At 37.2% G+C, this 116,002-nt stretch overlaps 2 protein-coding genes and 1 long non-coding RNA gene across 7 annotated transcripts in view; all 3 read right to left on the bottom strand.

Annotated features, from left to right (window-relative positions):
- The window catches only part of LOC115221702 (DNA-directed RNA polymerases I, II, and III subunit RPABC3), a 373,348-nt gene extending 361,821 nt beyond the window's left edge, over positions 1 to 11,527 (bottom strand). For all 3 annotated transcript variants that reach the window (XR_005002874.1, XR_005002875.1, XM_029791906.2), the window contains exon 1: positions 9,565 to 11,527. Coding sequence is in view for 1 of the 3 variants with exons in the window: in XM_029791906.2 (XP_029647766.1) it covers positions 9,565 to 9,637 (73 nt within the window). In the remaining 2 variants the exon portion in view is untranslated. The remainder of the gene's footprint in view (positions 1 to 9,564) is intronic.
- Positions 11,528 to 31,243: 19,716 nt separating this feature from the next.
- Positions 31,244 to 43,531, bottom strand: LOC118766958. 2 transcript variants are annotated; one of them, XR_005002873.1, is made up of 2 exons: positions 41,363 to 43,531; positions 31,244 to 32,068 (listed from the first exon to the last, which is right to left on the bottom strand). It is a non-coding gene; the product is annotated as an uncharacterized LOC118766958 (long non-coding RNA). The 2 variants fall into 2 exon arrangements; XR_005002872.1 differs by lacking the exon at positions 31,244 to 32,068 and adding an exon at positions 38,233 to 38,753.
- A 334-nt stretch (positions 43,532 to 43,865) lies between these two features.
- Positions 43,866 to 114,141, bottom strand: LOC115221304 (nicastrin). 2 transcript variants are annotated; one of them, XM_029791463.2, is made up of 16 exons: positions 113,992 to 114,141; positions 99,071 to 99,169; positions 97,031 to 97,154; positions 95,696 to 95,823; positions 93,444 to 93,586; positions 92,007 to 92,264; positions 90,351 to 90,512; positions 88,670 to 88,906; positions 87,208 to 87,377; positions 83,813 to 84,002; positions 82,441 to 82,528; positions 75,906 to 76,051; positions 64,596 to 64,698; positions 61,094 to 61,197; positions 47,794 to 47,969; positions 43,866 to 44,490 (listed from the first exon to the last, which is right to left on the bottom strand). In XM_029791463.2, exons 1-15 carry the CDS (start codon positions 114,050 to 114,052, stop codon positions 47,847 to 47,849), a joined length of 2,136 nt encoding a protein of 711 aa, XP_029647323.1. In that variant the 5' UTR covers positions 114,053 to 114,141; the 3' UTR covers positions 43,866 to 44,490; positions 47,794 to 47,846. The 2 variants fall into 2 exon arrangements, with proteins under 2 accessions (XP_029647323.1, XP_029647324.1); XM_029791464.2 differs by lacking the exon at positions 47,794 to 47,969.
- Positions 114,142 to 116,002: the final 1,861 nt, after the last annotated feature.

Below are 116,002 nucleotides of genomic sequence, written 5' to 3'. Positions count from 1 at the left end.
ACCTATCAATAAGGGTACTCTGCTAGCCAGAGTGATTTCATCCTCGCCAGACAGTGGGATGCAGAGTTGCTCTTAAATACAAAGACCCTCCTGGGTGAAGAATGTACCCCCCAGCATAGGCTAGTCATTAGTGACTTTAGGTTCAAGGCCGGAATCATACGAAGAATCAGACCAATCCAAAAAAGGATTTGGAAGCTAAAGAACCTTTCACATGGTCAGAGATTTAGGGACATCCTCATCAAGCAATTTGAGGAGAGGAAGATAGAGCTACAGACAAACTGCTGGATCAGGTAATGAAGGTCACAGAGAGGGTGATAGCCCATCTCATTAGGGAGAGAGTCTGCTTAGATGAGATGCAGTTCGGTTTTGTGCCGGGTAGAAGCACCACTGATACCATATTCCTGGTTCGACAACTGCAGGAGAAATACCTAGCTAAAGATAAACCACTATACTTAGCTTTTGTGGGCTTGGAGACAGCCTTTGACAGGGTCCCCCAATCCCTTATCTGGTGGGTGATACAGAAACTGGAGATTGATGAATGGTAAATAAGAGCTGTACAGGACCTATACAGAGAGGCCATTAGAAAGGTTAGGATTAGCAATGAGTATAGTAAAGAACTCCAGGAAGAAGTAGGAGACCGCCTAGGTTCAGCCCTCAGTTACCTTTTATTCATCATAGTCCCCCAGACAATAACAGAGGAATTCATGACAGGTTGCCCCAGGGAGCTCCTCTATGCTGATGACCTGGCCCTCATAGCAGAATCACTACCGGAACTAGAAAAGAAATTTCATGTCTGGAAGCTAGGTTTAGAATCAAAAGACCTTAGACTCAATGTAGCAAAGACCAAAGTTCTAGTAAGTAGGAAGGCAAACTCATCACACACCCCCACATGTAGGTGGCCCTGCTTGATCTGTAGAAAAGGTGTAGGTAGAAACTCCATAAGATGTTCCCAATGTAAGCTATGGACACATAAGGAAGATTAACCAAGCAGATAGCTTTCGTGCGCGGCAGATGCACAGGGGCAATAGACACCACAGATGCTCCAAGAACAGATTCCATCAGACTCCAGGGGAAGAAACTAGAAGTAATTGATCGCTTCCGCTACCTAGGTGACCAAGTTAGTAGTGGTGGTGGATGCTCAGAAAGTGTTACCACTAATATAAGAATAGCCTGGGCAAAGTTTAGAAAGCTTCTACACCTACTGGTGACAAAGGGTCTCTCGCTCAGAGTGAAAGGTAGATTGTACGATGCATGTATGCAAACTGCCATGCTTCATGGCAGTGAAACATGGACCGTGACTGTGGAAGACATGTTTAGGCTTGAAAGACATGAAGCTAGCATGATCGCTGGATGTGTAATGTTAGTGTGCACACACGACTGAATGTAAGTGCCCTGAGAGAAATGAGAGAAGCATTGGATGTGGCATGCAAAAGAGACGTTTGCACTGGTATGGTCATGTACTACGGATAGATAAGGAGAGATGTGTGAAGAAGTGCCACTCCCAAATAGTTGAAGAAATCTGGGGCAGAGGTAGACCCAGGAAGACATGGGATGAGGTGGTCAAGCATGACCTTCAAAAATTGGGCCTCACAGAGGCAATGACGGAAAACCAAGACCTCTGGAGATATGCTGTGACTGTGAAGACCCAACAAATAAAGTGAGTTCATGGCTGTATCTTACACCAGCTTCACATATGTGTAAAATTTGAATGGAATTGGTTGTGTAGTTCTCAAGTTTTAGGGAATCGTAGTGGAGAAGATTTGATATTGCTGTGGGCTCACCCTAGGCAAAAAGTTTTTGCCGATGACACTCCCCGGACCCTAAATAAGGCATGTGTAAAATTTGAATGAAATTGGTTGTGTAGTTCTCAAGTTTTAGGGAAACACACAGACAGACAGACACACATTCTCAGTTTTATATATATAAAGATATATAAAGGCGGCGAGCTGGCAGAACCGTTAGCACGCAGGGCGAAATGCGTAGCCGTATTTCGTCTGCCGTTACATTCTGAGTTCAAATTCCGCCGAGGTCGACTTTGCCTTTCATCCATTCAAGGTCGATAAATTAAGTACCAGTTACGCACTGGGGTCGATGTAATCAACTTAATTCGTTTGTCTGTCCTTCTTTGTCCCCTCTATGTTTAGCCCTTTGTGGGTAATAAAGAAACATATATATATAAAGATATATATATACACACACACACACCCATATACTCAGAGATCTATATATATATATACACATATGTACAGAGATCTCTATATATACACATATGCATAGAGATCTATATATATACACACATATGCACAGAGATATGTATACACACACATATGCACAGGTATGTACACACACATGCACAGAGTTATATATACACATATGTACAGAGTTATGTATATACACAAATGCAGAGTGCTACGTATATACACATATGCAGAGCGTTATGTATACAAACATATGTAGAGTTATGTACATACATATATGCACAGCCATACATATGTACATATACCCAGCCGTACATCATATGTACATATGCACAGAAGTACATATACATATATATGCACAGAAGTACATATATATATATGGTTATTGTTACATATATATAGTTACATGTATGTATGCATGTATCTACATGTATACAGACACAAATCCAGGTACATGCATGCATGCATACCCGCAGGTACATATATACTCGTATACATGTACATACACAATTATGTACATACATGCATACATATCCAAACATACACATATGCACAGCCATACATATGTACACATACCCAGATGTACATATATATGGTTATTGTTACATATATATATAGTTACATATATGTATACATATATCTACATGTATACAGACATAGATCCAGGTACATGTATGCATGCATACCTGGAGGTACATATTTGCTTGCATACATGTACATACACAATTATATAAAAACATATATATACATGCATACATACACATACACGTGCATACACACACACGTGCATGTATATACATACACACAGACATACACACACGTACAAGCATATACCTACATACATACAGTATACATGCAGATGTACAGTTGCACACAGACACACGCACATACATGCACATGTTTTTTACTCATCCTTAGAAATGTTCTTATAAACAAATACTAAACAAAAGACAAGCAACAGACTTCCTAGACAAAATGCTATTTAAGGTAGAAAATTTAAGTATGCAAATGGGTAGTAGAATAGAAAAAAAAAGTACCTCAGAACAGTGGAAATCTAAATCAATAAATCAATGAACTTCCATATTAATTCTCATATTAATTGACACCCAAGTAAATATTTCTAATAACTATTATAACAACAATGAAACCACAGACTTGACCGGCTGAAGCAGCAGCTTTATTATATAACATTGCAACGAGATTTTGTAATCAAGGTAAACCAACATCTACACAAGTATGTGTATTCTTATCAAAGCAGCAATAGAACAATAAATGTGTATAATACAGACAAGCTTTACATAAGTGTGTGTGTGTGTGCGTGCAGATGTAAGCGAGAGCCGGTATGATTTTAACAGATTTGACAGAATTTTGTTCAATTGTCTTACAGACGACTGAAGTCACGGGATCTCACAACGAACAGTTTTAACATGAGAATCAAGATAATGCATATAATTCATCATGATGCTTCTTAACTCTCTATCTCTTTCCAAATTCTCTTTCTCTCTCTCTCTCTTACATACAGTCAGACCGGTTCTTTGTAAACATATATATATATATATATATATATATATATATATATACACACACACATACAAAGTACATGTAAAATAATCATGTGTATATATACTGTATGTTTGTGCGTGTGTGTGTCTCTTTCTCTCTATATATATATGCATGTATATGTATGAGTGCATGTATCTATATATAAATATATGCATATATATGTATGTTTGTGTGTGTTTAAATATATATATATATATATATATGCATGTATATATGTGTGCGTGTGTGTGTACATAGACACATAATTACATTAGTATAATGCGTAAGCTTTTACGCAGTATCCAACTTCCAACAAATAGCAGTCAAGTCTTTATAAAATTATAGTCTATGCAATTAAAAGGTTAGCAAACAGAAAATTTAGTCCTAATCACATTCCAACTTTAAAAAGATCAAGGGGTGAACATGTTAATCATAAGTTCTGCTAGACCAGTGCCAACTGGGACTAAAAAAAGGCAACATCGCTCTACTACAGTAACTTACACCAATATCAAATCAGTTTCCACCAACCCAATCTCATTATGTCTGAATCTACTATGGAGTCTGCGGAATTGCTCGGCTAGTTAGAAACAGCAGCCAAGTCTCTTGCAATTCATACCTATCCATCTTAAAGCAAAAAGAGGATCACATTTGATAAGATAGTCCTAGATTTAGCCTTAAAATGATGTGGTGGTCACAACTGGAACGTCTGTTCAATCAGAGTTGACCAGAAGTTAAAACAAACGACACTAATCACCCTTACTCATATATTTGTCACCGATTCTCTTGTACATCCAGTTGCTGCTTCAATTCATTGTCTTCACCCAACCGTCTCTTTCTTAACTGTATCAACAGAACAACATTCTCAACATCCTGTTGTCTAATTCTTAAATGTTTTCGACATGTACTACTATACAGTATCAAACTTATTGATATTCTGCTGAATTCAAATACCACTGGAATCAACTTTACCTTTCAATCACCTGGGGAGTGTGTGTAGGATGGAAGGAGTGACACAATTAAGTACCAGTCAAGTAATGGTGCTGGTATAATTGACTAGACAAGACTCTCATTTAAAAACTGGTCAGATACCTGTCATCGAAAACATTATTTTATTTGCTATTATTAGGACAGAAAATGGTAGAATTGGCAGAGGGGCAATATTTAGTTACAATCTTTTCCATTCCAAGTTCAAATTTTGCCAGGATCCACAGAGTACTAGTAATATTCTGAATTGATTAAATCAATTGTTCCTTCTCTAAGAACATATAGTATTGTGCCCAACTTAAAAATGACTATAATTATACAATCTGCTATTCAGGTAGATAAACACTTCTAACTCAAGTAGGCGTAACAGTTCTCAAAACTTCTTCCACTTCTTTTGAACCCTACAGTAATTATGATACCATTAATTCCTTAAATTTATGGTATACTCCTGCTGTTACCTCCTCACTTATTTGACAGATCCATATACAAAGCAAAGAAGTATCTCTGTTTATCCAGTTTCATTTCTTGCTTGATGTCTGCTCTGGTAGTTTAGAAAATACTGAAACTAAGACACAAACTTCCCTTTTGTTTACCTTTTTTATGAATTATATACAAGCAAAATATTTTTTAAGATATTTTCTATTATTTTGGCAAATTTTACTTTACTAGCAAATTACCTGAGTATGTCCTCGGTATATGAGAAACGAAATCAGTAATATATTTAAATAAGAATAAGACGCATTAACAATGCTGGTTATATAAAAATATAAGTCACAAGTAAAATTAAATAGCACAGAAAATACACATACACTTCTGTAGAAAGCAACATGTCTTTCAAATATCAGTGGATATAACAATAATTAATGGGAAATACATCTTGGTTCTGACTAAGAAAATAAAATGTTTTATTTCCATTTATTTGTATTAGGGGTTAAATAATGAAATATTATTCTCTTGCTCTCACTAGGAAGTACAGCAACAATTATATCACCTAACATAACAGAACTTACTTCCTATCTTTTCCTGCAAATAACACTCCAGAACTGCTCTGTTGTTATGTTATTAGCTACTCTGATGCATCTGCGCATCAAAAGGTCTGTTTCAAAATTAGTTTACAAGAGACCACACTGCATCTCTTGTGCACTTACTATATACATGGATTACCCACCTTCATGTATATTAGACAAAGGTGTTTCCCTCATATACTAATCAGACAATTGTTTGTGGTTCCTGATAACTGATACCAGTTGATTAAAAACTTCTCACAACTTTCAGTCTTTGTGATCTCAATCAAAAGCATGATAGGGTAGAAAATAGGCAAACAAACAATAGCCAACAGTTTGTTGATATTGAGTCATTGAAATACATGTGCTTAATACACTTAACCCTCAGCAGAGTGATGTAAACAGCAGCAACATTGTAAAAACAAAAATCAGCTCATTAGCTTGCAGTACACAATTTAATTCTTCTCATATAACAAAAAATAAAAAGCTATCTGCAATGTAGACTGGCACTCTTTCTGTCAGCTGAACACTTACATCAACCTACCTGAAACCACCTTGCTTCTACCAGTATTTTAAAATGTTCATAATTAAATTAAAACCTGTCATCATAATTATGTGCAAAAAAAACTTTAACTACATTCCAAACATCAGCTTAATAAACTAATAAATGACATAGATATTTTTTTTCACCCCTGCCAATTCATGACTATTTTCAAAATTAAAAATAATCTGTTTCATTAGATTATATATATATATATATATATATATACACATAGTCACTAAAGGGCTAATGACATGGTTACCATTAACATATACAGGCCTAATAGACTGCACAGATATGTAAGTAGAAATAAATACATCTAAAACTGTTTCATTTACAATTGCCTCAAAGAGATCTGCTACAGGCTTCTCTGATGATAGACTATTTCTACACTGTCCATGATACACCTCTGATCAGTAATCTCTTGTACATATACTTCTTTCTTTCTACATTTACTCAGGGAAATGTCACATCTTTTTGTACAAAGTTTTTGCCTATCATAACATCTTGAGACAAGCTATCATGCTTCAAATCATTTCAAGCCTGCAAACCTCAAAATGTTTTATTCATTTCTTCATACACACACACACACACAGAGTTATATACAAGCATATATGTTTGAACACATAAGTTTACAAATCTCTTCCAATTATGCTAAGAGAAAAATACATATAAAACAAAATTATGTACAGATATGTGTACATGTGGCTACAAGGAAATATAAAGTGAAATTGCAACCTGATGTTAATAACCATAACAGGCAACACCTGTTCTGTGACAGATGTTGTTGAATAGTTAAGCCCACAGAAATGACTAAACTCTTCTTGTATGAGACTAACTTCATAACTTCTCCTTCTCTCCCTGAACCTCAAACAATACTGTCTGGTAAATTTTCAGAATATTACTAAGAGTTCCTTTATCTCTTCAGAGTGGGGAAATTCAACTAAAAATGAATTTCTTTTGACAAACAAGAATATTTGTATAAGATGTGTCTAAGATAACAGACCCTAATGGATGAAAAGAAAAAGTCAACTCGCTTGAGATTTGATCTGTGGAAACTGAGTTTGCAAAATGGAACTAAACATTGCCATGATTTACTCCAATGTTCTATCATCCAAGCCATAAAAATCGATTTCTTGTTTTGACTTAGCTATAAATATATGTCCAAATACATACAGGAAAAAATTTATGTCATATATATATATATATATATATATATATATGTATATATATATATATATATTATCATGACAAACGAGCTATTCTTATTGCAAATGAACACACCTGGCAGGCAGATAGATATGTTTAAGATGACAGAAAGAGTAGAGGAGAAAACACTAGACAAGCTTACTTCATTATAACAGAACTATAATTTAGCAAGTTAATTTGTAGATGAAATAAGAACAAGTTGTAACGAGATGTACGTATGGCTATCAAAATGTTCAAGGGGTCGGATCAATGTGTAAAATTTCGAGTAGGAACTAAGAAAATAATCGACATAAATTATTGATAAGGTGCGCATGTGGGGAGGTGTGAGTGTGTGTGAAGGGTCTGTCTTCACCAAAGAAATTAGGTTTAATCTGAAAATTAATTAATCTTCTCAATACAAGTTTCAGCCGTTATTGCGCAATAACGAAACTGAAAGCAGAAAAAAATATTTGTTTTATTTATTAATCACGTGCGGTTGGAAGGAAAGATGGGAACCGGCTTTCTGCAATTGTTCCAAGTTATTTTTCGGTGAAAGTCATGTATTTTAAAATAACAGCATTCCATAATCGGTTTTGTAATGTAATAATGAGGATGGTGATTTATAATAAAAATACTGTCCACTGAAAAATACACAGCATCTTTATTACATAGAATTAGGAAATATTTTGAAAGGGTAATGGCGAAAGGTCTTCTTATTGTTCCTTTAATCTACCTCGAAATTACAGAACCAATAATTCCTATGTAATTGTATTTGTCATCTAGCCCCAGCGCGATTTAAATTATCATCAAAGGCGTTCCAGTCGTGACATCCCATTTTTTTTCGGGCATATACATCTAGGACCGCGTTATTGGCAGGAGTCCCTCTTTTCCAAAATTGTAGGGTGTGACTGTTTCTAGCAGACTGGATGACCAGAGGTTCCTTTATTGGCTCGAGTAGTAATAATTATTTAGCCCCAGGTCACACCTGGTCGAGCAAATCTAAATCAAAGATTTTTTGGATGTGACCATCTCATTTATCTAAAACTACATTATCTGCCTTTCCTTTAAGATGGTTGGGCGTGGGTTAAAATTTAGCTGCTATTTCTAACAGGAAAAGACTGACTCCGTAGATTATGGATTATGGCTTGCCCCCAGGTCAGTTTTGATTTAGAAGATCTTCACTGTTTCAACCATGACCACCCGCATAAAGAATATCTATGTCTAGCTACATCTATCCCTCTTTTTTTTTTTTAAGACACAGTGATTTGAGGGAATTTAGCTGATGTTTCTAGCAGGTCGTTACCGCATAGAGGATCTCATCTTGGCTCGTAGACAGAAAAACGAAAAAGTCAGGTGTGAAGTTGTAAAACGTAAAAGAAAACCCAACTATCTCTAACTGAATCCTAATTACAAGATCGATCAGGTGGTTCGCAATATCACGTGTGGAGAGCAAATTGGACACCGAACGATTCTAGGTTTATCGTCAATGAAATATTGCGGAAAATAACAATGCATACAATATATATGTATATATGTATGTATATGTGTGTTTGTGCACGCACACACATACACAATTCATAAAAATCTAAATAAATATTAAAAACTATAATTAATCTGAGTGAAAATTTAAAAAGAAAGAGAAAAGCTATTCAAATCAGAAAGAACTGCGATTGATTCTTTGAATCGGTAGTAAGAAGTTGCGCTAAAATCCAAAATAATAATGTTTTCGGACACTGATTAATTATCTCTGTTTAATTTGCAGAAAACTTAGAGTGGCAACAATTAAGTCATTCATTTAGTCAACTAAAATAAGCATGAATTTTGTAAATAGTTTGAAGATACAGAAGAATGTATAGAAAAAGAGATGGTAAAAAAAGCGTGGTGATTATACCAGAGAGAGAGAGAGAGCGAGAGAATGAGAGAGTCACGAGTTTATTGGAATAATAGAAAGTCGAAGTGTAAGACAGGAAGAAACCAAAAGAAAAACGTGGCGATGGCTTGTAGGACTGTTTAGTGAACAAAGGAAGTGATAACGAGATAAAAGCAATTCATGACTGTGCAGTATGAAACGAGTACAATCTAATAGTTGAGTTTTTTAAACACTCACCTCTGTCGAATTTCTTGCCATCGGGATCAAGATCCTTTACGTCGAAAATATCTTCAAACAAAACACCCGCCATCTTCTGAATACTCGACCCGGCGTGCGTAGCCTCGAAACAAGTCTACAATAGAATATTAGCTCGGCTAGCCTATATTCCAACTGTAACAATCTTACTGCATTGCTGAATGCCAGCATTCTTTATTATAGATTTATTTTCGTACTAAAGTTTAATATATTTTCCTTATTTATTCATTATATTCTAATGTGTGCTATAAACATCTCTGGTTTCAGGGTAAAAGTTTCAAGGAAAATTTGACTTGTATAAACAATCTTCTCAGCGAAGAGAAATTTCATTCTGTTGTAATTTATCGTATTCTTCACGAATTTTCTCTTTCTTTTTTTTTTTTTACATAGAAACTGATTAAAATGAGGTGAGTAATATATATTAAGTATATATATTTTGTTCAAAAATATATTCTGCCATCAAAGAGAAAGGAAGAGTTAAGATACTCTCCACATGCAACAAGAACCTGTCGTATTCAGCTATCTTCTGAATTTTTTTTAGTTCTTCACTTATTAATCGTTTCAAATTCATTACTATTACAGGTGACGTTTAAAACTTTCGATAGATTCCTGATTGTCATAGTTATACATCTGTATAGACATATATATTAATACATAATACTTTTTTTTTCTTTCATTCATTCCACCGCAAGAATCCTTTGAGCTTCGATTGTTTACAAAATGTATTTAAACAAACACTTCGTGTCCGAAAATGCATACAATTTAAATTTAATTGTTATGGGATATAGTTCTGTCTCCAGTGATATAAAGACTGGGAAGAAGAAATTAAATAAGTTTCATTTTCGTTAGTTATGATTAAAGAATTTACAAGTTCACTGTATCGACATCAACGAAGATGTGTTTTTGTTTGTTGTTTTTTGACGGATATGTTGATGTTATTCTTTCTTTTCCTTCCTTTAAAATAAATGGAGCTTAAGGTATCGACTCAACAGTTTCTTGATGTCCTCCAGACTGTCACTGTTTATCCTTCCTTTCCGTCGATGTATTATAAAAATATATTTAATCGAAAACAGTTCCTTCTATCGCGACATAGAGATAAAAAACTTAAGTCCAACTTTATAGAGTCGCATAATGTGTGTTGTCATTGCACAGGACTTCGGATTCATGGAGGTGAGAAAGAAGTTGTGTGACGTTCATGCCTCAAATACTTTAGCGATGGAAGATCAAGTGAAATTGTTACTAACGGGAATGAAAACCATGTTGCAGACTCTATTTGCTAGGAACTTACTCTGTGGTGTTTGCCACATATTGTCATTAAAAACATATAAATGTTATGTTGAAAAGAAAACTGTCGTTCTATTCACAGATGTGTTATTGTAGATTATTAAACGTAAAGAATCTCATAGTTTTAGCATTAAAAAGAGAAAAATCAATAATAGTTATTTTAGACACTGCAACAGCAGGTGGTTAGGAAAAAACAGTAACACATCTTTGAATTGATAAATAAAATTTTGCGTAACTAAACTACATTTTGATTCAGATTTTAAAAATAAGTTGTTAATGAAATTTTTTCAGCGTAGCATGAAGACTACAAATGTTGAGGGTTGGATTTGTTTTGCACAAGGCTTGTCATATTAACAGTTCTCCAGTTTCACTTCATCAATATAATCAGCAATTCACGTGCTTTAACCCTTTCCAGTCGATATTTCTCAGTAGTGACGGCGGTTACTACTGCATGGCAGTGTTCTTCATTACATGAAATCATGTTGTCTTCGGATAAGTTGAGATAGAGGTGAAAATGAGGGGCGGAGTATCGATGCTCGAACAGATATCGAGGTTTGGAACCAGTTAAATATATCAGCTATCGACACTCAACCACTTTGCTGCCACTATAATCTAGCCTTAGCTGTAAGACAGATGTTCAAAACATGCTTACCAGGCTGACGTGACATTGAAAGGGTTAATATGTCTCAGGAATGTAATACTGGGCTTAAGACTATTCTGTCAGAGTCAGTTCGCTTTCGTTTTTTTTGTTTATATATATATATATATTGTCTCTTTAATCTGTAATACAGTTTTCGCTAAACCTTAACAAATACAGATTGATAAGCGCACATTTCAACGGTTTATAAACAGATTTTTCCTGAACATACTAATAAGAATTTCATTTTCAAGAACTATTCTTTCGATTTTTCCGTATGTGTGTCTGCGCATGAGTTGCTGGTCATCTATAGTTGGGAAGAAGGTCTATGTTGAATGAGTAAGAGACGGTATGTAATGGGTGGAAGAAAACTGTTTCATTAAAAAAAAAAAAAAAAAAGGAAAAACAAAACTTTCTTTGTCGTTAATTTTATTGCGAAACATTGTTTTAATGAGTCGAATATCTACTTATCTCTCTGCATTTATTTGGCTTACTGTCAGAAACTTAAGGACTGAGTTGTAACCTGCGGTTAGTAAGACAGTTGTAACCGACTTTGATGATGGATAGCAGGAACACACGTCCCTATCTCTTGGTAAACATCAAAACTAAAGAATCAATATCTACAGGCTGTGACCTGTCTGGTCAAGAGAATACGATTTATTAACTATTTTGTGGTCGGTCCATTGTAATCATAGTTATTTGTCTCTTTAGCTCGGTCAGTCTGATCGATATATTTATTGCATAACCAGACAATCTGGTTTCATTCCACACCTACGCTAAAAAAATTCGAGTCAACGAAGAAAACTACGTGATCGTTCGACCTGTTAGACATAGCAACCAAATCTCAAATCACACCTTACCCGTCTTTTAAAAAATGGCATGTTAGATAACGTAGTCCGATATAAATGAAATGAAATGGTCATGCCTGGAATGTCTTTGATCTAATGTGTTTTCGATCAGGATTGTTCTCTATGACAACCCAGGGACAGGCTAACCTCTCCCTAGAAGAGAGAACAGCCCAGTTGATTAACATTCCATAATGTCAAGATTGGTTAAAAAGAAAGATAGCCTTTATGGCTATGTCATTGAGAAGTTTGCTTCCCAACTATATGCTTCCTTTTTTGTTTCGTTTTTTAATTAATAATACTCAGTCGTCTATTTGTCCCTCTCGCACCAATATCATTCTAGATCGATTCAATCCCTATACTAACCTTAGATATAAATCATCATCTAATATATATAAAGCTGAAGTTGTCTGTGTATGGCAGGTTTGGTAGCCTTCAACTAACACTATCTCCTCCGAGACCCTGCTCTTCCTTCCGTAGAAGAAAAAATTCAAATCGGACCATGTTAACACCAAAAATTATTTACATCAAAAAGGTGCTTTTTTTCTATGAAAATCCCTATTTTTTACGATTTTTTTTACTGCTGTGTCGCCATTTTTCGGTGTATTTCAACCAGAAAAATGTTCACTTAAAGAGAATAAATAACAAACTACATAATGCGAAATTTTTACTTTTCAAACATTACAATTCTAAAGGCTCGAAACAAACCCGAGCAATGCCGGGCGATACTGCTAGTTATTTTATAAAGACGTGCGTTGCTGCTGCTTAGACCCAGGTCAGCCCTGATGGAGCAGGCCTATGATCGAAGGCATTCCAGCCGTGATCCTCCTTGCTTTTTCTATGCACAGTGCATCTGTGTCCACATTATCTAATGCAGAGTATTATTTAAAGGAAGCTTTGGCTGATATTTTTAGTAAGCCGAGCACCTACTCAGAGGCTCCGTCTTGTGAATAAAACTCATAGAGATCCTGAGTTTGCAGTTAGGTTTCTTTTCCCAAATTGTAAGCATTTCATTTCACTTGTGCAACAGGGATAACTTTCTTTTCGTTTATCATTTCCTAGAAACCTGTAGCATTGTTTTCGTTACAAGAAAACGTTAGTTATAAAACTAAAACACATTTTGACGGATTCGTTATGTAATAACCTGGAGACGTTGTTGAATAGCTCCCAGGTAAGATGGCCGAATGACTAGTAAGACTCATATTTATAATAAATATATATATATATATATTTCACTTATTCTGCCGTTTTAAAAATCACGAATGGAAAGTGTGGTTTTTATGTTCTCGAATGATTGATACAGACGTGAAAAAAAATGCTGTTAAGTCCTCCAGCCTTTTGTGATCCTTCGAAAAACAAAACCATAGCTGCCTCTTTCGGTCGATCTGTCCAAGTTAGGAGTTCCTGTTCTCACACTATAGAATTCATATCTAAGAATTAGATTTATTACAAGGTGCAACTTGGCTTTTCTACTACGCTTGTATTGAACTAAATTAACAGTTTTGTCACTCGCTATGAAGTAAAAACATTTTTGCGACTAAATTAGCAAATTGTTGGGAAAGAATTAACCTATTGGGAAAATAGAAATTTTCCATTTAGCAGCCGATCCTTGAAGTGTGAGTTAACCACCTTTTGGGTCTGTTACTAAAACTTAAACATCACCTGGATATTTTGTCTAAGTAGTTAGGTCGTTGAAAATATCAATGCTGTAGATTCGAATGTGATAACTGAATGAGTTTGAAGCCTTACCACCGATCTTGATTCTTGTTCTCATTTTATTCTTTGCAGTTTAATTTTAATCAGTCGCAATCGCGATCACAGTTATCAGCGTATGTATTTCTACGCAAGTCTGCTATCTCAATTCACGCCTGCTTGTCGGGTGTTCTTTGGTTTTTCTAACAATTGTTATAAAAGATTTTTTATTATTTTTTTACGTAGAGGGTTTGATCTAGATTGAGTTAGACTTATGATCAAAGATATTCCAAACTTGGCCATTTCGTCTTCGATTCAGACTTAATATATATCTAGGACTACATTTTCTAATGTGTCCTTTTAAAATGCAGTCGAGCGTGATATGGGTGCTATCTTGGCTGTTTGAGTGACCAGCTGAAGGGTTCCTGTTGCGGTTGCTTAGCTCTTGCTCAACCCTAATCAAGTCGACATATGACCAGATGCATTACAACCGTGACCATCTCGTCTTTTTATTCAAACTTAATATATCTAGGACTACATTACATATCGTATCCTCTTTAAAATGATTTGAACGAAACCTGGCTGCTATTTCTAGCTGTTCAAGCGACGACGTAGAGGTTCCTTCCTTGGTTTGAGACTCTCGAGTTCTTGCTTAGTCTCTTGTTAGGCCTAATCGCATAAACCTATAAGTGAGGGAATTCCAGCCCATAACCATCCTGTCTTTTATACATGTATATAGAACAACATTATCTAATATATTCTTCCATTTTTTTTTAAGCTGACATTAAAGGATTCGTGGGAAATTTGGCTGATATTCTTGCAGACTGAGTGTTTGGGTTGTCTTCTTGGTGTCTTGTTTATATTGAGGGAGTCTCCATAAAGTAGCTCAAGCTGCTAGATGTGGGAATCAAATTACATTCAAATTGGTAATCATTAGTGTTGTACAAAATACTTACTCTTTACTATTTTACTCTTTTACTTGTTGTAGTCATTTGACTCTAGCCATGCTGGAGCACCACCTTTAGTCGAGCAAATCGACCCCAGGACTTATTCTTTGTAAGCCTAGTACTTATTCTATCAGTCACTTTTGCCGAACCGCTAGATTACTGGGACGTAAACACACCAGCATCGGTTGTCAAGCGATGTTGGGGGACAAACACAGATACACGAACATATATACACACACACACACATATATATAAACATATATACGATGAGCTTCTTTCAGTTTCTGTCTACCAAATCCACTCGCAAGGCTTTAGTCAGCTCGAAGCAATAGTAGAAGACACTTGCCCAAAGTGCCACGCAATGGGACTGATCCCAGAACCATGTGGTTAGTAAGCAAGCTACTTACCACACAGCCACTCCTACGTCTTATGCTATTTATTGATAGTTTGTTTTTTTCTCTTTTTCATATACTGAATTCAAATGCCACTGAAGTCAGCTCTACCTTTCATCCTTTCAAGATAGATAAAAATACAGCATCAGTTGAGTCCTGTAACTGATACAATATGTCTATAAACCATTCTGCTTTATAAAAGAAGACAAAACAATTAGATAATGTTTTCTCAAGAACTCTATGTCTGGGTGGTGTGTCATAGTTAGAGCATATGTTTGCTTGAATATGGTTAATCAGGGCTTAAACCACATCAGACAGTCTCTCTAGATTCAGATTAAAGGTTTAAGAACATTTCTCTGGTTTTTATAACAAGTAATTGAATTCACTGCCATGTCATTTCTTTAAAAAATGGTAACTTTAGTAAACCATGTAAAACTAAGTTATGCTGTGTGTTTGAATTTTTGAGTTAGTGCATGTTGTTGTTTAACCCTGAGTCAACTCTAATTGAGCTGTAGTCATCACATTTTTCAAAATGTAGTGTATCCAGGACTACATTTTCCTGAGGATGGCTCTTTTACCTTTTTTGTTTTTTTTAAAAAAACAAAAAAATTGAGCGAGGTCATTGCCAGTGCTGCTGGACTGGCTCCTGTGCAGGTGGCACATAAAAAGCACCATTTGAGCGTGGCCATTGCCAATACCACCTAACTGACCCTCATGCCAGTGGCACGTAAAAGCACCCACTACACTCTCAGAGTGGTTGGCGTTAGGAAGGGCATCCAGCTGTAGAAACTCTGCCAGATCAGATTGGAGTCTGGTGCAGCCATCTGGTTTGCCAGACCTCAGTCAAATCGTCCAACCCATGCTAGCATGGAAAGCGGACGTTAAACAATGATGATGATGTCTCCCTCCTTTTTAAATATGTTAGGGTGTGATTTGAAGCTGATTTGATTGTTAACTCTAGCAAATCAATTCACCATTCTTGTTTGACATGAGCTAGAGGCATATTTGTCATGTGCCTGTGTACACAAGCATGTGTGTGTATTTCCATATAGGAGGAGGGGAATAGCTTGTGAGAACACTCACCATAGTTCATGGAAGTACTGATCTGAAGTCAATAGATGTGAGTTGATGAAGAACTGGAAATATGGAATGTGAGAAAGGCAAAAGGAATTCTACAGGATGATAATCCTTGGAACGAAGGAGTACCTGTGATTTTGTGCAACTAAGTTTGAAGTGGAAATAAGGGCAACCAACAAATTCTGTTGAAATAAGGGTAAGAAGCGATAAAAAGAGGGTGCAGGTTGATAACACAGGTCTGCATGATTTTTTTTATTGGCTGTATGGTATCTTTTTCAAAATACATATAAAAAATAGTGATTCAAAGTGTTTTCTATTCATCTCTTTTACATCAAGTTCTACAGAAACGTTACTTTTCTCTTTGTATCACATACGTAAATGATAATGTATATTAGCAATGCTTACAATAACGTATATTACTATGCAAATGCTTACCGTATATTGACTTAAATATAAAACTAATTTTTTTTTTTTTAGTGAAAATATCTAGAGGCTGCATAAATTCACCAGCCATATTTTGCTATGTCTGCAGGTAATTTACCCCTTCAGATTCCCTGAGCAATATTACTCCTTTGTTGAAGTGCTGCTATTTAGCTTATTTTGACTGCAAGGTGAGAGACCAAGACAAAGTATTTGGACCTCACAGAGCTTACAAGAGTTGCATTAGTAAGCTCTAAATGTGGTCAGTTGGAAAACTGAAATGTATACCCTTTGGAGTACAATGGTATGGTGAAAGCAGATGAACAACCATGACGACTGCTACTTCTGTATGACTAAAGTAGCTGGATTCAACAAGAAGACTAAGGATCACATTATATACCTAAATATTCTATCAGCAATAAGGCTTGTTCCACACTCAGATGATATTCCTGTACCTGTGCCATCTAAGACATGGAAAATTTCATCAGAGTCTGATATTAGTGATACTAAAGAGATAGAAGTAAACTATGAACCACCAACAAATGATGGTCCCAAACTTTTCAACCAAGTTGAGCTAAGTGACTTGGTGAGAGACCTTAACCCTTTCGTTACCAACCCGGCTGAAACCGGCTCTGGCTCTGAGTACAAATGTCTTGTTTTCATAAGTTTTGTATTAAAATCTTCCACCAAACCTTACTCACAATTAATGTTCCTAACACTAGCTTAATGATAACTAAGTTATTTTACTAAATTCTAAAACTGAGAGAAACACAGAGCATCTCAAAATAAATTCAGTAATGAAAGGGTTAACCTTCCAAAAGAAAGTGCACAGTTACTTTACTCTAGACCTAGACTGAAGGGACACATGTTTCTAGTTCCTGGAACATTTGCTTGGTGCCATCATTGTGAAGCGGAATTCACTCAGTTCTTTGAGAAACAGGATTCTTTAGTTTACTGTTCAAATATTTCTAGCCTTATTAAACACATGGGATGTCATACAGAGTAGATGAACGGAGGCTCTTTGTTGATTCTTCTAACAGAAGTTTAAAAGCTGTTCATCTCTACAGTGGCAACACAGCTGCATCTGTGTCAATTGTCCACAGTGTCCAAACGTAAGAAACTTATGAAAATATGAAGACATTAATAACTGTCATCAAGTACTATAATCACAATTTTCTCATTTCTAGTGATTTAAAAGTTATTGCTCTACTACTAGATATTTAAAGACGATACACTGAGTATCCCTGTTTCCTTTGTCTTTGGAGTAGTAGAGCAGACAGCCAGCACTATGAAAAAAAGACTGACCACCAAGAACCAGTTTCTTATGCAGAAATCATGGGAAAGCTGTGCCACAAGTTGACTCCAAGAAAATTCTGCTGCCACTACTCCATATTGAATTAGGGCTTATGAAAAATTTTGTGAAGGCTCTGAACAAGAATGGAGCTGCTTTCAAGGACCTGGAGTCAAAGTTTCCTTGTATAAGTAGAGGCAAGCTAAAGGCAGGAATTTTTATTGGCCATCAGATTAGGGAATTGATGAAAGACAAGCATTTTGAAGAAGCATTAACGGGTATTGAGGTGAATGCCTGGTTTGCTTTCAAGCAGATGGTCCAAAGCTTCTTGAGAAATAGCCACTCCCCAGAATATGAAAAAGTGATCCAAGACCTGATTTCAAGTTTCCAGCAACTTGGGTCTAGAATGAGTGTCAAGCTGCAGTTTTTGCACTCACATCTTAACTATTTCCCCGTGAATTGTGGAAACTACAGTGAGGAACAAGGAGAGTGGTTCCATCAGGATATTTGCACCATGGAAACTCAATACCAGGGCAAATGGAATGTCAGCATGATGGTGGATTACTGCTCGTCATTGACATGTGATGGCCTAGATGTACAACACAAGCGAAATTCAAAGCGGTCCTCTTTCATTTGAATCAACCATTAGGAGCATATATTTTTTTAACATTCATTTGATCTGATGTTGATGATTCATTATTCATTTCATGTTGATTTGGAATACATATGTCCTTAAAACTAGCAGAATATACTTTTCCATGGTTACTTGTCTCATTATCACCATCATCGTTTAACATCCGCTTTCCATGCTAGCATGGGTTGGACGATTTGACTGAGGACTGGCAAACCAGATGGCTACACCAGGCTCCAGTCTTGATCTGGCAGAGTTTCTACAGCTGCATGTCATTTCTAACGCCAACCACTCCAACAGTGTAGTGGGTGCTTTTATGTGCCACTGGCACAAGGGCCAGTCAGGCAGTACTGGCAATGGCCACGCTCAAATGGTGTTTTTTTATGTGCCACCTGCACAGGAGGCAGTCCAGCAGCACTGGCAATTACCCTGCTCAAATGTTTTTTCATGTGCCACTGGCACAAATGCCGATATGGCAATGCTGGTAACAATCATGCTCGAATGGTGCTTTTTACATGCCACCGGCATGGAAGCCAGTTAGCTGCTCTGGCAATGATCATGCTCGGATGGTGCTCTTAGCGCTACACTAGCTCGGATGCCAGTCATCAAATTTGATTTCAATTTCACTTGCTTCAACAGGTCTTCGCAAGCAGAGTTTAGTGTCCACTGAAGGAAAGGTACGCATAAGTGGGCTAGTTACACCCCTGGCATAGGCCACTGGTTATGATCTCATTTGGCTTGCCGGATCTTCTCAAGCACAACATATTTCCAAAAGTCTCAGTCACTAGTCATTTTTCATTTTAATAAAGTAAGAATTCATTAAAAGTTCACATTTTTTTTATTATCATTAATTTGTATTTTATTAAAAAGCTTTATGTGATAGAGCAAAATGGTTTAGATATTTAAAATCACCAACCCAAGAATCATGTAGGATCACATCCATGAATAAAAATAAAAATAATTCCTAAATGCATACCAGTAATGGACCATGGATTAAAGGTTTTTTTTAAAAAACAAAAAAACCTGGTTTATTAATCAGACAAAATTCAAGACATGGAAATAATAACTAGTTTGGACATTACCATTATTTAGAAGTTGAAGCAAATGTTACCTTTTCAACTGTTTGCCCTGTTTAAAGTAAAGATTTATGTATGGCCTACTTGTGAACTAAGACAAACATATGGACTTGACAACATGATATTTATTGTCATGTCAACCAAATTCTTTATTTATGGACAACAGTCTATTAAAACTGCATACTTTCTCTGTTTTAACCTGGAAGAATTAGATTATGATGACATTGCTGGGTCATTTTGACACCATTGAAGGTTTGTTGTGCATCCCTACCAATGTTCCTTCATCTACCATGATATGTGATTAAAATGTTTACTTCACAAATAGGTAGCTTTTGGTTTAATTTTACTGTGTAGCATCTTGAATAAGTCTCATCTACCATAGTGTTGTATCAACCAAAGACTTGTGAGTGAAGTTTGTTAGAAACCGCAAAAATTCCTGTTTTGGGGTGGCAGACTTAATCTGTCACCCAATTTAACATAACCTCTTGGGCCATGGGTGTCTTTAGTGGTGTTCATTCTGTTGCAAGCATCTATACCTGATCTCCAGTCTTAAGATAACTTTCTACCTTTCCCCAGTCAGTCCTGGAGACCCTGACAAAAGGTAAAAAAAGACAGAAGTGTTGGCCTTTTCTCCTCTGATGAAACCATAAAAAACACTTAAAGCATAATTTCCAACTTGTTTTGTCTGTGATTTCTAGATCATTTCCTCTGGTTTCTTGACAGAAACAACTGGTGCTAATAAATCCAAACGTTTAATCAATTATTACTCAGTAAAACAAAAGAAAAATCCTTTTTTTTTAAATTTATCTGAAATATATTTTATAGTTTTTCTAAATTATACCAGTTCGTGACAAAATAACTTCTGTCAAATATTGATGAAAATTATTGTTAGTTGAGCAAGACGCATGCAACCACAACATAATATATCATGCTTTCACTATTTTCAGTCTTGTAACTGCTGTTTGTTGGGGCATCATCTTCAAGGTAGTTTAGTCAATTATATTGAACCCAGTACATTGTCTGGAATTTAATTTATCAATCTCTATGGAATAGTTAATTTCTCTTCCTCACAAAAGGAAGCAACTTGTATTGAATAGATTCCATAAGACACTTTTGTTTTATGAACTAATTTATTGGTAATTCCTTACCAATATACACATATAGAGCAGGCTTCTGCACAGTTACCATCTGTGAAATTTCATACCTATGGTGTTGGGCAAACTAAGGCCACAGTAATAGTGGGTTCATACTCAAAACCATGTGGTTGCACAGGAAACTTCTTAAATGCTCAACTATGTCTGAACGTATATCTTTTATTTCTTGTTTCCATCATAAAACTGAGGACATGCTGGGTTACTGCCATGAAGAATGTTAGTCAAACGAATCAACCCCTGTTCTTTTTTTTTTTTTTTGTAAAGTCTGGTACTTATTCTATTGGTCTCTTTTGCTGAACCACTATGTGGTGGGGACATAAACACGCCAGCACCAGTTGTCAAGCAGTGGTGGGAGACAAACACATACACAAAGACACACACATATATATATATTTGATGAGATTCTTTCAGTTTCTGTCTACCACATCCACTCACAAAGCTATAGTGTATGTATGTATTTGTCCCCACTACTGCTTGACAACTGATGTTGGTGTGGGTGTGTTTATATATATATATACACTACTGTCAGAAATTAATTAGCACCCTTGATTTGCTCTTCACTCAAGGTATGTGCTGTCACCTAGTGGCCATATCTCGAACTATTGCTTTGTTTCGAGTTCACTGTTGCGCAGAACGATGATGTAACTTTGTTTGCAGAGCAGTTTGAGAGTCTACAGCCTTATGATGTTGACATAGCAGTGCAACAAATTGGAGTGCGGATGCAGACAAATCTTCCTTTGTTTAATAGATATAGGTAGCGCCTCGCAAGGACCGAAATCAGACCATACTAAGTTTTCTCATTGCGTAAGACGTTTTGAACAGCTCATAGGTTAATTGATTTAACCTATTTAATGTAGAAATTTGAGAAGTGCTAATTAATTTCTGACGCAAGTGTATATATATAAACAATGGAGGCGCAATGGCCCAGTGGTTAGGGCAGCGGACTTGTGGTTGTAGGATTGCAGTTTCGATTCCTAGACCAGGTGTTGTGTCTATTGAGCAAAAACACCTAAAGCTCCACGAGGCTCCGGCAGTGGGGGGGGGCAACCCTGCTGTACTCTTTCACGACAACTTTCTCTCACTCTTTCTTTCTCTTTCTGCTGTACCTGTATTTCAAAGGGCCAGCCTTGTCACGCTGAATCTCCCCGAGAACTACATTAAGGGTACACATGTCTGTGGAGTGCTCAGCCACTTGTATGTTAATTTCACGAGCAGGCTGTTCCATTGAACTTGAACCCTCATCATTGTAACCGATGGAGTGCCACCATGTATATATATATATATATATAGAGAGAGAGAGAGAGAGATAGAGAACCATGTGGCTGGGAAGCGAATTTCTTACTGTACAACCACAACCCTGAAAGTTGAGAAAATTTTCCTGCATTTATTAACTGCTTAAGTAAAATAATTATTGTAATTATGTAATGAAACAGAAAGGGATAATCTTATTTGGTGTTTGTGCTGCAATTCAACAAGTGATTCATTGCTATAGTCCCACATTACTACCTTTGGTTTCCTTCAATTTAGCAGTTTACTCAGCATTTTTGTCTCACATCTAACAGTTCAGGCTGGACTTACTGGTTTCCAGTTACTTGAAATATAACACTCTAACACCTTCTTTTTGTAAATGTTCATGTCTCATGAGAATAACAGTTTCCAATATAAACCTCTCTCTATATATATGTATATACACCTACAAATATACAGTTATGTATATTTATTTCATCAGTTGCTATCACTTTAGCAAGTTTAGTATATGATTATACTTTCAACTTTGCAAAACTCTTTAACATTAAGTATAGCTTCTTTCTTTCCTCAAATATATATTCAGTTTTTTCTATCTGACAGACTTTATACTTGATACAGGATAATGCATAAAATTCCTTCTTTGCAACTGATTCTTATCTCATTTTCTGTTTTGTAAATTAACTAAGATATTGTAACACCATGTTGCCATGACAATGTTCTTCATACACATCAAAGCTTTCTGTGACTGATTGCTTTTTGTCTGTCTTCCTCTAATACATTTACATTAAGATCGAGATAAGCCATCTGGATTTTATGATTTGAACTCATTCTTCCCACATACTTTTTTGAGTTGCAGTCCAATCAGAGAAGTAGCTTCTATGTACATAAGTCAACTCCTTTCTGTGTAAATTACTAAGACTACACAATTTTTAAGACCTAACTTTAGCAATAACATAGTCAATGCAGACCAGTTTGCTGAACAGTGATGTTTGTCAAAAACATCCAGGACAATGCAGAAGAACAATAGACCAGTGATAGAAACAGAACTGGTCTAGAACTGTAATTGTAGAACTGTCTGATAGCTTACTTTCTATATTTAACTCAAGCGGAGGTCAACTTAACCTTTCAACTCACCTTGATCAATAAAAATGATGCTGGAATAAGTAAGAGAGATTTCATTATTTTCGTATGGTTGCATTTGTGAGTAACCTACTCCCTGAAATTGATTATCATTATCTAATAACCAATGTTTGCCTAATTGAGACTTACCACATCTTCACATTCTGGTGTAAAATATTTTTTTTTAATCTGTTTTTTACCCAATGAAATCCTAAATTGGTTTATTCTCAATCTTTTTTGTTTTGTAGTTCATGGCATATTAACCTTTTGATGTTTAAACCAGCCATATCAGGGCCCAAATAGTCAACCTGTTTTATATTGACACAGTTATCTGAATAAAACATTAGTGACGTCCTTGCATGGAAAGTTTTTAAAACTTTTAAAGTAAGAAATTTAGAGAAAACCAAAAAAAAAAGGAAGAAAACTATTGCTTATCTTGTTTTATTAATACTGTTTGTCTGATATCTTTTATGTATTTCAGTCAGTGGACTGTGGCCATTCTGGTGCACTGCCTTGAGGGGTTTAGTCAAACAAACAGACGCCAGCACTTATTTCTGTAAAGTCTGGTACTTCTATTGATCTCTTTTACCAAATCACTAAGTTATGAGGACATAAACAAACCAACACTGGCTGTCAAGCAGTGGTGAGGACAGACACAAACACACACACACTCACACATATGTTGGGCTTATGAATTACGCAAGATGCTCAAACATCATTAATAAGGATTTTTCAGGGACCAAAACTATGTTTAAAAAATCCACAGTACGCCTATGTACACATTGCAATGTACTGTTTGAGACACACTACCCATTTTTACTGTTAAGGGAAGGTCCAACAGAAAGGAATTAACAAATATTTTCAATGGTAATGTGGCATAGGTGAATCTAGGGCTAATAGTAACTGAACAACCAGCCATTTTCATTGTAACATGTGTCTGTTGTTTTACCCAGATGTAAATATCCTATCATTAAAAAATTTTTTTGCTGATATAGGCGCAGGTGTGACTGTGTGATATGAAGCTTGCATCCAAACAACATCGTTTTGGGTTCAGTCCCACTTCGTGGCATCTTGGACAACTGTTCAAGTCAACCAAGGCTTGTGAGTCAATTTGGTAGATGGAAACAGAAAGAAGCCGGCTGTGTATATGTGTGTTTGTCCCCGACCACTGCTTAACGACAAGTGTGTTTACATCCCTGTAACTTAGCAGTTCAACAAAAGACTCTGACAAAATAAGTACCAGGCTTGACAAAAAAATAAGGGGTCACTTCATTTGACTAAAAATTTTTCAAGGCGGTGCCCCAGCATGGCTGCAGTCTGATGACTGAAACAAGTAAAAAATAAAAAAGGTAGTATATCTAGGATTAAATATATGCAAAATTTTTGTACCTTTTACTTAGTTCAGTTAATGGACTGTGGCCATGCTGGGGTACTACCTTCAAGGGTTTTATTAGTGTATTTTTTTTTTAATCTGGTACTTATCCTGTTAGTGTTTTTTGCCAAACTGCTAAGTTACAGGGATGTAAACAAACCAACACTGGTTATCAAGCAGTGGAGGTGGAAAACACACATAGACACATCATCATCATCATCCTTTAACGTCTGTTTTCCGTACTGCCATGGGTTGGATGATTTGACCAGTGCTGCACCAGGTTCCAGTTCAATTTGGCTGGTTTCTACAGCTGGATGCCCTTCCTGACACTAACCACTTTACAGATTGTGCTGAGTGCTCATGTATATATATATAAGACAGGCTTCTTTCAATTTTCCCTACCAAATCTACTCACAAGGCTTTAGTTGGTCTGAGGTTATAAGCAAAGACACTTGCCCAAGGTGCCATGCAGTGGGACTGAAACTGGAACTATGTGGTTGGGAAACTAACTTCTTACCACACAACCATGCCTGAAATTGAATTCAAGCTGTTCGGATGAAAGCCAGAAATTCTGACCACTATTTTTTTTTTTTCAATAAAACAGAGTGTAATTTGATTGTTTGTTCTAGCAATTTGATAAACCATGCAGAAGCTCTCTCATTAGCTGGTCAGTGCATGTACTTTAGTTGTTAATTTTACTGCCTGCACTTTCCCTAACCAGGTAGACGCTGATAGGTTATTTGGCTCTATGAATGAATCTTGTAGACAGAAACTGTATGGAACCTGTTACATATATATATACAGAGTGCAATGAATATATTGTCATCTAAATTACACAAAAATGAAAATAACACTGACATCTCATTTTAACAGATATCATCATCGTCATCATCGTCGTTTAACGTCCGTTCTCCATGCTAGCATGGGTTGGACGGTTCGACCGGGGTTCTGGGAAGCCAGAAGGCTGCACCAGGCTCCAGTCTAATTTGGCAATGTTTCTACAGCTGGATGCCCTTCCTAACGCCAACCACTCCGTGAGTGTAGTGGGTGCTTTTTACGTGCCACCTGCACAGGTGCCAGGCGGGGCTGGCAACGGCCACGGTCAGATTGGTGTATTTTATGTGCCACCGGCACGGAAGCCAGTCGAGGCGGTGCTGGCATCGGCCACGAGTCGGATAGTGCTTTTTACGTACCACCAGACCAGGGATCCTGGCTGGTTCAATTCGATTTCGATTTCGCTTGCCCCAACATGTCTTCACAAGCAAAGGGGGTTGGCAAGGGTGCCTGTCGTACGGTCGCATTGGAGTATTTTACGTGCCACGGCCACGAGTCGGATAGTGCTTTTTACGTACCACCAGACCAGGGATCCTGGCTGGTTCAATTCGATTTCGATTTCGCTTGCCCCAACATGTCTTCACAAGCAAATGGGGTTGGCATGGGTGCCTGTCGTACGGTCGCATTGGAGTATTTTACGTGCCATGGCCACGAGTCGGATAGTGCTTTTTACGTACCACCAGGCCAGGGATCCTGGCTGGTTCAATTCGGTTTCGATTTCGATTTCGATTTCGCTTGCCCCAACATGTCTTCACAAGCATGGGGGGTTGGCATGGGTGTCTGTCGTCGGATGAGGTTCTATATCGACTTCGCTTGCCTCAACCGGTCTTTGTGTCCAAGGGAGGAAAGGCATTCATAAGTGGGCTGGGCTCACTTGTCCTGCCTGGTCTTCTCACCAAAATTGCATAAAAATATCTTGAAATACTAAAAAGTAAATTTATTCAATAAAATCGCCATTGGCTTCAACCACAGGTTCCAGATGACTTTGGAATCTCCTGCAACTCTTCTGGACAGTCTCTTTGTTAAAGTTGGTGAATGATACCGTAATCTTTGCCTTCAGTTCATCTTTGATGTTCCAAGGAGTTTTGTTGGTCTCTCGCTCAACTGTGCCCCACACAATAATCAAGGGGACTGCAGTCTGGGGAGTTAGGTGGCCTGATGTTAGAGGTGATGTGGTCGCAGAAATTGTCTGATAGCCACGACTGGGTTCTCCTGCTTGTGCGGCATGTGGCAATCCTGTTGCCAGCTGCTCTCTTGACCCAAGGCAGCATTACCTCCCCCAGGCATTTGAAGTAGGCCTCCATATTGAGTCTGAGGCTGCATGGGAAGATGAATGGAGGCATAACATCACCATCACTAGGGATCACTCCAAACACTATGATGTTGACAGGATGTTTGATTTTTATTCCTCTTGGTACATGCGTTGTTCTCAAATTGACACTCAAACACTCTGAAATGTTCATATTGGAGCATCCGGTGCAAATGCCAAGCAGTATTGCATGTCGTTTCCTAATTTCTGGCAAAGGGAATTGTGTCATGGTGCTGTTTTTCTCAAAGATGATGCCCAACTCACCCCTCTATACTGCAACCCATGCCAGCATAGAAAACAGACATTAAATGATGATAATAATCATGATGATGTTCAAATTTTTATGCTGGCATAGGTTGGATGGGACTTTCTGAGGTAATATTTTTACCACTGGGTACCCTTTCTAATACCAACACTTTTACTCACATGTAAAAATAATAATGTTTTCTACTACTGGCACAAGGCCTGAAATTTGGTGGGGAAGGTTATTGATAGTTACGTCAACCCCTGTACTCAACTGGTACTTAGTTTGTCCACCCTGAAAGGATGAAAAGCGAAGTCAACCACATTGGAATTTGAACTCAGAATGTAAAGACAGATGAAATGCCGCTAAGCATTTTGCCTGACACAGTAATGATTCTGTCAGTTCATCACCTTTGTTGTAGCAGCAGCAGCAGTAGTAGTAGTAGTAGTAGTTTCAAATTTTGGCACAAGACCAGCAGTTTCAGAGGAGGAGGTAAGTCAATTACATCAGCCCCAGCATTCAACTGGTACTCATTTCAATGACCCCAGAAGGATGTAAGGCAAAGTCAACCATGGTGGAATTTGACCTCAGAACATAAGGACAAACATTTTGCCTGGTGTGCTAATGTTTCTGCCAGCTCACTGCCATAATACTACTAATAATAATAATGGTTTCTGATTTAGGCACAAGGCCAACAGTTTTGAGCAATGGGGTTTTCACACCATCAACCCCAGTACTTGACTGGTACTTTATTTCATCAACCATAGAAGGATGAAAGGGACAGTCAGCCTTAGTATTACTTGAACTCTGAATGTAAAGGGCTGTTGCTAAATACTTCAACAAGAGCCACTTAAGTCTTTATCTATTAAACAAAAGAACAGATGCTTTAGCTTCAGTCTGCAATTGTGCAATAACTTTTAGATAACTGAAAACAAATAGAAACAATCTTATATGATCTGTGCAATGATACACAAAGAAGCTAATATATAAGTGTTTGTGTATCCATATATATATATATATATATATATATAAATACACACACATACATGTACATGCTTTCTTGGCAAACAGAAAGCTACCAGTAAACAACTTGCAAGACAAAAATAGCAATACCATCAGTTGGCACATATCCATTGTGTAATAGTTGTCATGTATGTTACAGTGTGAAGGCAGATACGAAGTTAATTCACCCCATAAATGAAATGGAGCACATCCTATTTGACTAGGGCAGAGCAAGGCAGACATGCAGGCAGGTTTGGTAACCAGTGTGTGTATGAGCTAGGAAATGTTTTCACATTTCTGCATTTGTGGAATGGGGTTGCTGGTATTGATATTGTGGAACTGTTGCTCAGGTTCTATTTACATATCTGTTCATTATAGATATGCATTGCTGAGAAGATAAATTCATTAATCTTGGCACTGTAAGAAACCACCAAACTACACACACAAACCAATAAAAGAACCTCTATACGGTTGCTCAACCTATGGAAATAGTAGCCTAATCTCCCTCAAATCACACCCCTAATGCTGTCTTAAATAAAAGAATTTGAACTCAGTGTGGCACCTGAGTAGATTGGTAGATGGAAACTGAAGGAAGCCCATCATATATATGTGTTTTTGTGTCTGTGTTTGTCCCCACCACCACTTGACAACTGATGTTGGTTTGTTTATGTCCCCATAATTTAGTGGTTCAGCAAAAGGAGACTGATAGAATAAGTACCAGGCTTTAAAAAATTAAGTACTGGGGTCAATTCATTTGACTAAAAATTCTTCAAGACAGTGCCCCAGCATGGCCACAGTCTGTTGACTGAAACAGATATGAGATATCGAGGACATTTTCTAACATACACTTCCTGTTTTAAGAGAGGTTTGATTTGAGGGTAACTTGGTTGCTAATTCTAGCAAGTCAATCATACAGAGATTGCCTTGTGAGCTTGTGGATCAAGATTGTGTACCAGTTTTAATCTATGTATGAGGATTCTAGTGTGAAGCAATATTAAATTTAAGGAAGCTGTTGTCCTTGCCATATATAAGGATTAATGATGAAAGATTTTCCAGTCTTGAGTGCACAATATGTCTTATGCTGTGGATTACCCCTAAGGGGAAAAAAGAAGAGGATGTAGAATAAAAAGGAACAGATTGGCTCTGATATATCATAATATTAAAAATTAACCAATTAAAAATGCTTATAAACTGGAGAGCCCCATATTTATTTTTTAAAATATTCTATCATTATAGGTGCCTGTGTTGTAAGGAGTTTGCTTCCAACCACATGGTTCCAGGATCAGTCCCACTGCATGTAGCATTGGGAAAGTGTCATCTACCATAGCCACAGAGTGTACAAAATTTTGTGAGTAGACAACAACTCAAAGTAGTCTTATTGTGCATATATGTGTCTTTGGGTTTGTAGTTATCCCCCACCACCCCTTGACAACCAGTGTTGGTTCGTTTACATCCCTGTAACAGTGACTCAGGTTTAGAGATCAATAGAGTAAGCACTGGACTTGATTCATTCAGCTAAATCCCTTCATGGTGGTACCCCAGCTTGGTCACAGTTCAATGACTGAAAGAAGTAGAAGATAAAAGATTTAACAGATAAAAGACTTATTGTTAATCATTCAGAAATATTATTCATTTTAAAAACCACTCCCACCTGCAGTTTTTGTTTTTCAAAATTTTCAGTTAGTTGATTAAATTAGAGTTATCTCCCTTACTTTAGATCAGTGGTTCTCAAGATATGGGATCCACAATAGTATTTTAAGGGCCCCTGAAAAAATTCTGCTTTAGAGGTATGAGAATAACCCACATTGCACAACCCAAGAATTGGCAGAAAGCCTCAACCTATCAAAATCCGTCGTTCAAGAGCACCTGGTAAAGCTTGGGTACACAAATCACTACAATGTTTGGGTACCACATGAGTTGAGTGAGAAGAACTTTTTGGATCGCATTTCCATTTGTGATTCGCTTTATAAACGGAATGAAAACGCGCCTTTTTTAAAGCAAATTGTGACAGGTGATGAGATTTGAATAACTACCGAAATGTTCAGAGAAAGCGATCCTGGAGTAAGCAACATGAGCCACCCCAAAAGCGGGTCTTCACCCTAAAAATGTCTTGCTTTGTGTCTGGTGGGATTGGAAAGGAATTCTGTACTATGAGCTTCTCCTAAGTAAACACACAATTAATTCTGAGATAATACTGCACACAACTGGACGAGTTAAAAGCAGCAATTCAAGAGGAACGTACAGAATTGGCCAACAGGAAGGGTATTGTTTTCGAACATGATAATGCAAGACAGCACATTTCTTTGGGAACCAGACAAAAATTGCTGCAGCTCAGTTGGGATGTGTTACCCCACCCTCCATATTCACCAGATATTGCTCCTTGGGATTTCCACTTATTCAGGTCTCTGCAGAATAGTCTTAATGGTAAAAATTTTAATTCCTTTGATGCCGTAAAAAGATACCTTGATGAATTCTTTGCCATGAAACCACCTCAATTCTGGGAAGAGGGTATTTTCAAGTTAAAAGAAAGATGGAGACACATTGTGCAACAAAATGGTTTATATTTGGTTGATTAAAAATGTAATGGCAAGTATTTATTGACCTTTTTCTTTCCTTTAAAAATCGACACAAACTTTCCAGACAACCCACTACTTTCTTTTTTTAAGCCCGGTACTTAGTCTCTTTTGCCAAACTGCTCAGTTATAGGTATGTAAACACACTAACGCTGGTTGCCAAACAGACACAATAACACACATACAGATATATATATATATATATCTTTCAGCTTCTGTCTACCAAATCCGAGGCTATAGTAAAAGATACTTGCCTAAGGTTTCACACAGTTGGATTGAGCCTGGAATAATATGGTTGGAGAGTAAGCTTCTTACCACACAGCCATGCTTGCACTATTGTATGTATGTATGTATATATATATATATATATACATGCATACTCACAAACCGCATTGGTATTGCCTGTACATCTATCATGTATCAAATGACAGTCAAAGTGTGTGACTACACCCCTGATACCAAAAGGTTAATGAAATTTCAAGAAAAAAAATTAAATTGATTCAACTCAAAGTCATATGGTACACATTTTTAAAATTTTATTTTTCCTTGCAAAAATTATCAGAATTTGTTTATTCAATCATCATCAAAAATTTAAACATCAGGAAAGAAATAAATTAAAAAATCATTTGCACACCTCAACTGAAGTAGTAAAACATCACAGTTAAAATCACTCAGCATGCACGTATACACATAGCCAAAGATACACATACACATGAGTTCATTCACTCTCTAACATACACATACTGTACAACTTTCATCGGATTCATTAAGAGCCTTTAAGCATTCATGAAGTTTTATGCAAAAAAACAAACAAAAAAAATCAAACATAATAATAAAATAAAATCATTGGAAAGCATGAAATATTACATGAAATCAAAAGTTAAAAAATGTGAAATCAAGGGTTATATTTCCCATCACCCTACTTTAAGATTGGGTCAGTTTCTGCCAACTGGCAAAATGTTCATGCTACAAAAGCATGTCTCAATGTCTGTACATTTGCAATTAAAACATGTATGTACAAGTATATGTTAATTAATATATAGACGTGTTTTAATATACCACTACCCAATTCAGCTTCATATGAAAGAGAAAAAAAACAGTAAAAGAAAACAAAAACTATGTATATTTGTAGGGGTTAAAAAGAAAAGTGAATTTTCATGAAATAACTGGATAAAATTAAAATTGTTTTGTTTCAAATTTGTATGAAAAAAACCTCAATGTTTTAGTTTTTTTCTTTTAAGGGAGAAAAACAAAGTATAAGTAATGGTAATGAAAAAAAAATCTAAATTTAAATGTTTTAGAATTGCCATACAATATATATGTATATATATATATATATCTAATTGACAACTTATGTACATATATATCAAAGTAATTCCTACCCTATCCCAAATCATATAAAATTTATTGTGCATGTGTTCACTAAATGCCGGGAGGTAAAAAAGAAACAGAGATATATACATTAGTGAAAGCGTGGGGAAATTTTGTTCTACTTAGCACAAGTAGAGAGAGAGGTAAAAAAAATTTAAAAGGGGGGGGGGCGTTGATATAGAATAAAATTGAGAAAACTAATGAGATTGAAACAGAGAAACAGGACAACTGTATTTTTATTGTTGCTTTAAATTTAAATTATACAGTATGTAGATACAGAAGTATTTTTCCTGACTTGACTACATTTTCTTAAAAATTTGTTTCTCTCACTCTCTCTTTTTCAGTATACTTTGATATGGTTTATTCATTAAAAAAACAAAGTAATTGGGGAGAGGAATACAGAAATATGAGTCAGTAACAGTAACTCTTGATCAGTGGTTCTCAAATCTTATTTCTCTTTATGGCACACTAGAGATCAAATAAAAAATTATTGGTACACTGTGCATTGAAAATTTTTTTTTAAATTAGTTTAAAATTTAGAAAAAGAGAAGTAAACTCTTTTGTATTATTAATCATACTTTTGTATAAGAAAATTATCAATAACTCCTTTTACTACAAGACACTCAAGCATTAAGATGGATTTTCTAAAGCCTTAAATTTAATTTTTGGAAATCTGTGGCATACTTAAATATACATTAAGACAAATTAGTGCATCATTTGAGAACCACTGTTCTAGATAGTTGCCTGACCATGTGAAAATAGCAGCTAAATCTCTTACTGGGTCGTTGTAAACAGTCTCCTGACACTACCAATTTCCACTAATCCCCAAATTAACCTTATGAGGAAGAGAGGAATTATTGTACCCATAAACCATATAGGTTCCACATGGGTAGAAGGATAATACAGTTGGTTATGAAACAAACACAGGTTCCACAGATGAAGAGCTCTACCCTTTAGCCTATGTAGGGCTTAAGAGTTGGTTTGGCATTAGTGTTAATTGAACATAGTAAAGTTGGTATATCACAAAGTGCTGAGTCCTACATCTCTGTTAAAGCTATTGAAGAATGAGTGTAGCATTGGCTGAATGTAAATAGTTTCTTTGACAAGGAGTTCCACAACTCAAGGGTTGTGCTTTATATATAGTATAATCCGTTTTATGAACTGAAAGACATAACTTGGGTTGATGTGTGAAGACAGGACCACCTGGGCAAAAGAAAACCAAACCCAGCAGTATCTGGTGCAATGTTTTACTATCAGTATGAGTAGAGCTCAACTTTGTTTTTCATTCATTAGTACCAGTAATACACACTGAAATACTTATTGGAGATTTCAGTAAGTTTGGTAAGAAGAATAAAGAGTCCTCCATTTCCAGCTTTGCTCTTTGTCTCAGAGTGAAGAAGAAAGTGAAAGTAGGTGTTGTTGCTTGTGCTATAGGTAAATAACTCTCTACTTCACAAAAATTAATTTTGTGCAAGTTAAATTAAATTAACATATAATTTGACAAAGAAGAAACGAGTTTCACGCAAGAAAGAATAATTTCAGAGTTACTGAAACAGAAAGGACAGTAATATATTTAAGTTGCAGTTTTAATAATACTTGAATAGAAAAGCATAGGCCTGAAAGTAGTTTCACAGTATGGACAAGTTGTGTCCATAGCCTGCATAATCTTCCAAAGTGGAAGGATGAGTGTGATTGAGAAAAGTATCTTATTGAAAGTGCTTGAAGATTAACTCCTTTGTTACCAAATTTCTGTTGAAATGCACCACCTTTGTTTTAATTAATTAAAAAAAATATTGAACAATTCACTAAAATAACTGTCATTATTCAACTAGTATTTGGAACATAAATTCACACGAAATTTTGATTATTTACAAACAAAAAGCTTGTATCATAGAACCAGGGGCTGTCCCAGGTGGGTTGGTATTAAAAGGGTTAATATTTCATAGAAAAAGAAATAAGCCAAGATCAAATGTAATTAGGTATCTCCTATGAATACTTGACTACATTTAATCCTTGCAGGAGTTGAAGTATTGGACAACTCATTAACCATCATCATTTAACATCCGCTTTCCATGCTGGCATGGGTTAGACGGTTTGACTGGAACTGGTAGCCAGAGAGTTGCACCAATTTCCAGTCTGATGTGGCATGGTTTCTACAGCTAGATGCCCTTCCTAATGCCAACCACTCCGACAATGTAACAAGTGCTTCTTACATGACACTAGTAATGGCCATGACTAAAATTTCATGGGTGCCATTTACAAGACACTCACAACAGTTATGACTACAGTTTCGCTTGGCTTGACGAGTCTTCTCAAGCACAACATATCGTCCTGGTCTCGGTCACTTGTCATCACCTCAGTGAGGCTCAACATTAGAAGATCATACTTCACCACCTCATCCCTCACCTTTTTTTTTTTGTTTTTGCTTTTTTGAGAACTGGTTATGTTGTAGATAGCCGCTGATTCAGAGAATTTTTTTTAAAGGAAAAACATGGATCAGTTTTTGTTATGCTGCTAATCACTCAGTTACACAGAAGGAGTGTGACCATTTGTATTTTTGTCAATGAGAGAGAGAGAGAGAGAGAGCTGACGTGCCTCAGAATACAATTCAATGGATGTAGTAAAATTTGAACTTATGATGATGTGGTTGGTTACCCAAGAAAGAATCCTCCCAGCTAAGTACAGCGCAATTAATCAATGAAATATGATTGATAGTTTATCTATAATGACACAATGCAAAATTATCTGACCAAGTGCCTCCCAAGGAATTATGCCCAAAGATGAAGCAATATATATATGTGTGTGTGTGTGTGTTGATTGAAGTCATGCTGGGTTCAAAATAGTGAACTAAACAGCTCAATCAAAGACACAGTATACCAAAGTGAATAACAATAAGATTACAATAGTGATAGAATAAATGAAACCAATTTATTAAGCAAATCATTTCTAAGATGTTTTTGTTTTTTTATAATACAAAAGGAAAAAAAAATTATATACAAAAATAATAAAGATTATAATAATAATTTTTTTATTAATTAAGCATGATATTTTAAAAAGGAACAAAGGAAAATAAGGAATGTGATGTGTTTAGTGAGACAATGCTTGCAGCTGGTTTTGAACTCCTGGTTCATTATCCAAGAGTTTTAACATCTTAATTACTCAGGCAGAACAATTTATTTTTGCATAAAGATTGATAATTTGAAAGGGATGTGAAATGAGGTAAAAATGACACATTTACAGCTTTCCCAATAAAATTTAGTGAAATGTGGTTAGCAGCAGCTATAACAATGTTTGATTTAGGCACAAAGCCACCCATTTCAAGGGGAAAGGGACAATTAGTCAATACCATCAAAGCCCCCTACCTCTTCCCAGTATTTGATTGGTACATTATTCTATCAGCCTGCCACCCTAGTAATATTAATTCTTTCAATCATAGGCACAAAGCTTGAAAATTTGGGAGCGAGGGCTAGTCAATTACATCAACCCCACTGCTCAACTGGTATTTATTTTATCAACCCCAAATGAATGAAAGGCAAAATTGACCTGAGCAGAATTTGAACTCAGAATGTAAAGATGGACAAAATGCCACTAAGCATTTTGCCCAGCATGCTAACGATTCTGCCAATTCACTGCCTTAGTAGTAGTAATAATAATAATGGTTTCAAATTTTGGCACAAGGCCAGCAATTTCAGGAGAGGGGGTAAGTTGATAACATCAACTCCATATGAATGAAAGATAAAGTAAACCTTAATGGAATTTGAACTCAGAACATGAAGACAGACAAAATGCTAAGCAGTTTGTCCAGCATGCTAAAGATTCTGCCAGTTCACCACCTTAGTAATAATAATAATAATAATAATCCTGTCTACTAAAGGCAGAAGGCCTGAAATTTTGGGGGAGGGAATTAGTCAATTACATCGACCCCAGCATTTCACTAATGCTTAATTTATCAACCTTGAAAGGATGAAAGGCAAAGTTGACTTCAACAGAATTTGAACTCAGAACATAAAGACAAACGAAATGCCACTAAGCATTTTTCCTAGCAAGCTAATGATTCTGCCAGCTTGTCAACATAGTAATAATAATCTCTAACATAGGTTTTAAAAAATCCACAATTGGGGGTAGAACAGGGTGAGAATGAATTGAAACTCAGAATTATATCCCCTCCACTCACTCATGTACTCCATGCTTGGCTGGCACTTATTTCATTAATCTAGGAAGAATGAAAGGCTAAGATGACAATGACAGAATTCAAACACAGAATGTAAAGGGATTTTTTTTTTTTTTCTCTTTTACTTGTTTCAGTCATTTGACGGCGGCCATGCTGGAGCACCGCCTTTAATCGAGCAATTCGACCCCGGGACTTATTCTTTGTAAGCCTAGTACTTATTCTATCGGTCTCTCTTGCCGAACCGCTAAGTAACGGGGACATAAACACACCAGCATCGGTTGTCAAGCCATACTAGGGGGACAAACACAGACACACAAACGCATATATATATATATATACATATATACGACAGGCTTCTTTTCAGTTTCCATCTACCAAATCCACTCACAAGGCTTTGGTCAGCCTGAGGCTATAGTAGAAGGCACTTGCCCAAGGTGCCATGCAGTGGGACTGAACCCGGAACCATGTGGTTAGTAGACAAGCTACTTACCACACAGCCACTCCTGCGGAGTAATTACTAAAAGATATTTTGTCCATTGCCTGTATCAATCCTGCCAACCCATTGCTCAGATGATGAGATAATAATGTTTCTACTGTAAGCACAAGGCTAGATGATGATGATGATAATAACAATAATAAGGGGGATAGTTAATTACATTGACCCCAGTGTTTCACTGGTACTTATTTCATCGATCCCGAAAGGATGAAAGGCAAAATCGATCTCAATGGAATTTGAACTCAGAACATAGCAATAGGCAAAACACCACTAAGCATTTTGTCCAGCATGCTAACAATTCTGCCAGCTCACCACCTTAAATAATAATAATTCAGTTGAAATTTAAGGACAGTGAACCCTGCAGAGACAGCATTGAAACATTTACAGCAACAGGATTAGAAAATAAAGAAGTTTTAATTTCCATCCCACCCCCCAAGTAAAAATTAGCATGTTTCTTCTGGATTTTTAACAAAATACATCTTTCACTTGGCAAATGACGATGACTTGATTATGAGGTTTTAAAAAAATGTTCTTTATTAAGAATGAAGTCTTCAAAAGTTAAAGAGAGTTGGTAACAGCAACTTAAGCACATTAAGTGCTGCTAGGGATTGGAAAAGAAAAAAAAAAAAAGACTAAGCTATTTAGTGAAAGCTTTCTGCCACATCAGACTACTCACCATGACAGCAAGAGAGCTTCCCTGAGGCCACACAACTTGCTAATATTGGACAATGAAGTCCTAGATATAAATAAAAATGGGATGATCTGGACAGAAAAGCTTGTTCAATCTGAGAAGTGGGAGTTGGTTGGTGATGGTGATCCACATGACCACAAACGTGAGTGGAGCGCGATTCCTGGATTAACTCTTTTGCATTTATACTGGCTATAGGACGTATGGCCTAGTGGTCAGGGTGTTGCACTCATAATTGTGGAAACATGGTTTCAGTCCCTAGATTAGGTTGTGTTGACTTCATCTCACATTGCTCTGCAATCACTTCAACACCATTCACCTGTACAGGAAATGTTGATTTGAAGGAGAGAGTGAGCTAATGTACAACATATACATTTATTTGATCACTATAAATTAATTGTGAAGGTCACTTGGCAAAAGCTGAACACTAATGCGTCGTCTTTGACGGGAGAGTCCATCATCCAGCCCAAATATTCAAACCAGCCAGATGAGGCCTCTCACATCTACCCTACAATGTCATTCTAAAAATAAACAGTCACATCATCAAAATCTCAAAGCTACAAGATAATGTATGATTAATAAAGGGTTAAATTGACCCCAGTACTTGACAGGTACTTTATTTTATCAACCACCACCAGAAGGAAGGATGAAAGGCAAAGCTGACTTCAGTGAGATATGAAATCAAAATGTAAAGCAATTAAATTAAATACTGAAAAGGTATTTTGTCCAGCATTAATGATTCTGCTAAAATCACTAATTAATAAATATTTATAACTCTTTTTTTTTTACCTGGTTAAAAAATGCCTGAGAAGAGAAAAAGAAACAAGGTGTGAAATGCCAAAACAGTTTTGTTATAATTAACTAAAGGTGTTCACACCAACACAACAAATAATCTTTTGGATATTCTTGTTACTACATGTGTCAGAGTAATTGTTTTATCATCTACTTTTCCATGCTTGCAGTGGGTCAGAATGAATCCACTGAGGCAGATTTTCTACAGCCAGATGCACTTCCTGTCACCAAACCTCACCTATTTCCAAGCAAAATAGTATTTCCTCCTGGCCAGACATTTTCAAAAACTGGAAACAAAATAACACCTCTTATATGATGCTGACACAAACACATGCGCCAGGTTTCTTTCAGTTTCCACATATCAAATCCACTGATAATGTTTGAATTGGCCCAGGGCTTACAGTACAAGACACTTGCCTAAGGTGCCACAAAATGGGCTGGGAGGTAGACTTCTTCATCATACAACCATATGCTATGTGATTGCATATATATATATATATATATTTCTTTATTTCCATAGGGGGCTAAACATAGAGGGGAAAAAGAAGGACAGAGGGATTAAGTCAATTACATCGACCTCAGTGCGTAACTGGTACTTATATATACACACACACATATATATATGCATATATATATATATATATATATATTATATATATATATATATTGAATGACAATATGAGTCTTCAAAGACAGTTGCTCCCATAAGTACCAAAATAAAATTTGGGATTTATGGAGGGTCAAAGTTGGGAACACATACAAGGAAAACGAATGAAAACTAACATGGAGGGTCGTTAGACCAGAATGAGGATAAAATAGCAAAAGCTGGAGGAATATTTTCTTTGACAAGAGAAAAGATAGAAGAGAGAGATAGGATATGTCTAGTCCTTAAAGAAAAGAAAGATGATCACATGAGGAAAAGAAAGATGGACGATGGTCACATATGAGCAACGAGAGAGAGAAACGGAGAAAGGGGGAGAGAGACATAGAAAATGGAATTAGAGAAAGGATATGTGTATTCCTTTCAAGCAAATGCTTCATGTCACTTCAATAAATGTACAAAGCAAATTACTATATTCAAACAAATAAATTCTACTGTATATATTGAATAGTGTTTCTCCTCTTTGTACATCGAAACACATACATCAACATCATCATCACAATCATCCATTGTATGTCTGCTCTCTATGCTGGTATTGGCTGAACAGTTCAACAAATCACAGGACCATGTCTTGCTCTATTGTCTCTGTTTTGGCATGGTTTCTATAGCTGGATGGCCTTCCTAACACCAACCATTTTATAAGGGGTACTAGATGCTTCTTTCATGTCAACACATCTGGTGAAGTTTAACATGTAAATTTGACTTATAATGAGTAAAGATCCCCATCACACAAGAGGGAAAGAGAGAGCAGAAGAAAGGGTGGTGAATTTAGGTGAGGTGCTGAGAGAAAAAGGTTATTACAGTAAGAATATATAAATAGAGAGATTAACAGAGAGTATTAGGGAAGGGATGTGTGTGTGTATAATGTACATATTTGTGTGACTCAATACACACACACTCATATATAGACTAGACAGAACTATTTATATACAAGATTTTGTGAGAAAGAATTGTTTCAGAATGTACTGAGTCTAAAGGAAAATAAATCTATCTCTTATCTACTGACAGAAATAAAATTTTAAATCTCAAAAAAAAAATATTGTTTTAATCCAAATATAATTATTTTTTGAGAAAACAGTATCAACAATGTACAAACAACAGTAGTCTTTGCACCTCAAAGCAGGTTCATCTCATGCCACTTCCACCTAGGCACTCCCAACTCACTTGCCTTCCTTAATCTTATCACAAGTTTGTCTAATCCACTACAGACCCACACTAAAATACTACACTCCTCCTTTCCTCCCATGAAAGTTAGCCCTCTAAAATTACAAATCTGTCCAACCCACATCTGAGCGATGAAAACAGACAGTACAGATTTGTTCAATCATTGATTCCCTGCATTTACAATGATGACATGAATATATCTGTGCATACTTGAGTAGAGTAAATACCACAAAGTATTTTCAATTAAATGTTCAAGTTTATCATTGTTCTCAGTGATACTTATATCTTTCATCAATCTTATAAAAGCGAACCTGATTTCTGTCTGTCTGCAATAACAGGAGGAGAAAAAGTTGTTGAAAGCGAGCGATTGTGAGTGTGTGTGTGTAAAAGATACATAAATAGGTAGTGTTGTCACCATGGTTAACTAACAAGTTTTGATTAAAAACGCAGGAATTTTAAGCACGAGTCTGTCAATACAATGCAACACAAATTTCAAAAAAGACTATATATATAATACACATAGTTGTTTTTTTTTGGGGGGGGGGGGTGAGTGTGTGTTTCTGTGTGTCTTTCAACATATAGACAACACAACACAGACTTTCACTATGAACAATTGACGAAGATACAGGCATGATCAATAAATATTTTTACTGGCAGCATACTGAGGGATAATGATCCAGTATACACAGAAAGACCTCATCATCATCTTTATGTCTGCATTTTCAACAGGCTGGATTAGACTTGGTGCAGCGGTATTCTACACTTAGATATCCTTCCAATTATTGCAAACCTTCACTTGTTTTCAAGAAAAGTACTTTATCCCCATGGATACACACACACAGACTTCTGCACAGTTCTAACAAATTCTGAGGTTAAAGCAGAACAGAAGACACTTCCCATAACTTCATTAACATAAGTTATTCTTGTATAACAATGTTGAGTTAACAGTTCAATGCTGAACAGAAATGAGAACTTATGAACAATCAGTGGTAGTGGTGGTGGTGTGTGGGATGGGATATTAAACTGAGTCCTGTGTCTCTCCCTTAGTCTGAATCTGAAGCAGGAACAGATTCAGAAACCAATATATAACCAAATGTCTGAATCATCAAGGCATTATTGAATTTTTTTTTTTGCAAATCAATATGAACCTTCCCCCAATAGAAATAGCAGCCAAATCTTCCCAACTGTGCACTACTATTTAAAGATATATATATATATATATATATATATATATATATACACACACACACACACACACACACACACACACACACACACACACACACATACATATAGGAAGAGCACATTTAACAAATGTAGTCGTAGGTAGCCTGTCTGAAAAAAAGAAGACAGGATAATAATGGTGGTTGGAATGTCTTTATTTGATCAACAGTTGTGTTCATATCAGGGCTAAACAACAAGTTATTAATCTTCTCCACCAAAACACTCTCCCCCACTTTTAATGTTTTGCAGAAGCCTGCACTTTCATCAGGAACAAGCAATACAGGACCCAAATCTAGTAGTAGTTTGAAAGGAATCAAAGCAGTTGCAGAAACAGAATGTGGTGAGGAACAAGAATTTAGACGATTCCAGTGGTGCTGATCATGGGGAGAGATCTGTTAAGGACAGTGAAATGAAGTGAGAAGATGAAAATAACGCGCAAGGAAAATCTCAGTTGTGGAAGAAAAAACTGGAAGAGGATGAAAACAAAAGAAGCTGAAGAGGAGAATATGTTTTTATTATCATTTGAGTTAATAAAAAGAAACAAGTAGAGCTGGTCTTCTGATTAATGTGAATTCAATACCTGGTGTGTGTGTGTTTATATAAATATATATATATACACATACAGACACACACACATATAATATATTACAGATGTATACGTGTGTGTGTGTGTGTATGTATGTATATATATATATATATATACATGATAGATATGTAACTTAGGACAACTGGGAGCTTCTGTGTAAGTCACAAACAGAATTTGTGAGTGGGAGTTCCAGCCTGAGAAAAATGTAACATGGAGATACTTCAGATACTGCCATAAAAGCTAAAGGACTGACCTAGATTCGGAGAAAATGGGAAGCAAGAAATCATATCAGGTAGCTAAAGATAGCAAAGAAAGAAGATGAAAGAGGTGTTCTGAATTGCAAAGAAGTGTTTTAGTATGAAACAAGAGGTCATTGGGGAAAAGTGTGTATGGAAAGAAAATGACACTTATTGTGACTGACACCAAGAAGAAAGGGGCACAATGAGATCACTGACTGAACAGAATGAGAGAGGCTCTACTCCAGGAAAATCCGAAGCAGCTGTTCAAGTTGACACCAGCATGGTCAAAAGTGCAATTGAGGACACGAAGGCAGTGAAAGTAGCGATACCATCAAAGGTAGCTAGTGAGATACTGAAAATATCCAGTGAAGTTGGACATGTGCTAATCACTTGTGTAGTCAATCAGGTAGTACAAGGATGAGTCATGCCTAAAGACTGGTGTAGCACTATCATCAACAAGAACAAAGGCAAAGGAAATGCCGCAGAAAGAAATAACTACAGAGTCATCAAGGTGATGAACCTGGTAGTAAAAGTAACAGAAAGGATTATAGTACAAGTGACAAGAAAGACAAGTTGCTTAGATGAGAGGCAGTTTGGAGCATCGTGTTCTGTAGTCAGGTCATCGCTAAAAGAACTAGGTGAAGGCAAGTGGATGGTGTGAGTGATGTAAAGAGATGCTGCCAACAAAATTAAAGTTAGTAATGAGTTAAGTGAAAAATCTTGCAGATAAGCATTCATCAAGATTTGGTTCTTAGCTCACTACTGTTTCTAATTGTTGGCCAGCCAATTCACAGAACTTTAGACTGTCTATCCAAGGGAATTTCTGAATGATCTAGTTCGCGTAGCTGATCAAATGAAAATTATGAAAAATATTCCAAACATGGAAGCAAGAATCTAGAGGCTTCAAAATAAACCTTTCAAAGACAAAAGTTCTAGTTGGCACATCAAGCATGGTCACCTCTCTAATGGGAAGCGGCCTTGTTCAATATGCAGAAAAGAAGTTAAGTAGTAACTCTGCACAGTGTATCAAATATAAACTTCCAGAGTACAACAAATGCAGTGGGATCACAAACAGGTAGACAGAGAAGCAAAGACTCCATATATAGCAGATGCATGAGTAGTGAACATTAAGGTCACCTATGAAATGGATTCCTTTAAATTCTTGAAAGACTCCATAGCTATGAACTACAAGTTGATAGCTTCCATTAAGTAGGTGACATAATGGTAGAGGATGATATTCCAAAAGCATAGACACCAGAATAAGGATGAGGTTAAACCAGTTCAGGAAGCTACTGATTTTGCTTGCAACAAAGGGATTCACTAACCTGGAAAACAGTTGACAAAGTGTGATGTTGCATGGTAGCAAAACATGGACACTGAACGTGGAATATGTGAAAAGGAATGAAATGAAACAAGTATGGACGTGCAATGTTATGTGCATGAAAAGAACATAAATGAGCTATCAAGAGTATAAGAGGATTCAGATGTTGTGTACAAGAAAGAAAACACTTGTTATGGGCATTTGATGCATATGGAGGGTGCTAGTTAGGTAAAAAAAAAAGTGCAAGCAACCTGAGTGGAAGGAGACAATGGAAGGGGAAAAACCAAGGAAGACACAGAAGCAGTGAAAGCTGATCTCAAGATGTCAAACAATTGCAATAACTGGTGAGATGGTGTACTGGAGAAGACCCACCCAACCCATGCAAGCTTGGATATAGAATGGTAGTGATACTGCTAACATCAGTGCACATAAATATGAACAAATATTTTATATACTCCTTATTATTAAGTAGACAACCTACATGGAAAAGTTGAAATTATAACATCCACATTTGTTATTGGAAACATATACACAAAATGTCTGCGTGTGAATGTGTGTGTGTGGGGGGTGCGTATGTATATATAAATGTGTGTATGTGTGAGGGGCATATGTATATATAAATATATGTGTGTATGTGTGTGTATTTAGAGAGGAGGGGAATGAAAAGATGATAGTTTAGTAGAAAGAAGAAAAAAATCATTATCAATTCTTGATGTTGAAACTGGTTCATGGTTCTTTGGTCCCTCGTGTGAGAAATTTCTTCTTTGTTCTTTTGCTTCATTTGCCTTACCAAAACAAAATTGAAAGGAAAGCAAGAAGTATTCTGTGCTAACAAATAGATTGACATAAGCTTTGCCATATTGGCTTACTAGAAGTGTAGTTTAGTTTTTTTAAAGTTAAATTAGATAAAGTTAGTTTAGATTCAGGTTCAAGCTAGTTAGTAGTGTTTGTGAGCAGTCTGAAAAATAATATCTGCTTTCTCTACTAACACATAGACCACAACGAAAGAGACCACAAAGATGATGATACCCAGTAACAAAATGAGAGTCTGCAATAGAAAGAAGAAAAACAATAAATGTTTAATAAAAAAAAACAACAACAAAGATTATGAAAAAATACATGTAACATTGCTTATGAAGATAACTGATGTCAAAGGATATTAATTACAACTGAAATAATGTTAGTTTTTGAGAAATTGGAGCAGTCATAATGTCTTTTCTAAGAAGCCATCATCACTGATGTCATCTGTTTTGCTTCCTGTATTGATCAAAATTAAATCAACTTGTTTGAGAATGAATGAACAAATACATAGAAATTATGTTGAATTGTGCCATGCTGCTACGTATGATGAAACTTTTCAACAATTCATAATAGACAATACTATTAAGAAATAAATGAAAAGTGAATAATATAGGTTTTTGTTCATAAATGTCTTAACCATTTAGCATTTAAACAAGTCACATCCAGCCAAAATATTTCACCTGTTTTATATTCAGACTAGCCAGATCTAGCCTTTTACACTAACCCTGTAATATCATTCTAAAGATTAACCGTTACCTTGTCAAAATCTCAAAGGTACAAGATAATGCATGATTAATTCAAATCAATGTGAATAAATAAGAATTACTTTTGACAGAATGTGAATGTTAAAGGGTTAAATGAGGGTTCTCCGATGTGATTTGAGTTGGTATGTAGGATCATCCAAAATCTTATTCTTGCATGGACATAAAAAAACATAAGATAAATAAAGGAAGGACTAAACATCAAATGGTAAACAACAACAATGGCCTGCAGCTGTAAAACGCCAATTGAAATCCATTAGAAACCCCAACAATGATTTTCCTACAGAGATCAATCTACAAATGTTTAAAATGAGCTTCATCTGTATCAATCTCATCTGTTAATGACTATGAACACAACCATTCCTTCTTTTACAGCTACATTTAACAGCTCTTTGATCATGTACACAAAGGGTTAAATTCAAATTAATGTCATTAAAAAGGAAATGTTTTCTTTCTCTTTTCAAACAATGAAAATAAAGTATCAGTTGTGTCTTTCAACTGTAAAAAAAGTGTTCATTTCTGCAATGGTTACAATGAATTTATGGTAGTGAATTTTGAGAAGTTAACAGTCAAGTCTGAACAAGCTTGAATCCATGTACCCAATTTAAATTCCTACGTGCAATAGTCTCACATCACACAGTCTTTAAATTACAAACCTACTCCACTTCGTTTAATTTTTTCTTTTACAGTAATACTGTTGGTGTCACAGAGAGGGAGAGGTAAGAGGTGGAAAAGGAGGATAAATACATTGTGAAAATTTTTCAAAACAAATACACAGAAACATGAAATACAGAGCAAGGATGTCCAACATATACACACACTAATCTTCATTTTCTTGAATATGTGAATAAAAGACATTTCTAAAAAAGACTACTTTTAAGTAACTTGATTTACAAAATGTACATAAATTTCTCTTTGTCTAAGTACAACAAAGATTTTATGTAGATAAAAAAAAAATGAGATGTTCAGGCCTTTTCTTGAGGCTCCTTAGGCAACATAAGCACAATGATGTTAACCAACAGTCCATTGTGGCTTTCTCAGCTAACACTCAATTTCAAGCACGAGACATGGAGTCAAGTTAATAAACTTTGGGGCTCAAGGAAACTTATGGTGATTTGTGCTCGTTTGAACAGGTTTGATAATTATTTAGATGACAAGTATATAGAAATATTGGGGATTGTTTAACCCCAGGTTTGCTTTGACTGAGCAGGCCTATGATTAAAGATGATTCAGCTGTGAGCAAATAATCGCTTCTCAGACATAATGTATCTAGGATTACATTATCCAATGTGTCTTACATTTTTAAGATAGCAGGGTTTTGATTTGAAGGATACTTTGTTGTTCTTTCTAGCAAGTTAAGCAAATCTCATAAGAAGTCTTCTTGTTATATTATTGTTTTGATCCTAATCCAGTAGACTAATGAGCAAAGTGTTCCAGATATAACCATCCATTTCTTTTTCAGCCCAAGTGCATATAAGACTGCACTGTCTAATGTCTTTCCTTTTCCAAAATGATTAAGAAATAGTGCATGACTTAAGGATATTTGCCTGCTATTTCTAGTAGACTGAGTGACCATGTAGAAGCTCTCTTGTTGGATTATATTGGGTGTACATGTACAGTTAAGTGTTTGCATTGTAGTACTAAGCACCTACTGGTAACATTACACACACACACACACACACACATGGATACATGCATATACACACACACACATATATAAACACACACATTCATATAGACACACATACATACACACAAAGACAAACATATATAAAGACAAAAATAAGAAAATGCTTTGAGAACTTTATCATAGTTAAAGAAAGAAATCATATTTTTATCTAAATAAGCTACCAGTTTCATTTACTTTAAATAGACGATTTAGTCATACTAAAATAAAAGAGAAAGTAAACTGAAACAAATTAAATTAATCTTCATCACTATCAGTTGAAGAAATTCATGTATTTTTCTTATAAAAATCATATGGTGTTTCTTCTCTTTCTGACTGTTGCTGGACACTAGTTAGCTACTACCACAGCTGTCTACTTACCTAGCAACAATAAAAAATTTAAAAAATACAATACAGTGTGACTTTTATAAGAAAATCATGTGAACTTTCACAACTGATATTTGTCGTCTTCATCACCATCATCATTTAACATCCAGGATAGCTGCAAGACTGTATTGAGCTCCACTGAATAATTTGACACAGTTTTTATGGCTGGATGCTCTTCCTAACAATTAATTTAACCATTAGCATTCACATTATTCTGTCAAGACCAATGTTTATTCATTCACATTGTTTCAAATTAATCATGCATCGTCTTGTAGCTTTGAGATTTCAATGAGGTAACTTAATTTTATTGCAGGGTTGGCATGAGAGGCTGGATCTGACCAGTTGAGCTTAAAACAGGTAAACTATTTTGGCTGGATATAGCTGACTTAAATACTAAAGGGTTAATTTAGTTTATTTCAATTTAATTTTCCTTTTATTTCAGCATGACTAAATCATTTTTTAAAACAATTGAAACCAGTAGCTTATTTAAATAAAAATGTAAATAACTTCTTACCTTTTCCTATAATAAAGTTTTTTTTTTCTTTTTAATATAAATTTACTTGTGTGAAAGCCCTAAAGTATGATCTATCCCACCCACATACATTTGACAATAAATTAGACAAATAAAAGCAGCAGCAGCGACAATAGCAGCAGCAGCATCAACATCAACATTAAGAACAGAATCGCTGACAATGCTAAGGTGGATGTGCACAGAGGTAAGTTGAAGAATACATGCCTATGCAAATATGAGTAGAAGAGAACAAGCCTATTTGGGAAATTGCAGGTTATTTAGCCATCATGAGCAGGGAAAGCTGATGTGGTAGGGAAGATGACTTCTGCCCGGTTGTTTAGGAAATAGACGATCACCATTGACAGGCACAGGATAAGCACACCCAAAAACAGTGTTACTGCCTGGAAGAAAAACATAAGCCAACAAAAATAATGAAAAAATTGACAATAATGATAACAATAATAATAATGGCAATGCAAGCATATTGTTTTACTTCTTTTGACAATATAAAAAAAAAGTCTTTTTTTTTTCTTAATAAAATCAAAAATAGAAAAGCTGAAATAAAACAGCATTTGGTGGTTCAAGCTTATATGTCACTTGTATAAATGACACACATCATCATTTAACATCCGCTTTTCCATGCTTGCATGAGTCAGACAAAGTTTGTTGAAGCAGATTTTCTATGACCAAATACCCTTGATGTCACCAACTTTTACCTGTTTCCAGTTAAAGTAATACTTCCTCATGGCCAGACATGATTTTCATGGCAGATTGGAAATAAGCAACATCACTTGTATGGTGATGATGCTTGTTTACAACAATCACATGAAGTCGAAACAAATGTACACACAAACATATTTATGGGTGCCCAGTTTCATGGTTAAAATGTCTTATATGCTTGTTATGGTAGAGTGTACAAAATCATTAGGGTTTTGGTGTGTAGTTTAAAGGATATTTATCTATTTCTAGCAAATGAAGTGACCCTGTAGAAGTCCCCTTGTCAGTTCATTTTGAGGGTGTATGTGTCATGTAATTTAATGCCATTTACTTTGCATATGAAAAAGGCATCTTAGATTCTACACTTCAAACACAAGTGTGTTGCACACATATAAACTGGTGGTTTAAATAAAATGATGGCTACTAATTTAATCTAATAGCCTCACTAATTACAGTGTAATTTCAAACTCCACTGTTTTAATAAATAGTCTTATCAATTTTTTTATCTTTCTTCCCCTACACAATGTCCTCTGCCTATTTCTATCAGGGATCAATCGCTTGACCATATTAAAACAGGCTAGAACCAGCTATAACACTAAATGCTCTAAAAGTATTCTCATCAATAACATGTAACCAAAACTGACCAATGGAAACTAAGAAGGATCATGATAATATTCTGTAGACTTAACATATTTATTCATAGCCTCCAAAACCAATGTATAAAGGAGGGAAATTCAGAACAGCAATGAAGGGAATTATCAACTTGGAATGAATATACATATGAAGAAGTGCTGAAAAGTTCTGGCTTTAATGGTATCATGAAAAGCCTGGTTGGAGGCCTAACCTTCCAAGTTCTTTTACAGGGCTTAGAAAAACTGATGGGCTGCTGCAATAAGTATGTGAATCTTCTAGGGCAGTGGTTCCCAAAGTGGGTGGTATTGCCTCCTTGGGGGCAGTGGAAAGTTCCAAGGGGGCATTGAAGAAAAGTGGGGCAATAATGGGGGAGTGATTCCTGTAAAAATAACAAAATAATGGGCTCATTAGGTTAATTTTCATTTGTGAAATACAGTTGCTTTGAATTTGCTTCAGAAAGAGGTCTATGTTTGTGATGGTTAGATGGGTGAGGGCACTAGGAATGTGGCCTGGATGTCAAAGGGATGGCAGCCCAAAAAAGTTTGGGAACCACTGTTCTAGGGGAATATGATGAATAAAATAATTAACTGAGCCTGTATTTTCTTTTATCCAAAGATAAAATACGAGGGGGTGCTAAAAAGCACCCCCCTCGTATTTATACTCAAGTATTTCTTGTCCTGTTTCTATACTCAAATGAATACAGATGGACAAATGTTAAGTGCTAAACAAAGCATTCTTCATTTGGATGTGATTAGAGCGAAGAATATTTATATCATCATCACTTCCATGGTCAGTTTTCCATGGACTCATGGGTCAGATTGAATTTGTTAAGTCAGATTTTCTATGGTTGGATGCTATCTCTGTTGCCAACCCTCACCTTCTTTCCAGACAAGGTAAAAGTTCCCTGCAACTAGACATGTCTTCACTGAAGAGTGGAAACAAAGGAGAATTGTTATATATGATGATGTAACTTGCTTACAACTACCATGAACCATCAAGACAAGGAGATGCACACACAGACATGTGTGAGCATATATATATATATATATATATATATATATATCATCATCATCATCATTTAACGTCCGTTTTCCATGCTAGCATGGGTTGGACGATTTTGACTGAGGGCTGGCAACCAGATGGCTGCACCAGGCTCCAGTCTTGATCTGGCAGAGTTTCTACAGCTGGATGCCCTTCCTAACGCCAACCACTCCAAGAGTGTAGTGGGTGCTTTTTACATGCCACCTGCATGGGGGCCAGTCAGGCGGTACTGGCAATGACCTCACTCTTGCTTCAATCTACTGAGCTGAAAAACAAGTAAGATTTAGTGTTGTTGCAGCCCTTTCCCCTTCCATCTGCCATATCCTGAAGGTTCTGCCAGATTAACAGCAGGAGAGTTGACAGGATGTGTATGTGCATTTATTTATGACAACATGAGGACCTACAACAATTAGCGAAAAGTACAAACAAATGGAAGAAATGGAAAATATATACATAGAATGTCACTAAATTCTCATCAGTTATCATCCAAAGGATCATAATAAATTTCACAACTGATACTTTTGACTGATGAAAATTTGGTGACATTCTGTGTGTGTATTTTCCATTTGTTTGTACTTCTATATAATTTTTGAACATATTATTTAATGTAACACCAAGTGCTTTATTTTGTAACCATTCTGTGAATATATATATATATATATAGTGAGATAGAGATAGATAGATAAGTTGATTTGGAGAGCATTTGTTACATGAATAGAAACAATTTTAGTAAATGTAAAAACAATAACAATGAAACCAATTAAGCAGTAACACAATTGTAAACAATACAAACAGTTTCATGAAATCAACTTCAAAACATAATTTCAAAGCAAATGTTAAAGCAAACATAGTATTCTTAAAATGATACATGCATATATACATAGACAAATAGACACACAAACAACATATATATATGTAAATATATATCGCTTTGATTACACGCGATCCATAAAGAGTTGAGGCATATAAAAATGAAGCATGCCACAAATTAGTTAGGCAGAATGATGCAAAACAGACAGTTCAGTAATCCATTATCATAGCACAGAATGCATCCAAAAAATCCAACAATGAATGGAAACTTAGATGTGGCTTAATAAAATAATAATAAACAGACAAATGGGTTATCTGGTATTGCTACAGTTGTTTCATTAAGAGTCTTTATTATGACATAAGCATAGTACAGTGAGCTATGCAGCATGCACAACTTTCATAAGATTACATAATATGTTATGCAACTCTCAACTCATCAGGCTAACCAAATAGCGCAGTAACAGTGATTAATCAACACACTATCAACTTCTTTATTTGGTTTGCCTGATGAGTTAAGAGTTGAGTAGCATGTAATCGCATGGATGCTGTGCTTACAGCATACCTGTACTATGCTTACATCACAACAAAGACTCTTAACAGAGCAACTGTAGCAATACCACATAATCCATTCATCTGTTTTTCTTATATAATCATCATTTTAATGACCACTTTTCCATACTTGTAAGAGTTGAATGAACTTTGTTAAGGCAGATTTACTATGGCCAAATGACATTCCTGTCATAAAAAATGTCTTCCAAGCAAGGCGATATTTCGCTCCAAGTTCAGACCTGTTTTTAGACATATCACTGCTTATATGACAGTGAAACTCATTTAGAATCACATGATGTCCAGACAATGTTACACACACACCCATAAATAGATATAGATATATATGTATACAGAGTGTAGTGAATAAATTGTCATCTAAATTACACAAAAATGGAAATAGCACTGACATCTCATTTTAACATATATTTACCAAAATTACATAAAAATATCCTGAAATTCTAAAGAATAAATTTATTCCATAAAAGTGTCATTGGCTTCAACCACGGCCTCCAGGCAACTTCGGAATCTCTTGCAACTCTTTTAGACGGTCTCCTTGTTTAAGTTGGTGAATGCTGCCCTAATACTTGCCTTCAGTTCATCTATAGTGTGTTACAAGGAGTTTTGTTGGTGTCTCGCTCAACTGTGCCCCACACATAATAATCAAGGGGATTGCAGTCTGGGGAGTTAAGCGACCAGATATTAGGAGTGATGTAGTCACAGAAATTGTGTGATAGCCGTGACTAGGTTCTCTTGCTTGTGTGGCATGATGCAGAGTCCTGTTGCCAGACATAGGATGTTCGAGCAGCTGTCCACTTCACCCAGGGCAGCACTACCTCTTCCAGGCACTTGATGTAGGCCTCTCTGTTGAGTATGAGGCAGTGTAGGAAGACAAATGGCGGCATAATATCACCATCACTTGTGATCACACCAAGCACCATGATGTTGATAAGATGCTTGATTTTTATTATGCTTGGTACATGTCCTCGGATTCTACTGTCCTCAAATTCACACCCAAACACTCTAGAATGTTCGTACTGGAGCATCCGGCACAAATGCCAAGCAGTACAGCCTGTCCTTTCCAAATTTCAAGCAGAGTGAATTGCATCGTGGTGCTGTTTTTTGTACAAATGATGCTCCACTGACCCTACTATACAGTGTAGTTAACAGAATCAAAAGCAAACAGGGAGAAGGGGAGATAATAAAGTAGTGGTGATCCCAAAACAAAAGTGCGCATGCGTGCATGTGTATAAGAGAGTTTGTATGTGCGTGTGGAAGTGGGCTGGTGATCTTTACGTGTGTGTGTGTGTGTGTGTGTGTGTGTGTAGGTGTGAAAATGTGGGTCAGTGCTGATGTGTGTGGTGGTGTGTTGTGTGGTTTGGTGGTGTAAGGAGTAGTGGTGTGTGGTGTGGTGTGATGGTGTAGAGAGGGGGGGAGGCGAGAGGGGGAAAGAAAGGGCGGGCTGTGGGTTAAGCTAATTGGCCCTTGTGCAGGTGTTATGTAAAAGCACCCACTACACTCTCGGAGTGGTTGGCGTTAGGAAGGGCATCTAACTGTAGAAACTTTGCCAGATCAGACTGATCATGGTGCAGCCTCTGGCTCACTAGTCCTCAGTCAAACCATCCAAACCATGGCAGCATGGAAAATGGATGTTAAACGATGATGATGATATATACATACATACATTATATATATATATATATATATATATATATATATATATATATTATATATATATATATATACACATACATATATACATACATGAAACTGGGGATTGACGAATGGTTAATAAGGGCTGTACATGCCCTATACAGTGATGCTGTCAGTAGGTTTAGGATTGGAAATGAGTATAGTGAAGAATTCCGGGTAGAAGTAGGGGTCCACAAACGATCAACCCTCAGCCCCCTCTTATTCATCATAGTCCTCCAGGCAATAACTGAAGAATTGAAGACAGGTTGACCCTGGGAGCTCCTCTATGCTGGTGATCTGGCCTTCATAGCAGAATTACTACCAGAACTAGAGAAGAAATTTCAGGTTTGGAAGCAAGGTTTAGAATCAAAGGTCCTTAGAGTTAATGTTGCAAAGACCAAAGTTCTAGTAAGTAGGAAAGCAAACACATCACACATCCCTTCAGGTAGGTGGCCCTGCTTGATCTGTAGAAAAGGTGTAGGTAGAAATTCCATATGATGTACCCAGTGTAAGCTATGGACACAAAAGAGGTGCAGCAAAATCAAAGGAAGATTAACCGGGAAGATAGCTTTCATGTGAAGCAAATGCACAGGGCAATAAACACCACAGATGCTCAGAAAACAGACTACATCACATGCCAGGGGGAGAAACTAGAAGTAGTTGATAGCTTCCGCTACCTAGGTGACCAGGTCTGTAGTGGAGGTGGATGCTCAAAGAGTGTTACCACTAGAATAAGAATAGCCTGGGCAAAGTTCAGAAAGCTTCTACCCCTACTGGTGACAAAGGGCCTATCGCTCAGAGTGAAAGGTAGATTGTATGATGCATGTGTGCAAACTGCCATGCTTCACAGCAGTGAAACATAGGCCATGACTGCTGAAGGCTTGAAAGAAATGGAGCTAGCATGATCCACTGGATGTGTAATGTCAGTGTACACATACGATAGGGTGTAAGCGCCCTGAGAGAAATGTTAGACATAAGAAGCATCAGATGTGGTGTGCAAGAGACATGTTTGCATTGGTATGGTCATGAACTGTGGATGGACGAGGAGAGATGGTTGAAGAAGTGCCACTTCTTCAACCCAGGAAAACATGGGATGAGGTGATGAAGCATGACCTTTGAATGTTGGGTCTCACAGAGGCAATGACATAAAACAAAGACCTCTGGAGATATGCTGCAACTGAGAAGACCCAGCAAATAAAGCGAGACCAGAGCTATAACCTACACTAGTGTTGCAAAACCAGTCCACTCAAAAGTACCTTGGATCGTAGGGCAACATGCGGTGCTTGAGGAAACCTATTGAGTGAAGTCCATCAACATCAGCAATATCAAAATCAAATCAAATGGAAATTGTAGTTGAGAGCCCTGTGCCGGAAGCACAAAAAGCACCATCCGAACTTGGCCAATGCCAGTGCCGCTTTGACTGGCTTCCATGCTGTTGGCACATAAAAAGCATCATCTGGTCATGCCCTATGCATAGCACTCCTGGAAACTCACCTCAGCCCTGATATAGAGGATGCAGAAGAACACGTACCAAAATATATCATACTGTGAACAGACAGAAGGAAAAGGGGCCATGGTGGAGTTGCTGTATACATCCGAGATGACCTCATACCTCAGGTTTTGCTGTCATACTCAAATTCAGTATGTGACACTATAATTGTATACATAAGACAATGCAATATAGTCATAGGCAATACAAGTTGCCAACCAGATGCTCAAAACCATATATAAGCAAGCTTGAAGATTGCTTCACAGGAATTACAGAAATCCTCAGGAACACCACATGAGTGTATTTCTTATGAATAATTTACACTTCCCCAACATTAAATGGTCTGAAGGCCTCATGCTCTCAGGAATGACTCATTACAAACAAGCAGAGGTGGAGTCCCTGCTCAACCTCACCAATGCCCTATTCATGGAGCAAGTTGTACTCAGACTATCTAGGGCAAATAACATTTTGGATCTCTGCTTCATAAACAATATGAACATCATTCATGATGTGAAAGTGATGCCGACAATTGTCTCGGATTACAACATAATAGAGCTGTCTATGTTTGGCTGAAAGTAGCCAAAGACACACAGTCTAAAGGAAGCACCCAAAATCTCTCCAATCTGAACTTCCACAAAGCAGATTGGAAATCGATCCAAAAAGAGATCCTCATACAGTACTGGCCAAAATGTCTCTCCACACCAGACATTGGCATGAAACTAGAATATTCCATGTCTGTTATGCAAGACATATGCCAGAAATGTGTACCAGAGCACAAGGCCAAAACAAATAGGAACAAGATTCCAAGCAAGAGGAAGATCCTCGTGAGATGACGGACAAAGGTTGCAAATCGACTCAATCAACATCCCAAAAGTAGTGAAAGGTCCTGCCTAAAAAATCCTACGTGAGGGAGAGAGCAGACAAAGAAGCCTGGGTTATAAAAACATTAAGTCAAACCCAAAGGCCTTCTTTTATTTTGCGAAAGAAACAGCCTTAGTACGCTGCAAGATAGGACCCCTCTTCCAAAAAGGATAGCTCCTTCGCAGAAAGTCCAACAAGGATCAGATAGGTACGAAATGACCAATTAAAAAAGTGTCTTTACCACCCCACTAGAACACAGATAAGTGAACAAACTAGCGGACATCTTTGCCGCCTCATCTATAACCAGTGAGGCAGTACGATGGAATACATCGACATGAGCGAAGAAGATATACTACTAGCCATAGATGAGGTGGATATAAACTCAAATACTGGTCCTGATGGTTTCCCAGCAATCCTCATCAAATTGTGTAAGCATGCCCTGGAAAAACCCCTCCAGATTCTCTTTCAGAGATTTCTTGCAAATGGCAGACTGCCAAGGAAGCTGAAAGAGAGAATAATATGTCCATCCATAAAGTGGGAAGCAGAGCAGATGCCAAAAACTATAGGCCTACCTTTCTGACTTCACACATTAGCAAAGTCATGGAATAGAAAGTTAGAGGGAAACTAATCACATTCCTTGAAGAAAATAACTTGTGGAGTGATATCCAGCATGGCTTTCAACCAAGTTGGAGCTGCCCAACCCAGCTCTTACAAAATTATGACTGGGTGTTGAGGCAGTTACTCAACAACTCAAAAGTGGAAGTAATGTATCTTGATTTTATGAAAGCTTTTGATAAAGTGGATCATGGTATGATATGCCACAAACTGCATGATCTCTGCATAGCTGCTAAACTTGGATAGTGGTTACATGACTTTCTGAAAGATATGTCAGGCAATAGTGGCCAATGGAACCACCTCAATGAAAACACAAATAGCAAGTTGTGTTCCACAGGGCACTGTCTTAGGACTACTGCTTTTCATAGTGGCCCTCTCAGATAGGCCCTCAACTGCCCAGATAGCCACCCTTGCCAGCTACACAGGCAATATGCAAGTCTCACAGAAAATATATGTATATATTTATGTGTGTGTGTGTATATATATATATATATATATATATATACACACCACACACACACACACACACACACACACATAAATATATACACACACAAATATACATACATACATAAGTATATATATACATACATACACACATACATACATACATATAAATGTATATATATACGACAGGTTTCATTCAGTTTCTGTTTACCCAATCCACACAGAATGGGTTCTCTTAGTTTCTGTTACCAAATCCACTGAGATGGCTCAGGGCTAAAGTAGAAGACACCCAAAATGGCATGAACTGTACTTGTTTGGCAAGCGACTTGATCTGAGACCTTGAGTCGAAACTAAAACAATTAATTGTGGAAAAGTTGTGCTAGCCATTTGAGAACACGCTCATATTCACTTTCTGATTGTTTCCTAGTGGAACAGTTTTTTTAAAACTTATTTCTTTGGCATTGGTCCCTGATGTGATTAAGTCTCAAAAGTGTTATGAAAGTTTTTGACATTTCATAAGAGCCTGTATTATATAAACAAGAAATTGCATAGAAGAGACTTGTGTATTTTTAAACTCTATAGCATTTAAACTGGCCAGAGTATAACTATCTTACAACTATCCTACAATGTCATTCTAAAGAATATCAAAATCTTGAAGCTATGAGATAATGCATGATTATTTCAAAAACAATGTGAATAAAATAACCATTACATTTGACAGAGTAATCTGAATGCCAAAGGGTTAGATGGCAAAAATGACCTCCACAATGTGACTGTCACATTTTACAGAGTGTGTGTGCTGATTTTTAATTTATATTTTGGTATTAATAAAGCTTCCATAGCTAATCTAAATTGTCTTTTTTTTTTCTTATTCAATTCTATATAGGAGGAAAGTATTATCTTCTAATATTTTTCTATCTCATTTTGTTTTTGTTTCATGTTCTATACCAATAAGTATTTTAATAGTTTCTCCACATAAATACATAGTCAACCAATAAGAAAGTGTACTTGTGTGTCCATTGTAACAGCTTGAATTATGAAGTTTACAACAGACATGCCCATATAAAAAGTAATATATTATATTGATTTTCATATTACAGGTGGTTTGCAGTTTTGTGGCTTCCCATTGATAACATTTTTAATTGTCTTTGGCAATATAGTGCATTCTTTTATAGTTAGCTAAGATACATGTTCTATGAGGATTTTATAACTTTTTAATCCATTGTATAACAGGATACATTTGGTTCATGTAGTCAACTGTATGTATGGTCTCAGTTTTTTACTAGCTGTTGTATCTGTTGCATGTGTGGGGAATTAAATCTGTTCTTTTATTGCCCTACAGCTTGGTTTACTCATGTTCAAGCATCTGTAATCAAATGTTGTCAAATGATTAACTTATAATATTCTTATTCTCTTTAAGGTAGTGAGCTGACAGAATTGTTACCATGCTGGGCAAAATGCTTAGCAGTATTTCGTCTGTCTTTATGTTTTGAGTTCAAATTCCATCAAGGTCGACTTTGCCTTTTATCTTTTCAGGGTTGATAAAACAGATATCAGCTGAACACTGGGGTTGATGTAGTTGAGTTAAACCCTCCCTGAAATTTACTGTCCTTGGGCCAAATTTTGAAACCAATTTCCTTAGTTATCCCATTAGCATTCAGATTACTGTCAATAGAAATGCTTATCTATTCACATTGTTTTGAATCAACCATGCATTATTTCACAACTTTGGGATTTCAATGATGTGACACTTTATTTTTAGAATGACATTACATGGTAGGTGTGAGAGGCTGAATTTAGTCAGTAAAACACATAGAATATTTGGGCTAGATGTGGCCAGTTTCAGTACTAAAGGGTTAAAGTTTCATCTGTAGATGTAAACTGACCAACTCAGTAGAATTTCACAAGACATTGGATATCTATGTATAGATAGACACTGACCTCACACATACACAAGCATTTTGATTCCTGCCATCTAAAGTGCTACATGAATTGTTCCTTAATCCTAGATTTATGACCGAAAATGGAATGGTGTTGTGGTCCAAATTTATGCTGGAACTACTTTGAATGGCAAATTTGATATTTTGAAATATTTAAAAAGATCTTTGAGTGAATCTGCCTATTCTTCCCCATCTGGTCACATTAAATACGTCAACAAGTGGGTGTATGCAATGAAGTAATTTTTATCAATGCTAGCCATGCAGAAAACTGCAAATATGGGCCCAATTGGAGAATAATGACCACTCCATTCTCTGTATGTATATATTACTTTATGGACAATAGAAGAGAACGAAGGGAACCTCAGAAGTGCAGGTCAACAGAAACTTTCTAAGCAATATTCTTAGCATAATAGTTACATCTTTTTCTCAGCAGTTACCACTCTTTAACAAGGAGCCATTACAGCACAAATAAAAAAACTGGATAGCAACACTGCCTATATAGAATCTCTAAAAAAAGAAAAGCCAGAAGATTAGCAGTAGAAGCTTTATCAATAGCAAAATAAGAACAAAAAGATCAAACTGACACAGCACAAGTGAAATAAACTACAAAAATAACCTGGATTTCCCTCTTAAACAGATCTATATCTGGCAATCATGTTTTAATTTAGTTATACCATCATTCATATGATCTCTTAATACATATAACAAAAATGTGGCAATAAGATGCCATTGTTAAGACAAGTGATACATATGGAGTAGGTAAGTTGTGTAAAGAAATGTCAAATATTCCAAATGGACAGAACCAATGAAAGATTAAGACCAAGAAAGACATGGGACAAAGTGGTGAATACTGCTCCCAAGAGGTTGCGTGCTGGCAGAAACGTTAGCACACCGGGCAAAATGCTTATCGGTATTTCAATGCCGTTATGTTCTGAGTTCAAATTCCACCGAGGTCGACTTTGCCTTTCATCCTTTCGGGGTTGATAAATTAAGCACCAGTTACGCACTGGGGTAGATGTAATTGACTTAATCCCTTTGTCTGTCCTTGTTTGTCCCCTCTATGTTTAGCCCCTTGTGGGCAATAAAGAAATAAGAGATTGAACCTCAAGACAGAGATCACAAAAGATTGTGACAAATGGATAAAAGCTGTACTAGAGAATATTCACCAAACTCATGCAAGCACAGAAAAAAAAACAGCCCATGTCAGCATGGAAAACAGACATTAAATGATGATTTTATATATATATATATATATATATATATATATATATATATCCACAATGTACTTAATTGGGTTTTTTTTTTACCGAGAGGAGGGGGACATTAGTTGTGCATCACTAGACATGGCCTCTCTAGATATTACAGTGCAGGTTTGAAACCAACAATCAAGTTAGTTGTTACTATATTAACTAAACCCACTCCACTTCACGATACGGGACTAAAAACAACCACAACACATATATATGCAAGTACATACACGCATATATTATACATGCAAATAACAATGTTATTTTACATTATTAATAAGGATGACGGACACCAGAATCAGTACAAAAGTACCAGACAAAATGCCTTGCAATATTTAGTTATGATCTTTCATACTTGGAGTTCAAATCCTGCTAGAGTTAATTTTTAGAGTAAAAATTTGTAGTTAATAAAGCCATTTCAATCAGTTATGTTCTGTTCTTGGAAAATTTAGACCTGTAGCTCATTAAGAATGGCTATCATCTTCATTGTAAAAAGTTTAGGTAATTCCAAAAGTAGAGTAGAAGACTAAACACATTCTATTGATAATACCTCACTCAAAATGTATCTCTGCCTATATGACGAACTCTCCCATCAAAGATGATGTATGAGGGTTTAGCTTGACTGAACGACCTGCACAAATGATTTGTTTATAGTGATCAAATGAATGTGCAGTACATAAGCTCACTCTCTCCATCAAATCGACATTGCAAGTACAGCTGCACAAGTGCCACAAGTCAGATGTTGAAATGATCACAGAGCAACATGAAATGAAGTGTTTTGCTCAAGAACAATGCACCACTCAGTCAGTCCAGGAATCAAACCCACAATTTAGCAATTGTGAGTGCAACACCCAAACCACTAGACCAAGCATGCTTATATAAAATTGTTAATACTAATATTATTGTTATATTTGGGATGGTAATTTTTTTCTCTTCTTTTGCCAAATAAATACATACTATATATTCCTCTTCACTTCAGATTTATTTTATTATTGTTCTTATTTTATGTCCTTTCTCTGGAAATCTTTTGTCACACATCCTGTAACCTCTTCAGCAACTCTCTCCATCTCATGGGTCACCTCTTGTTCTCAAAGGATATAAAACAAGAACAATAAAAAAATAAATCTGAAGTGAAGAACTAATATATAGTGCGTGTGTTAATTTGGCAAAAAAAAAAAATGACCATCACCCCGAAATATAATAATATCTGTTTCAACACACAATTTCACACCAGGAATCTTGAAAAACAAAGACATAAATATAAAATGAATAATATTATTATTATTATTATTATTATTATTATTAACAACAGTGTGTGAGTCAGCACAATGATTTCTCTATCCACAACATATTCAGCACTCCTGTAAAATTAAAACAGCAATAATAAACTAATATTGTAAATTTAAACAAAGAAGAAGAGAACAGTGAAAAAAAATCAAATCATGTGAAGACATTTTTGAAGAAATCAAAGACTGGTGAAACCATACCTGTAGTTTATTACTGGGAACCAGAAAAACACGTACAGACATTGCATCATTGTCCCAAATACTCTCAGTCCAAGTAGAATATTTACCGGACAACCAATCGTAATCTTTGGAGAAAAGAAAGACAGAGAAAAGGAAGATGTGAGAGAGAATGACATACAAACAATCATTAAGGCATTATTATTATTAGTAGTAAAGCAGTGTTGTTAGCATGCCCGACAAAATACTTAGTCACATTTCTTCCAGTTTTTCTTCCACCAAGGTTAACTTTGCCATTCATCTTTTCAGGTAGGTTGTGCTCTTGCTTGATGGGGCTAGGGTCATTCCAAGGGTCATTCTAGGGTCAGTCCCAGAGGCATCATCATGCATAGAGCCAACCAGGTCTACCAGTGCTCTCCACTGCTGGTGGCCCCATGCCAATCTCTCTACGTCTTCCCCAATTATGTCCAGCCATCTGGTGCAGGGCCTTCTATGTGGCCTTTTCCAGCACACAACAACTGCATCAAATGAGAGAAAAGCTCTGGTAGGATGACTAGCAGGAGACAGAGGTCATGTCCATACTAATGCTTCCAACAGATAGCTATGAGATGGGAGGCTGTTAGCTGATGTGTTCTTTGTTGGAAATGTGATGGCACCATCTGCAGTTCTCAATGGTTCTCAAGGCTCTATCAAAGCCATCAATCCTCTTTGCCAGGGTCTTCAAGAGAAGCCATGTTTCTGCTCCATAGAGGAGAATGGAGAGGATCAATGCATCATAGATGCAGAGCTCTGTCTTCAGGAAGACAGAGCAGTGGTGCCAGAGGGGCTTCCATAAGAGTAGATAGCCCCAGTGGCCAGACCACATCTGCAGGTGATCTCCAGGGGCAGGTCTCCATTATTGGTGACTGTGGAGCCCAGGTAGATGAAGGAGCTGACAAACTCATCTGCAGCAACCGCAGGGGCATCACCCTCCTCTCCCATCCCAGGCAAGCTCTTCACCAGGATTTTTTCAGGGATGATAAAATAAATACCAGCTGTACACTGGAGGTGATTAATTGACTAAGCCCCTCCCTCAAAAATTTCAAGCCTTGTGCCTGTAGTGGAAATGATTATCATTAGTAGTAGTAGTAGCAGTCATATTAGAAGGAGGATTTATCATTATTAGTATTAGAAGAAATATTTAGAAAAGTGGGTTGTGAATGGCAGAGTCAGTATTTAGTTAGATCCCAGGTCAATGCTAACACATTTATGATCTTGTACCAAAAAATGACTGTTATCATCACCAACATTACTGGCAGAAAGGTGAGCTGGAAGAATCGCACATCAGGCAAAATACTTAGTGGCATTTCATCTGACGTTACGTTCTGAGTCCAAATTCTGCTGAGGTTGGCTTTGCCTTTCATCCCTTTTGGGATGGGATGGGGGAGGGGGGGAATAAAATAAGTACCAGTTGAACACTGGGGTCAATTTAACTGACTTGGCCTCTACCACAAAACTGCTGGCCTTATGCCAAAATCTGAAACCACGATCATCATCAAACAGATGTGGCTGTATGGTTAAGGAGCATGTTTCCCAACCATGTGGCACCTTGAGCAAGTACCCCAACTGACTAAGGCCGCGTGGATGGATTTGGTAGATGGAAACTAAAAGAAGTCCATTTTGTGTGTGTGTGATTGTCTTCTTTTAATTCAATCTTTTACTGCAGCCATGTTGGTGGAAGAACTTTAATCAAACAAATCAACCCCAGTACTTAAATTTTCAAGTGAGGATGATGGTGGATTAGCAATATTGACAGAGTATCAGACAAAATAGTCATGAGGTATTTTTTCCAGCCCTTACATTTTGAGTTCAAATTCCACCAAGGTTAACAATGTCATTCATCTTTTCAGAATCAATAAAATATATTACCCATCATGTACTAGGGGCTGATGGAATTAACTAGCTCCTCTACTTTCCTTGCCTAACTTAGAAATTAAAAAAGGACAGTGGATTAGCAGCATCACTAGACTATCAGACAAAATGCCTTTGTGTATTTGTTCCTGCTCTTTTTGTTCTGAGTTCAAATCCTGCAGAGGTCATCTTTGCCTTTTTATGGCCTTGTACCTACTTTAAAAACATTTGGAGATGACAAGGGACTGAAACTCCTGGCAGTTTGCTGTGCTTGAGAAGACATGTCAAAGTAAGTCAAATCAAGCACTTGTGCTGACACCAAGTGCAGAGCACCTGTGCCAGCACCACATAAAAGAGCACCGATGCCAGTGGCATATAATAAAATATCCATACCAGAGACATAGAAAGCACCCATGCTGGCACCACGTAAAAGAAACTATCATGCCAGTGCCATGTAAAAGGCATCCAATACACTGTAAAGTGGTTAGTGTTAGGAAGGGCATCCAGCTGTAGATACCATACCAAAACAGACAACTGGGGCCTGGTGCATCCCTCTAGCTTCCCAGCCCTGTCAAACCATCCAACTCATGCCAGCATACAAAATAAATGATGATGATGATGATGATTACAAGTAGGTGGACTGGCAGAACTGTTAGTGTTGCAAAAAAATGTTTTCTGGTGTTTGTTCCAATTCTTTACATTCTTAGTTCAAATTTCAAAGAAGTCGATTTTGCCTTCTATCTTTTGAAGTTGATAAAATAATGTGCCAATAAGTACTGGGGTCAATGATACCAAGTAATTCCCTCCCCTCAAAATTATTGGTCTTATGGTATAAGAAATATTTTTTCAGGTTCTTTATATTTCGAGTGCTAATTCTGCTACAAACAATTTTGCTTTTCATCCTACTGGAGTCAATAAAATAAACCAGTCATGTACTGGAAACAAGAATATTAACTATCCCTCCTCCCATCAAAATAGCTGGTCTAGTGCCAAAATCAGAAACAGTAGCAACTGCACTACTGTCACTGCTGCCATCATCACAAATCCTGTACAATTTTTTTTCCTGTTCAACTTAAGGGTATACTTGTTTTCATATCAATGCAACTGAGCTGTTGTTTTAACCACATTGGAGTCCTATCACAATTACCCAGGTTTTGATGACCTGTTTCTTGCTACAAGGGGACTGGTGATAGGAGGTGGAATTTGAACTCAGAAATGCAAACAGCCAGAACAGCTAAAGCAAGGCATCTTATCCAAAAGTTTAACATTTTTGCCAATTAGCTATTTTGAAGTGATGCTTTTTTATCAACCCAGAAGGAACTGTGTAAGTTGAACCCAGAGCAAAGAAACCTGAAAAATACCATAAGCATTCTAACCAATGGTCACAAAGACAGAAGAGAATTGAAGAAAGAAAAAGAGAGATACAGAAGAGAAAGAAAAGGATGAAGCAAGAGAAACAAAGAGGAAAGAAGAGCAAGAATATGTGGGTGACGAATGTGTATGTGACTGAGTGAATGCATAAGAGAGATAAATATTGACAGTTAGAGAATGAAAAATAGAGCAAGACAGCAACAGTAACATGATAACAATTAACCCTATACATAGAGAGATCAATGATTTATGAAAGAGATATTACCATCTATGATAAAAGCTGGAGATATGGCATCAGTGAGGTACGTGGGAGCGATTACACACAGGCCTTGACGATCTCTACCCTGCATCCAATTAGCTTTCACAATCTGTATAAAGAAAAACAACAACAAGGTTTTGTAAATACACAAGAAGAAACAGATTTCAATATCATAAGATTCTGTTAAATATCTCAAAAATAATTTAAATTGGCAATCAACAATATCAGCTTCAGCAATTGGTTACAAGATTGAAATGACAAAATAAACCTTTTTTATTAGGGTATCAGCCACAAAAAGAAAAAAAATACATGTCTGACTCTTTAATGTAGAATGATTATAGATGCAAGGGGACACAAGATAACTAAGTTGATGTTGCATAACAAAAGTTGCATGGTTAATTAGACCAGAAATATGTTGAATTTAGTCAGCTAAAATCAACATGTGGAAGACTTGCAATTCTTCAGACTGCCATATTTCAACATAGCTCTCTGAAGAAATGCAAGTCATTCCATTCACACAAGGAAACTGTTGGCAGTTGGCAATATCAATTTCACTTGACCAAATTAAGTACTTAAGGTTCCATTTGTTATTACTCTCATGTATCTCAGTACACAAGACAAGCATGTACCATGCTGGTGCTGTGCATAGTAGTGAGATGGCTAAGTGTAAACATTTACCATGTCTGACAGTGCCTCAACATCATTAATTGATTGCACACTTCCTTTAAGGTGTGGAAAATAGACCTTAATGACAAACCCATCCAACACGAGAAACTCAATGAAAAGCATATTAAAAGGTAGATCTGTTGAGAATAGGTGTGTGTAGCACTCAAGAAGTGAAATCAAAAGAAACTTCAGCCAGATTCTTCACAAACAAAGAACACTAGTCCAAATTCTTCCAGCTGGATAATAATTTTGGTTAAGTGGTGTACACTTACTGTTGGCAGAGAAATGAACAGATAACATTATTGAAGTATTGAAAATATGCATCAGAATAATTGAGCTTAGACAACTTGTAGCTCATGCACCACAATTGGAACTGGTCTGATAAAGAAAAAGACTGTTTTTATGAGACAATGTTTCAAACAACCTCAATAATAAAGCAACATTATTTTCTTGGCTAGTGACTTCAAGGGACATATATTCTTTTCTACTGTAGTCACAAGGCCCAAAATTTTGGCAGGAGGGGGCAAGTTGATTAGATCAACCCCAGTATGCAACTGGTACTTAATTTATTGATCCCAAAAGGATGAAAGGCAAAGCTGACCTCGACGGAATTTGAACTCAGAACGTAAAGACAGATGAAATACTGCTAAGCATTTCACCCGGCGTGCTAATGTTTCTGCCAGCTCACTGCCTTTCAATGGGCATATATTGAGTAAAATTATAATGTATATGGTGGTTAGGGTTACAGTGCTAAAGTGCAGAGAGATCAAAGCTTCTGGAGTTCACTGACGCAAATGAATTATGTGCAACATAAATTTCAAGAAACCAACAAGCTACTCGATTGCCTTCCAATCAGATGAACATACAAGCTAGATAAGCAGATGGTTATAGAGTTCATCTCCAGTGAAGAATGTACCATCAAACAATAGGTTACTGATGAGTAACTTCAAAATAAATGCGAGTCACACTGAGAGACAAAAGACATTCTGAAGAAAGAAGGTGTGGAAACTGAAACATCTTTCTGTTAAATACATGTTAAGTGGGTTTTTTTAAGCATCATTTATAATGAAAATTTGGTGGAGAAATAAACCTATGTCATAGAGGACAAGTGGGAGGTTCTAAGATGCAACCTGCAAAAATCTACAGACCAGTTTTGTTGTGAAGCAAGATAGTAACCAATTATAAGGTAACATAGTACTTGAATAGCACTGTTGACAGAGCAATAAAAGCTAATAGACAGGAACAGAAAGAGAAGAGAAAGGGGCAGCAAAGAATTATATCACGAGGTAACTGAGAAGCCAGGCAATAAATGTACATAGCTCAAAGGGAAGCAAAGTATATTGGTGTGAATAAAGACATAGTAGGTGAAAAGTACAGTGAAAATGACAGTGGCATACTTATCCTCACTAATGATGTGGAGGAAGCGGCTTGAAAATATTATTATGAGAGGTTGCTGAATGTGGAAAATGTATGCAAAGAGAGAACTACATCAAGGCAACCAGCTATTGAAATGACCAGTTATATGGTCAAAATGGTCATTCAAAATATGAAGATGGAAAAATCGGGAGATTCATCAGGTAATGTTGCTGAAATACTGACATATCCGGCAAAGAAGGGCTCCAGCTAGTCACTCATATAATCAACCATACCCAATGACTGACTGGCATAACAGTATAATTGTCAACTGCTGAAAGGGCAAAGGAGAGGCATCAAACTGATGAACCAGGTTATGGAAGTAATGGAAAGAATATTAACACAATTAATTAGGAAGAGAATCAACTTAAGATACAGTTTGGATTTGTGTGAAACTGTAATGCTCTTTTCACAGTAAGACAATAGCAAGAGAAAACTTTTTAGCTAAGAATAACCATCTGAACTAAGCATTTGCTGATTTGGAGAAAGTTTTTAGCATGATATCACAATCTGTTATCTTTAAGAAAACTAAATGCTTGTGAAAGCAGTACAAAACATGTACAGGAATGCAATCAGCAAAGTCAAAATCGACAGTGAGGAATTTAGCATGCAGTTAGCTGACCACCAAACTATTTAAGTTCTTGGCACTGTCTTAAATAGTTAGTCTTAAGCTCCTCTGTTATAGGTTGGTGAATTCCTAAAAGCTGATAACCAAGTCCTTAAAGTAGAGTCTGTGAATGACTTAGACAAGAAATTCCAGACACAGAAGCAAAACCTTAGAGTAAACTTGGTGAAGACGAAAGATTTAGTCAGCAGAAGACAAGACTCTTATTGCCGTAAGTGGGGAAGGGGTGATAATGTGCAGAAAAGGAGCTGACAGAAACTCAGTATAGTGTATACAATGTGTACTATGAGTTCACAAGAGGAGTAGTACTGGGATCATGAGTAGATCAATGGTGAATAAAGACATTGCATGAATAGTTACTAGCCTATGCAATAGTGAACTAGATTCCTTGGAAGATTTTTTTTGGCTAATGCTTTGGAAGGCTCTATTAGAAGCAGTTAAAAGCTTTTGAACAACTTAATGAGTGGTGGAGGAGGGTGCACTGAAAGCCTAGCAGCCAGAGTAAGGATAAGGTGGAAAGAGTTCAAAAAGCTATTCTGTTGGCAACAAGAGGATTCTCTCTCTTCGAGTATTGAAGTGTAGCTTGTATGTAGTTTGTGGACAAAATATGATGCTAGATGGAGTGAGATGTGGGCATTAAAACACAGACAATATGTGCATGTTGGAAAGAAATGAAGTAAGCATGTTCTGCTGGCTGTGTAATGTTAGTATGCATGAACGATAGAGCATAAATGAGCTAATAGGTAGACTAGGTATGAGAGGAATCAGATGTAGTGAGCAAGAACAAAGACTGCATCAGCACAGATATGTGAAGTATAGTGACAAAAGGCAGTGCTTTGGCACACTGATCTAAGGAACCCTGAATCAACTTAGCAACTACTGGTTCTACCCAAAATATTCTAGCGATGGTATAAACAAAAAGCTAGTCTCTACTCTCATACATCAGCTCATCTTCTCCTACCATCGACTTCACCCTCAGAAGATTTCACATTTTCACCATCTACTTCCTCCACAACAATATTCTTAGCAATTCCACTTGTATCTCCACTACCAAACTAATCTCTGGCAATCTTAAACAACTTATGTTCCCCTTCATTGCTTCTCTTCTATCTTAGATCAAGGACATCAACTATGTCCTTCACCTCTCCAAATCTTTTTCTACCCTTCTAGATCATCTAAGCTCTTTTCACTTTGTATGTCATTATTCAGCTTTCAGAATATTTTTTTGTCCATCACATCCCACTTGAACCCAAGCATTTCAACACTCTTTCACTTTGCTGAATTCAGGCTCTATATTACATCTCCTTCTCTGATGATTTCAACCAACAAGTCTTAATTATGCCAACTTAATTGTTGACCACATCACAGCCCAAATTTTTATCCAATTTACAGGACTAATTCTTGAATTATATGGCTATTACAAAGATGAATGCATTGATGCCATCTCAATCACTAGAAAGAAATTCATACTTTATATAATCCCTTAACAATTTCTACCCAGCAATGGAATTCATCTCTAATATTCTCATTAACTTCCTAAACATCTCTGCCTCTGCTGACAACCTCCACCTTTCTACATTGGTCTACTATTAACTTTGGGATTCTCACCCCCAACCTCCACTTTACTTTGCCACAACCTATGCAGCAAAGATTCTGATTTTGTTGTAAAATTGAAGTAAATACTTAATTTTTGTGTCTCATGTGGTTTTCCCAAATACATTTGATACTACTCTCCACTGAGCTAAATTCATCACCCTCACTCATACAGTCAAGAATGCCTTCCCTCTCATCATCATCTTTATTCCATGACTGCTTTGGCACATTCTTGTTCACAACTTCTGCTTTCAGTTTCACCTCTCTTTCATGACATCTGACCCAGCAACAGCTTGTCTTTCCTGAGCCTCCACTCTCATCCACTAAAAAGAATAAAAATCCATGCAACTTTCTAGGCACACTCAACTAGGCACTTCTGTGTGTTGCTGACCTAATGACTTTGCTTGTCACTATATCTTCTATAAAACTATACTAAATTTAGTGTGAAACTGATTGACTACTATGGATGAAACAGATTACTAATTGGGAGATAGATATTGTGGGTACTTCCTAGATGTTCATAACAATCCCCAGGAAATCCACAAACCCAAACTTTAACTTGTCCAGCTACTCTTTTGATTACTTCTCAGTCTATGGTATTCTCCAACATTCTGGTTCTAATGAAACCCACAAATACAAGGAGCAATGCATTACTTTTAACATGGGTTCTTCTAACCCAGAGGGCCTCAATGCATGCTTTGACTTTTGATTTTGTCCCTATCCTCATAAACCATTTCTATTGATTTATGGCCCATCATCATCATCATCATCATCATTTAGCGTCCGTTCTCCATGCTAGCATGGGTTGGACGGTTCAACTGGGGTCTGTGAAGCTGGAAGGCTTCATCAGGCCCAGTCAGATCTGGCAGTGTTTCTACGGCTGGATGCCCTTCCTAACGGCAACCACTCCGTGAGTGTAGTGGGTGCTTTTTACGTGCCACCCGCACAGGTGCAGACAGAGCTGGCAAACTGCCACGAACGGATGGTGCTTTTACGTGTCACCGGCACGGGGGCCAGGCGAGGCTGGCAACGGACACAACGGATGGTGCTTTTACGTGCCACCAACACGGGGGCCAGACAGAGCTGGCAAACGGCCACGAAACGGATGGTGCTTTTACGTGTCACCGGCACAGGGGCCAGACAGAGCTGGCAACGGACACGAACGGATGGTGCTTTTACGTGCCACCAACACGGGGGCCAGACAGAGCTGGCAAATGGCCACGAAACGGATGGTGCTTTTACGTGTCACCGGCGCGGGGGCTAGGCAAGGCTGGCAACGGACACGAAACGGATGGTGCTTTTACATGCCACCGACACGGGGGCCAGACAGGGTTGGCAAACGGCCACGAACGGATGGTGCTTTTACGTATCACCGGCACGGGGGCCAGACAGAGCTGGCAAACAGCCACGAACCCATATGGTTAAAAAGTCTATTTCCCAATCACATAGTTTGAGGTTCAAGCCTATTGCAATGAACTTTAGGTAAACGTCTTCAACTATAGCTCCAGGCCAACCAAAGCTATTGTGAATAGTTTTATTACACAGAAACTGAAAGAAGCCAGTCTTGTGTGTGTGTGTGTGTGTGTACTAGACTGGACCTAAGCATGGTATTTGTAAATAAGTTTCATTGTCATACAAGTGGTGTCATTCATGTTTTGTCATGGGAAAATATTACTTTGCTTGGTAACAAGTGAGAGTTTTAAGGGATGGGGAGACATCTAGCAACTGCGTCATATATATATTGTGTGTAGTTTGTGCATAGGATATTCATATACACAACACACCATGTAAAGTACGAGGGTGGGCTGCAAAGTTCATAGGCTAATTACAAAGGAGTGATGCTAGATCTATGAAATCTTGCATGCCTTAATTTCAACTCTTCTTATTAATAACTGCATTGTTTCTTTCTAGGTAAACTGACAACTGGTTCAAAGAAGACTTCAAAACTAACTTGTAGCAAATTCTCTTGAAAATGGACAAAATTTGGCATCATAGCATTATCAAGTATCCCAGAAAAAGGGTTTAGCTTCCAAGGACATTCATGCTGACATCATTGCTACATTAGAGGATGATGCTCCAGCTTTATCAACAGTGCAAAAGTGAGCAGCTGAATTTAGGAGGGGAGATAGAATTTTCAAGATGATCCAATATCTGGATGACCTGCAACTGCCACCACTGAGGAAAACATTGATCATGTTCACCACATGGTAATGGATGACAGGTGATTGACAATAAATCAAATAGGTAATGTTATTAGCATATCTCATGAGAGTTGAGAATATTCTGCACAATGAACTTGGCATGACAAAGGTTTCTGGGTATCATATTCTTCTTACACCTGATCAAGGGAAAATCTGACATTGTTTGAGGCAGATTTAGCTGGTTTCCAAGAACATTTCCTAAGCCAGGATGAGTGTTGGCTTCATCACTTTGCGCCAGAGACAAAGAGACAATCCATGCAGTGAAAACACCTCTCCTCATCTGCTCCAAAGATGACTGAGGTTGTTTCAACTGCAGGGAAGGTGATGGCCTCTGTTTTTTGGGGTGCAAGAGACACCATGTTTATTGAATATCTTCAAAAAAAGGCTACACCATCAATGGAGAGAACTATGTCAACTTACTGAGACAGTTACAAAAGGCCATCAAGATCAAATGCCTAGGAAAACTGACAAAACGGGTCTTGTTTCATCTGGACACAAGCCCTTGCTTTCAATGGCTGCTTCGAACTGGTTGATCGCCCTCTTTATTCTCCTGATTTGATCCTATCTGACTAAAATCTGTTCCCCAACATAAAAAAACCCCATTTGACTGGGAACGAGTATTGCAGTGATGATGACATCATATTTGCCGGTATTAACTTTTTCTACCAACATAAAGTTTTTTGACCAATGGGATCCAAGCACTGCAACACCAAAGAGGTGTGTGGACCACAAAGGGGACTATGTCGAAAAATAAACCTCATTTTGTCACATTCCATGAGACTATTTTGATCATCCTATGAACTCTTAAGTTGACCGTTGTATACATGCAGTTCTTGTAGATAAGTGTACTTTTTACAATTTATTTGTTTCAGTCACTAGATTGTGACCATACTGGGCCATTGCCTGAAAGAATTTTTAGTTGAATGACTTGACCCTAGTACTTCCTTTTTTGTTAAGTTTGGTACTTATTTTATCGATATCTTTTGCCAAACTGCAAAGTTACGGGGGACATAAACACACCAACACCAGTTGTCAAGCAGTGGTGGGGAACAAACACAGACAAAGACACACACACATACAACAGGTTTTTAGTTTCTGTCTACCAAATACACTCACAAGGCTTTCATTGGCCTGCAACGATAGTAGAAGACACTTGCCCAAGGTGCCATGCAGTAGGACTGAACCTAGAACTATATACTTGGGAACCAAGCTTCCTACCATACAGCCACACTTGCACCTATACTTGCTTACCCTATTTTTATTATCTTTGGCCTATATTTGTTTGCACTGTCTTGTATCTATGTGTGTATATGGCTTTACATCCACATTTACTGACTACAGTTTGTACATTCATTGCACATGCAACTGTACACACTATACCTTTTTTAAGAAGCAGGGTACATGGGACATGGCTGATCGGGTAGGCAGCACTACTAGAAAAATTCAACATAATCTCTCATAGGCATGCCATTCAGTAAGTCCTATGGGCTTCCCCATTACTATACTATATACTGGCATGCATGTAGCTCTTGCAATTAATGTACTTGTTTACCTTTCTACTTTCATTATCTCTCAACTCTTTCTTTCTCCTCCTTCCAACCTCTCCATCATCTACTACACTTTTCTAGACATACTTCTCCTTTATAAGTCTAACAACTGCTTAACCCTTTAACATTTAAACCAGCCATATCCAGCCATATTGTTTTATCCTACCTGTTTTATGTTCAAACTGGCCAGGTCTGGCCTCTCACACCTACCCCACAATGTCATTCTAAAAATAAATTATCACACCATCAAAATCTCAGAGCCAGAAGATGTTGCCTGATTGCTTCAAAACAATGTGAATAAATAAGCATTACATTTGCTCATGTAATCTGAATGCTAAAGGATTATAGTTCATAATTCTCTTAACTTCCTTCATATCTCAGTTCTTCAGTGTTTGCTACTAGCACACTCCACTTTCCCCCTCCTCACCCAGTTTGTTTGCATGTTAGCTATCTTATTTTGTTTGTGTGTGTGTGTGTGTGTGTGTGTGTATAATTTTTGTTCATTACTTCACTTTGCCCTGCTTCCCCAATTATCTCTTAACTCTCTTCACCTGACATCCGCTATCTCAACTGATCTGCTACAATCGTTGACCACCAAATCCTCATGCTTTAATTTTCTCCTACATTATGCAGCTCCCACACTACTCACATGATGCGTTTCTCCCTCTCCCTTCCTACATGTATCTACTCCTTTCATTTCTCATTCATAATTTTGCAACTCAGGTATTAACGTCTCTACATTCTCTCTTCCTCTCTCTGAAAATGATCAAGTAATTGAAACATTAGATTTGTCACTTCTCACAGCAAATCAACTCAGAGTAATTTAGATTTGTCATTGAACTTTTACCTGAGACAGTCTCTAATTCTATGATATGTAACTAATTGTTTTAAAATGTTCATCCATAAATTAAAACTTTCCATCATATTTTTCTTGTAAGAAGCTTATGCTTAGCTATGTTCCAAAAACTGTCTTAATAGTGAAAAGGTTAATTTATAAAATTCTTCTAAATTCTTGATTATCTTTTGTTTCAGTCATGAGACTGTGGCCATGCTGGGGCATGGGGCACCACCTTTTTAGTCGAATGAATCAACCCCAGTACATTTTTTTTAAAGCCCAATACTTATTCTATAAGTCTCTTTTGCTAAACTGCTAAGTTTCAGGGACACAAACACACCAACACCGGTTGCCAAGTGGTGTGGGGAACAAACAAAGACACACACACACACTTGTGTGTATATATGCCAGGCTTCTTTCAGTTTCCATCTACCAAATCTACTCACAAGGCTTTGGTCAGCCCAAGGTGATAGTAGACAACACTTGTCCAAGGAGCCACACAGTGGGTCTGAATTCAGAACCATGTAGTTAGGAAGCAAACTTCTTACCACATAGCCACATGTTAATAAAAAATATGCCCATCATGAAAGGGTTAATATTGGCTGTAAAATATTTTTGTTTCCCATGTTATATATACAGATACTCTGTGACTCATCACCACCCACAGTATGATTATCTCTACAATAAATAATCTATACATTCCTGTATGCTGTACAAGAGTCAGTATCTCTGAGCAGCAGCAGCATAGTATCTCTTAGCATCAATTATACTTCAGTGCATGCCCCACGATATCTGATCTGATCTGATCTGAGTCATATAGCAAGTGTCTCACTTAGCTTCTATGGACTGACCACACCTGAAAGACATTATGAAAATGCAAGATTTTTCCATCTAGCTACACATCAAGTAAGAAACAGAGGAAATAGATTTAAAAGTTGAAATGAAAATAATTAACCAACATGAAGATAAAAAAAATGTAAATGTTATTGCATACGATCTGCAGTTATAGCATTCAACAATTTCTATTATTGCTAAGAGTAATGAAATAATGTACACAGATATCTCAAAAATAAGTAGACAGCCTTCAATATACCATTCTATTTATGTAGACACTACCTGGTAATTCAAATTTGTTAATATATTATGCACAAAGCATACTTACTTAAAACTAGATTAAATATCTGAATGTATCAAACAACAATATTTTGTTTCTCAAAATAAATTTTTCAAAAACAATGATGTCTTTGAGATGTCTGAGTATGTTGCAGCAAAAAGTTTGGTTGATGATAAAGACAAAGAAGCAATAAAGATCTATCCACAAAATGGAGAGATCGTTGAAATTCTAGACGGCAGAACAGATTGAAACAAATAATGGGTGCCACTAAATCTACTAACAATTCATGCTAAGGCTTCAAGTATTTTCAAGACTGAAGAAATGAATACAAAATGACTACAAAGAAAATTTTCAAACAAGAATTGGACTGTTCAGTCACTTTAAAAAATTCATACACTGAAAATCAGAGAAAAACATTGCAAGATATTAACTATATACAATAATGTATAAAAAAGATAAAATAGAATTCTGACAAAGTACAGTACATATTCATAAGGAATATCAAATAGCACCACACTGACACCAAAATAAGAATAAAGTCAAATCTGCTTAGATCTTATAAGTTATGTTCTTACTGACTTACAGAAGGTTGGTCAGAATAGAATTTGGCTGTAAATACCTATATGACAACATTATGTAACACAATTTTTGTTCTTGGGTAGCAACTGTTATTTCCCTATAAAGTATGACAAATTGCTAATATTTCCTTCAAACTTTGCTTTTGTTACATTTATTCAAATCCCAAAGAATCCCTCTCAGCACTTGGCTATGCTACCCCCCACCCACTACTCCTGCTCATGTCAGCCACTGTCAGCCACTAAAGGACATGCTCAAGTGGTTAATGTCAAGCAACTGACAAGCAAATCTCTGATATTGAGCAGAATATTTGCTGTAATGATATTTCTGCTTTAGCAACTTAGTGCTGAATTTGTCTGAAATGTAATGGAAAATAGGTCAGTTTCAAAAATTGATGTCCTGATCACAAAAGCAAAGTTTGAAGGGAATGGTAGTCATTTGATTTGAAGATAGAAGCAAATAGGAAATAACACTTATTAACCATAGATGAAAAAAATAAAAATTTTGTTTCACAGTGTAATTTATATATATGGAACCATTAAACTTGACATTTTTTTTTAGTCTTTTTTTCTCTTTCTCCATTTTTTTTTCCTCGTCCTTTTCTGTTGAAGAGCATAGGCTTGAAACATCAAAGACTTTTCCATTTTTCCCAAGCATCAAACTAATACACCTTGCTTGTTGTGTACCTTCAACTATCTGGGGGGGGGGTGCATTTGAACCATATATATATTTACACTAAAACTTACCCCATTGGACTGTTTTGTACATGATTTCCTGTCTGTAACATTGAGCTTGTCTCCTAGGAAATAGGCAAGTAACTTTTCTGTAATCAATGTAAGTGGACTGGTGTTGCCCCTGACACCAGTGTATAAATTCATTTCTGGGAACTTCTCTGTTCGACCCAACATAAGAAAAAATAAAGAAAGAAACAAAACACAAATTAAAAAAAAAAAGAAGAGCAAATAGTAATATTTTTGATCAGAACAATGTGATACATCAAAAATTCTTAATTTCTTCAAAACCTATATTAATTTTCTCCATGAAATTATAATTGATAGCTGAGGCATGGGTGTGAAAAGCTTTATCCATTTACATAGATCAATAAAATTTAATTTTGTTTTTGTTTTTTTTTTCCCCCACAAATTAGAAAGCAACTGAAATTAGTATCAGTGCACCAGCATGGCCACTGTCCCAGTGACTGAAACTAGTAAATGAATAATAATAAAAAAGCCAGCTATCACTAACAAGGAGGTTAATTTGGTGGCATGTGCCAAGTTTTCACTAATTATTTTAGGTGCTTAGGCATGGCTGTGTGGGAAGAAGTTTGCTTTCCAACCACATGGTTCCAGGTTCAGTCTCACTGCATGCACATTGGGCAAGTGTCTTCTACTATAACTTTGGGCCAACCAAAGCTTTGTGAATGGATTTGGTAGATGGAAACTGAAAGGAGCCTGCCATGCATATGTATATGTCTCACCACTGCTTGACAACTGGTGTTAGTGTGCTTATGTCCCCATAACATAGTAGTTCAGCAAAAGAGATTGATAGAATAAGTACTGAGCTTAAAAAAATAAAAGAAATAAGTGATGGGGGGTTGGTTGGTAAGTTCAGCTAAAATTCCTCAAGGCAATGCCCCAGCATGGCCACTGTCTAATGAGTAAAACAAGATAAAAGATAACAAGATGTATTTGCAATCAGACACTGATACCCTCTTGCCCTCACACCCTACCACCCTTTTAACTCAGCAGACATCCAGAATTTTAAAACTGGTGGAAGAGAGAGCTGCACTAGAATCCGGATGTTATTCCATTTCAGATGATTAGACTGGGACGATATGAAATAATGAACTTTGCTCAAAGATACAATGTACTACCTGTCCAGGAATGAGAACCACAACTTTATGATCATAAGTCCTACACCCTAAGCATTAGACTGGTGACACACCATGCTTGAGGAGACCTATTGAGTCAAGTAAAATCAAAATTACAAATGGAAATTGCAGTTGTGGCCAATGCCAGTGCCACCTGACTGGCTCTCATGCCAGTGACACGCAATAAGCACCATTCGTGTTAGTCCACACACCCCCAGCCCGACTGGCCCCTGTGCCGGTAGCATGTAAAAAGCACCCACAACACTCTCGGAGTGGTTGGTGTTAGGAAGGGCATCTAGCTGTAGAAACACTATCTAAACATGGCTGATGCCAGTGCTGCTTGACTGGCACCCATGCTAATGGCACATAAAAAGCGCCCACTACACTCTCGCAGTGGTTGGTATTAGGAAGGGCATCTAGCTGTACAAACACTGTCCAAACGTGGCTGATGCCAGTGCTGCCTGACTGGCACCCATGCTAATGGCACATAAAAAGCACCCACTACACTCTCGCAGTGGTTGGTGTTAGGAAGGGCATCTAGCTGTACAAACATTACCAGATCAGATTGGAGCCTGGTGCAGCCTCCTGGCCTGCCAGTCCCCAGCCAAACCGTCCAACCCATGCCAGTATAGAAAACAGATGTTAAATGATGATGATGGTGATGAAACCAGTGGTTCCCAAACATTTTTTACCTATGGACCCCTTTGTTTACTATGTTATTCTGGTGGATGTTTAAAAGCTAATTTTATAGATATTTCTTTCAAGATTCCCATTATGTTATCCATACATTCACTTGTATAGATTGAACAATGTAAAATGTTAGAGACCCAGCTGTTTCTTGCAATACATACATTTAAATCAAAACTTTTCATAGACCCTTAAAATACTACTGTAGATCCCCAATTTACTATTTTGCTAGCATGAACTCCAACGATCATATGGACCCTATTGAGAGCCATTGCTGTAAGCTGTTCATGGGAAACACAAGAAGGAAAAGTGGGGAGGATAAAGTTATGTCCAAGGGCAGATAATTAAGAGCTTGGCAAGTAGAGAGACTTTGTTCAGTATATATTAGCAACAAAAGCAGTATTAATACCGACAGTTAATATTTAGCCCCACTTCCACTTTAATGCGGATGTTCTGTTAGAACAAACTATGCTGTAGTAGATACCATGAGAGAAACTTTCTTATTGGCTTTTGGTGCAAAATGTACTCTTGTTTATATCGCTAGCAGGGAGATAAATTTCCACCATCTCCGGCAGCAAGACCACCAGATCACGTAATTTTGAACTTCTTTGGTCTTGTCAATGATGAATGTCAATAACGATGATGAAGAGGAGGACGACTTTCAGCATAACACTTGCTGGAAGATAGATAACTCAAACACCCAAGGATGTTGCTTTACGAGAGCTCTGTATATTGCATTACATAAAACCATGTAGGTGATAAACTGGCAGCATCATTAGCATGCCAGACAAAAATGTTTAGTGGCATTTCTCCTAGCTTTATATTCTGAGTTCAAATTCCTCAGCTGCTTGTTTTGCCTAGCATCCTTTCAGAGTTAATAAGGTAAGAATCAGTTGGGGTCAATGTAATCAACTAGCCATCTCCCCCAAAACTTCAAGGCTTGTGCCTAGAAGAGAGTGGATTATATAAAACCACTTGAAATTCTATTGCAGAGAAGAATATATGCCTTTTTACAGTTTGTATTTAAAAACTACAATTTTTTGTAATGCAATAGGCACAGATATTGCTGTGTGGTTACAAAGTTTGCTTCGTAAGCATGTGACCTTGGGCTCAATTTTACTATATGGCACCATGAACAATTATTGCATTCTACTATAGTCTCAGTCTTAGCAATGTCTCAAGAGCAAAATCTGGTAGACAGAAATAAATTGTGTGTGTGTGTAAGGCGGCGAGCTGGCAGAAACGTTGGCACGCTGGGCGAAATACTTAGCGGTATTTCGTCTGCCGCTACGTTCTGAGTTCAAATTCCACCAAGGTCAACTTTGCCTTTCATCCTTTCGAGACTGATTAAATAAGTACCAGTTACCCACTGGAGTCGATATAATCGACTTAATCCATTTGTCTGTCCTTGTTTATCCCCTGTGTGTAGCCCCTTGTGGGCAGTAAAGAAATAAGAAATAAATTGTGTGTGTGTGTGTTCCCGAATGTCTTCATACCAACACAATTTCAGCAAAACAGTGATATTTTCAAGGGATCGGAAGTTGTGGCAATTTGCTATACTTGAGAAGACATGTCAAGCCAAGTAAAATCACTGGCATCCATACATACAAGCTTGTACTTTACAGGTGCTGGTACCACATAAAAATGCAGTCATGCCAGTGCTGCATAAATGCACATATACCAGTGGCATGAAAAAAGCACCCAGCATACTCTGTAGAGTGATTGGTGTTAGGAAGGGCATCCAGCCATATAAACCATGCCACAATAGACAATTAGGAGTCTGGACAGCTCCCCAGTTGGCTAGCTCCTGTCAAAACGTCGAATTCATGCCAGCATGGAAAACAGATGATGATAATGATGATCCTGTAGCTAAGCAAATATGTCCTGTGAAGATCAGTAACATAAAAATACCTTGAAAAATAAATAAGTCTTCTAGTTGTCCATATTTCCTATCTAACCTATGCCAACAAATCTCTACACAGATTCTCTATCTGGTAGAAATAGCAGCCAAATGCCTCTCAAATTATATTCTACCATCTTATTAAAAGTGGAAGCACATTAGATAATGTATTAGATTAAACTATATCAGACAAAAAAAAAAAGAAAAGAAAGTAAGGATGGGCAAGAATAGAATGTTGTTGATCACAGAACTTGGCTCTCAGCAACAACCAATCTTTTATGTTATATGTTTCAATCATTAGACTGCAGCCATACTGAGGAACTGCCTTGAAGAATTTTTAGTTAAATGTATTAACCCCAGTACTTATGTTTTTTTTCAAAAAAGAGCCTGGTACTTATTCTATCACTCTCTTTTGCCAAACCACTAAGTTACAAGGAGGTAAACATACCAGCACTGGTTGTCAAACAGACACACACATATAGATACATATATACAAGGGATTTCTTTCAGTTTCCATCTATCAAATCCACTCACAAGGTTTTGGTCAACCCAAGGCTATAGTAGAAGACACTTGCCCAAGGTGTCAAGCAGTGGTACTGAACTCCAAAACATGAGGTTGGGAAGAAAGCTTCTTACCACACAGCCATACCTGCACCTATGTATATATAAAAAAATTTCCATTTTCCTTGGACTATCATCATCATTTTACATCCACTTCTTGCTTCCATGGGTTAGACAAAATTTGTTGAGGTAGATTTTCTATGGCTAAATTCTTATTCTGTTGCCACCTATTCCCAAACAAGATAATATTTTCCCAAAGCTAAGCCTGTATTGAAGCATATCAACTATTTGAAAAAAAATGTTTCATAAACCATTATTCTAGCTACTTGCTTTCAGAATGCTCATCTCCACTTCTGATTAGGCTACATAGGTAATAGAAGCTGCCATGTACTTTTAAGGAACCTTTAGGATACAAAGGTGTTCTTACCATAACTACTCATGTGCACCTATTATATTCTTTGTTGGCTTGTCTGTTACTCTACCTTTTGTGCACAATTTACATTGCATAGATAGAATGAAATTCCTTCCTACTCTTTTATCTGGGTATTGAGCACATTCCCTTCCCAGCTGGTAGTTGAATCCTGTCTTCTTACCTGCTAAGAAAATTACTTTTATTCCTGTTTAATAATTTCCTTCATTTTATTTTTCTATTTTAATTACAGTTAGTTTGTAGAATTCGAAACTGATCTCCTAAGACCATTAGCTATGTTGTAATAATTGAAGTGAGAATACACTGCAATGATCTCCCTTTACCTTCTACAAGACAAGCTAACATAGTCATTTGCCTTGAAGGAAGCAGCATAAAAATCCCCATCAAAGCACATACTATGATCTTTAAAAAAAGGACACATTGGATGATTTAACCCTTTAGTATTTATATCGGCTGTACCCAGCCCAAATATTCAATTTGTTTTCTGTTCAAACTGGCCAGATCTGGCTTCTCACACCTGTCCTACAATGTCATTCTAAAAATAAACACTCATATCATTGAAATCTCAAAGCTACAAGATAACGCATGATTAATTCAAAACAACAGAGTGATCGGAATGCTAATAGGTTAATTCTAGATGCATTATATTTGAAAATAAGTGATAAGATGGTCATGGAAGGACTGCATTTAATTGTAGGTATATTCAATCAGAGTGTGATCTAGAGCTAATCAATAACACTCATCACTTATGCAATATTTTTTTATTACAGCAGTGAATTATATCTCTCTACATGATGTTGCTGTTGTCAGGCATAAGGTAACAATAATAGGATATGAATAACTGACTTTTTAGTTGGAAGACTGTGTTAAAAAAACCTCATCAATTTGGCCAGCACTTTATAATCACCCATAAACAAATTTTCAGGGGACATCATCATCATCATCATTTTAACGTTCACTGTTCCATTCTTGCATCAGTCATATGGAACTTGTTGAGGCAAGCTTTCTATGGCAGGATGCCCATCCTGTCATGAACCTGTTTCCAATTAGGGAAATATTTCCCTTTGACCAAACATATTTTCATAGAAGATTATAAACAAAGGACACTCCTAGCATGATGGTCACACTTGTTTTACATCTATCGCACACAGTCAAGGAAACAATAACACACATACACATATAAATACAACAGACTTCTTTCAGTTTCTGGTTGGCCCAGTGTTTTGGCAGAAAAAAAAACACTTGCCCAAGGTGCCAGGCAGTAGGACTGAACTTGAAACCATGTAGTTGGGAAGCAAGCTTTTTACCACAAGGCTAATTACTAGAAATGATAAACCAATGATTGTCTGGATCAGCAAGAAGCAGATCGGAAACTGTTCTGTATCAGTGCTGATAGAGAACAGACATGAGATGTGCACTAAGGGTGACAGCCGGGTGAAGAAGGATCAAGAAATCCAAGCGGAAAGAAACCCTCTTGCAGAACAGATGAGGAAAGAAATGGTGAAAACTGACCTCGGGTTGCTAAATTTCATGGAAGAGATAACAAGGAGATGCAACATGTAGCAAAACACTGAACTGGAGAAAACCCATCCAACTCATATTAGCATGGTAATATGGACATAAAATACATATTATGATGATGATGATGTCAATGAGGAAGAGGGGAGGGGATGGAAGGAAAGTGGGAGGGTGGCATAGGAAGTAGGGAAGATGATGAGGAGGAGGATCTAATGTTGTGCTTTTGAAGTAAGGACTAGTGTTTTGGGGAGATGGTCTTACAGCAGAGAGTAGGGAGGAGAGAATAAAGAAATACAAATTTTACAAGATACTTACCAAAACTTTTGACATAATCACTTGTTATGACTGAGTGGAATATAGAGCAGCTACTGTTCCGGATGTAACAATACAATAATTCAGCAACCTGTCACAAACAAAGGACATTGAAATTATATAACTCATCTTCCATTGACAAAGATATATATATAACATTAAAATAATGTAGGTTTAACACTACTGGCCCCTTGGATATAAGGAGCAATCCTGCTATTACATCTGGGTTCAGTCCTTTTTAGGCAAAGTACATTGCATCTACCAAATCAGAAAAGAATTAAGATTTGCAAGTTAATAAGAGAGTCAATTGATCTGCTAGAAATAGCAACTATTATCCTTCGGATAATACATCATACTGTCAAAAACTGTTTTATCCTTTAGATGTCAATAACTTCTTATTTTCTCTCTTTTACCTTATTACTGCAAATGAAATGTTGTTTAGTACCATGTCAACCTGATCAAGTAGACTTATGATCAGAGACATTCTCATTGAGACCATCCAGTAATAAGCCTTTCTATTATAGTCATCCAGTTCTTTATTCAGACAGAATATCTAGGACTACATTATCATTCAATGTGAACTTTTTTTAAGATAGTAAAGTGCAATTCAACAGTGAATTTGGCTATTATTTCTAATGTGACAGAGTGAGATGTAAAAGAATGTGATGGTTGCATCAACAGGGTGTTACCCAACTGGCAGTAAGGAGATTAAATTCATACTCAATCACTAGTGCTGCAATATTCTCTCACAAATGATATCCAGCTCCCAAAAGCCCAGTTCACCTAGCTGAAAACAGATGTCATTGAGAAGTCACCAATCTAAACAAAACCACCGGATATATTATAACCATTTCATTACCTTGAAACATTTAACTCAAATATCCTAATGTGGGAGCTCAGATAATACAAGTTACCCCTGAATATCTTTCCAAGATAATGTACAAGGAGGTGCTGGGATATTCCTGGCTCTGGGTAAAAGGAAATAAAAGATCAGTTAATTATGATTTTATTCAATATATTCCCCTCCCAGACTCACACTCTTATTGCAGCAGTCCTTCAGTTTTTCTAAGCCCTGTAAAGGAACTGGGAAGATTGGGCTTCCAACCAGGCCTTTTGCAATACTCTTAAAGCCAGTAACTTTTCAGCACCCTCTTGTAGATCTGATACAATGAGATCAATGTGAGTACATTTACTCATTAACCAAAGGTCCCTGATCAGTAAAAGTCAATCAATCAATCCACTTTAGTCCTGCTTGCATGACAAGCCAAACTTTGATAAACCCAGGTTACTCACTCATAAAATGTCTATGTACCTACCACCCACTTAAAAAAGAAAAAAACCACTTCAAAAAATTGTGATATTTCAAATAACTTACTATAGAACTGTTTGCTTTTATATGAGATCCCTTTTGACCAGTACCTAATTCAAAGAGTGTCTGTGCCAAAACTGTAGATATGTTAGTCAAGAGGAGGACTTGTTTTGAAAGTGTAAGGTTCTCTACATCACCACCCGGAATATAATCCACACCAATTAGTTCTCCAAGATCAAACATACTGTTGTAATATCTGAAAATAGAAAACAAAAAATAAAATAAAATAAAAATGTTATGATGGTGAAGACTGAGTCTTCTGTTTCATCTAATATTCCAGGTAAAGCAAAGATGCAAAAGTGAATTGTTGATGTTTTCAAGTTGAGTGAAAAAGGGTGCTTGGAGACTAGCAAAAGTGGAATGGTTTGATTATTGAAAGAACATACTGACAATCCTCATCACCCTTTGTATAACACATCTTTTGCACTCTCATCCTCTCGCTCTCTTCCACTCTCTCTTCCATTCTTGATCCTTCACTCACTCTCTCTCTTTGACTGGGTAAGCATGTATTTCCTCTACAACAACACACCTGTTTCTGTTGCTTTATCACATTTTAGCCTCTCATCACCTGGCACAGGAAATTATGCCAGTTGTGATGCACCAACAAGAAAGAGTGGTAACATAAACATACACTAGAAAAAAGCTCAGAAAAATATCAAGTGACCAATCCAAAGAAATAGAAGGATCAAGTCTAATCTATCAGGCATTGTCATCAAGGACAGGAAAAGAAAAGCCTCTGAATTAAAACAGCAGTTCCAACAGATGAAAATGTATCGCCCAAAGATATAAATCAAATATAAATAATAGGCACAGGTGTGGCTATGAGGTAAAAAGCTTGCTTCCCAACCACATGGCTCTGGGTTCAATCCTAGAGTGTGGCACCTTTGGCAAGTGTCTTCTGCTATAGCCTCGGGCCGACCAAAGCCTTGTGGGCAGATCTGGTAGATGGAAACTGAAAGAAGCCCATCATACATATATATGTGTGTGTGTGTGTGTGTGTTTCTCCCCAACTACCACTTAACGACTGGTTTTGGTGTGTTTACATCTCCATCACTTAGAGGTTTGGCAAAAGGGACCAATAGAATAAGTACCAAGCTTAACAAGCATTAAGTATTGGAGTCAATTCATTCAACTAAAAATTCTTCAAGGCAGTGCCCCAACATGGTCGCAGTCTAATGATTGAAACAAGTAAGAAGATAAAGAGATACATCTAAAAATAGGGATAACCAAAAAGTAGGGATTTTGACAACAGAAACAATCCCTATAATAATAGGTGTCATTGAATTGATTAAAAAAACATGCAGAACATAACTAAAACTCCCAGGACATAAATATAAACAACAGAAAATAGCACTACTCTAGGTATTGTACACATATTACTTCAAATATTTTCAATAAAACAGAAAAAAACTAAACCAAAGCCATGACAGCACAGTAGTGCAATGAAAACGTGCAGCACAAATAAGATTACTGAAAAATAATGATGTTGATTTCTAACATTAGCACAAAGCTTCAAATTTGACAGGAGGGGTAGACTCAAATCACTCTTAATACATTACATTACTCAAAATGCTGAACCTTATGCAGATGACTGAGGACTGAGATATGTGGCATATTGTTGTACTTGAAGAAGAACTACCCATCACAACAGAATTGTGATCCAGAAAGCACTGGTGCTGGTGCCACATAAAAAGCACCCAGTACACTCTGTGGAATGGTTGACATTAGGAAAGGCATCAAGTTGTAGAAACCAAGCCAAAACAGACTATGGAACCTGGTGTGGCCCCTGGCTTTACCAGTTCTTGTAAAGCCATCCAACCCATGCCAGCATGGAAAATGGATATTAAATGTTGATGATGATGTATATAGTGAATAACACTTTCAACATTTATTCATATATATGTTTGTCTATCAGTAATTGATGAAAACCAGTGATTTTGGTCTTCATCATGGTTCATTGGATATTATGTATCTGTTATTGGCTGATTAGACAGATCCAGCATAGAAATAATCCTTTCAACTATAAACAGAAGGCCTGAAAATTTGTGGGTAGAGGCATAGTTGATTACATTGACCCCCACCTCAAAAGGATAAAAGGCTAAGTCAACCCTGGCAGAATTTAAACTCAGTACATAAAGCTGGAAGAAATGCTACAAAGCATTTTGTCCAGTATGTTAACAATTCTGTCAGCAACAACAACAACAACGGTTTCAAATTTTAGCACAAGGCCAGCAGTTTTGGGAGAGGGGTAAGTTGATCACATTGACCAGTGTTCAACTGGTACTTTTAATGACCCTGAAAGGATGAAAAGCAAAGTTAGCCTCAGTGGAATTTGAGCTCAGAATGTTTGTATTGATAGGGGTTTCACCTATTGGGGCACTTCTGTGTCTGTGCTGTGTAAGTGATTCAGCTGTTGGAGTATTTGTTATAGACAGTCCCTATTTTGCTGGCATAAGCACAAGCATGGCTGTGTGGTAAGAAGCTTGTTTCCCAACCACATGGTTCTAGGTTCAGTCCCACTATGTAGCATCTTGGGCAAGTCTCCTCTACTATAGCCTTGGACTAACCAAAGCCTTGTGAGTGGATTTGGTTGACAGAAACTGAAAGAAACAGTATCTCGTGTGTGTGTCCTCTCCACTACAGTTTGACAACAGGTGTTGGTTTGTAACTTGGTGACTTGGCAAAGTAAAACTGATCAAATAAGTACTAGCCTTTAAAAATAAAAGTATTTTTGGGGTTGATTCATTCAACTACAAAGTTCTTCAAGGTGGTGCTCCAGCATGGCCACAGTCTAATGATCGAAACAGATAATGGGTAGTGGAGCACCATGAGCATGGCTGCTTAGTGGATTGGTGTAAACCTCCACCTTGAAAAATCTTCTGAAAGCTAAGGTTGCCTAGGTTGTCCTTCAACTGGCTCCCAGAAATAAATTTCTGTAGCTCTTTCCACTTTTGTGTGTGTGATTGTCCAGTTTGATGTTAGTTTCAATTCAAGGCAGTCAAGAGATGACATAATCCTTTATTGTTAGTGGCCAGTGAAGTAGTGAAGACTTCAATACTTCATTCCATGTCTTTTTGGGTTTCTCACTTCTGCAACATCCCTCAATTTTAAGTGGTCAGCACTTCTTTTTGCAACTGTCCTCATACAACTCAATACAATAACAAATGTGAGGTAAAAAAAAAATTGTTAAAGATGTCCCGCTGGACTTTATCCACTGTCCCTTTAAAATCAATAATACTCAGGCTAATATAATTGTTTAAGACTCTTGAAAACTATGCCCCAGCATGGCTGAAGTCCAAAGACCAAAACCAGAAAAATAACAAAAGAAGGTATGAAGACATAAGACTATAAAACAAATTGTGACATTGCACAGACTTGTATATCTTTCAAGGAAGACTTACATATTTGTGAACTCTTTTTCGTGGTTAGTGAGCATAACAGTTGGTAGCGCAGTTTCCCGCAGGAAGCGTTGAGCAGAAGACGGAGGCAAAGGACGAGAAGTATTTGGTTCCATTACGGTAACATTCAGCTGTTCTCCAATTTTTTTTATCTTTTTCACCAGACCGTCAATCTGAAATAGAAACAGAGATTATAGTGTGTACATGTGTAAGTGCATTTTCATTACATACATACAAATAAAGTATCATACAGTGGATATTTGAGAGCATATAAATCCAAAGGTATAGCAATTTGATGTATGTAAATGTACATTAATACTAGTGCATGTAAAGGTGGTGAGCTGGCAAAATTGTAAGCATGCTAGGCAAAATGCTTAACAATATTTCATCTGTCCTCTAGTTCTGAGTTCAAATTCTACCAAGGTTGACTTTGCTTTCAAGGTTCGTAAAATAAGTACCAGTTGAGCACTTGGGTCGATGTAATTGATTTATCCCTTCCCCAAAATTGCTGGCCTTGTGCTAAAATTTGAAACCTATACTAGTGCATGTACATTTTTTTTGTTTCTTTTCATTCAGTTAGAAAAGAGAATGGGATGTTCAACTTGAACATATTTTAGTCAGTCTAAGAGGGAAAATGTGGGTAGGAAGGGAATGCCACAGAGTTGATACCCTAGGGTTTAGGCAAAGTAGTTAGTGTGGAAAAGAGGGGCAAGTATAGCAGCATGGCTGGTAGGAGGAGGAGATACAGGCATGTGGTGCAATCCAGGATATATGTAGAAAAGGAGTACCTGAAAACCAATAAGAAACAGTGCAACCAAAGCTAAAAGATAGGAAACAAAAAGATAACCCCATAACTGTCATGTTCTATGACCAACAGGGAATAAATGGTAAATTTTGATTTGATAATATTAAGAAAAAGGGTAGTGGATGGCCAAATCTGTAGATACTGAATGAAATATTACAGTGTGTTTAATCCAAATCCTGCAGGGGTTGACTGTCTTTTCTTTTGGGGTCAAATAAATATGAGTTATATTATGGGTCAATATAAATAAACTATACTCCTCTAAAACAGTGGTTCCCAAACTGTTTTGTTCTGCTACCCCCTTAGCACCTAAGCCACATTCCTAGCACCCCCCTGCCACTCCTCACCACAAATATAGACCACTTTCTGAAGCAAATTCAAAACAACTATATTTCACAAATAAAACTTTAATTAATCCATTACTTTGTTGTTTTTACACCCATTGCCCCCTTTCAGCCACCCCATTATTGCCCCACATTTTTCAATGTGCCACCCTCTTTTTGCTGCTCCGAGGAGAGTGCAGTACCACCTATTTTGGGAGCCTCTGCCCTAAAATATGTTGTCTTATTCCAGTCTAAGAAATTAATAACAAGAATATAATTTCATCGATCAAAGACTTAAGTTACAATATGAAGGAAAAAAGAAAGAAAAAAGCTATCTTACCTCAGTGGAAATATTTGAATTGTAGCTCATTGGGTCTGTGTGTAGCCAGACATTCTCTGCCTCATTTTCTCTGTAGCCTAGCTGGTTCACTTCCAAAAAGTGAGACAGATGATTCAAACCAATCTTTTGCAAAGCCCGAGAATAACTTAAGCCACCAGTTTTGCGAAATGACGTTGGGAAACTGCCTACTTCCATATCATAGACCATGCGGCTTGATCCAATATAGTCAAAAGCTTCCTAATTAAAATAAAAGAATCATCTAAATAATTAAAAAGCAACAAAAATAATTCATCCACACATTTTCCCCATGGGTAGGTAAGTTGGATAATTAATTATAATTAATATAAAAACTTATAATTAATGGAAAAAGTTATTCTATACAAAGTGATATCAAAAAGTTCTCAGACTAGTTATGTTTAATAAAAAAATTAATTTATTTACCTAAGTTTTAACATCATCCCCTTCAAAATAGTCACAAAAAGTTTTATTATTTTATAAACATCTAGTCATTAAAGTGAAAAAATTATCAGAAAAGCCTTTTCTATTCATTTTTTTCAAATATATATATCATCATCATCATCATCATCATTTAGCGTCCGCTTTCCATGCTAGCATGGGTTGGACGATTCAACTGGGGTCTGTGAAACCAGAAGGCTGCATCAGGCCCAGTCTGATCTGGCAGTGTTTCTACGGCTGGATGCCCTTCCTAATGCCAACCACTCCGTGAGTGTAGTGGGTGCTTTTTATGTGCCACCCGCACAGGTGCCAGACGGAGCTGGCAAACGGCCACAGACGGATGATGCTTTTTATGTGCCACCGGCACGGGGCCAGGTGAGGCTGGCAACGGCCACGAACGGATAGTGCTTTTTACTTCTTAATTTGAATGGAAGCAATGCAAGCGGAAACAAGAGGAACATAATTAAGATCCACACTTGAAGATCAAATAGATACATATATTCATATATTCTTCCACATTTACAAAATGGATGTATCAATTCCAGATATAAAGATATGAAAATATATATAAAAAGACATAAGTCAGTGTTATACATAAAACATAGTGAATTTACATTTTAAAAGTTATAAAATATTGGTACAATTAAAAATTTGGGATGATGAAACATTAAAAGGACGTAGTAAAAAAAACCTCCGAAAAATAACACCAAAATTTAAGAATTTAGAGTTCCATCTACGGGCTGTTTCAGACACGTGCCAAGTAATATGATATATTTCATATTATCAAAACTGACACTCCCCTCATCAGGATGTTTTTTACACACACTATACAAAAACAAATACAAAAATACTAATATACAATTACATACCAGCCATTTGTAATCCAGGATTACAAATGGCTGGTATGTAAACGTAGTGAGAAAAGATCTTCAGATGGTGGGCCTCACAGAGAGGATGACAAGAGACCAAGACTTCTGGCAATTCGCTGTGCTTGAGAAGATACATCAGGTTAAGTAAAATTATGGTTGTCTTTTCATACAGGGATGTCTCCAGCATCCTTCTTTAGCTAAGTGATCCTAACCTTGTGAGCTTGTGGGTGCTGGTGCCACATAAAAAGCACCCGTGCCAACCCATGCCAGTATGGAAAACAGATGTTAAATGATGATGATGATGATGAAACAACAAAAAATTGAAAATGGATAAAACACTGCATGTCACCACTTACCCCTTGGAAAAATGCAAACAGGATGGTCTTGTTCTCTTGTGAATTGATAAAGTCTTCTTTAAATCTTCCAATGGCTTCAGCAGCAGACAAAAGAGCCACAATGCTGGTGATTGGATTGTCAGCACTATTATTTACATTCTCAAACATATTCATGTAATCCATCTAGAGAGAAGATAATACACATAATTAACAATAGACTTCTACACAAGCAGATTAAATGAAACAACACTTGTCTTGACAAGAACACCTCTGTTCATGTTAAAAGAAGCTATAAGCCAGCAAGAAGCAAGTCATTAGATAAGTAACATGAATCCCAAGAGACAGAAGACTAAAAAAAAAGGAACAAAATACCAATAAAGATACTTTTATTTTTGTCCATTCTCCTAACCCAGTGATGCCCAACATTGGGCCTAGGTAAATTGTGGTGGGGTGTGGGATCTAAAATTTTTTCTTAGTAGAACATGGAATTGTGAAAATCTTTTTCTTTTCACAGCAAACATACTACACCTATACTCAGCCTAGCCAAACCAATCCCTCCAGCCAAGCATACTATGTGAAGACTATTAGCTACAGTATAGCACTATTCTAGTGCCCTAGTGTGGATATTTCACCGGTGGGGCATACATTTTTCTGCAAAGCTATAGTGGGGCCTGGGGCAAAACAGGTTGGGAAACACTGTTCTAACCATAAGTTGTGGTGAAAAAATTGCTTTTACATCTGCATGGATAACCTACCTATAACTAACCACAAAGTGGGAGTGCAGCCCTGTTAGTGCCAAGTCAATTAATTAACAACATCTCTAAATCAGGAATACGTTTTAATTTAAATTTTAACAAATTTGCATCCTTCATGCTTTTTCTTTCTAAACTTTTGCTTACCAAAAATAATAAAACTTGATTCATCCCCATATTACTACCTTCATGTTTTCTCTCTCTAACCAGTCACAAATTTGCAATGATTCCAAATTGAAAACTAGCTGTGGTCACTTCACCAAATCGTCTCCCCTTTATCCTGTATTTCCTGGAGTGTCGCTATAATAGGGCACGACAACCTAGCAGAGCCCACGCCAATGCATTCATTTCCAAGTTGTTACATCCAGAGCAACAGGTTTTGAGCTTAGTACTGCAAGCTAACAAAAATCTTACCAAATTTACCTGTGCTGCCATTGTGAACAGCTATGAACTGTTCCTACCTTGCAGTACCTAGTTAGAGGTGGAGAGGCATTTGCTTGTTAAAAGTGTCTTGTCCACGGACATAATACAGTACAAGTGAGAGCTGTACATCACTCAAGTAGTCGTTTAACAGAACCGTCATTTTAAATGCAAGCAGCTCTCCCCATGCATCAGGAAATGAACCAATGAGGGAGCCTTTATATGCTTGCTTCATCTGCTAGAAGTAGTAGCCAAATCTTCCTTAAATCATACCCTAGCACCTTAGAAAAAAAAAAGGAAGCACACATTGGACAGGTTCCTGATATACAAAAAATGATGGGATGGTTATGAGTAGAACACTTTTGATCATATGTAACAACTTCAGAAAGTTTTAAAAATGGTTATGAGGACTCTTCTTTCTCATATTCAACACATAAATGAATCAATAAAAGGAAAAGACACAAAAATATAAACAAATATATAACAACAAAGCTAAAACAGCTACCCTGGATCCGGCAATAATAACAGACTTCTCAGCAAGTTGGTCATCAACTGATTTTGGGTTAACAAAACCAATAACATTGTTGTTACTGAGTGGATCACAGTAATGCATCATGCTGGTGGTCAAAGATGTCATGTGGCTGGAACGTCGCATACATGTCATCGAATCTTTAGCAGCATTCATGTAGTCTTTCAGCTCAGCTGCACACAGTGGGTATTGCAATCCTGTGTTATTCTCAGGGTTGTTATATCTTTCATAACACTGAATTAGAAATAGAAAGGCATATATTAAAAACAAAAAAAAAAGCAATAATAGATCTCAGAGCGAGTTATAAACAGTAGCTACAACACATCGTGACGTATATTTGCCATTTAAATATGGCTAACCCCAAAGGGTGGATGTTACTGTAGTTTGTAGCCCCAGGAGGACACCTCCTCATTCCCTTTGCAAATACTGATAGGGCACAGAAAGTGTGTCTATAGCCAGCTGGAGGAGATGTCCTCCTGGGGCTACAAACTACAGTAGCATCTACCCTTAGGGGTTAGCCATATTTCAATGGCAAATATACGTCACAAAAAAAAAGAGAACAACAAGATATGTTTGTTTGAAAGCAACAACAACCCAGTTAGAGAAAAATAAACTCAGCTACAGGCACAACACACTAATGGTGAGAGAGTACAAACTCATAATCACATTGCTCAGTACTATGGCAACCTGGCAGTCCAAAATCATGTTAAGGTAAAAGACTCATATTAGGCTTCTGTCTGTCTGTTTGTTTTTCTCCCAGAAGAGAATACCAGAACATCTGAAACTGATGGAAGGAAGCAAACTTGGCCAAATGTTTGCAACAAACTCAATTCTGCTAAATACACCCGAAAGCCAGGTAATGGCTTTAATGTAAAAGGCGGCGAGCTGGCAGAAATGTTAGCACGCGAGGCGAAATGCGTAGTCGTATTTCGTCTACCATTATGTTCTGAGTTCAAATTCTGCCAAGGTCGACTTTGCCTTTCATCCTTTCGGGGGTCGATAAATTAAGTACCAGTTACGCACTGGGGTCGATGTAATCAACTTAATACCTTTGTCTGTCCTTGTTTGTCCCCTCTATGTTTAGCCTCTTGTGGGTAATAAAGAAATATTTAATGTATGAGGCAGATCAGTCAAGAATAGGAACAGTATTACTGACAGGTTTCTATACATATCCTATGTGCCAATTTTCATTCACAAAACTTTTAGTCAACATGAAGTTATGGTTTACAAAAAGGAAAAAGACCCACTTACCCAAAGTGCTGTGCAGGGAAAGTGAACTCAAGACCATATAGTTGAGAAGCAAACCCACACAGCCATGGCTGCACCCATAAATAAACATTAGTCAATGTACAGCTATTTTGATTAGCAGTTTGATAACTTAAAACTATACAGACTCAAATAAATGTTACTTACCTTTTCAATAATGTACTCAACTTCTTTGGGACTATCCAATAAAAAAATAGGAATGCTAAAGTCCTGAAACATCATACCACTTCCTGGAGGATTCCACTGGACACTTCTGCAATTTTTGTACATGGTGTTGTTCCAGTATAATCCTACAGAAGTTATTTAAAAAAACGAGATAAGCAAGAGAAAAAAATTCAAATAAAAATATTATTCAAAGAAATCCTTTGAATTTCTTCACCATTTTAGAAATGTTATTCTCACCAGCAAGAATTGCGAGTTGTTGGCATCATAAGAATTTTATAAACATTCAAGAGAACCTGAAACATTCTTTTTTTTTGTTGTTTTTTTGGAATAGTATATCTCAAAACACACACATAAATCTATAAATAGCAGGTAAATATTGGGTTGAAAAACTGGTGGAATTCTACTTTAAGCATGCTATATAACCCCATGTAACCCCATATAACTTGGTGAGTGGGGTGTCAGAAAATTGTTGTGAATTTGTTCTATACATGGGAATTCATATGACTATAGAAAAAAATTTTTTTTTCTTTAATTTTTTAATATTTTTCTGCTTAAATCCCAGTAAATGTGTTTATGGGGAGAAATATATTGAAAAACAACAATACATCAGTGACAAACAAATGCAGATGGTATGAGGTGATCCTGAAATATGCTAAAAATAACAGCTAAACACCCCTTCAATCACATAGTTTTTGTTTTATTTTGTTTTTGTTTTTTGCATAGTTGTATGAATTAATATGTATAGAACACAAACACCCAAAACTTTTCTGAAAATACAAAAAAAAATTATAAGGAATTATATGACATGCTTAAAACAGAGTTCTGATGAAAAACCCTTTTGGACAGAACAAGTCAAAGCCTGCCAATGGCAGAACATCTTTCTACAAGAGATATGGGTTCATGTCCAATGAGCAGCATTCGATATTTTTCTACCAAAAGATTTTTTGCAACCCATAATTTACAAGCAATTATTTATGGCTTTATGCACGTGCTTTGAGATATACTATTTCAAAAAAGAACTATTTCACATTCTCTCAACAGTTTATAGAATTATTACGCCCATCTGAAATTCAAAGACTTTCTACAAGTAATCATTTATCTATTCATGAACACACACACACACATATACATATATACATTAGAAAAAAATTATCTAAGTAACAAGAAGAAAGAGAGTAGCTATCACTCTTTTTAGGGCCTTAGAAGCTGGTAGAAGTTATCCTGACTACAGAACTGGCCCAATTGCTTTCAGCTAAGTGGACTTGGTTAAATGCACCCAATATATGCATATATACAATTATATGTATATATATATATATATTCACATGTGTATTTATATATATATATATATATATATATATATATATATATATATATACACACACACACACACACACACATATATATATATGTATATATATACATAGATATATATATATATATATATATATATGCCTATATAAGTATATATATATATATATATATATATACACACATATATTTATATTTATATATATATATATATATATATATATGACAGAGATTTAGAGGTATATTACTCGAAGCTTTTGACGAAATAGAGGGGGATATATATAGTATCACATGATGTGGAAGACAACCGGAGGTTTCTACAGGACCTGTTGAGGGCTATTGATCAGATCTATGGATGGTGCAAAGTCCCCTCTTGACCCGTATAGTCAATCAGGTGATACATGAAGGAGTCATACTCATAGTCAACTGCTACAAAGGTAAAAGTGATGCAACAGATACGAGTAATTACAGAGGTATCAAGTTATTGGATCAGGTAATGAAAGTTACCTCAATAAATCCATCCAATCCAAGCAAGCAGGGAAAGGAGGGGAGGGAGAGGGGGAGGAAGAAAGGCCGGATGGATGACTGGATACATAAATATATACATATAAGTTAGAGAAAGAGGAAGACAGACACTGATTTTATTCTCATCACTAAAATCAATGATGAATGAATAGAAGACATTTACCCAAGGTACCAAGCAGTGAGACTGAACCCAGAACTATGTGGTTGGGCAGCAAAATTCTTGTCACACAGTTGCACCTGCTTCTACGATAAGCATAGAAATACACTTCAAATTAGAAACCTGCTCACATAAACAGACAAGACAAAAATGACAGAACATCTTTCATATCAGGTCTCAGACCTTCTTTCTTGCTTCATTGTAAGCGTGAACAGGAAAGCAATAAACACATAGCTCTTACCATAGCCATCATTTGGACAAGATTTATCTGCAGAAAATCCCTCAGGTGGTAGCTGTGATGCACCATTGGCATCTATGACCAGTATCCCATTAACTCTTCCAGAGTCGATCAACTCAGTAATGTTCTGCCTGCAGAATAAATGGTCATCATAATATAATTAATCGGTCCCTTCAGCTAAAGATCAGTAAATGAAAAGCAGAGTGCTGGTTAGATCACAGTAAAGCTCTACCAACAACACCTGCACTATTTTAATGAGTTTGTAAATAATATATAAGGCATCAGATTTATTAAGCAAAAGAAATACATTTAATGCCTATGCAATTTTTTTAAATGAGGTTTACCACTATAATAACTGTCATGTAGAGAGGTGAAAAGCAGAGTGTTGGTTACAGTAAAGCTCTTTTCTATCAACATCTCCTGCACTATTTTGATAATGAGTTCATAAATAACATACAAGGCCTCAGATTTATTAGGCAAATAAATGTGTAATGCCCATGTAATTTTTTTTTAATGAGGAATACCACTGTAATAACAGTCATCATTTCTCATGCTGACACCAGGTCAGCCTAATCATATCCAATATCTAACTTGAATATGTTACCATTCCCTAGAGATAAATTCCAGAGTTTACTTTTGTGGATTCTGAACCCAGAATATAATGGTACAAAACTAAATATTGTAAAGCATCTAGTCTGACATTCAATTACTACCGTTCCACCACTTGGTGGTGGTGGTGGTGGTGATGGAGGAGGAGGATGCCGCCAACAATCCCTTAGTGGGATGTAGCCAATACTATTGAGTATTTCATGAATAATAATGATGATTTCTTCATCATCATCATCTTTTAACATCTGTTTTCCATGCTGGTAATGGGTTGAACAGTTTGACCAAAGCTAGAGAGCTGCACCACACTTCAGTCATCTGTTTTGGCTTGATTTCTATGGTTGAATGCCCTTCCTAACACCAACCACTTTACAGAGTGTACTGGGTGCTTTGTATGTGGCACCAGCACCAGCTGGGTTGCCTTACTTCCATGCTATTTGAATTTGGAAGTCTACTACTCTGCTGTTTCTGCTACTTCAACAACATTTGAGGCAAAGAGAGAACCTTACATGGACACTAAACCTGCAAGAAATAACACCCATATCTTCCTCAAATCACACCCTGCTATCTGAATAAAAAAGTTAAGAACATGTTAGATAATGTAGTCCTAGATACTAGTAAAAAGATAGGATGGCCATAGCTGGAATACTTTTAACTGAACATCTGCTTGATCAGGGAGGTTTATAATTTATTCGTAATTAGGAAAATATATAATGAAGTCAATAAACTTACAGATTGAAATTAGCAGCTTCAATGAGCATCACATATGGAGCATGTGGTCCATCTTTGAGTATCCACTGGCTATCAGATTTCTCTTTCACATAGTGAACAACACCTACATTGCCTTTCATTTCAGCTGAAATCAGAAAAGTTATTACATCAATCAGTAGTACTAATATTGGAATTAAATGATATATAAAAGGGCAAGGGCACAGACATAGCTGTGTGGTTAAGAAGTTCACTTTCCCAACAACATGGTTTCAGGTTCAGTCCCACTGTATGACACTTTGGGCAAGCATCTTTTCGTTATAGCCTTGGACTAGCCAAAGCCTCATGAATTGCTGCCTTTACATTTATAAATAAATATATGGACATAGACAGGTATGTGGCTATATGATATTAAGCTCAGAAGAGTCTTTTTGGCACAACAGAATGCGCATTGGGCCACTCAATTTCATTGTTATTTAATGAATTACCATGGTCCATTCACTTCTCCCACTCAAACTGCTGAAGATAGTAGCCAAAGGTTAATTAATTATATATATACAAACAAATATGTACCTTATAAAAACTCGTCTGCATAATGGTACAAAATACATGGTCGAGCAATCATTAGTATACCTAATTGTTAAATAATGAAATCAGTCAGTCTCATACTCACCTCAAGCTGCTGAAAAGCTACCTTCAGCTTAATTTCATAGCAAGTTCAATCAGTTTAAATAAATAAATATATTCTTTTATTCTTTTATTTGTTTCAGTCATTTGACTGCAGCCATGCTGGAGCACCGCCTTTAGTCAAGCAAATTGACCCCAGGATTTATTCTTTGTAAGCCTAGTACTTGTTCTATCAGTCTCTTTTGCCAAACTACTAAGTTACAGGGACGTAAACACACCAGCATCGGTTGCCAAGCGATGTTGGGGGGACAAACACAGACATACAACCATATACGTACATATATATACAACAGGCTTCTTTCAGTTTCCGTCTATCAAATCCACTCACAAGGCTTTGGTCGGTCCAAAGTTATAGTAGCAGATACTTGCCCAAGGTGCTATGCTATGGGACTGAACCCAGAACCATGTGGTTGGTAAGCAAGCTACTTACCACACAGCCACTTAGCAGTTAGAGTATCCAGCTCACAATCATGAGGTTGTGAGCGATTCCTAGCAATGCTATGTGCCCTTGAACAAGACACTTTACTTCATATTGCTCCAGTCCACTCAGCTGACAAAAATGAGCAGTACCTGTAATTCAAAGGGTCAGCCTTGTCACATTCTGTGTCATGCTGAATCTTCCTAAGAACTTGTGGAGCGCTTGGCCACATGCATGTTAATTTTACGAGTAGGCTGTTCTGTTGATTAGATCAATTGGAAAACTCACTGTTGTAACAGACAGAGAGCTAGTTATAGTTTACTTACACATACAGACACATATTTATTCAGAACCCTCACTGTAGTGGTACAAATTATAGAACACAATATTATATACATCATTATGATCAACATTAATAGTAATATTACTATAGTTAAGATTCTTTAAGCAGATATCTTTCTCTAACATAGAGCTAAAACTTTTCAACTTCACCTTTTATCTTTTACTTTCAGTTATTTGACTGAAGTCACGCAGGGGGACTACCTTGAAGGATTTCAGTTGAATGAAATCAATCCCAGTACTTATTTTCTAAAATCTGAGACTTATTCCATCAATTTTCTTTTTTTTTTTTTTGTGAACTGCTATAAACAAACCAACACCAGCTGATACTTTGTGATAAGGTACAAACACAAAACACACATATCAGGCTTCCTTTAGTTTCCATCTGCCAAATCCACTCACAAGGCTTTAGTCAGCCTAGGGCACTAGTAGAAGACACTTGCCCAAGGTGCCATGCAGTGGGACTGAACCCAGAACCATGTGGCTGGGAAGCAAACTTCTTGCTACACAGCCACACCTTTGATCACATTACTGTACAAATAACTAGTGATGTCAGGGCTCCCCACCGAAAAAGACCCTACAAAGTAAAACAGAATTGAAAGGTTTATTGTATCACTTACAGGAGCACCCAATTTGATGAGTTGAATTGAGGCGGCGAAAACAGGCTTTCTGTCCTTTGATGTTAACATAGATCTTGTCTTTGGTTCTAATCGCAGCAGCTGAAAAAAAATATAACAAAAATAACCATAAAAAAATAATAATGATGAAAGGGAACAATTCAGAGACAGACATAAAGTGTGGGGTTTTACATATGATGGAATGATAAAATAATAATAATAACTAGCACTGTGACCCGGCGTTGCTGGGTCATAGTGCTAGTGCATGCATATACAGCTGCATGCATGCACACATACACGCAAGTACTGTCCAAATTTCCGACCAATCGCATACAGCTAGCTGGCATTCAATTGGTGTATCAAGTTTTGGGCATTTTGATTGGGATTTGGATAGAAAATTCACAAAAAAGTCACTTCTATTGATTTTTTAATGGCTTTGCAGGGTGACTGGGGAAATGTAAAGATGTGCACGACCACCCTTGGATGGTTTTGAATGACCATAGAAAGTGCGAGCCCTCTAACTGAAAAATTTTGCCGTTTATATATATAGAGATAAATAAATAAAAAAGTATACATGGTATACATTAGAAGAAGAGGGAAGAAACAAAATGTGATAGTAATGATACAGAAGGACCTCTACGGATAATCAAGAAACCCCACCATCTAAGATCACCCTGAATACCAAAGACAAGAGTCCTCCCCAACTCCTTTCTTCCAACTCGCAGGTCTACACTGAGAGTAGTGTACCATCCGCTCTTACCATTTTTGCCACTTTCACCCACCTTTTCATAAATTCACTTGAGGACAACACCTTCCTCTCCATTCTCACTTTCCTTTTCAAGTTTCACTTAAAAGAGTCCAAAAGGGCTTTTCCAAAGAAGTACATTTCTGTCCTCATTCCTTTCAGCCTCGTCCACCAGACAAAGGAAAACTACCTTATTTGCCCAATTAAAGGAAGGCGGCGAGGCAATCATCATTATGGACTCAGCTGACAGATGGATCTGTCTCATACGCAACAGCAGCTGTTCGACATAACTCCACAAATCAGCAATACCCAGACACTGAACGAGTGCATGCAGAACAGTTTCATCGCTCTGTGCGCACCTCGGACAAGCCTGTCTGACAGCTCATCCATGACTGTAGAGTTTATCTTGAACCGGTAGCACCCCCTGGTAGCCTTGCCAAGCCAAAGGCATCCAGAAATCATCCATACCAGTCCCCAACCAGAAAATCCTCCGGAATAGACTTGCCAGTTTGTCAATGCCTGGAGCATCCTCAAGGTCGTTGTCATATTTGCCCACTACTAATCATCATCATCGTTTAACGTCTGTTTTCCATGCTGGCATGGGTTGGACAGTTTGACTGAGGTCTGGAGAGCCAGTGGCTGCACCAGGCGGGCCTGGCATTGATCATATTGGGATAGTACTTTTTACATGCCACCAGCACAGAAGCCAGTCAGGGGATACTGGCATCTATCATGCTCAGATAGTGCTTTTTACGTGCTTCTGGCACAGGAGCCAGTCAGATGGACCTGGCATTGACCATGTTCAGATGTTGCTTTTTAAGTGCTGGAACATCCACCGATTCTATTGCCTCACTTGTTAGAGAACAGTGAATGCCTGATGACATTCTAAGTGCCAGGTGCCCAGTCTTGGTCTATCAGGACTGCAGTTCTGTCAAGGAGATGAGCTGTAGAAAGGTGTCTCACAATCGAAGCCTACACACGTTCACCTTCTAGAAATTGTTGAAGGTAGCACAACCTGTGTGTCAGTGCATCAAAAACCATAGCATGCCTAAGCTGCCACACGGAAGAAGTTGGCAACAGACCAACCACCTGACCATTGGAATGTGTCCCTTCCACAAGAAAATAAACAGGATACATTCCAATCTGACAAACCAGTAACTGGAGCAAGGCACAACAGTCAAATGATTAATGACAGAGGTAACGTAGGCATTCACCACCTCTGCTCAAACTTTCAGGGGCAACTTCCACCCTGTTTGTTATCTCTTCGTAATTCATATCCTGGCGGTCGGGACCAAACCAGACCTTGAGCAATTTAACTGGTCCGTCAGTCCAGTGTCCGACAACACTGTCTGACAGCATCAATCTGCCTCTCCAGGTGCCCAGTCACAATTCCACTAACTTGTCGGCATTGGTTTTGGCCCCTGCAACTGACTCATATTCCTTTACAATGGAGCCAACCATCTCCACTTCAGAGGCGTCCAACACCATGACAGTGACGTCATCCACATATGCTGACACTGCCCTCCCAGCTCCAATTTCGAAAGAGAGGCCTCTTAACTGTTCCAACTTCTGCAGCAGTGGCTCATGAGCCAGCACATACAGAAGAGATGACAGCAGGCAGCCCTGATGGACCAAACATGCGATACTAAATGGTTCCAATGGGTGGCCATTTACTTTGACCACCAAGCAGGTGCTGCTCTGCATTGCAGCAATCCAGCCTTTGAAAACAGGTCTGAAACTGGCCGCTTTAAGGATGAGGTCTAAGTAGAGATGGTCTACCCTAGCAAAAGCTTTCAACTGACCTAAATTGAGCAAGGCCCCACCAAAGCCAGCTTTAATCCCAGCCCTCTCTACAATGTATCGCATAAGAGGGAGGTTGTCATGGATAGACCTGCTCGGGATTGCGCATGTTTGTGCTTCCCCAACCAGATTATAACTGACAAGTGCCAACCTTTTTGCTAACAGCTTAGCCAAAATCTTAAACTCTGTGTTTAGCAGAGTTATGGGTCGAAAATTCCCGAGCACATCCCCATTGTCAGCATCCTTTCTCAGCAGTGTTACCACACCCCAGCTAACAGCACTAGGAATTTTCCTGTTCTACTGCCAGTTACTGTAGATGTCTGCCAAACAAATCTGGTATGAAAACATAGAATTTGTAGGGCAGACGATTCAAACCGGGCGATTTGCAACTTGTGCAATCATTCATTGCCTCCTGTATTTCAGTAGCTATAATTGGCTTTTTGCAGAATCTTACATCTGCTACTGAGAGCCATGATAGGCTGTCTAGGTATAAAGTAAAGTCTGCTACCATCGTTGACTCTTCACCCTCCCCAAACAGTTGTGCAAAGTGCTGATGGAAAGCCACACACATCTTCTCAGAACCAAGTAGCATGCATCCCCCCTGATCCGTGAAAGACTTGTTCGTGGTTTTGCTTCCATGTCATGTGTCTACCATTTGGGCCCATCAGACGGCTTTAATTCCTTCGAGTTTTAGTGCATGGACCTTAGCTCTGACAAAGCACCCTTCGTGTTTCACCTCAATGAAATAGTCAAGGGCCATTCTCACCGCTAGCACATCCATTGCGATACCATTACTAATCGCCTTTTCTAGTTTGCTAACTAGTTCTCCCTCTAATCCATTTCTTTCTATTGCTGAATCTTCGCTAATTGCTATTGATTCTACTCTAATCGCACTCTTCAGTGTGATCCACCACCAGTTGTGGACAGCCCGTCAACTGCCATTTAACTAGTTCACTAATCTAATCCCTGTCTTTGCAGGCTGGTAAGAATGCATTCAACTTCCAATAACCAGGTCCCTGTGTAAGGGTCTCATCTAAATCAACTGAGCATATCACAAATTTGTGATCTGTGTAGCCGACCAATTTAAACTGTGGACAACCTATGCTATCACTATCCTCTGACCTATCAAATACTCTATCTAAATATGATCTGGACGACCCGCTATGGTTGCTCCATGTCCACACTGGCACATCAGGGAAATCCAGTTGGTATCTGTCAGAAAGCTGGAAAGTCTTTGAGGCTTTTACACCCACTTCTGCTATGTACTAAACCCACACAATCTTTCTGTGCATCCAAAATACTATTCCAGTCACCCGCTAGTACTAAAGTGTGAGACATTCCCAAGAATGTTTCTAGATGCCTGAAGAAATCTGGCCTTAAACTGCTACCAGTCTAAAGGCATACCTTTGCTGCCATTCACGTCCAGAACCACCAACCTACTATCCAGGTCCAGGAAGATACCCTGTTCTTGGAGATCTAAGGATTTTTGAAGTAGCACTGCACACTGCCACCCACTCCCTATAGACCACAAGATGAGAATACCTCCTAGTCCTTGAAAATGGATGCTAGAGCGAGTTTTCCGCAGATCCTTATTTCATTAATGGCAACCACATCCAAATCAGGCAACCTGAGATCATTGAGCAAGTGACCTTGTTTCCAAGCTGATCCCAGGCCACACACATTCACACACCCCATTCTTAAAAGAAGAGGAGATTAATCAGCTTGATTCTCGGGAAGCCCAGAGTTCCAGGCCTATCTACTGGCGAAAACGTTTTAAAAGGCCCTCCTGACATCCTTTTATCAACTTTAAAATCCCCACACTACATGGGAATTTTTCTCTTATAGTTTTGTAAACATCTGACAACCTTTTAATTAAAGGTCTGTCATTGAGGGTATTGAGGATGAAATCCTCAAATTCCTTTCCCTCTGTCTTTGTTTTTGTTGTGACTTACAAAATCCATTAATTCACTGTTGCACTTGTTCACAACAGTAAAACTGATGGATACATTTCGTCTACAGTCTGACGAATATTCAAGTTTTTGAAGTTCTGTAATTGGTTGTTCATATGTGGCATCTTGGCTTTCTACTCTCCACCAACAGGTGAGTACCATCCGGGAAATCATTGAGATTGGGCAGCTGGTTGATATGGTCCTGCTTAGATTGTAAAGTCAGTTCCATACCTATACCAGACCAGTCTTGCTTAGGTATTTTTCTTGATCTCTGATACTGTCCCTTCGTCTTCTAGAACTGTCAGGACAGCCACCACTAACCAGGTGATGGATATTTCTGGTGGCACTTTCAACACCCTAATATTGGCAAGACACTGGCCATGATAGCTGGGGATTAAGGAGAAGTTGTCGTTTCTCAAAGGGGTTGTGGAATGACACTTGGCTTCTTCCGTCCCACATCTCACCTCAATAGTTACAAACTTCTTTCCTTGGGTGGTGTGGGTCTTTTGCTCCCACACACTCCTAAGGCATTTTTGTATTTCACTCTCAGGGGCATTTTTCACCTGCCATGACTTGGCTTCAATGCAACAGTATGTTACTGTGCATCTTAAGATGTTCTCTATCACATCAGATAGAGGACTTAAAGCTACTCTTCTACCATTCCTTTTATACAATTCTGCCAGCTCATCGCCTTATAATCATTTTTACTATAGGCACAAGGCCTGAAATTTGGGAAGAGGATAGTTGATTACACTGGTTCTTAATTTATCGACCTTTGAAAAGATGAAAAGGTAATTAAATAACCATGAAAAGATGAAAAGGTTAAGTCGACCTTGATGGAACTTGAACTCAGAATGTGAAGACCGACAAAATGCTGCAAAGCATTTTGCCTGGTGTGCTAACAATTCTGCCAGCTCACCGCCTAAACAACAATAATAATAATGGTTTAAAATTTTGTTACAAGGGTAGCAATTTTGGAGGAGGGGATAAGTCGATTACATTGACCCTAGTGTTTAACTGGTACTTTTCTATATGACCTTTCATATTCTAAGTTCAAATCTAAATAAGGTCAACTTGACCTTTGACCTTGTGTCTTTTCAGGGTTGATGAAATAAAGTACCAGTCAAATATTGGGGTTGATTTAATCAACTGTACTCTCCTCCTAAATTCGAGGCCTTGTACCAATATAAGAAATTATTATTATTATTATTATTATTATTATTATTAAGGCTGACAGAATTGTTAGTGCACTGGATGAAATCATCATCATCATCATCATCGTTTAGCATCTGTTTTCCATGCTAGCATGGGTTGGATGGTTCAACTGGAGTATGTGAAACCAGAAGGCTTCATCAGGCCCAGTCAGATCTGGCAGTGTTTCTACGGCTGGATGCCCTTCCTAATGCCAACCACTCCGTGAGTGTAGTGGGTGCTTTTTATGTGCCACCCGCACGTAAATGCTGAGTGGTATTTCACCTGTTGCTATGTTCTGAGTTCAAATTCCACCAAGGTCAACTTTAACTTTCATCCTTTCGGGGTCAATAAAATAAGTACTAGTTGAATATTGGGGTTGATGTAATTGACTCGTCCCCTCCCACAAAATTGCTGCTGTTGTTGCAAAAGCTGAAACCATTATTATTACTATTAATTATAGGGTGGTAGAAGGCAATGAGCTTGCAGACTCATTAGCACACCAGACAAAATACTTAGTGGCATTTCGTCTGTCTTTATGTTCTAAATTCAAATTCTGCCATGGTTGACTTTGCCTTTCATCCTTTCAGGGTTGATAAAATAGGTACTAGTTCATCAGAGTAGGGGGTGGTGTCAATGTAATTGACCGACTTCCTCCCAAAATTGCTGGCTTTGGAAACCAATTGTAGGGTAGTGGCACGTAACAAACACCATCCGATCGTGGACATTGCCAGCCTCGCCTGGCCCCCGTGCCGGTGGCATGTAAAAAGCACCATCCGACCGTGGCCGTTTGCCAGCCCCGTCTGGCACCTGTGCCAGTGGCACGTAAAAAGCACCCACTACACTCACGGAGTGGTTGGCGTTGGGAAGGGCATCCAGCCGTAGAAAAATTGCCAGATCAGACTGGGCCTGGTGCAGCCTTCTGGCTTCCCAGACCCCAGTTGAACCGTCCAACCCATGCTAGCATGGAAAGCGGATGCTAAATGATGATGATGACTGTCAAGTAATGGCAATGATTTCACACCTACACACTATTATGTAGCTTTGAGTCTATGTTAAAAATCCTTCCCTGCTACATGATTCTGCATTCAATCCTACTGTGTAGCACTTTGAGCAAGTATCTTCTATTACAGCCCCAGGCTGACCAAACTCAAAGAAACTTAATGTGTGTGTGTGTATCTGTCCCCCAAACGCCCGCCCACCACTTGACAGTCAGTATTGGTTTGCTTACCTCCCTATAATTTAGTGATTTGGCAAAAGGGACCAACAGAATAAGTACCAGGCTTAAAAATTAGTACTAAGGTCAATCCATTCAATTAAAGCCCTAAACAAGATACTAAACAGAAAATTCAAGAAGTAGTAGTCACAAATTAGAAAGTAAGAAAAGTAAGCCAGACCAAAGCTTAAATCTAAATTAATTTTGAGAACACCCAAAACAAAACACTAAATAAAAAGATTCTGGAAGGAATTGAAGACAAATAACAAAAACAGAATTTAATTGACTGATCTATGATCAGGTCAATTAATCAGGTTGTACAGGAAGATGTCAAACCCAATGACTGGTGTAGCAGTATTATAGCCAGCTGTTACAAAGGTAGAGATGCCTCAGAGAGAATTACACAGAGGTATCAATTTGCTAGACCAGGTTGTGAAAATTACAGAGAGAGTTATAGCCTAACTAATTAGAAAAAGATGACATGAAGTTTAGTTTTGTGCTGGAGAAAAGTACTACTGATACTATCTTCTTAGTATGAAGCTAAAAGTAAGCTTCAATTTGTTGACCTGGAGTAAGCCTTCAACAGGGTCTCCTGCTTTGTGATTTGGTGGTCTCTGAGAAGGACAGGGGTAGATGAATGTAGAGGGATGCTGTCAGTAAGGCAACCGTTAGCTGGGAATACAGGTGGGAGTTCACTCGGGCTTGGTTCTCAGAACTCCTCTCTTCATTATTAACATCCAAGCCATAACAGGAATTTAAAACCAGCTGCTCTTGGGGACTATTGTATCCTAATAACCACGTTCTCACAGAAGAATCTATAGTAGAATTAGAAATGAAATTCCAGGTGCGGAAGCAAAACCTAAAATCATAATTTATCTTAGCAAATACCTAAGTTCTTGTAAACAGGAAAGCAGACAGGACTCCACTCTCCACAGATAAATGGCCCTGCTTGATATGTAGGAAAGGTGTATCTATATGATGTGCCCAGTGCAAACTGTGGACACATAAGAGGTGCAGCAGAGTTACAGGAAGGATAATGGAGAAAGTGGTATATGTGAAAGATGTGCAGGAGCAATAAAAACTTAGGACATACAGGAAATAGATTTTCTAAATGCTCAGAAAATGTACTTGCTAGAATAAGAATAGGATGAACAAAGTTTAGAGAGCTATCACCTCTACTGCCAACAAAAGCTCTCTCTATCTTTCTCTCTCTCTCTCTGAGTGAAAGGTACATTGTATGATGCTTTTGCATATGATCAGTAATGCTACATGGTAGTGAAATGTGCTGTGAAAGCAATGTAATTTTGATCACTTTAAAATAGGAAAGCTATGCTATAGTACCAAGAGTGGTTTTAAACAAGTTGATATCGAAAGGGTTAAAGACATGTCTCCAGTTGAAGGTCATTCTGATATAAAACCAGATATGCAAGGAGTGGCACTAGACAATTTTAGGAATCTTTCATTTGTTCCTGAGATCATGACATTCCCACATTCCTGAGTCTGTAACTCATATTGGCACTGGATGTCTTTTCTTGGCTTGCCTCTGAATCATGAGAATAGGGTGGAGAGGGTCTATGAGGTGTCATGCAAACCTGATTGGACTTGAAATTTTGCATGGGCACTGCTACTTGAGTGCACAATGTTCTTAATAGTCAGTGATGGTTATCTTCAGCCACAACTGGACAGCCATCATGTGTATGTGTGTGTGTGTATGCATGCATTTGTGCATATATTTATATATATGTATGTGTATGCATATCTATGTGTGCATGTATTTAGGTTTCTGAGTGGATCTATCATCATCATCGTTTAACGTCCGCTTTCCATGCTAGCATGGGTTGGACGATTTTGACTGAGGGCAGGCAAACCAGATGGCTGCACCAGACTCCAATCTTGATCTGGCATAGTTTCTACAGCTGGATGCCCTTCCTAACGCCAATCACTCCGGGAGTGTAGTGGGTGCTTTTTACATGCCACCGGCAGTCTACATATATCTAGGTGGCTGAATTCAAATTTCTCCAAGGTCAACCTAGCCCTTCCAACCTTCAGCTGATATTAGAATTGTTAGAGTGTCTTGTGCGATCTGTTTCTGGTTTTTTTGCACCTAACTAGAGTCCAATCAATAGTAAGGTATAAAGAGTTGGCAGCAACTCCAATGCAACACAGAAACTACCTATGAAATTTCAATGAACTTATAAAAACTACTGCAGCACGAGTTCATGAGAGTTCTATGCATAAGGAGAATGTAGAAAGTCTTACAAAGGGACATTAGTGTTGTTTAACCCTTTTGATGCTAACCTACCTGAGACTGGCCTTGGTTCTAGGATACAAATTTTCTCTTTAAAGTGATTTCAATCCAAAGTTAATAGTTGTGTGGACCACAGATAACTAATAATGTTAGAGGGATTGATGGCACTGAGAATGAGACATATTATCAAAGTGGAAGGAAGTTGTAAAAGAGAAAGACCCAGGAAGACATGGGACGAAGTATTGAAGGTCAATTTCAAAATGCTGAACTTTAAGAAGGAGATGACAGAGGACTGAGATATGTGGCACATTATTGTACCTGAGAAGACCTGCCCACCACTACAGAATTGGGATCCTAAAATCAAGGTGCCATATAGAAAGTATTGGTGTGAGTGCTAGTGTCATGTAAAAGGCACTGGTGCCATGTAAAAAGCATTGATGGTGCCACATAAAAGCACCCGGTATACACTGTTGAGTGGTCGGCATTAGGAAGGGCATTCAGCCAAATAAACAAGTCAAAACAGACTATGGAACCTGGTATGGCCCTTGGTTTTGCAAGTTCCTGTCCAGCGGTCCAACCCATGCCAGCCTGGAAAATGAACGTTAAATGTTGATGATGGTGACTAATGGAGTAAAAATATTGGTGAACCATTGATTTTATGGTTGGTTGTTTTCAACACAAGCATGTTATTTTTTTACAATGCTCAGTAAGGAAAGATATGCTTAGTTCAAGCAGAGGCCAGGACTTTCTGCTAGAGAAGGACTGAGAGACTGAACATGGGTTCCATTTACTATAAATGAAAGCAACTACAATACAGGAAAAAGGTGTAAACCACCTTTTTCCTGTATTGTAGTTGCAAAAAAAAAGTTAATTTCATACCTAAACTTATTTCAATTTTTAAAATGTACGTCAGTAGGGGAAAAAAATCTTACCCTAAAAGCTGATGTGTTAAGGTTATCTAGGGACTCCAGGAAAATTATAATTTACTGTTTGGCTCTGTTTACTCAAAAACAGAAGGCCTACAGAAGAGAAATAGCTACAACTAACATTAATGCTAGTGTGCATACATTTCATTTCTCTACAGCAAACTTTGTGTATTTCTTCACATTGCTTTGCCAACATTCAATTTAAAACTGATATTTTTAATCCATATGTAAATAATTTTTCTCTCATGCTAGCATGGAAAGCGGACGTTAAACGATGATGATGATGATGATGATTAAAACCCACAATTCTTTTTCATTTAGATTAGAACAACTTGGATGACATTGTATCTTTTTAACTGAGAAGTTTAGCTTATATTATGGTCATCTGACCCTTTAGCATTCAGATTATTCTGTCAAATGTAATGCTAATTCATTTACATTGTTTTGTATTAATCAGGGATTATATCATAGCTTTGAGATTTCAATGATATGATTATTTTTACAGTAGTAACATTGTATGGTAGGTGTGTGAGGCCAGATCTGGCTGGTTTGAGCATAAAACAGGTAGAACATTTGGGCAGGATATGGCCAGTTTAAAATTCTAAAGGGTTAATTATAATTATATATTCATGGACATCTAAATGCAACAATGCTCGTTACTTCTTCATGGTTTGAAACCTGCCAGTATCAATATTGCCTTTTACTGAACCAGCAATGTACTATTGTTGGTATATTTAATTGTATACTATACATACATTCCTGAAAAAATCTTGTGTGTACATAGTATTTCACACCTTTTCAGAGAAGTTGGTGAGTATTGTAATAAGCTATGCAAACAAAAAACTAAAATTTAAGAAACAATAAAAATTACTTGACAAAATGGTCACTATTTGAACTGCAAATATATTCTACAGATGATCAAGTACAGGATTTGGGACAAACATGAATAGAATATTAGCAACTGGCCTAATTTATCAATACCATTTGGGGATCACTGCCTATTAGATTAAGTTTAATCAGTCAATAGACAGGCGCAGGAGTAGCTGCATGGGTGGTAAGTAGCTTGCTTACCAACAAAATGGTTTCAGGTTCAGCACCTTGAGCAAGTGTCTTCTACTATTTAACATCCAAAGCCTTGTGAGTGGATTTGGTAGACAGAAACTGAAAGAAGCCCATCATATATATATATATAATATGTATATATGTGTGTGTGTGTGTGTGTGTGTGTGTTTGTCCCCCACTATCTCTTGACATCCAGCGTCGGTGTGTTCATGTCCCTGTAACTTAGCAGTTCAGCAAAAGAGACTGATAGAATAAGTACTAGGCTTACAAAGAATAAGTCCTGGGGTCGATTTGTTCAACTAAAGGCAGTGGTCAAACAAGGCTGCAGTCAAATGACTGAAACAAATAAAAGAATAGAAAAAGATAAGCGTAAGTTGACAACCTTCATGGGTAAGGTGAGTTGACATTTACTATTGCCGAGAACAAGTTTGGTCAGTTCTATAAGTCATTCAGTATGTGTCTAGAATAACTCTCAGGCCCAACTTCTAGATATTGCAATACTACTGAATCAAGTCTAAATAATCTTTGATACCAAATCTCAAGATTCTATGGAATTGAGAAATTGAATTCAACGGCACATACTGAGGAACTTTATCAATTCTCATGGTGCAGCTACTGTCTACAATTGGTGAATTATACCAATCATAGTTATAGATTAGACTGTTGACTATTCAACAGGTAGCCCAGTACCATATCAACCCAATCATCTGCATAAAACAGCCACTCAAAGATGCTACAAAAAGTAGGCCTCACATTCTCTAATGATGTTTCCTAGCAACCTTACTTACATGACATACTTAAAACTGCACTCTAAAGACTCACTTTCCTTTATAGGACCCAGAATATACTTCAGTCTGACCCACTATAAAGATCAAGTGAGATCCACAATAACGAACTGCTCCTACACAAGAGTCGGTGTTGCTGATACATTCCAGACCACATCCAAAAGAGAGCTGATTGAGTGACAGCAATGATCCACTCACCAACACACTGCATTTTCTGATCAGCAGACACACTATCTCTTGTTATTTGAATTCTGCTACAGCAGCCTCTTCTCTTCTGTATACCACCCTTCCTCATCTCCCGTCTTCATCAACCATAATGCATCTCAAACACACCTCAGGTACCACACCTAATCATCCTTCCCCAGAACATCAATTTATGGGAATTCTCATCAACCCAAGTTCTTCCTGCAGTTGTCATCTCACAATTGGTGAAGACTGCATCAATATCACCTGTCACAGAGGGCACTCAATGTCCCTTTCACAAACAAAAAACAACTTAAATAATGATTCTCAGAACCATGACAATTCAGCCAACCAATAAAGCTAAAGAAAATGAACAATAAACAGTTTGTGTTCACAACAAATTGTTCCATACCCACTTATATCGCCATCAGTGGAAGTGTATTGTATTGAGCAGTTGCTAATACAGTTGGATGAGTCACTCACAGAGATTATTTTTATATTGGTGTCATTTTGGAAAGACAGTTATTGTGATCTTCTATTTTGCAGTGGTTGTGAAAGTAGTGATTTTTGTGGTAGGTGAGAACAAGTATCTTTGGTGGAATTCTGGTTTAAGCACCCCATTTATTCCCTCATAACTTTTTCTTATATTTTTGAATTTTCCGAAAATTTTTGCGAATTTGTATTCTACACACAGGAATTCAAACGATTATGCAAAAAAAAAAAAACTTTGTGTTTGAGATTTAAGGGCGATTTAGCTGTTTTAGCACATCTCACGACCACCTGATACCTTGTTTCTTTGTCAGTGACACGTATTGATGTTTTAAAATATTTTTCTTGTCGTAAACACAATGGAATGATGATGCACCCAAGGGTGGTCCATTGCTGGGATTTTAGCAAAAAATTCGGACTGTCCGTATCTTATTTTTTATAAAAACAAAAAAGAGTGGAACTTTTAGGATTTATGTGGGAGAGGTACAAAATTTTAAAACTTTTATATATACATATATATATAATCGTATGAATTCCTGAGTGTGGAATACAAATCCGCAAGAATTTTTGGGAAATTCCAAAAAATAAAAAAAAAGTTATGAGGGGTTGGAGGTGCTTAAACCACAGTATCTTCCGTTTCCTTTGAAAATAGAAGCAACTTGGAGCAGAAATCAGTGTGGGATTTTAATCAGTTTCTCACAACTAAACGAAATGACATACCGTACTGTCTAAAGGGTGGAACAAAACTGACTTCTGTTAATGCTGAGTCCATTTTGGACTCTTCGTTCGCTATCACCACCTACCAACATGCACGCTTTTTGTTTCATGTCTAAAGTCCATGTTGTAAATACGTGTAACAAATATCTTGTGAATTTTGTTGTGACGTTTAAATATTGAATTTGTTTTCAATTTTATTATCTTTTTTGTATCTAAATCATGTATGCATGTGTGTGCGCGTGGTAGTTTGTTTTTGTACGTACGCGTTACTTATTTTGTATTCTGTTTGAAAGTGCTAAGTTAGAATATAAGTGTTATATACTTTTGGGTATACCCAAAAAACAAAGCAGAAAAAGTACTCAAGTTGGTGTATATATATATATATATATATACACACACACAAATATGTGTGTGTGTGTTAGCGTTCAGTGTCCGCTTGTGGACTTGATAAATCTGTCTAGCAAAAAGCGGGCAGTTCACTCTTGACAAACAACGCAAATACGATAACAAAATAAGGAAGTTTTGTCATTTCTTTGGCGAACTTTGTATTTCCTTTCATTTTAAAGAAATCATAAAACAACAAGCTTCTCAAAGATGGGAAAAATCAGATGTCTTCATTTCATCTAAGATTATTATAGCAAATGTGAAAACGAAAACAAAAAACGAAATAAAATTGTGAATGTTTGACACAAAGGGGAATCAAAATACTATTGTTAAACTAATAATGAAATATAAAGTACTCGTGACTCATTTTAAAGAAAAAGTGAATCAGATAAGCTAGACATATACCTTAACTCCTAAGAAGGCAAAATAGGCCTATGTGAACATATATTTCCAAGTACACGTTATTTAGCCCCAGATGTAAGCAGACTTAGGATTAAAGGCCTTCTAAACATGCCCATCCCGAGCGTTTGCATATCAGACTAAACTAAATCCGATTTAAACTTAGTTTGCTTTTTTTGAGACAAAAGTATGTTATTTTCAAATAAATTTGACTGCTATATCTAACCGGTTGAGCAACTACATATGTTATCTCGTATGGTTTATTCTTTAGCAAAACTTGAAGGGTAATGCCTAGTCATTTATAAGGAATACGTAGTATTTAACGATTAAATCTTGGTTCGTGGCAACGTTGTTACAATCAGAAACCTATAGACTGAAAACACGAGAGAACAAAGTAACAAATGCCGACAATAAAGTAGAGACTCCATAACCAAATAAATAATAATAAAAGTCTTGTTAAACACACTTATGCATACACCCCCACCTCTCTTTATCTCTTTCAGAAATGTGTGTTTGTGTATAAAACTATGATTGAACTAAGTATGTGTGAGTATAATGAATCTTTAAACTGATAAAAACCGATTGTGTGTAAATATATACGTGTTCATAAAGTTTATTTGTTATAAAATGCTGATTTAACTATTGATTAAGAGGAAGGAAAATGAATAATGACAAATATTAACGCGATATCCGGCTACGGTTGTATGACAGGCTTAGGTTTCGAAACATTTGGGGAAGTAGTTTCATGTAAAACAGATATCATATGTAAGAGATAGGTGACGTGGATAAGAAAAAAGGAATCATTAAAGTAGGAAAATATATGAACAAACCATTCCATAAGAAAATAGTCCAAAGTAATATCAATGAAAAAGGAATATTATATCCTTTCATGGTAGGCTGTGGAGTTCCAAAAAAAAAACTAAAGCAAAGTAGAGTTTTACTTTAAAATTGATTCGTAACAGTAGAGAGTTCTGAACAAAGGGACACAATAATAAGCCTTCAATCGTCCATGGAAACTAAGTTACATACGAGTGAAATAGAATTCTTTTATTCTTTTATTATTTCGGTTATTTGACCGCGGCCATGCTGGAGCCCCCTCTCGAAAGGTTTTAGTCGTACAAATCGACCTCAGGACTAATTTCTTAAGCCTAGTACTTATTTCTATGGGTCATTTTGGTCGTACCGCTATATTACTGGGACGTAAACACACCAACACCAGTTATCAAACGGTGATGTGAGGGGACAAGCACAGACTCAAAGACTCACTCGGCTTATCGAACTTCGATACGGAAAAAATTTCCAACCGGATCTTTTCGGTTTGAACGGCAGTTTTTTCTAGCGGTGTCATATGAAATTGTCACCCATAATTATGACCCTAGTATCGATCTATTGCATTTCAATCTGTTTTAGGGTTAGGGGAAGGGGTGGGGGGAAGGGTATCTTTTTTTCTTCACAAATGTAAATAAATCCAATCTGTTTCTTAAACGAGGGACATATTCATACGGCACAATGTTTTTTATCTCAATAGACGTCAGTGACTGGTTGAATTTGAAGAAAAAAAACAACAATTCTCAATAAAGCCAAGAGAAAAAGATGTTTTATAAACACATTCTACCAGTATACGAAGTTTAAAATTTTTTAGTTACCTAGAAATTATGTTAAAAACTGCCGTTCAAACCGAAAAGATCCTTCCAACCTTCTACGTCAATAAACCATGAATGACCATGGGATGCACCTAAAAAGTTCCCTTCCGGTACACAAATCTAAGCAATGTTGTTTAGGGAAGACTAGCAGTATCCCATACATACCACACTCTCCTCTCCACGCCATCAATGTTATCCAAAGGAAAGGCAAAGGCCAATACAGCTTGACACCAGTGACGTCACAACTCATTTCTACAGCTGAGTGACTGGAGCAACATGAAATAAAGTGTCTTACTCAAAAAACACAACTCAGTGCAAGAATCGAACTCACTGCCTCTTGATTGTGAGCCCGATGCTCTAACCACTGGGCCATGCACCTTCACAGATTAGTTACACATCATCCCTGGGGGGAACTGAACCACCAACCTTTCGGTGAACAGCTGAACACATTAACTGATTGCTCCATATATGTATGTATGTATACAGGGTGCAGTGAATAAATTGTCTAAATTACGCAAAAAGGGAAATAGCAGTGACATCTCATTTTAACATATATTTACCAAAATATCTTGAAATACTAAAGAATAAATTTATTCCATAAAATTTCCATTGGCTTCAACCACAGCCTCCATGCAACTTCGGAATTTCTTGCAACTCTTCTAGACGGTCTCCTTGTTTAAGTTGGTGAATGCTGCCCTAATTCTTGCCTTCAGTTCATCTATGATATAACAAGGAGTTTTGTTGGTCTCTCGTTCCACTGTGCCCTACACATAATAATTAAGTGGGATGCAGTCTGGGGAATTAGGTGGCCATATATTAGGGGTGATGTGGTCACAGAAATTGTCTGTTCAAAAGCTTTGTAGCACAGTCTTTCTTCTTGTCCTTGATGGCTTGGGATAAAAATTGGAACTTTCCCATCTTGTATGAGGAATACTAAATGTCTTCATGCACTACTTGCCTGATAAGAAATTCAGACACTCCCATGTACCTGATTGACTTGGAGGGATCATTGTCAATCATGGCCTGGATCTCATCAACAAATTCAAGAGTTGTTTTCTTATCAGAATGATCAGAGTGAGTTTTCCGAGCTGCTGTACCTTCATAATCACCATTAGACTCATCCAACATTTTCCAAATTTTCTGCACTGTCCTCAGATTGACATCCAAACACTCTGAAATGTCCTTATTGGAGCTTCCA

The sequence above is a fragment of the Octopus sinensis genome, linkage group LG18 (assembly GCF_006345805.1).
Source record: "Octopus sinensis linkage group LG18, ASM634580v1, whole genome shotgun sequence".
NCBI classification, from domain to species: domain Eukaryota; kingdom Metazoa; phylum Mollusca; class Cephalopoda; order Octopoda; family Octopodidae; genus Octopus; species Octopus sinensis.
This window is presented reverse-complemented; position numbering and strand designations above follow the sequence as displayed.

Coding starts and splice junctions, on each gene's coding strand:
- LOC115221304 (XM_029791463.2), bottom strand. CDS start 114,052: ATGAAAGGATATAATATTCCTTTTTCATTGATATTACTTTGGACTATT. Junction 93,587..95,695: donor TTGTCCAAATGATGGCTATG/GTAAGAGCTATG, acceptor TAACTTCTGTAG/GATTATACTGGAACAACACC. Junction 64,699..75,905: donor GTACAAAACAGTCCAATGGG/GTAAGTTTTAGT, acceptor TTCTTTATACAG/ATTGTGAAAGCTAATTGGAT.